Genomic DNA, 144,179 nt, shown 5'->3' with positions numbered 1-144,179 from the left:
GTTGTGAATCTGCAATACCAAGCACAGGCATCTGTGCATATGCTAGATTAGCATGATGCTAGGGCCAAATAAGAATTCAGCATACCAGTTTCACATGAATGCAGGCAGCCATGGTGGGAGTACCTATCCAATCACTTTGGAGGCGATAACCTCACCCGACTTCCATTTCCTAATATTAGTAAGCAGTCCTAACCACATACCAGAGGAAACATGTCCAACACAGAAAAGATGGACGAGTTGATGAAAAACTAGCCCATCCATCCCTATAAAGGGACAGCCTTACACACATACACACAAGCACTTAAACACATTGATGAAAATAGTAACTCAAGTGTCTGAAATTGCCCTCAGGACCCCGTTTTAAATGAGATTAGAGCAAAGGATTCCTTCACAAGAATTAAAATTTCTATTTGAAGAAATTAAGGGGAAAGAATTGTGCAAATTCTAATCTCACCCCCATACTGCTAATTCTCCATTCAACACATTATTCACAGACGTGGGTTGTGGAGAAACAGACGTGTCCATCGAGACCTATAAAGATATCAATTTGTCTGGTGTATGTTTTTGAATTTGTATGGATTGGAAGGAATTCATACATATCCGAAACTCACAGACATTAGTCTACTAATTGGGCCATATGATATATACATGAATAGAGCCTCAAATGTGCTTCCTGTTTGAAACAATACCACACATGAGCATGCTCATGCTGTTTGTTTGGTCATAGGATAACTTTGATAAATGTCTTGCATTGTTGGGTGAAAGAAAAGATTCAGATTGCCCCAATGTAGAGCCTTTGAAACTGTGGCACCCATATAGTTTAGGAGAGATTAGTATTAAGGGAGCACTACATTAATGACTTTTTATGAATGGGCTACTTCCCACCAGCATTTATTTGAATCACTCTTACATATCTGCGCCATCTCACACCTTTTCTTGTGAAGCACTTTTATGATCTTTGTAAACAGTTCTCTAGAGGGTCTGCTCAACAGAAACATCCTCAACAGAACAATCTTTTTAACCTCCTTCTAGGTGGTTTCCAGATTCCCTTCTGCTGAGAATGAATAACAGTACTCAAAAGGGCACTCAGTGTTTCCTAAACTAAGTGAGTTATTTGTTCATAGGCTGTAATCATATCACAATTTCAGAAAGACATAGAATTATTTCCTGTGTAGCTGTGGGCGTTATATGGATGAGAGTGAACTTATACTTCATATGGTCCAATTTTAGCCTTCTCATGATTGTGGCCACTGACTATTTCTGTTGACTTATTCACCCAACTGGGTTGAGTTTATCACACATCCTGAGTAGGTCCTGTTCATAATAGATCAAGGTCACTTTCCGGTTTATTAATGATGTGAAAGTACATACAGTGAATGAAAGGCACAATTGGGACAAAAATGTAGTCATCAGTACTGTTTGCATTAGGGGCATGAAAAGTTAGGCTGTTGCAATATCTTGGGGAAAGCGTCAATTTAAAGATACAACAGGCATATTTACAACAAAACTGGCAGATCGCAGGTTAACTCCAAAATAGCTAACGCCACACTCCGTCACTTTAGAAACGCAGGGATGCGCCGTATTTGCAATGATGCAGTGTACCCCTTCGTTTCTCCCTGCGCTGACGCAAAATTCAGCTGTCTACCGCCAAAGCAGTCACCCTTGCACCATGTTGCAAGGGTGCCTATGTTGAGGGAATTATTGTTTATGTGCACCTATAGAGGAGTCTGGCCCCTTGGCCGTCACCTACCCAGCTGGTCATATGACATTGTTTTCCTCTTCTCCCCGTTCGTGTCTCCTTCACTCCTCCTCCCACCATGTAAAGCGCTCTGATACCTCCGGGTCTAGCCAGCGCTATATAAAACTTTGCAAATAAAATAAATAAGAATGGCGATTTGAAACTTTAATGTCTGCTGCATTGCCTTGCACACATAGAAATTGCAAATCGTCATGCCGTTTTGCTGTCGCTATGTGTGCTGCAAAATGCAGCACACATAGAAACAGCAAAAACAAGGAGAAATTTAACATTTCTCCTTGTTTAGCCAAGTTAAGACCAGGTTTAACCCTGGCCTTAATTTTGGCGCTGCCCCATATTTATATTTTACCCTTGTATATATGGGGAAGAGTCGAAATCAATGGGTGTTTCGGAATAACGACCACCACAACACCCATTGCTCACCCCTTTCACACTAAGTATTCTGTGAGAGGATGTGGGGGTATATTATCAAGGGGTTTATCTCCGCTTTTTTGGCTTTAAAAGCCAAGAAAGCGGAGATAAAATTATCTCCCTATTACCAAGCTGTCGCTAACACCAGTTAGTGACAGCTAATAGGAGATAGCGACCATCTTGGGCCCCGCTTTGCATGTCAGTGATATTTATCACTAATGACATGCAAAGTGGGCGTGCCAAGATGTTAGCGACTGGAAACAGTCGCTAACATCGCTATCTCCTATTACCAACTTTTGGAGATATTCGCGCTAAGCGCGAATATCTCCAAAAACTAACACCTGCCCTGAGCAGCTCTTAGCCATGTTATCCAATGGGAGGTGGATAACATGGCTAAGAGCATTTGCTCGATAATGCATGAATATCGCTGACTTTTCAGCGATATTCATGCATTGCGGCCGTTTTTTATCGCATTTGCGATAAACCTTGCTAATAGGAAGGTTTATCTGCGATAAAAATCGCCGATGTGCGGCGATAATTTTTGTCTCTAAACAAGTTAGAGACAAAAATTATCGCTAGTTGTTGGTAATATACCCCGTGGTCTAATGGCTAGGGCGGTCGACCTCGAAGCTTGGGAACTGGGTTTGTGTCTCAGCAGGGATGCTCAACATCCTGTGATTCTGGGCAAACAACTTCATCTCCCCATGTCTAAAAAAAAATGAATGTGTCCATCTGTAATGTAACTGGTGCTCATGTAAAGCGCTCTGATACCTTTGGGTCTAGTTTGCAATATATAAAACTCCCGCCCCCCCCCCCCTCCTAAAAAAGCAATCAATAAAGGTGTTTTGCTCTATCTGCAGCACACTTAGAAAAAGCAAAAACGAGGAGAAATATCAGTATTTCTCCTCATTGTGCCATTCTAACGCCTGCTATTGCATGATTTTAGTTTTTTGCCCTGCCTCAAATTTACATATCCTTGTAAATCTGGGGTGGTGTAAAAAAGCAAAGGGTGTTGCATTGGAATGCCCACAGCAGCACCCATTGCACGCCCTTTTCAAGCAAAGTGATGCATGTAAAGGGGCCATATTTACAAGGTGGCGTTAAGCCACTCAAAGTGGCTTAGCGGCACTTTGTAAATATGGAGAAGGGCATAGACCCACCAGTTCTGGTGGTGCTATCTCCTTGTAAGTATACCCCACAGTTTTAATGCATCTGTGTGGGGCTTGGATGTGCACACACTTAAAAATATTGACGAGATACAGAAATGCCACAATATTAATGAATTGTTCAGGGGAACTATGTAGTTCCGTTCAACTATTTATAGGTCTTCTGTATACTTCTGGAAATGAGATTCTTTTACAAGGAAAACATTGCTGAGCGAAATCATACCAAATTTGGCACAAAGGTATAACGTGACATAGTGTGCTTTTCATGGTTTGGTGTAAAACCGTTCAGTAGCTTTTAAGAAATTTGTATTTAAAAAGGTTGACAGAGTTTGGCATTCTGTAGTCTTGGCAGTCTGTGATGGATTGGGTACAGGGACTGACTTCAGGCCAGGACCTGCAGCGATCCCTGCTACACAAGGGAAAAGTCCTGTGCTCTGGGCGTTGGCCATCTACAGAGAGTTGAGCGCAGGGACCAGCAAAGGTTAGGCCCTGCAGCCAACCCCACTGCACTTAGATCAAGGCCTAGAGGTCAGGCACAATAGTAGACTCCACTGCACATGGCAATATATATCAGGGTTGGCAATTTATTGAAAACTGGGCCTGGACAGAGATGAGTCAAACAGCCAATTCCTTGTGCTTAGGGCCAAAGTCCAGGCACTGCTGGTGGCAACCATCAAACGAGAGTTGGGCACAGTGGATGGCCGGAAGCCAAGCTCTGCGGCCAACTCTCAACTGCCATGTACAGAGGAAGATGGCACCTAAGGAAGGTTGGGTTCCGCGTTTGGCTGGAGGCCAGTTCATTTGGCCAGTGCAACTGCACATGGTTAAAGGCCATATGCAGTGCTGGTTGGCTTTCAGGGGAGGGTAGGGCACAAGCCCTGCAGGTAAGGTCCTATGGCCATTCCCACTGTGCATGGCCTTCAACCATCGGCAGCAATGTTTGGTTACCCATGCAGCAGTGTGAACATTGCATTTGGTTTTGGAAGTTATAGTTTGCATGGCCATTGTGAAAGTAATGGATTGTGTTTGTAACCATAACTTGTACATTTTTTGGTTTTAATACATAACTCTAACTGCACTTTAACTATGGTTTATTTAGGCGATTATAGCTGTAGCTCTCTGAACTTCTAATGGTGAACTTCAGTGTTTTTGTTTTGTTTTTTAAGCTTTAGTTTTTAACTCATTTCAACACCTAACTATAACATTACTTTAATCTTTGTTTTTTTTCAGTGAATATCTAGCATTTCTTTAACATAAGCTAAGATTTCAATTCCAAACATAACTGTAACATCACATTAGCCATTATTTTTTCAGTGAGTTTCTGTTTTTTTTTAAAGTTAGGAAAGATGTTATTACCATTCTTGTCTATAACGTATATTTAATAACACACCTTTGCCCAGCACACTTCAAAAACATTTGTTACAGATAGACAAATCAATAACAGTTTTTTCAAATTTACGAACAAGTCGATGTTTTTAGTTTACAGTAGTTCTTTATTGTTCAATCTTTTAAAAGCCTTTAGACAGCATCACTTTTGGAACCGCCAACGCGTTTCGTCCCATCCAGGGACTTCTTCAGGGCTACAAAAGTACATATAAAAAAGGAGCTATTTACAAATATGTACAAAAATGATTTAAAAACATCATACATCGACTTCAACACAGTTTATAAAACTAAGTTTTCTAGCAGTATCATACTGGTCTTTTTTTACGCAATGCGTTTTTTTACAAAAAGAAACAGAAGGGAGGAACAACAGAAACAAAGAAACAATGTTCTAATTATGGTGACAATAATATCCGTATATATGGTCTAGGGACATACCTTGAACAGTTCGTATGATCTATACTAGTTGGTATTGTCTTGTAAATCCTTAATGAGGACACTAAAAATATTAAGAAGATGGCTTTGTCAATACAATTGCACTGCAGGAACAATTTAAATTTTTATTTTGGTTGTTTTTATACTTACATCTACTGCGTAAGTTTCTAGTCAAAGACCCCTTATGTATTCGCAGTTGCAGTTTCTGTAAAGATATGGCAACAGGCTTTTTTTGTAAGAGGTGTTACAAATAGGATAAACAGAATCAGCCTGATTGGACTATCGGCTACTTACATTTAATTTCACACTTTTTTTTCCTCTTCTTTAATTCATGTGGTATGGGACTTCACATTTATTCGTAGGATGGTCAGTTTACGAAGGTAACGACCTAGGACAAACAATAAACGTTACCTGCTGTATAGCAAGAGGACATTCATATTTATTTCTGAATTCAAAGAATAGGAACCTCTTTGAGGGTCATCTCATCAGACCTAAGAGGGCTAAACTGATCTCTCAAACCTTTATTATAGTTAGAGAGTGGTAAGGACTTAATATGTGCAAAAGAATGTTCAAAATCAAGTCCAAACCATTGTATAAATATTTTTTGAAGCGAAATAGTGTTGATTGTTAATTCAACACAATGATTCCTAGAACAGTATTCTTGCTTGACTTATGTGCATAATATAAACATTAAATGCATTTTAGTCAAAAACAGGAGAGCGATAGTAACATTTTACAAGCCACTTTATTAGAAATACTTCCCCTATCTACACTCGAACAGCATACATGGCAGGTTAGAGGATGATACATTCTAATCTGCAAGAGGATATATAGTTGCACAAGGTCCTATCAGTCTATTTAAAATTAAATTTAAAGCAAGCCGATATGAGAAGCATTTGGGGGCTATGCTGCATTCCACGCAGAATGCCCAGTTTGCAAACGCATAACATGGGCAGTTTTTTAGTCACAACTCTCCCGGATATGATAAAGCGGGTCCGGAAGAAGGGGTCCGTCGATCGTCTCGGCTCCAACCATGGATCACCTCGAGTCAGAAAGGGCTAAACCCAGTGTCTTATATACTGGGCCATATTGGAGCCAATCATTGTTAATTGACTGCTAATTGCTCCAGAGTGGCGCGCTTTTTTTTATATATATAAAAACTCCGGGCATCAATCCAGAGCTTAGAGACGAAAGTGTGGGCGCCATCTTAGAGTGTAATAATTCTCATGAAACATATCTGTTTCTAGTTTGTAACATTGGCTCAGAGAGCAGAGTTACTGTTATAAGCAAAGAAAAACACAAAGGTTCATAATAGAACAGTGTGTTTTAAAAATAGAGACGACATACAGTCGGATGTTACGTCTCATCATAAACATCTCAGAATGGAACACATATTGATGGCGATTGCGTGATAATGTTTAGTCGAAAAACGGAAGAAAAAAATCACACAAAAAGAAGTGCGTATGGCTTATTAAGCCTCTTCAAAATACACATGTATGTATGAGGGGGCGTGAACATAGCTATCGCGGTCCCGCCATCTTAGTACAGGAAGATACTTCTAAGTCATGTATTTTACCGAGCTTAACGTCAGCTCTTCAGATCACAGGACATTGGTCCAACGCCTAATGTAAACAAACAGAGCCATTATAGAGCGTCGTAATTCTAATGGTGCGCATATTAGATCGATTCACTACATTAGCTGAACAATTAAAAAAGGATGATTGTTTTAGGATGCCAAAAGGTCGTTCCAAAACCACATTCATATTTACATTGTTTTGATGATATCAAACTGAGAAGACAGTAAGCATGTCAGGAGATATTATCGCTCTAAAATACAACATTTAGCATTGGAAATGGTCAAAAATATCTAACTTCATTATCTTAGGGTGTTACCAATGGTGGCCGCTATTTATTGCAGAGCAAGTTATTTAAATTAAGATAAAAGTGAATCGTTTTTTGTTTCCTGTCTTTTCTTTCACATATCGATAGTTGTCTCATATGTGAGACATACTTCTATTATCATCGATGTTGATTAAGGCTAGTCATATTGTTAAACTTACAAAATACATACACAAATGGTCACATTTTTTCAAGATACAGATAAAAACAAAGATGAGTCTCTTTCTTACATCCAAGCAATGTCCTTTGAAAAGATGTATAATACGACTGTAGTTCGATTTGGTTACATTTTGTCATATTTTCAGGACAGCTAGATACATAGGTGGATGAATATAGTCTTTAAACCAACCTAGACAAAAACAAACGGGCATGTGGTCTCTAGAGGAAATGATGAAATTCATTATTGATGTTAAGACCTGAAATGACACATCTAAGTTTACAAATCCATAAAGATTCAATCCTCCTCAGCTGTACAGTTCTATTGCCACCCCTAGCATTATTCTTGACATGATCAATTGCATGAAAAGTAATGTTCTTATTTTCGGGATGGGACTCCAATATATGTTGTACTATTGGATTAGACATATCACTGTGTCTGATATTTCTCAGATGTTCCTGTATTCGTACCTTGAGACATCTAGTACTGCTGCCAACATAGATTTTTTTACATGCACACTGGATAACATATACAGTGTGTGTCGTGTTGCAGTTGATGAACATTTTGATACGATGTTCCATTGGCCCATTATATTGGAAAGTCTTCTTTTTGTTCTGTCCAAATTGACAGACCGAACACGTTCCACAGACATAAAAACCATTAGGCTTTTCAGGGAACCAATTGGGTAGTTTAGGTTTGGGTTTGGTGACATAGCTGGGACATAATAGGTTTTTTATAGTGCATCCCTTTCGATACACCACCTTGGGTTTAGGAGATACTAGATCAGATGACAGAGTTTCAGATCTAAGTAAATGCCAATTTTTTCTTAAAATATTGTAGATGTGATTGCTGTAAATCCCATACTCAGTAATGAACATACACTGATCTTGAACTTTTTTGCCTTTTACAGATTTCTTATTTTGATGTTCTAGAGTATCTTGTCTTTTACGTTTTCTGATCTTGTTTTCAGCTTTGTTAAGACATATTTCATCGTAGCCTCTGTCTTTGAAATCTTTTTTGAGCTTATCAATATTTGCCTCAAAATTGTGTTCCTCACTGCAATTACGACGGGTTCTTACCATTTCGCCATATGGTATTGCCGTGAGTGTAGTTTTGGGATGACAGCTGGACGCATGCAGCACACTGTTGCATGCAGTTGGTTTTTTAAAGAGATCACTATGGATTTTTTGATTGTTAATATACAACCTTAGATCTAAATATGCAATCTCTTTGGTTGAGCTATTCATTGTCAATTTGACATTCCTTGTGTTGTGATTTAGATAAAGGAAATAGGCATTTAGTTCTTCCTTAGTCCCCTTCCATATTAAAAAGATGTCATCAATGTATCTTGTGTAGAACATAATGTTCTCAATCCAATCCATGGCTCCTGGGCCCCAGGCATGCTCCACCTCATACATCCCCATGAAGAGATTGGCATAGGATGGAGCAAATCTTGAGCCCATGGTCGTACCCTGCCTCTGCACATACCAATCCTCACCATGTAAGAAAGCATTCTGCGTTAAAATCATCTCTGCCATACTCAGTAACATATGCGTGTGTTCTAAATGGCACGCATTTCGTTTGAAGAGAAAAAGTTTTAGTGCTCTTAGGCCATCCTCCAAGCCAATGCACGTATAAAGACTTTCAACGTCCATCGTCACGAACGTGAATAAATCTTCTTCCCAAACAAAATCTTCCAATTTACAAAGTAACTCTCTACTATCTTTCAAGTAGGACGGAAGATTATAGACAATCGGTTGCAAAAAAGTATCTACATATTCTGCAAGATGTTCCGTTGGGCCACCATTTCCTGATATTATTGGTCGGCCCGGAGGGAAAACACCCCCTTTATGTATTTTCGGCAATAGGTAGATACAGGGGTGTCTAGAATTGTCGGCAAGGAGATATTTATATTCTGAATCCGATATGAGACAGGATTCATGCCATTCTGTTAGTTTCCCATTGATTCGTCTCTCAATTGTCTTAGTAGGATTGGATTTCAGCTTGGTATAGCACTCCTCATTCATCAATTGTCTGTCAATTTCCATCATATAATCTGTGAAGTTCATAATCACAATGTTGCCACCTTTATCAGCCTCACGGATGACAAGATCAGTGTCATCACGTAAGGACTGAAGGAAGGCCCTTTCTTTTTTTGTTATATTGTGTTGGTGGAAGCATTTGGAATTGATGTTATGTTTATCTTCTAATTTATAGAGTTCCTGTGTAACTAACAGGGAAAAGTTATCTATTGCTGACTTATTCTGAAAGGGTGGCATAAATTTAGAGGATCTTTTCAAACCACTAGTAATGCTAGTGTCTTCAACAATGTTGAGGTTTCTAGCATGTTCAAATAGATCACATGTTTCTTCCTCTAATGTCGCAATAATATGTGACGTTTCAATTTCTGATATTTTGAATTCAGATGCACATGACATGCTTGCATTAGGAACACAGACATTTGGATGATCTGCAAAAAATTGTTTTAATTTTAATTTTCGTACAAAGCGAAAAAGGTCAACATGCACATTTTCCAAAGACTGGGCACCAGTCAAACAGTAGTTTAAGCCTTTGCTCAAAATTTTCAATTGATCATTATCAAATGCTTTTGACGACAAATTAACAACATTCACTGTGTTAGGTTCAACAAATCCCACATTGCTGTCCACATTGTGGTGCACAATCTCCAAGTCAGGCCCTATTGTTTGTTTACTAGCTTGGCCTATGTCGTCTCTATTTTTAAAACACACTGTTCTATTATGAACCTTTGTGTTTTTCTTTGCTTATAACAGTAACTCTGCTCTCTGAGCCAATGTTACAAACTAGAAACAGATATGTTTCATGAGAATTATTACACTCTAAGATGGCGCCCACACTTTCGTCTCTAAGCTCTGGATTGATGCCCGGAGTTTTTATATATATAAAAAAAAGCGCGCCACTCTGGAGCAATTAGCAGTCAATTAACAATGATTGGCTCCAATATGGCCCAGTATATAAGACACTGGGTTTAGCCCTTTCTGACTCGAGGTGATCCCTGGTTGGAGCCGAGACGATCGACGGACCCCTTCTTCCGGACCCGCTTTATCATATCCGGGTGAGTTGTGACTAAAAAACTGCCCATGTTATGCGTTTGCAAACTGGGCATTCTGCGTGGAATGCAGCATAGCCCCCAAATGCTTCTCATATCGGCTTGCTTTAAATTTAATTTTAAATAGACTGATAGGACCTTGTGCAACTATATATCCTCTTGCAGATTAGAATGTATCATCCTCTAACCTGCCATGTATGCTGTTCGAGTGTAGATAGGGGAAGTATTTCTAATAAAGTGGCTTGTAAAATGTTACTATCGCTCTCCTGTTTTTGACTAAAATGCATTTAATGTTTATATTATGCACATAAGTCAAGCAAGAATACTGTTCTAGGAATCATTGTGTTGAATTAACAATCAACACTATTTCGCTTCAAAAAATATTTATACAATGGTTTGGACTTGATTTTGAACATTCTTTTGCACATATTAAGTCCTTACCACTCTCTAACTATAATAAAGGTTTGAGAGATCAGTTTAGCCCTCTTAGGTCTGATGAGATGACCCTCAAAGAGGTTCCTATTCTTTGAATTCAGAAATAAATATGAATGTCCTCTTGCTATACAGCAGGTAACGTTTATTGTTTGTCCTAGGTCGTTACCTTCGTAAACTGACCATCCTACGAATAAATGTGAAGTCCCATACCACATGAATTAAAGAAGAGGAAAAAAAAGTGTGAAATTAAATGTAAGTAGCCGATAGTCCAATCAGGCTGATTCTGTTTATCCTATTTGTAACACCTCTTACAAAAAAAGCCTGTTGCCATATCTTTACAGAAACTGCAACTGCGAATACATAAGGGGTCTTTGACTAGAAACTTACGTAGTAGATGTAAGTATAAAAACAACCAAAATAAAAATTTAAATTGTTCCTGCAGTGCAATTGTATTGACAAAGCCATCTTCTTAATATTTTTAGTGTCCTCATTAAGGATTTACAAGACAATACCAACTAGTATAGATCATACGAACTGTTCAAGGTATGTCCCTAGACCATATATACGGATATTATTGTCACCATAATTAGAACATTGTTTCTTTGTTTCTGTTGTTCCTCCCTTCTGTTTCTTTTTGTAAAAAAACGCATTGCGTAAAAAAAGACCAGTATGATACTGCTAGAAAACTTAGTTTTATAAACTGTGTTGAAGTCGATGTATGATGTTTTTAAATCATTTTTGTACATATTTGTAAATAGCTCCTTTTTTATATGTACTTTTGTAGCCCTGAAGAAGTCCCTGGATGGGACGAAACGCGTTGGCGGTTCCAAAAGTGATGCTGTCTAAAGGCTTTTAAAAGATTGAACAATAAAGAACTACTGTAAACTAAAAACATCGACTTGTTCGTAAATTTGAAAAAACTGTTATTGATTTGTCTATCTGTAACAAATGTTTTTGAAGTGTGCTGGGCAAAGGTGTGTTATTGGATTGTTGGGGGTTGGTTTTTCGAATCCACCCCTAAATTAAGGGAGTATAGGGAATTGTACTCTCAGCCCTTAGCACCTTCTCCATTATATCAATACTGTCAGGGTACTTTTTAGATTGGTGCTGACATCTAATGCTTTGATTCCCATTTTTGTTGTTGTATAACGTATATTTAACCTTTGTTCTTTTTTATACATTTCTAGGGTTTTTCAGCATATTCAGTTAACACCTCCACTGTGCACAACTTTTGGTCATTCGCAAGATGGGTTTGGCACAGGCCCACTCAGTGCTTAATTTTTTATTAAATAAGTGCCAGGGCTCTCGGCAGGAGGCCACTGCAGCTTGCACTACACATTGCCCCTGCCATGCACTCAAGGATAGTAACAACACAATCAATAACCATCACACTCCCACATGTGTGACAATTCGAACTATTCCAGGCCCACAAAGCTATACGGTTGACTTGGAAGGCAGGTAATAATCATTTTTAATGTATATTGAATTAAAACTTGACTGTTGTGGTCATCTCAGACAGCGCAACCTTGTGGCAGACTGTCACAAGCGCCAGAGTTGAGAATTAAGTGCCGGTGCCCAGCACCAGAAACCACAGGCTCAAATTAAGCACTGGGCCCGCCCCTTGCTGTTAGCCAACCCACCAAAGCCTCCTCTCCATGCTTAGCTTGCTGCCCCTGCTCCCCGGCTGCTTGCACTCTGTTCTCCATCTGCAAGCCCTTGACCCCACCTCCTGCTCTCTGTGGACAGCTTACTGCCCATGCCAGCTGTTCAGATTTCCCCCTTCTCTCTGTCCTTCGAACTTACTGTATGCGTGTCCCTAACTCCTCCTTTCTTTCCTCCATGTTCCTTTGTATTGCCCCTGCCCATACAGGACTTTCCTCTGTGGTCAGTTTACTGCCCATCGTCCCTCCACTCAGTTGTTTAAGTTTTTGAACAGCCCCCCTCCAACCCTGACTGGTCTTTTGTGCTGCCACTGTCCCTCCCACGTGCCCTCTGTGCTTAACGTGCTGCACCTACCCACCTCCACCCTGACCTCTGTTGTCCCCTGTCCCCTCCCTCCTGTATTGCATGGTACGATGTGCTGCCACTGCTCCTCCCGCTTACCCTCTATGGTTAGCTTGTTGTCCCAACCTCAGCTCCTCCCCATGTTCCCTGATCTCTGAGTCCATGCCTCTGTCTCCTTGGTACATCCCCATAAATTTCAACTGCCACAAAAAATGAAACCACTCACGGGGGTATGGCCTGGACGACCCTGATGGTGGATGCAGACTAGGTTAGCTCCGACCGTGCCCCAGGCATCTGACATTATCCTGCTGTGAAATAAGGCAGCGATAGCCCTGTCTCTCAGTGTTGGGCCAGAGACAATGCTATCGCAGCCCCCTGAGCTTTGGAGTGTGAATTTGATCCGGGATCTGCAGCGAGCACCGGCCGGGACGTGGACTGGGCCTACCTGCATCCTCGATCATGGGCAGCTGTCCTTCCTGATGCGGCCCCCCTCTCGAGCGAAGGCAACCTGTGGGCTTCCCGGAGAGCTGTGGCCGGTCCCTGGTGAGGCTGCAAGGTTTGGCCTGTCCAGGAAGTTGTAGCGCAGAGGAGCAGCGCTCGCCTGACGCTTTGTATGGTGGGCAGAGTGAGTCATTCTCGCTGGTGAAGAGCGTGTGGGTGGTGGAATAGGAGCCGGCAGTCAGACCTCCCTGAGACATAGGACTACACCGAGGAGCGCCCAAGTGAAGGAGGGGAAAAAAAAGAGAAAAACAGAGTGAAATTGAATTGGGGCATTGAACTGTTGTGAGCCGGTCGCTGCTACTGCACCTGGAGAGTGAGATTGGCTAGCTGACGGTCTGTGGTGGAGCTTACGGATCGGACAGACTCAAGGTAAACGGTGGGGTCGTGGGCATCGCCAATGCCACCTCGCTGAGCGTACCTGGATTGTGTGTTACTGGGTCGGCGAGTAGAGGGGACTCCTTAAGAAGTGCATGGTGGACTTCTGAGGCCACTGGAGCTCGGTCCTGCCCCCGTGCATTGAGCCACCATCTGCCTAGTACAAGGGTGGACAAGAGTGGTGCCTGGTCGGCTGATGCACTTGAGCCCATTGGGGAATATAACTGGCATGATTGACTGTAACTAGGAGATAGGAAGGGTCTGAAGGGCCCCCGTATGGACTGTTGCTGCAATATATGCACAATAACGCAGCCAAGTGGATAATACCACCAAACTACTCACCAGCCCCGGTGGTACAACGTCAATTGCCCAAACTGAAGACGCCTGCTTACTTTTGTGGTATTTTAGTAAGCAACAGTGACATCATGGTTAAAGACAAGAACACCAAGCCATCCCAGTCCAATAAAATCGACCATTGTACCCAAGTGATCATACCCACGGACCAAACCTTGGAACTGCAAAGGGACACAGATGATCAGTCACAACATGATGGCCCACCCAAAGAGCCCACACTAGCATATCTTCTAGTGGCAATACACACCACACGTTCCGGCCTCGTCCAAAAAATAGACTCAGTCGCCATATATGTAATGCGCCTGCGGGCAGAGTTACATGGGCTAGCAGACCGAGTGACTACTACTGAGATGGAAGTGGGGGACTTAAGTACCAAAGTAGTGTCCCTCCGTGAAACAATAACCTCATTACAGAAGCTGACAGTTTGGAAGATAGAGTGGAGGACGCGGAGGGACGTTCCAGGAGGAAAAACCTCCGCTTCATTGGGTTTCCTCAAAAATCGGAGGGACAGTCAACAGAATTATTTCTTGAGAAGTACTTTACAGTAGAACAGGTGCATAGAGCCTTAGCACCGCCCCCCGTCCTGGGGCACCCCAAAACCTATCATCACCAGGATGTTCAACCATAGAGACAGAGACGCAATCCTACAGCATGCAAGAGGCACACCTAACTTCGAGGGGAACCCCATCTCAATATTTCCAGACTATACTTTGAGGGTCCAGGAGCAGCAGCAAACCTTTCTGGCAGTGAAGGCAAGGCTACACGAGCGCAATCTGCGCTATAGCCTGATGTTCCCCATTAAACTCATGGTGCAATATCAGGGAAAACACATATATTTGCCTCAGCTGCAGAGACTTCTGACTGGATTGACGCTCTACTGAGCCCTCCCACCCAATCAACATAACAATCAGAAGTTGACTCAGTGCATTGACAACAATTATCGAGGCAAAAACGCTGAGCCCTGAGGCCCGCCCGTCTGAAGTCCCAATCAGTGCGAGGGCGCATAGAGGTTTGTTCAGATGAGACACTCCGTGAGGCAGCTGAACAGTTGACAACGCTGGCCTCCCACCTTGACAGATGTAGTGGCCCTGAATACTCCTCAGACAGCACGGACGATGACAAAATATAATCATTAACTGTATCTTATGATGGCCTTATACAATTTCTGAGGCCTGACTGAGGATTGCTACATGTTAATGCCATTATTGTACACAAACTCCGAGATGCGCAAAATTTTAAATCCAGCGGGCGGGGAAACTGGGAGGGGGATACCTCTGAATAACGTGATGACTGATGCTAGAGCCCTTTAATGACATTGACATTGGCCCAAGAGACAGTTGTAAGACTGGTATAGCGGGGGATCGAATGTCAATAACTTCATTGCTTTCTTTCACAAATGAATGTTGCAAAACTCACAGCATTTCAAATTCTTCTATAGGGGTAGTTTGACCATATTTGGACAGCGGAGGTGGGAGTGCGCAGTATTGCTTGCTCTCAATTGCCTCCAGTACCGTTGGTGGTAAGCTAACCCCTAGCACGGCAGAAGAACTAACACATGCTTTTTGTTATAGTGTTGTTGTAGGGATTACAAGAGCAGGGTATGGGGCAGGATCTGCGACTCTTTTTGTCGCAAGAAGGAAAATGGGTGGAGTTAGTGGTACTGCCTAGAGGGTGGGGGGAGTTTGGTGTTACCATGGTTACCAGTTTGTTACACATTTTGGGTTGGGGACACAGAGGTGAACTGGTACAGACTTTGACAGTGAGGTGGAGGCATGTCATATATAATGCAGAAATGGTACAGTCCTGCTACAGTTTAGAAAGCTTATGGAAAATACACTTAAGATAATAACTTGGGCCGTTAGAGGCCTATTGCGTCCGGAAAAATGCCAGAGAGTATACACATACCTTAAAAGATATCAATAGCCTTCCTTCAGGAGACACGTATTTGGGGAGACTGTCTCCCGGCACTACGAAAACGTTGGAGGGGACAATTCTATGCAACTTCCTGCTCGGGGTTTGCCAGAGGTACCCTGATCTGGATAGCCCAGGACTCATGGTTCGACACACTAGTCATGTTGTGAATCCTAATTACCGATATGTGATCTTTTTGGGCTCACTAGATGGTTGCCATCTTAGTTTGATCTTTCTATGCCTCTAACTTAGACCATTCACAGTTTTTCATTGACATATTTAAGGCTGCAGCCCCAATTTTAAATACTGACATTATACTGGTGGGTTACTATAATTGCATTTTGGATCCTGTCCTGGACCATGAACCCCCTAAGGCAAACATGAAGCCACATATGACTGATTGTTTGCGAGCACTGCAGCACAAATTTGCTCTCAAAGATGTCTTGTGTGAAAGGCCCCCTCTCTTGCCTTCTCTTGCTGTACACCGGCAGCTGGTACGCATAGTAGGCTTGTTTACATTTTCACAACCCCCAGCATTACCACCCTAGACATAGAATCATCATATCTGGCTAGATACCTCTCTGACCACCCCCTCCTAATGGCCATCGAGCGGGTTCAACCACGCCTGCTATACCACAGTGGCATCTATATGCGGTGGCATTGATGGACCCCATTTCTAGCCCTGGTACATATGACACTCGCCAATTAAGTTAGTGAAAACGGGGTTTACTCAACATCAAGGGCTTATGAATGGGAGGCGATGAAGGTGGTCCTCCGGGGGTGTGCATCAATACTACATATGGTGTCAAGAAGCAGTTAGAATGTCATTTAGACCTTGACGAAACTAAATTACTAGAAATAGAGCGTATCCTCCTTACGCAACTAGACTAGAGGAATTGCGACAACTGAAAACCTCGACATTAGAAGACTGGATTCAGTTAGAAAAATACACTCATAAGGTATACAGACAGCGCTTGCATGCAGAGGGGGAAAAAACCGGGGCTTTGTTAGCTAGACTCGCAAGACAGAGACAATTAAGAGACCCGATCATGGCATTGCGAGACACAGTGGCAACTCTGCGCACTTCCCAGGCATCCGTAAATACACTAATAAAGGAACATCTTAAACAGGTATATGGACTACACCTACTGATCCTTGACTCTGCACCACATGACTATTTAGCTGACTTTGAATTACCAATGTTGTCAAAGTAACACATGAATGCATTCGAGATGGATCTGATTGGGGAGGAGATCCTCGCTTCACTGAAAAGCCAGAAGGCTGCAAAAACTCCGGGGGGGGGGATGGACTACCCACTGAGTTTTACCATAAGTCCACTGCTGGCATCACAGATAGACTGCTAGAGGTATATAATGAGGCCTTTACGTTGGGGCGTGTCCCTGACACAATGCGCAAGGTGCTTGCAGTTAGGGTGCCCAAGCCCGGAAAACCATTGGATGAAGTGAGGTCTTATAGACCACTTTCAATGCTTAATTTCGATAATAAAATACACAGCGGACTGTTGGCAACCCGATTTCTCCCTCACTTGCCTACACTGGTCCACGAGGACCAATGTGGATTTATAGCTAAAAGAAGTACTGCATCGAACATCCGAAGACTTTTTCATGTCCTGCAGGCCCCTGACACCCAGACGGGTCCATGTGCGCTCACATTTCTTGACATAGAGCAAGCATTTGACTTGGTGAGGTGGGACTACAGCTGGTAGGTCATGAAAAAGATGGGTCTTGGACCAAAATGTATGAGATGGATGCAGATACTCTACGGTGCTCCGACAGCCATGTGCGAACAGGTGACTCCATCTCAGAGCACTTTCTTCTGTGCAGGGGCGCTAGGCAAGGATGCCCTCTGTCCCCATTGCTATTCGCGATGGCGAAGGAACTGCTGGCAGTGCTGCTTCGTAGCAGACTGGGAAACTGGGGCATCCCAACTGGAGGGTCCACCCATGTGGTGTCTTTCTATGCAGATGACATCCTACTTTACCTGCGGTACCCAGATGAGGCAGTGCCGGTGCTACAGACAGCTTTATCCGAATTCCCAACGGTCTCGGGTCTCTCTGTAAATATACAGCTATCACAAATTATGCCATTGGGGACACTTGTGACTCTCGAGCCTGATTTGCTCCCATACTTCTCTATTCCCTGGAGTTGAGAGGGGCCACGTTATCTGGGCATTAGGCTTGCCCTAGATAAACAGAGATTCCTAGATTTAAATATGGGCAAAGTCTTGGGGTGGAAATCGAATATAATTGGCTTTAGCATGAGCTGAAGGAATTGTTTGTGGCATCCATTTTGTCAGCTATGTAATTCTTCCTTCTTCACTGTTGCTTGCCTTTCTATTCTGCTTGTGTCAACAGCTTTAGTTAACTTCTTCTGTACTGAGTCAAACCAATGTATGAGAATAGGCCTGTAGCTGCTAGAATGCACCTGGCTAAAGATGTAACTGTCGATCACTCTTTACTACTGTAAGCAGTTCTGTTCCCCCTCCCACTTTGCTGACTAAGTCATCTCCATCTGCCCATGTTTGTCAGTAACTATTCCTGTGTATGCTGGTACCTTCTATTTGTAACTATATGCTTACCAGTGCAGAAAACTCTGTATATAAGCACCATGGTCTGTGTATTCAAGCCACTATCTCCTGAAACACTTGAGGGTATTGTATGGATGTGGTCTCACTCATGAGTGAATAAACTTGAAATTTTGAATTCCAGCTTCAGTGCCAATCTCTATTTTGTTAGTCTAAGGACCCCTGGACAAGAGAAGAGTGAACCCTGCACCGGTGTGTACCTTAACAAAGCACATTTGCGCGCATCAGTCCTGCTGTGAAGGGATCTTCCGTTGACGCGAAAAATCTCAGAGTGAAAATGGACAATGGTCTCTCCTCTAAACCTCAGATCACGAGCCTGGTCGGACAGTGCTTTGGCCTGCTCAAAATGCTGAAGAAATTTCTTCCACTCCTATCTATTTCTCATAGAAGGACGATTGTCCAGGCTCTGATAGGATCCAGGCTGGACTATGCGAATGTGCTCTATCTTGGACTCCCTGACTATCTCCTGTCCCGCTTGCAGGTGGTACAGAATTCTGCAGCGCGGGCAATTTTTGGTCTTGGCCGGAGATCCCATGCATCAGGGATTCTGCAATCGCTCCACTGGTTGCCCATTCGACAGCGTATTGTTTTTAAGACCCTCACAATCGCATTCAAGGCCCTGCATGGCAAGGGCGAGCAATACCTGAGGTACAGGATTGGTTTTCACCATCCAGCCAGGACCCTTCGCTCAGCTTCACGGGCCTTGGCCAGAACACCGGCCATAAAAAGGGCCCGAACAGGAGGGCGCTCTTTTAAATATCTGGCGCCTAAGGCCTGGAATGCGTTGCCAGTGACACTAAGGAGGATCAACAATCTCTTATCATTCAGAAAAGAGCTTAAGACATGGCTGTTCAGCCAATAATTTCACCTTTGTCTTTCGTTTTGTGCCTGGACAGGTCTGTCAGCGCTGGGACACTCTATCTGAGTAGCTGAGCGCTATACAAATCCCCCAATAACATAACATAACATAACATAATTGGTTGTGTTGCCCTGATAAAAATGGTGATCCTCCACCATTGCCTGTATGTTATGTAGAACTCGCTTTATGAAATCCCCGTCACTATTTCCGTGAACTTGATAAACTAATAGTAGATCTATTATGGTCTACAAAGTGACAGCCCATCAGCATACCAATGTTACAACAAACATGGTATAGAGGAGGAGTAGAAATTCCTAACCTAGAGTTTTATTATATGGCTGCGGTTCTGTAAAACGTGGTCCATTGGTTTGACGAGGAGAATAACTGTGAGAAAAGGCTACTAGGAGAGTAGGACGATCAGATCAGCCTGGCTGAGCTCTTTATGATGGAAGCATGCATCCCAGATAAATACCCATATTTGGACAGGTTGGCCGGCAGAGTGTGGCCAAGACTGGTCACATTGGTACTCCATAGAGCCCCATATGCGAAAAACATGCCAATTTGGATACTCAAGTCTTTCAGAGACATTGAAAACACCAAGTTCATGAGAAAATGGAGGGCTGGTGGCGGTGAAATCCTGGGAGACCTCTGCCTGGGTGGACAATACATAAGTATAGAGGATGCCTATGACTCGTTTGTGCTAAATGCGGGGCAGTATCTGCAATAGCAAAAAATGTTAGCCAAGGCACGGGAGATCTGGCCAGGCTTCCCCAACGAGCCTGTCTCTTCTTAGACATTGAACAGATTACTTGACATGACAGGGGGTCAAAAGCTCATTACACATTTATACAGGGCCATAAGGGAGGACGCCCCTAGAATGACCACAAAGGCTGCCCCTAGAATGACCACAAAGGCTCACGTTAGATGGGAAGAGAAGCTTAAAGAAGACATAACCCAACGAGACCGGCAAAAAAGCATGAGGGGGCACACACGAAATGCTAGGCTTAAACTGATCCAATTTAATTTTGTATATCAGTTATATCTTACCCCTAAGATCCTGCACAATATTTACCCCTTCAGATCCGACGAGTGTACATGCTGCCAAGAACCTGAAGCAGACTTTCTACATGTGGTCTGGGGATGCAGAGACATGAGGCCATATTGGGAGGAGATACTTACTACCCTACAATGAGTAACAGGATGGGAACTCGAAGGTACTCCACGTGAAATATTATTGGGTCTTATACCATCCCCAGCAAACAAAAAACGTACCCGTAGATTTCTGAACATGAGGTTGGTTCTGGCTAAACACCGTATGGCTATTAGATGGCTGAACCCACATCCACCGGATCACAGGGAATGGCTGTGAGACTTGGTGCAGTGGGCCACGGCCGAAGAGGTCAGAAGGAGCCAGGTTAGACAGGATGACAAACTTGAAGAGGATCTAAAAGCATGGAGGCAGATGATAGTAGAACTGAGCACCCGAGAAGACATGGTAGCGGCAGAGAGTGTGTCTGAATGAAATAAGAGGGTAGTGTGGCCTCCCCCAATGCGTACATGAGAAGTGCTATGGGTAGACCTGCATCGAAAATAAGCAAACAACAACAAGTGACTGTTCTGCTAAAATCACATAGAGACGAATGCACTACAACCTAGTTACCCACTTTGGGACACTCCACAACAAAGTTTCCACCAATGCTCGACTACTGGATCTTGTTTCACCTGGAAGAGAGGGGGGTGGTGGGAGGAATGGGACATGTTTCTGTTGGGTCAAAAAAAAAGAAAGATAAATAAATATCAATATGATGTTGCATTAAAAATGTTTATATTTGTGACTTCTGATACCACACTGATAATAAAAATATTCATAGAAAAAGAGACCACTCACATTTAGGCAGAAAGAAGAAGATTGAAAGTATAACCTGGAATAAGGTCTGAGAAAGGGTGGAAGACGTGAAAGAATAGTGGGGAGAGTAATTAACATATGTAATAACATTGCATGCAGTCACATCACAGGAAATAATTCAACAGAAAGTGACTTCACACCGTTATAGTATCCCTCAAGCCTATTTTACAGCCAACACTACACAGTCTTTGATATATAAAAGGCATATTTGTGTTACACTTTGGAGTGAAGTCCTAACTGCACGTGAATGTTACAAAAAAAATGCAGTTACACAGAAATGTGAAAAGAACGTTTTCTTCAGTTTTACTTTAGTGACTCATGTATGAGCTACAATTATTAATGAGTAATTGAGTTAAAAAACAACAGAAAGCGATATTTTTAAACTGACTGTGGACGTTGGTAAATACTTATGAAACTGGTTTTACTGAGTATGTAAAATGTTCTGGGTGTTAATCACTTGCTGTTATTGGATTTCTTTCTTGCAATCCGACCCCATTAAACCACGGAAGGGTTACTTGTATGCCTAGTAGTGCCAGAAAATACCTCCTGCTGCCTAATTCTCACAAATAAAGAGGATGCTTCCATGGGATGAAGAGATAAAATACCCTGAGGTAATATTTCACGTGTCTATGATGCCATACTGTGGTATTCCTCCGTACAGATGACAAGTATCGGAGCCAAGGTAAGAAGTGTCTTTATTCCAGGCACACCCACCTACCACCAGCTGGCAGTCTCATTAAACTGTCTTCCCACTGCATTCCAATTAATTACCTCACAGTGTTCTAATTCCCATTCTAGGTTCTGGTGTACGTCCTAAAATTACATAACATATGCAACACGTCTCCCTCCCATAATGTCAGCACAGCACATAATGTATGCCACACTTCTCCCTCCCACAACAATAACCCAAAAATAACAGTAACCAAAAGGAGAAGCAAAGAAAAAAAACAATAAAAATTGCTACTAAAATAAACAGAGAACTCATTATATTGAAAAGATGTACCAAACTTCTATCACCACAAAGCTGCCACTGAAAGCTAAATACAGTAGACTAGAAAATTGAATAGGACCAGAGAAACATCATGGGTTTTGTGGAACAAAATCCTGTAAATAGGATGGTTTCCTGGTTACTCTCCCACTCTTTCTTCTATCAGGCACCACCACAGGAGGCCTATTGATACCTATAATCTCTGGTTCATCCATCACATCATTTTGATTTTCTGGAATAAACTTCGGATTCCTGACAAATATTTGGTGAAAAAGTCCCTTTGTTTTTGTTCCAGATCCTACCATCATGTGTTTTCACAGCATTTTTAAAGGTTTTGGCTACTTCCAACGTCCTTGTAAACTTAGACCAATCAGTGTTCTCACTCTTAAATAATCTCCCACCTAGACTCCAACATTTGTCACATTTTTTTGTTTGTCCTAGATATCTTACCGCCATTTTTGCAGGTACATTTCCTTTTCTCTCCAATCTTTTGGGACCATTATGCGCACAACCTTTATTCCAAAACATGCCCCCTAGACACACTTTTGTATTTGAATCTACCTTTGAATAGTTTGAAAGGAGATATACCTGTAGTGGAGTGTGGAGACATGTGAAATCCAAAAATCCTCTTGGACAGCCCCATCTTCCAATGAATACCATTCACTCTGGACAATTGTATCCCCTCCTTCAATGCACCATTTGTCTCACAGTGATAGAAAGCTGATGTTTTGTGTTCTATTCCACACTTTTTTAAATAGTTCTCTCTCTCTCTGGAACACAACTGTATATCCATTATGTAGGAGTAGATATCGCTGGTGACATTCCTGCTTGGAAATATTCTCTAGAAACATTATCACAACTGAAATGAAAATATCTTGTCAACAAGACAACTCCACGCACATTGAGTATAAATCCAAGAGCACTATTACTTATGGATTAGCATATTCTACCTGCACCAGCCCCAAAATGTTAATGGTGACCTCTTCCCAGGGATAATACGGTAGCTTCCTGCATATCACAGGAGTATTATTGGTTCTCAAATCTTTGTCACATGCCACACAATCAACACATTCCCTAACCACACACTCAACATCACGATCAAGTGCTAGCCACCAGAAATCTCTGTGAAGTCTCCTTTTTGCTTTTACTATTCCTAAATGACCTTCATGCATCAATTGTAGTAGTTTCGACTGTAGACTCTGTGGTGGTATTAGTCTTGTCCCTATCAAAAGAAGCCCTTTGTGAATGGCCAGTTCTTGCCTTACCACCCACCAACTTCCAACACACTTCTTCAACATTCTCTCATTAAGTTTCTCAGCAGACAACAAGTCAATCACTTTCTCTAATTCCCTATATGTCTCTAGGTCTTGTAATATTCATCTTTTTTAATGCTCCCTTGGGTGATCTCCTCCTGCACAGTGTCTCCCATGTCCACATCAGTGGAATCACACACATCAACCAGTCTTGATAAACAATCAGCAGAAGGTTCCTGCTCCAGGAATATATTGAACAGTGACGTAATCTTCATGTGAAACTAAAACCCACCTTTGAATACTAGAGGAAATGCAATGAAGAACCTTACACTTGAAAATCTCCACAAATGGTCTGTGGCCTGTTTGTACTACAAATTTAATTCCCAACAAAAAATGTGTTAATCTGTTTACAGCCCAAAACACTGCTAGGGACTCCCTTTTGATAACCCAATAGTTACATTCAGTAACTCTTAAGGCTCGGGAAATACATTCAATGAGTTTCTCCTGACCACTTCTTATTTGAATGAGAAGGTCCCCTAAGCCCTTTGCACTCACATTGCAGACCACCTTTGTGATACATCTTTGATCATATGCTTGTAAAGATGGAGCATGGCTCAGTTCTTCTTTAACCCACTTAAATTCCTTGGAACATTCACTTCCCCACAGATATGCAATTTTTTTCTTTAACAGTTTTCTCATGTATGTTTTACTAGCAAAATCTCCCACAAACTTGCTATAATATTCAACCATTCTAAGGAACATTAATAACTATTCCTTATACTTTCGTTCCTTCATAAACAGCATTGTGTCCACCAATTCTTTACAAGGATGAATGCCATCCCAGAAAATCTTATAACCAAAGTAAATAATCTCACTCACACCAAACATGCTCTTTCCAGCCTTTAAAGACACTCCCACATCCTGCAATCTGCTCAGTACTTCTCAAACTCTCTCATGATGTTCTGAAGTGGTTGATCTGATTATCAAAATTCCACCCTGGTCAAATTTTACCCCAGAAATACCTTTTAAAACCATCATCATCACCCTTTGAAAAACAGCTGTTGCTGGGATTAAAGCAAAAGGCATTCTTTTAAACAGATACACTGCCATAGGTGTCACAAAAACTGTGAGATCTTGTGATACCTTATCCAGCTACATCTGATGGTATGCTGATACTAGATCAAGTATCATAAAAACTTTTGCAAGTGAAAACGTTGAAATCATTTCCTCAATATTAGGCAACGGAAATTTGTCTCCAATCACTTCTTTGTTGAGTGCATGCAGGTCGACACAGAGGCAAATGTCCCCATTTCCCTTGCTTGCAACGACAATTGGAACCAACCCCTGGGTCACTTCCAATCGTTCAATCATCTCTGCCTCACACAATTTCTGTAATTCATCTGTCACAGTATCCTTTATACTCAGCGGGATGCACATTACTTTTCCACCACAGGAACTGCCCTCTCCCATAGCTTTATCTTGTGTTTGTACCCAAACAGTCTCCTAAGTTTGTTCCGAAATTGACTTTTACATTTCCTACTAAACTTGTAATTCCCAGATGTAGCTTCCTCAACTTGAACCTGTGGTACTTTGTTGGGGGTTTAAGCTCACTCCTAAGCTACCTTGATGAACCCATCCCAACAAGTCATCTCCCTCATATGATACATAAATCTTCCCATGTGTGTTCTTGTTTTGTACTTCAATGTTTGCTTCAAAATATTCCAGCATTTTGTTCTCTGAGCCACCACACCCACCAGGTTTTACATCCATTTTCATCAACTTTTTTCCTTTTGGGAAAACATTTCTCCAATGTGTCCTTGGAGATTAAGGTGATATGTGAGCACAAGTCAAACTCCATGGGTACCTGTGTTCCATCGATCACCACTTCCTATGAAATCAAATTAAATTAAATATGAAATAAGGAATTTATTTAAGCGCACAGCTACTCAAACTAGAGTGTCCTGGCGCCTTTGACAACAGTGGGAAAAAGTGAGAGAGACCCCAATTAAAGACTGTAGAGCCAAGTTTTCAGGTTCTTCCTGTAGGACAGAAGATTTGTATTTGATCTCAAGACTTCAGGGAGGCTGTTCAACAGCTTAGCACCCAGCTAGCCGAAGGATCTGCCTCCTGTGCGAGCCAGATGTATCTTGGGATGCAGGCCAGGTTGGCATTTGAAGAATGTAGAGGCCTGGAGGGAAAGTAATGAGAGCCCCGTTAAGTTAAATAGCCTGCACCAACTTTATGGAATTCCTTGAAGAAGATGGTAAGGGCTTTGAAATCAACCAGTGCTTTTATGTGGAGCCAGTAAAGGGATGCCAAAATCGGAGTCATCCTGGCTCTTGGTTTAGGCTTGGAAATAGCTCTGGCTGCGTTCTGAATCACCTGCAATCGCTGGATCAGCGATTTAGGGAGGCCCAGATACAGGCAGTTGACATAATCAAGTTTTTAGTTATCAGTGCCTGCACCACGATCTTCCTGCTCTCCATTGGGAGAAGTGGCAGGGATTTTTTGACACGCTTCTGAAATTTACTCTTAGCAATTTTTTCCCTGTGCTCCTCTGGCACTTACTGAAATGGCCCTTACCACCACAACCATTTCACGTCTGAAATCAGGCTGGGCATGACTTATTATTAGCTCTGTGGCCTTCCAATCCACACCTAAAACAAGTCCCTTTGAACTCTATAATATTTTACCTTTGTGGAACCTTTGTTTTTATCACACTCACTTCAGCTGTGTTGTCTTTTACTACATTAGATTTCCTTCCCTTTCAAGCACTGAGTTCCTATATGCATTTCAACATGTGTTCCACACGTTTCACTACCAAAATCACTTCCTCTTATGATGGTTATGATGGTTCACCTTTCATTCAGAGTTTCTCCCGAATGCTGGCACTGTTGCTACACAGTACAAATTGGTCTCTGATCCTCTCTTCCAAAGTTCCTCCAAATTTACAGCTGAGATCTAATTTCCTAAAACTAGTGACAAACCCCTCCATGGATTCATCTTTTCCGTGATTTGGCAAGTAATGTAAGTCAAGTTAGTAATAGCAATTTCGTACTCATTTAGGTCTCATCTCATTTGAAGTTAGGTCAGGTAAATTTTCCAAGAATTATTGTCCCTCTGCTCCCAAAACAGGCTAACAATAGAGCATGTTTCCTTTCAGCAGTCAGATTTGTTCCAAAAACAAGTGAATAATTCCCAATTACTTCCTTCCATTCACTCCATTTAATCCATTTACTCCATTTGAGAATTAGTTTACTGGGAGAGGGGAAATAATGGAGGTGCAGTGACATTCTGCATTTCACGCAACTGATATTTTTAATACTTATGCATAAAGCAAAACCTCAATGCTGGATGTGGAGCTATTGCTTGGAGGTGGAGTTATATAAAATGCTTTTATTTTTTTTAGAAAAAAAATGTTGAAAAATGAGAACAGACTAGTCCATCCTACCACTCTTCCCAATCTAAAATGTCTGCGTTAGTCGTTTTTGATATTTCTCAAATTGTAACAATCTGACAGACACCCGCATATCTTCGTCTGTATGCACTTGTGAAATAAACACACAGTCCTTGTCCTACCACTGGTTACCAACAGTTTGTTTGTGATATTTGCGCACACACCCTTCAGGTGTATGTTGACAGCCTTGCACTGAGTGCTAGTAGCGTTGCACCAAGTCTGTGCATGTGTGCCCCTCAACAGAGATGATCATGCTGTATCTTCATGCATCCATGCTAATCCTCATGTACACAGCATAACTTTTTATTGTTTGAACCTCCAAAGTCCTAAAAGTCTCTTCCACTGTTGTGCTGCTGTCCGCACAGATACTTTCCCACTCCGCCTCATAGATGATCCCCTTCGATGTGATGCTTCTCCGCATTCACCCTCTCCTGTGGGCGAGGGCTCACAGTCAAAGAGCTTCCCACTCATGTTTAGGTTTCATCTTCTCATTGCCAAAATGTGGTGTCCCTCTGTACAGATGACAAGACCGAAGCCAAGGTAAGATGTGTCTTTATTCCAGGAACTCCGGCCACCAACAACTGACAGTCTTGTTAAACAGTCCCTCTTCTACATTCCACTTTATCACCTCACAGGGTTCTGATTCCCGTTCTAGGATCTGGTGTACATCATAACTTTACATAATATATGCCACACATACCATGTTAAAAATGTGAGCGGATGAGATAGGGGGCAATGGTGATATCGCAAACACCTCTCAGCCGCTCCTGGCAAAAGTAAAGGTAGGGCATAGACATGTAAAGGTAGAACATTACACACCCTTCTAAAAGAGACAGTCTCCCCTCCGAAAATAGTGAGGCAGTCTGTACACCTCCATCCACCCTGTGTTGAGAATTACAAATTATATCCTACATAAAATACAGACACTTCATAAAAAAGAAATACAAAAACATATGACAGAGCTTTCAGTACCACTTTTTGTATAAGTAGTACCCAAAAGATCCTTGCAGGAACATGATTACATCGCAAACAAAAACGATGGTGATTAGGGGAAGGGAAACATACACTCTCTAAGCAAGAGTTAAAGACTCATTATAAAGCAGTACATGGGGGTCTGTGAGTAACAGGACATCTGTAAAAAAATTGACAGATGACTTCTGACCAAAGCTCAGTTGTTCAACTTCCTTCAGAGGTGGAGGAACTACTGTTCTTCTACTTTGATGGCGTTTTCCATCACCTTCCTCTGAAGCATCTTCTTGACATGCCAGCTGCTGGAAATGACACAATACGGTGGTATCAGGAAGTTCACACTATTTTGGGTGGGTTTTTCAACAAACATTATTCCTGCCCCATTATGCCATGAAATGCATGGCTTTCCAGGGCAGGAAAAAATTATCAGTGTTCTCCAGATGTTAGCAAAAAACTCCCACCATATTAGGGGCATTTATGTTTTCCCTTTTAAAAACAATCCACTACATTTGGGGTTTACCTTTGAAGGAGATAACAATGCTACTAAGTCCATTATGCTACCATAGCATAGTGAGCCTTTGCACCTCTATTCGAGATGGCATACCACAGTGCCATATCATCTGCCTCATTCCAGCTGAGTTTACAGTGCCTGTTGTCTGACTACCTGTGCCCCTCATACATAGGTCTTCAAGTTCTAGTTTTTGTTGTTGTTTCACTATACACACCTTGGATTCATTTGTGCAAACCATCTTTCCATGTCTGGGAAGTTGGTAAGAAGAGTTTCTCAGTTTATTGAGATGACAACTAGACTTTTTGGGGCGGGCGCTAGTGGTCTCTGGTTGGAGACAGAGAACTTGGTGTACGCATAGTTTGAGTAATGATGTGCACAGCTTGCTTAGAACTGTTAGCAAAGAAAGAAAGAATGAAAAGAGACAAGTGATCGATGCACTAACTTACATTTATGCCCAGAGCAAAGACACGCTTTACCCCTTGATGTATGAATAGAGAGACAGTGAACGATTAGTTAACATCAAACTAGAGAGAGAAATTGAAGGCATTGCAAATATAAATGAACAATGTTATGTGCTTCTCAATACGTGGAAGCTAAATATACCTTGTGTGTTTTAGAAGGTTAGCTATTATAGCTTCATTGGAACAGAGTAGTAAAGTGGCTGATAGGTAACCAAAGCACAGGATTCTCCATATGAACCCAGAATCTTTAAAAATAGGGAGGGCTTTTCGATCTTTGTCAATAGTTAAATAATTGCCTCTAGACAAATGACAAGAGGACCTTCATCTTATCCTAGCTTCCACTACACTACAGAAAGGGGGCACACAAATCAGTCTGAGGTGCAGCTACAGTCCCACAGAATACAAGCTTCCCCTAAATGATGAGGCACAATTGAGGTTAAAACAAGTCTAGGGTTAATTGACTTCCCATACAGAATGGATATGAGCTTGCAGGTTGGGCTGGAGGTTTCCGTATGAGATATATAAGATAGGGTCAAGAATGATTTTTCATTTATTTCTCATGTGGCAAAATATAGAATGAAATACAAACTTCAGAGAACTGTTCAGCAGAGTATTAGTGATAGAATTAGTGTTAGTGTAAGGTTTAGGACTGGGCATAGAATTAGGGTTGCAGTTAAATGTAAAGTGGGTGTTAGGCTTAGATTAATGGAGCTAGGATAGGGTCAGATTCGGAGTAAGTTAAGTATTTAGAGCTATTAGTAGGAATAATGTTATTGATATGGCTAGGATTATGGTTAGGGTTATCACAGTTAGGTGTAGGGTTAGATTTATGTGTAGGAGCAACAAAATGTGAAGATTAGGGCCTAGTTTTGAGGTGCTGGATATTTGGGAAGGTACACAAAAGAAAACAATAAAGAAAATAGGAGACCTATCTCAGAAAAAGCTTCAGACGTTTGCTGAAGACTTAAAAAAGACAGGGGCCTAAGATTCTGACCCAAATGGATCTACCATAATAAATCCCAGAGTGAATTGTGGTTAAAAAAAAAGGAGTCGCTGCCACAATTACGTTAAGGAACTGCAAATCAGAGAGAATGAAAGATCTTGAGAGTGCCACTGAAGCCTAAACAAAGACACCACTATGGGGTAGGTAGACGGTCAATTTCAAACACCCTAAGGTGCAATTGTTGAAAGGATGGACAGGGGGCACTATGACACTGATGTGATATGCATCATCTGCAGGAAACAATCAATGCAGTATTTAAAAGCAAACACTAAGATAAACCCACTAACAAATGCAATGGTTTACAGACTCAGAGAGGAGCCAACAGAGAGAGCTGAAGACTGGGAGTCCGATGAAAAACGGTGTTTTTGTACAAAAAATAAACTGTAAATAGACGCAGGCATGACAATGAAATCATCAATGCCTCCACTATGCTGCGACTGCATTGATGAAAATACTGTACGAATATAGTCATTTCGCAGGATCTGAACTGCTCAGAGAGTGAGGATTTATTGAAGAACTACTTGAAACAAAATTTGCATGATGGTGATGTTTGAAATGTTTTTGATTTGTACCAGCCATCCCCAAGTCAGGTGGTTCAGGGCCCTAGGTGGTGCAGCTTACTTGCTTTCGACATATGAACATGGGTGATGAGTAGATGTCTAAGTGAACCGCCTTATTTGCTGAATCAGAAACCCAAATCAAAACATTTTAATTACTAAATTAACTTTAAAAAAAAGAATGTCTTCTGAAGTGAAATATGTGAGTAGAATGCAGAGAGAGTAATTGAGAAAGAAATAGTGGGAGAGAGAGAACCATAATGTTAAATACTACATCTGGCTTTTGAAGCCCATAAAATATAGTGTGTCCATTAGTAATAAGGAGACTAATTGTGTGTGAGTCTGAGCTGCACTTCCCGCAGTAATCTAGGGCAGCTGGCACAAACACGCAGCCTGACATAGAATACCCTCAGGGGTTTTTGCTTTTTAATTACTACAAAACAAAGCTCTTTTTTTCTAAACCCAGACATCTGATCTAGCTGGAGTTGTGTCTGAGTGTGGCCTCCTCCATAGCTCAATAGTCTCAAAGGTTGTTTTGTTGGGAGAGCGCCAGTGAATGTTCTTGAAGACTGAATAGTTTAAACACCCTTATGCTTTGAATTGTAATTTGAGTTTATATGACTATTCTATTCCAGGTAAACCTCTGTCAAGCCTGGCCTTGCCCTAAGCGTCAAATTCTTCGCGATTATTGTAGTGCTAAACATAGCGCCTCGCGGCTACTTGACAATTATATTGGTAACAATGTGTTCACCTGCTTGCAACTTAAGGGAGCCGAGGATGGTCCAAGTGAGTGAGTAAACAAGTGAAGAATGGTTAAAAGTGAACTGCTTTCAGGAATTAGATTTAGAAGATTAACAGTATTGCTGATTTATAAATAACTGAACACAGAGTCTATCTCGAGGATGCTTAGGCTGTTATCTGCTATTGGTGCTGTTAATCCTTCCACCACCTTGTGGCAAGACACAGAACTGAATCTTTCACATTCAAAAGCCATAAACTGAGCCATTCCCCTGGCGTTAAGTCGTTCCTCTATTTCCCCTCCCATTGTCCAAAATCTCCTATGCACCTTACCAGTCACTCCAGAATCTTATTGAATTTATTAAATAGTCTTAAAAACACTACTTTTCAGAAGTTGGTAACAGAATGGAGCAATATATGATGGGAGTGGCTATGTTTCTACAAGTGACAAACCTACTTTTACTCATATGCCCTATCCTTGGTGGTTCCAACATTTAATAAGAAATGATCACACAGATAACTTTAGAGACTGTAAGAGTCAAGCCAGGTTCAGGACACACATGCACCACATTAGTGGTTGCTTAGTAAAGCATATTCGTTCGTCTGGGGAGTGATATTTTTAAAATGGCTGCGACAAGGTCCACCAGGATGAATTACCTGGGTCGGAAAAGGTGCCATGATTTGTGAGGGAAATGGAAGTGCATTTGAACTGATGCAGCTAGACTGCAATGCAGGAGGAACACCCTCTGTTTGAGAAAACAATAAATAGTACATGACACAGCCCAATAAGAAACGGAGGGCCAAGACGTTGGCTTTACTTAGGCAAATTGCCTCTTCCAACAACAGCTTGCAATATAGTTCACTTATTTGAGAAGATATTGTTGATATTTGTTAGGGGCCTGAAGGACCTAAGGGCCTGATTACGTGTCTGGCGGTCCTGTGACTGCCAGACTTGCCCAGGCAGTCCACCGTCCACCGCATTATGACTGTTAAATCTGTAGGGGCAGTGGACTGCCAACTGCACCAGGGAGCAGCCACTCCCTGGTGGTGTCTCAGGAGCACCACAACGCAATATGCCATTACAAGTTCCTGGACCGCCAGCCATTTTATGGCGGAGCACCGCCCTGAAAGGGCTGGTGGTGCAGGATCAAAAGGGGCCCTTCAGGGTCCCCATGTCCCCCCCCACCATGGGGATACATTCAGGGGGGCACAACATGTGCTTCCCTGTCTGTAGTCCCACAAAGTTCCAGCACGGCATGAACATCACAGCCCATGCCGTACCGGAACTTTTTTGCCATTCCCAATGTGGTGCCTGCTTTCCAGGGAATAGCAAAGGAAAGTCGACTGTATCCTGAATTAAACTCGTGTAACACGAGTTCAATTCGTGGTACGGTCAACGGTCTTTGCGAGCATTAGGCGCAGCTGTGCTGGCAGATAGCCGACACAAATGCACCTAACTCGTAAGCAGGTCAGAAAGTTCGCAGCGCATCAGAGCTAATCCAGCTTTGGCCACTCTCACATCCATATATTGAGTACAATAATATTTTAACCATTGTATTCACTACCACAACGTGATATCATATGGGTATGTATAAGTAATGATTTACTATTCTTAACTTCACATCTGTGTACCTTGATGGGAAATGTATTGTCATATATGTAGAGTTAGTAAAATGAATTTTATACCTGTCTATGTATACTTACCTTCACAATATCATGGTAGGCTAAAATTTGGCCATTATACTTTTATGCATGTTGTACTCGATCATCTGGTACTATATCTTGTCACGGTTGAACAATGACAATTCACTTTATCTTGGCAGCCTTGGTTATGTTACCAGGAGGCTGCAGATTATTCAGAATACTGCAGCCTGAGTTCTACTGCACATTCCTAGATCACAGTCTGCATGTTCGGCCTTGGTCAGCCTCCATTGGCTACCAGTAATGAAAATAATAGATTTAAAAACACTAAGTATTGTGAACAAAGTAAAACATGCTCAGAGACAACATATCCTTAGTCACCTCATCATCCTGCACAGCAAAGCACGGGATCTAAGGTCGAACAATCTCTTTATTCTGGCTACCCTCAGGGCCAGATGTGGTGGGCGATCCTATGTCAATCTTGCAGCAAAGCTCTGGAACTCCCTCTCTATTCAACTAAGAGCTAACAATAACTTGCTCAGTTTCAGAAGACAGCTAAGGACCTATATGTTCGCATAAGCAGCACATTTTCTCCCATGTCTCCTGTTAGTGCTGGGAAGCCCATTTTGGGTAGCTATGTGCTCTTGAAAAACTACCAATATAACATCACAATACTCTGCACATTAAATTCTAATAAAACGGACAGTACCTGATCTGGTCTGACAAATCAGTGTGAGGGCTGGGTTCTTAGCAGTTTTGGGCTGGGTTTTATGGCAAGGTGAGCAGGTTTTTAATGATTTCTTTCGCAAATATTACCACTTTTTAAACTATATGCTTCACTAATGTGGGCCACTTTTATTTTTGCGCCCCAGCCTATTTCCTGTCCCAGTCCGACCCTGAAAATGGGTGATACTAACTCCTGTTATTTGGCAGTGCATGGAAACGGCAATGCTGTGGTCTTGAGGGGAACACAAAACACACATTGGCAATACACATTGGCTTGTAAAACTGGAGCAATGGCTAAGTGTTTTTTTTACATTTTAATTGCAGATATAAGCTACAACAATAAAAGAAGGGGAAAAAACATGCAGCCACCAAAATGTATTCGATAAAACTTTAAGTGATACAAGAAATAACTATTGCATTTAATTTAATAGAAGAGTATGGAAGCTTCTTATGTAGATGTACTTTGAACAGATATAGAAGCCCTTTTTAGTTTCAGTTCACCTCACAGGAAAATATGATTCCTATTGGCACAAAGAAAAGGGAGTACTTGCCTTTGAATTACTGTGACCTGAAGCCATAGCTTAAACACAGAGGTATGACATAAAAAGACAAAGAATGGAAAGAAAAAAACATTGGCAAAGGAAAACTTTGGCAAACAAGCCCTGGCTCTGAAGTACACTTCTTTCTGCCAGGTATGCACATCTGATCCGGCAACGTGCCAACCCCCACGGTTCAAGAGAGGCAATGACTAAGCCAGGATGATCCGTTGTCCAATGCTGTAATGCTGTGGTAGCTGGCAGCAAAATATGAATGACAGCAGAACAGACCCCTGGATGAACAGGGCTGACCAAAGCCCCTCTAGGTATGTAGACATATATGTCCTTTTAGTCCTGAATTTCTGTTTAAATGCATACGTCTGGTAAGAGAGCCAAAGCTGGCCCGTGACCAAGCCTAAAAAATGAGATAAAGTCACAAGCAGCCAATGAGAATATGTTAAATCTTTTTGACAGGAATGTGAAACTTAAGACCAATTTAGACCCAGTTGTTATCCAACCTCACCTTGTTATCAGAGACAGAAGGGCTGTTTCATTTAAAAAGGGTACTGTAAGTGCTAATTTAAAAGGTGTTGGGACAAAATATCTAGTTGTAAATATCAGGAGACAGAAGTAGCAGAAATAAAATAGTGTGATGCAAAAATATTGCAATGCAAAAATGTCATTGTCAAGAATATAGTTTTTTCATTAAGTAATACATAGGGCCCAAATTAGATCTTGGCGGATGTGTTACATCATCACAACAGTGACAGATATCCTGTTCGCTAAAATATAGATCCCACAGGATATAATGGGATTTATATCCTGTGGGATCCGCCAAGACCTAAATCAGGCTCATACTTTTATGAATATTGTTGTTTTTAATATCATTCTCAGGGACATAGTTGCTACAAATGTAGTTTTTCAATTATTTTAATGAGTTTTAGTACATGTATTAATTGTATCTGTTTTTATTTGTGTAGATGCTATTAATTGTTTTAAATGAAGTTAGCAACTTTTATTATGTAAATGTGCAATACTTATATATTTTAGTTATATTTTAGGTGCAGATTACTAGGTTTGTAGGGATTTCGGATGGGGAATGAATTTAGTCAATGGAATAAATCAATCAATCAACCAGGGATTTGTGAAGCACACTACTCACTGTGAGGGTCTCAAGGTGCTGGCAGGGCGGGGGTTTGGGAAGCTCTGTCTCATCAGAAGATCCAGGTCTTGAGTCTCTTCCTGAATGCTTGCAGTGTAGGGGTTTGTCTGATGCTGAGGAGGAGTTTGTTCCAGGTCTTGGCTGCGGTGTAGTAGAAGGATCCCCCCCCGCTCTGGCGTTGGGGATAGGTGGGATTTCGGCCTGGGCAAGATCGGTGGAGCGTAGTTTTCTTGTGGGTGCATAGAAAGAGATTCTTTTGTTGAGATATTGGGGTCAAATGTTGTGGAGGGATTTGTAGGCCTGAGTGAGGAGCTTGAAGGTTACTCTCTTTTCAACGGGAAGCCAGTGGAGTTCTCGCAGGAGCTAGGTGATGTGATGTTGTCGAGGGATGCAGAGGAAAAGTCTAGCTGCGACGTTCTGGATAGTCTGGAATAATAATTAACAATTAATTCTTAATTGTTATTTGATTGATTAATGCTTATGTACATTTTGCTATACTTATTCATTTTATTTTTATTTCAGGTGTGGACTGCTAGGTTTGTAGTAGTATAGTTAATTAAGTAATAGTTAAATCATTATTTTAATTTAAAAAATGTAAATAGTAAATTATTAAAATTACTATTAAAATAGTAACTGATGATTATTAAAATAGTAAATAATTATTTTATCATTGATAATTAAGTATTTAATTGATTATTAATTATGTAAATTGTTTAATTGTTTATTTTTTTGACAAATGTAGATATACATTTAGTGCCTGATTACAATGTAGGTCAGAAAGCCTCCAACTGACATGGTAGGTTTAAAGTCTAATCGCCGTAGTATAATGGTGTCAGTCAAAGTTTAAACCGGCTGCCGAATTCGACGTGGTTCCAAGGGGTTCAAGGAGCCGTCGGCCAGTCAGAAAGACATCATAATCCCTTAAGGAGGTCATTTTCGCTGTCGAACCACATGGATTGGCTGTCAGAAACTGACTCTGGGGCCCCTAGCAGGGCCCTCTTCCACCATGGTCCTCTGCATTTGGCCCTGCACCGTGTGGTAGGAAATTGTTTGGAAACATCCATTTTACTAAGGGAGCTTATACTGCTGGAGTTTTCCATCCACCACACAAGCTCCCATAGGAAATTGGATGTTTCCGACTGCACTGTGTATGGTCGCGTCCGAATGATCTGCAATATTGGACCTTTTTTATAAAATAATTGAAAGACTTCAGGTGTGCCAACAAAGAAACCACTTTACCACGTTTTTCTCACATACATATATATATTCATATTAATAAATTCAAAACATAAAAAATTACAATAGTGTAAAATAAATGTTTGTATTACTTATATATTTTTTCATAGACACACATTGAAAATATAAAACATTAATAAAATGTCAAATATTTGTATTAATTAAGCTGCAATATATATAGGAGCAGTTAAGTGGGCAGAGGCTTAGCACCTCATTCCCCTGCCCTGTAACACAACTGGTGCTATGTAAAGCACTCTGATACCAGGTCAAGTTTGCGCTATGTAAAACTTGGTAAAAAAAAAAGAAAGAAAAACACCTGATGAAGGATAGTCCAGGTGCTCGGTGGCTAATCAGGCAGACAATCAGCATAGGTCCTATCACTGCTAGCCACCCTTGGATTGCACTTAAAATAACCCATTACTTTGCTTTCTTCAAATAAACCTGCAGCAATGTTTCTCCAACAATAATGGTTTGGTCTTGTGGTTCTCTCTTCCTGAGGGCTGTGTGTTCATTCAACCATATCAGCATGTGTGCGGTGGGCTACGATATATTGTTGTTATGCTTGAGTTCGATGAATCTCCCGAATGACATGACAGCCTTTCAAGAAGTCACGTCTCAAAAGAAACATTCACACAGAGGCAAATGAGAACAACACAGATGTAGAATTCCAATGAAGCAATTTTCTCAACATCGGGACTAGGAGGGACTGATGAGAAGTGTTTTTGTAATGCTAAGAGAAGCAATTTAGCTTTCCAAGGGATATCCTTGGTTCAGACCCTGTGCAATGTAGGCACACTGCACATTTTGAAATAAGGTTGACCAAATTAAATAATGAATATTATATGATGTTAAATATGAGGACCGTGGCTTTGAAATTGCAATGCTTGTTGGAGAAAGCTCATGCACCTGCTTTGCGTCTGACACAACTTTACGTGCAGTCACTACAAGTGTGCAATTTTCTTGTTTAAGGGTTGTGGTGCACTTGCTCTGATTGTGGTACATGCTTGTTGAGAGGTATTGTACTTGTTAGAATGTCAATATTTGGAGAGGAACAGCACTCACTCATATCCACAGTGAAACACACAAAGAGATGTGAGCAACCAAAACAGGAACTCGGGCACAGACAGACAAAGGCACAAATAAAGACTCAAAACATAGACACACATCTATGCACACAAAGGTACATAGAAAGACATAGAGGCATACGCACCAAAAAGACCGACAGTGCCCACACGTAGTAAACTGATAGAGCATGGTTCACAAAGATAATGCTATGAGAATCTGTAACTTATTCTTGGCTTACTCATGACTTACACCTAGAATGTGGGAGTATGCCAGTAATACTACAAGAGTAAGTCACAACAAACTCTTTGAACAAATTGGCCCATTATATTTTCCGAAGTTATTTTCAGTTCACTGTGGGCCTAATTCACAAAGCAATTTGCTATGGGTAACACTTGTATTACTCTTAGCTTACTCCTGTACTCCGGAGATTTGCACACTATTCCTTGATTACTCCGGGAATTCAGGGTAAGCTCGAAGTACAAGAGTAAATCACGCTTAATGATACCAAACTCTTTATGAATTTTTGATTTTGGACATGCAATTCATAATAAATCCATACTTTGTATGGTGAAGTATGACTCACTATATGAATTAAACAGCAAGCGCCTGATTCACAAATATGTTGCTGTCAATTTCTCATAAGTGTCTCCTACGATGACTCACTCCTAAATTTCGGGAGTAACTCAGGAGTATGCTATGGTTACTCATGGTCCACTACTGAATTTCACAAGTAAGCCTGCAGCAATTCAGGACTGCTCATAACTTAGTCCTTGAATTTAGAACTAAACCAGCAGTATTACAAGGGAAATCCACACTTACATATATCAAAATCGTTGTGAAGTTGGCTCTAAAAACGTTGGAGTGCACTAGACCTCAGATTGTAACATTCGTGTGGTGGCTAAAGCAATGCACCAATAAGTGTACTGAACTTAATGGCATTGAGAGGAAAACTATTACGAGGGACTGCAATGCCTATGGCTATTATTGAAAGATATCAAGTGATTTGGGTTTTGTTGAAATTTTAGCAGTATCAAGAACACATGTACAACTGTCATTGGATTCTAGTAGATTTGTTTTATGTGCTGTGTAGCATAGAAGTAGGATCTTAAAACAAGACTGGTTAAGGGAAAGCTTTTCGTTGGGATGAACAGTGCTTGGCTTTTTCCTTACTAAACATGTAGTTTTGTACAATCAGATTTCCTTTTATTGCCATCACCAATTTTATAGTTTGTGAGTTGGAAAGGTTTAAGTCTTGGAGTAACACAGAGACTAACCGCTATATGTATCAAGCTATTTAGCATTCGCAAAGGCCGAAATTCTGCGAATTTCGGCCTTTGCGAATGCTAAATAGACAAATGGAATGTATCAAACTAGTTTGATGCAAAATAAGGAATAGCAAAATTTGCTAATCCTTATTTTGCGATTGCACTTAAGGAATTGCAAATTTTGCGATTCCTTAAATGCAATGTATCAAACAAATAAAATGCAAAAAATGCCATTAAGGATTAGCAAATTACCACCAACTTCTAGTTGGTGGTAATTTGCGAATTCTTATCAAAAATCTTTTTTGATAATAACCAAAGGTGCCATATGACGCCCATACATGCCCTTAGGGCATGTATGTGCGCCATATGCCCCCAAATGTCTTTTTCAGGGGTGCAGCAGGGTGTTCTTGAGACACCCCTGCACCCTTGGAAACATCCCTAATTTGCGATCAGCAAATTGCTAATTGCAAATTGCACTTTCATTCCTATGGGCCTCCTGGCCCATGGAAATGAAGGGGTAATTTGCGATTGACAATTTGCTAATCTCAAATTAAGGAATGCTAAGGAATCGCTATTGGAAAGCGATTTTGTACATACATACCGTTTTGCATTTCCTAAATAGCGATTCCTTAAAATTCGCTATTTAGGAAATGCTAAATGGTTTGTTGATACATATAGCGGTAATTCCTAAATTCCACCTTGCAATTTATTTCACAGTAGAGGGCTCAATTGACAAAGATGTTGCTGTGACTTAGGGCTCAATTATGAGGTCTAGCATAACATTTGTGTCTCTACAATGTACATCCTAAGAGACGGATGCTTGTTTACTGTGGTAATTAGAAATTCATAAGCAGGTTTTCTATACAAGTGTGATATTCAGGGTAGAGGAATGAAAGTTTGAAATTTAGCAGTAGTGGTGTTTTGATTGGGTGATTGATAAGGAGATTAATGGACAGGCTAAGCATTTTAAAAGCTGGTGTCTAGAGTGTTGTTCAAGGACTACATTTCTTATTTAGAGAGTGCAGTTTTAAGATAAAAGTAAGGTAGGTTTGAACATCAAACTTTACAAGGAGGAAGGTTGGTGTAAACAGCCTGCCACAATTTTATGGTCATATTTGAGAATTTAGTATACAGAAATATAATCTATCATAAATATTGTGCGCTAAATATAATTTCAAAAATATCATTCACCAGGGTCAGATTTTTATCAAATATCATTCCACTTGTATGCAGATTTTTATTAATGCCTCCAATTGGGCAATAGTTTTGTAAATTATATTTAAACCAAAATATTTATGATAGACAACATTCTGGCAATGATACTCTGGTACCACGCCTAGTTGAATGAAATCCCTGACCACTGGATCTCATGTACTCAAAAAATGATATGCTATATATCAACATGGATGTTTATAGTCATTGCTCGTCCATTATGTTTGTGTGAGCTCTGTAACCCAATTCAACCAGACATCACTGTAATTAAGCTTATGGCCTGAACTTAACACAGGCCGTCAGTTTAATTTGTTAAACACACTCTTTCCATATGTGTAAGGGTGATTTTACAAACTCCCTAAACTCACCTGCATAGTAAATTTGGAGAGAGACTGGAATCAAAGCTGGGAGCATGGTCATTGCTTGTAGACTTGAGAATGGGTGATTATCTAGCACAGCCCGCATCCTTCTATCTCGCCACATAAACTGAGTCAGATTCTCTAGCAGCCAATATGGCAGGAGAGAGAGTTATGGAAGGAATACAAAGCAGAAGCAGCAATATTTAGCAGACTAAACCTACAACCTATTACTCACCTTTCCTTGGGATTCATAGCTCCTGCAGGACGTAGATGATCCATCATCCTCTCTTGCCTTAAATCCTGTCCAGCCTGAACCCAGTAGGGAGAAGAGATATCTGACAATGTGCCATGTCCAGACACCCACATTGTATTTTCATACCTGCTTTCCATCAGTAGGAGAGTACCACCAGGTACAACTTTGAACAGGTCAGTAAGAAAATAACTAGACAGATTATTATTTGTGTGCTTATGCACCCGTGCTCACACATGCTTTTTGTGTGAATGTTTGTTAATTTATGTGTGTTCACATTTATATTTGTGCACATCCACATGTGTCTGTCTGTTTGTGCGGTCTGTGCATGGTTGAGTGGGAGTGGGTATTTGTGTGGTTGTATACACAGTCCCATAGCGCACTGTTCACGAAGAGTTCAAGAATTCTCATTTCCAGTTTTAAATGGAGGGAACTTGACCCGAAGGTACTGGAGTACTTTACATGAGCAACAGTTCCAGTGCCCAAGGTCACATTTATTTTATTTGGGCACGGGGAAATTAAGTGATTTGGCCAAAATTACAGGATGTTGAACCAATGACAAGACTAGAACTTGGTTCTCCAGCTCCAAAGTCAACAGCTCAGGCAGTTACGCCACAGCTCCTTGCAAAGGCATGTGTTCTTGTGAAGACATAGTGCGCCAATAGGGCACATAGGGATCACCCACTACCCCTCTCAGATTGTGCAAGCGTGTAGTTGCAGCAGAAGGTCACAAGGCTCTCTTTTTGAGCACACTCCACTAGTACTGCCCACAACATGAAAATTGATCAAGCACTCCTAACAGATCCCAGAAAGAAGATATGAGGATGATGAATGCTAAGAAGTCTACTCTATCAGCTAAAGCACAATGTGAACATGACAATACCAGGTTTGAAAATCCAGCGCCAAGAGGTAAGTTAATTGGTAAAATCTACACCTTACAAGAAAATGCATAACCTAGCATAACATCCCTGAGAATATGGTGTCTAGCCATGTGAACACTGTCAGAAATTGGACTATTTGTTGAGGGGGTGGGAGCCCACTTTAAAGAAGAATCACACTGTGAACCACAGAGTAATCCTCTAAAAAAGCAAAAAACAAACATGGGCTTCACCCACTAGTAGCTTGGCACAAAGCAGTCAGACTTAACTTAGAGGCAATTTGTAAGGTATGTATGTAGTACTCAAACAGTGATAAAGAGAAAACACAACACAAGAAAAATACTAAGCCAGTTCATAAATATAGAGCATATTCTATTAAATTAAATGACACCAAATCTAAAAAGATACAGTCAGTACAACCGGAGTTATGAATTCTTAAAGTGTAAGGTTTAAAATATCTCCAACAATGGGTATCCAGTCGCAATGGACCGGGACAAATTCACAAGTTTGGGCTGACTGCAATGTAACGTGGGCCAAATGCAGGGCCCGGTTCATCCCAATGGAAGTATTACCTCCTGACTTCAATGTGAGGACCTTCTGTGGGGCTCTATGGATCCAGTGAAGCTTTTGGTGAGGAACTCTATGGTGTGCCTTTGTGGGGCTCTACAACACTCTGTGTCGTAAGCTGCGTGTCTCTGCACCGCTCACCATTGGATCCACTAATTCATTTAGTGACGAGCTGTGTGGCTCTACGGGGCTGTACATCGGATCAGGTGAAACCCTCAGTTAGGCTTGGAGAAGTGCACTGTGACCCTGGACCTTGAGGATAACTCTTAAAGCCTGATTCACAAAGGTAAACTTTGACCAAAAGTCTAAGTTTTCTACTTTCGGTATTCACAAAAATAAGTTGCAAGTAGTATCTTTACATCTGCAGTGGGGGAAAACTCCGTACACTCTGGGTGTGGAGTGGAATCCCTGCATTGGGGGCCAACTGTCAGTATTCACAAAGGTAAACTTAGATCAAAAGTCTAAGGGCCTGATTATGAGTTTGACAGTCCTGTAGTGGGCCGCCACTGCCCCTTTCCAGGACTCCCAAACAGGGGTGCTGTCCGCCCACCAGATTATGAGTTTTTTGTGGTCTGGTGGGTGGGCAGCATGGCGGTCCTGCAGCGGTACCTTTCAAAGGAACCGATGCATGCTTTAGAAAGGCACCGCAGTAGGACAACCACAGCGCGTTCCAGCATGGCATGGACTGTGCAGTCCATGCCGTGCCTGAACTGGGTGTGCATGCACACAGGGGGGCACAACATGTTCCCCCATGCACAGGGCATGAGGGGACCCTGTGGGGTCCCCTTTGTTTCAGGACCGCCAGTAGTTTCATGAAGGAAGAACCTGCATGACAGCTCTGGCGGTCCTGAAACTTGTAATATGCATGGGACCTTGACCACCGCAGGAACGCCATGGAATGCGGTTCCCTGTCTTCTGAGGCGGTACAATGGGGGTCCAACCACTAAAGTTGTAATACGTTAGTTGGACCACCGGTGCAGTGGTGGCTGGACCTCCACAACAATGCCCCACAAGTCTGGCGATCCTCGGACTGATAGACTGGTAATCAGGCCCTACATTTACAACTTGCAGTATTCACAAAGGTAAGTTACAAGTAGTATCTTTACGTCTGCAGTCGGAGGTGCGGAGTGGAATCTACGCACTCGGGGCAGACTGCGACGTAAAGCTACTACTTGTAACGTACCTTTGTGAACACCGAAAGTCGTAAACTTATACTTCTCTTAGTTTACTTTTGCGAATACCGAAAGCCGCAAAGTTAGTCTTTTGGTCTAAGTTTACTTTTGTGAATACCAAAAGTTGTAAACTTAATCTGTTGGTCCAAGTTTACCTTTGCCTTTCTCAAAAGGAGGCTATCAGAGCAGATCAGGTTAGGTCCAGTTGGGTTTGGTCTTCTGGGAAGCAGGAAATACCCTTGGAATTGGTTGTGTCTCCGTAGTTCATGTAGGGTTTCAGCCAACTGACCCCTGGGTTACTTCTGGGGTTGTGGGTTCAAGGCAAGCAGATCCATTCTTCCTTTAGGTCTCAGACAGCAGCGTAGTCCTTCCTCAAGTCTTCAAAGGTTCAGGAGTGTTCTGATCTAAGGTTCTGAGGATGCCACTTTAATGGTCAGTGCCAGCCCGTGGGTGGTGGACACTTCTTTGACTATGCCTAAAACTGGGTCTGGACAGTTCCCCCCTTTTCCTTCTGGGTTTGGCTCCAGCATGGCTATTGAAACATAGGCAGAGACAGGCCTGGTGACAGGTTCTTCTGTGTGGGCTAGGGCAGGCCCCGTTGAGGGTAAATAGGCAGGAACACAGCTCCTTCCTGGCCATCTTGTCAAAAAGACCCACACCACACCATCCCACACCCAAGTCCTTTGTCTGGGAGCAATACACACCTTCCACAAAAAGAGCCATTAATAGCCAGGTGACCCTGGGCACTGACAGAAAGGCACAATCGGGATAGGCAGGAACATGACAATTTTCTAAAAGTGGGATTCTCAAAATAATAATTTAAAATTCTACTTTACCATTAGGCTTGATTTTAAATTGCTATTACAACGAGTCATTGAATCATTTTTCTACTGAATTTCCAAACTGATGTTTTGCATTATAATGAGTTAAAATGTCACCCAGTTCTGCTTTATAAGAGAGTAGCAGTAAAGATAAATCACTTTGGAGGTTGTTCATTCAAAGGACATGTAAAACTTAACTACACATATACCGCTTTATAAATACCACGCAGCCTGCCCTATGGGCATTTAGGCCCTCCCCCGGGGTGACTTATTAATATTAAAAAGGAAGGTTTATGCCTGGAAAAGGTTGATTTGCCAACTAAAAGTGATAGTTTACAACTGCACACACAGGATGTAAGGGAGGCCTGTAGACATTTCTTCACAGTATTACAGTAGGTGGTACATTGGGTGTTGCAGCCCACTTTTAGCATTTAATTTTACAGGCACTGGGCACCTACAGTACCATATACTAGAGACACAAAAGTAAATTGAATGTATTCCAATTTTACCATGTTTAAAAGAGGTTGCACAAGTACATTACCTCTGGTTAAGAGGAGTAAAGTGCACAAGGTCTTGTTGCCCAAAAACAAGTAGTTCAACTAATGAAAGCAACATTATGGGGAATACCACGCAAATAATGGTAATTTCCAACAAATATTAAAGCTCTGTGGATATGTAAAGGCCATTGCTGCCCATGTAAAGGCAATGCCTGGCCATATTGTGGACTATATAGGCGAAGGATTGTCATTTCTGGTCATACAATGAAAATCATTTGACATAACATAATGATCTAGGCATGTTATGGTGAAAATTATAGGATGTAATATAATCATCTAGACTCACACAGTAGTAGTTTCTGAGCATATGAATTCAATCCTTTTGACTGTAATGGTAATCTGTAGGTTTATGATAGCCATGCATAGGTATGTGATGATCACATCTGGGCTATATAGTGGGCCTCCACATGTTTCTTATGAATTTCCATGCCGTATGATAGCTATCTCTAACATCTGGTGGTACTCTGGAGTGACACTCCTGGTATCAGATAGGACACCTGATTTCTGCTGCAGTCAATCTGAGCCCTGACTCAACAATAAATTCAGTTTTAAGGCTGATTTTCATGGCTTCAGTGCAAGGCCAATATCCGTGCAATTTCTCTTGCTACCCCATCCCCATTGGAGGCTGTTCCCTCCTTCCATTCCAAGGTCCAGGAGGTGTTGCTTATGCAATTATGTGCAAGGTACCAAATTCAATGCACAGAGGCAACATGATGTGTCATAGAGAGAGAATCTATTTAGGACTACTACGCAAAGATTAAAAAACGTCTCAGATATTGTAAGAACACTGAATAACTCAACATTATTGCAGGTTCTTTAAAGACACTAAAAGACTGCCATGGCAGTTGAGTATACCCACCGCATGCAGCGCCTGGATACCCCCGGGTGATTACCATGCCCTACAAATACTGATTGGTTGATTGACGTCAAAGTAGCTGTAGCCCTACTATATTTTGGGCGGGACACCTACATCTAACATTTCCTTCACATGAATGCTATGAGAGGAATGGTGGTCCTAAAAATGAAAACACAAAATATCAATGATGTCGAAGAAAACTCCCTGCACATCAGGAGAGTTTGTCTTTTGATTTTTTAATAACAAATCTCCCACTTTATAGGAAATGTATTGCTGAAAAACAAAAGAGAATGATGAGCCGGGCTAAAAACTATGGCAGCCCCCTCAGTAATCAGCAGAGATGAAATTGCATCTGCAGCACTTTCATCACCCATAATCTTGGCAGGAACATGGAGAATTTTTAATATAGTGGGTGGTCCTCGACTCAGGATAGGATGGTGGCTAGAGCCTTCGCAAATCCTGAAGGTTTGTGTCCCCCATCAAGCAGTAAATGAGATCCTATGGCTCATTTAAGTTTGTTCAAATGAGTGGTCTAAAGCAGCGTTCTCGAAAGTCGTTCCTGGAGGTCCATGCCAGACATTTAGCATATGTCAGTTTAGATAAATGTAGTTATCTTAAAAATCTGCTAATCCGCCGTCCAGGGCCAACTTTCGAGAACCTTGGTCTATAGAATGGTCTGCAAATCCGATTTATCTTTTTTCATTTTCTAATTATGCACTCCCATTGCCAATCTTAAGATCCCCTGTTTTGTAGTTTTCAAGACACACTTCTTATTAGACACCAAACTATTAACACAATAGTTCACTCTCTATGTTTTCAGAGAAGAATAAGAAAAGATGTCTATCCTGGCATACATAGATTGTGTCAGTACAATATTGTGGTGACATTCCAGGAATGCACTGAATACACTGCTAACAAAGGAATTTTGTCCCAACATGTGTACTGCCTGCAAAGGTAAATGCAAAATTTACATTAATTGGACAGCGAAAAAGGCCTTTATGCACTGCTCTGTCGATTGGCCCACATATCGTTGGCAAATGTTCATGTGGAATAGCAGAATTGCAACAGTGCAATACGAAATCCGGCTCTAGGCTTCTTTTTCTGAAAAAACTATCCAACACTGTGTCGCTAGGAGGTGATTAATAGATTCCATAGAGCTGTGGAGGTGAAAGGACCATCGTGTCCAGCCCCCTTCTGTGGTGCAGAAACAATCAATAGACTAATGGAATCCTTAATTTACGAAGGTTTTTCTTGATAGTTTGGTCAGCCTAGCTTCCTTCGAACCACCTCCTGAAATGAGCGACTATTCTAGTAGTTTTTTTTAATAACTTTGGGGCATATTATCAAGGGGGTTTATCTCCGCTTTTTTGGCTTTAAAAGCCAAGAAAGCGGAGATAAAATTATCTCCCTATTACCTAGCTGTCGCTAACACCAGTTAGCGACAGCTAGTAGGAGATAGCGACCATCTTGGGCCCCACTTTGCATGTCAGTGATATTTATCACTAATGACATGCAAAGTGGGCGTGCCAAGATGTTAGCGACTGGAAACTGTCGCTAACATCGCTATCTCCTATTACCAACTTTTGGAGATATTCACGCTAAGCGCAAATATCTCCAAAAGCTAACACCTGCCCTGAGCAGTTCTTAGCCATGTTATCCAATGGGATATGGATAACATGGCTAAGAGCATTAGCTCGGTAATGCATGAATATCGCTGACTTTTCAGCGATATTCATGCATTGCGGCTGTTTTTTATCGCATTTGCGATAAACCTTGGTAATACCAAGGTTTATCTGCGATAAAAATCGCCGCAGCTTAGCGGTAAAATTTTGTCTCTAACCAAGCAATAGCGATAATTATCGCTATTGCTTGGTAATATGCCCCTTTATTTTTACTTTTTCAAACAATAAGGTACCAAACATATACATCTGTAGGCTGGTACATGTTGATCCAGCAAACCATCCATTTTCTATACAATGGTACTGTCCCAAATTATAACAGGCAACGTTATCAAGTACAATATTGATGATATTCCAATAACCAGAGACATAGTTTATTACATATCTGTATTCAAATTGTGCCCCCTGCAGTCTGTTCTCAATGTCACCCCTGATGACCCTGTTATGTATCAATGGGGTTATCTAGTTTAAGGAGATAAGTATGTAATGGCTGCCATATATCCCGCGGCCGTGAGTTAGGTGGCTGTGTCTGTGCATCTATATCGCTGTTTGTGTTGCAATATATCAAGCTTTTAAGCCATGCCTTCTGGTCAGGTGTGTGCCTCCCCCCAATGTAGTGCCACCTCCCTTTTGGCTAGCATATTTCCAGGCAACACTATTGCCATTGAAAATCAGTAAGCGTGTGCCCAAAGTCCTTTTCCCAAACAGCCCGGATCCTGGCATCCCTAGAGAGGAGAAATGCCAGGATGGCCTTGTACATCTTAGAGATTAAATGTTCACCCCCATTTTACTTATTTATTTTATTTGAAAAGTTTTATAAAGCGCAAACATGACTCGGACAGGTATTAGAGCCTGTACAAAGGAAGGTACGTGGCATGAGGTAAAAACATGAGTACAGAACAAAAAAGAATGCAAGAAGTACCTAAGAAAAGTTCCAGCAAGCAGTAAATCAAATAGGATCTGTGAAGAGAAACATAGCATACTTTGAGCAAAAGGTATAAAAGATTGTCAAGCAGGCGATGAAAGTAGTCTGAAGATGGCATCCAGTCTATTGCTGTTGATGGTCATTTAGGAGTAGCCACTTGACATGTTTTTTTAATTAGGCAGTCGATGGGTTGGATCTGAACTCAGGAGGAAGAGCATTCAAAATTCTTGGAGCAAGACCAGAGAAAGCATGGTTATATTTTCTTTTCTTATTGAATTTAAGGGGTTTCAAAAGTAGAGTATTAGAGCTTCTTAAGTTCCGACTCAACATTGTCTGTGATTATTATCAATAATGGTGGGAAGTCCTCTGCTTCAAGAGGATAATTTGGAATCGGAGCCCTTAATGCTCCCTGTGACCATCTCAGCACAAAATAATCCTTCAGAGGAGAACCTCAAAACGAGCATCCTCTGTTCGTAAGAAGGCATATCCGTCAGACAACATATCACCAAAGGTATTCAGGGAATATTTTGTTAAAGTACGTTTAACAAGGGCTTCCTGCAAAATGGGCAGCCACGTGTTGGCCGCTATGGGAAGAGCAGATGAGTACAATAAGTGTTCCCCCCATGGCCCGTCTAAACCCCTTCCATGCCCAGCTAGTTGGATATTGTGTGGGTCATGCGGCACTCCAGCTGGCAGTATCGTAGCCAGAGGGATTGGATCCACTAGGTCGGCCTCAGGCTTGATATATGGTATCCTAGCATCTGGATGATACCAATGTCGGGCATAGCTACACCGAGCCACCAAATAGTAAATAAGAAAATGTAGAACCCCCCCACGTTTGTATGGAAAGGTTAAGGTGTCCCATCTAACCCTTGGTTGTTTCCCACCCCACACCAGAAGGATTAAGGATGTGCGAAGTGTGGCAAAAATGCCTTAATTAGAGGGATTGAAATGTTGTTAAATAGATACAGGAACTGGGGCAGTATTACCATTTTGATAAGTGCTATGCGTCCACCTATGCCAAGCAGCAGTTTTAACCATCGCTCTATACGAGTCAACAGGTTTTCTAATGCTGGTCCATAGTTAAGCCGTAGTATTTGATCTGATTCTTTATGAACATGGATTCCTAGGTATTGGACCGAATTGACAAGTCCCACCAGTGGAAATTCGTCATCCATATTAAAGGGGACAGGCACTAGGGGAAACATCACTGATTTACCCCAGTTTATATGCAGACCAGACAAATCCCCATTGCGCTGAATTTCTCGAAGCACCAGACCCATGTTGTCCTCCGGGTGCCGTACATAAAAGATTATATTATCAGCCTATAGACTAATTAATAGTGGGCCCATTTTAAACTGCAGTCCCCTGTCATGGTGACGTTCCTGCAAGTGGCACACCAATGGGTCCAGTGCAAGCACAAATAATTAGGGGAATAGCGGACACCCCTGCCACGTTCCACAAGTGGAAAATATAGAAGCTATTAATATTCCATTCAAGCATGTGCGGACTGATGGCTCTGTGTATAACAACTTAATAAGCGCAATGAATCAGAGTGGGAATCCCATTCTGCCCAAAGTCACCCGTAGGAATGGCCACTCCAATGAATTGAATGCTTTTTCCGCATCCAACATCGCTGCATCTGCTGGCACAGATGGAGAGGCTGTGGAGTACTGTGAAGAGCGTACGAAGATTCATGGCCATGGCTTTAGGGGAAGAAATCCAGACTGGGCTGGTGATATCAGTAGTTCTAGCAATAGTGAAATTCTAGTGGCTATCACATTGGCGAGATTTAACAACGATGGCGTACGATATGAACTGCATTGGTCTTTTTCCGGCTTGGGGAGCAATATTATGACAGCTTCGCGGAGCATATGCGGTAATACCCCTTTTTTAACCACCTCCTGATGAGTCTCTAAAAGGTACCTGGCCAGCAGGTGTTTAAATGTCTTATAGAAACACTGAGAAGCCGTCCAGCTCAGGCGCCTTAGAACCGTCCATGGCCTCAATGGCCTGGACTATCTCCTCTTCTGTAAACGGTTCACCCAAGAATTGTTGGTATGCCTTATCAAGCAACACCAAGGCCACCTTGTCCATGCACCTGTTACTGGGTGCCTCGTCTGGGGTCTCCTGTGTCATGTACAAATCTGTGTAATATGTTAATATCTCATGCTGAATGCCCACGGTGTCAGCAATATAGGTGCCTCCTGAGTTCCTGAGGGCAGCAATGAAAGACTGGCCTCTGGGTTGTAACATCCTTGCAAGTGTGCGACCGGGCCTCTCTCCTTCCCCATATCTGCGGGCTACTGCGTATTTCCCTAGGTAGTGTTTTTCACATTCCGCCGCCTCATGAAACTCTGCCATTAAGGCAATGTGGTTTTGTAGCTGATTTGCTGAGTTCAGGGCCACTGAAGCCTGGTCTATCTCTGCAAGTCTCTTTTCCAGCTGATATAGAATACACCGCAAGACTTTGAAGATATCTGCATGTTTAGAAATGAAGACTCCTTATGTATGTATGCCTTAAAAGACTCCCACAATGTGGCCCATGATTTTACCGTCCCCTTGTTAGTGACAAAATATTCCAGTATTGCCACCTGTAGCTCAGAACAAAAAAACATCATCCAGAAGGGCTGCTTTGGGAAACCTCCAATGTCTCTCAATCCCCCCGGCCCTGGGAATATGGAGCCGCAGAATGACTAGTGAGTGGTCGGACAGTGCACATGGTAGATGTAATACATCATCAATCCCTGTGTCAGGGTGGGTGTTAGAAGACAATAGCTCAGTTGGGTCCATGTGTCATGTGTCACCGAATAGTGTGTATACACTGTCCGTGTAGGGTGCCAGTGTCACCAAGCATCCATGAGCCGACATGTATCTCTCAGTTCTGCTAGTGCACGCCTGGACTTTGGTTTAGTGTCTTAAGTATTTGTTGTGCTATCTTGTTGTAGGTTCAACAAAGGGTTGAGGTCTCCCCCAATGCATATCTGGTCAGCCACCATGAGGTCTATTTGGGCCATGAGATTAATGTAAAATTCTGGGCTGTCGATATTTGTGGCATAGAAATTCACCTGAAGCACAGTGTAACCCAAAAGGCAGCATTTGGCCAACAGGTATCGGCCCTCTGTATCTGCTTTTATTTCTGTCATGTGGAAGGGAACAAGTTTGTGGACCAATATGGAGACCCCTCTGCATTATGAACTATAGCCCGCAAAATACCTATGTGGACTCCATGTTACCGCAAAGGTGTGGACGCCCTTGGGGATAGATGTGTCTCCTGTAAGTAGGCTATGCCTATTTTGTGTCTCTGTAGATAGCGCAGCACTAGCTTGCCCTTGAATGTATTATTGAGCCGTCAGATGTTCCAGGTTGTAAGCTTAAGGTCCGCATAGGGATATGTTTTATGTTCAGACATCAATGTTATACTAAGTGGTATACATTAGATGGAGACTCTGGCAGTAGTGTGATACCAATGATATTCTGATCAACAAGTAAATAAAGGTTCTGAAGAAGCAACATACCCCCTCTCTCCCTCCCCCCACCCATCCCCGAATCTGACACATCAGGGAAATCCCAATCCCAATATTTGCGCTATTCATAGAGATTATAAACCAAAAAACAAACATACAACTATGGCATGCATACACACTGGGGGAGTGGCAACGCCTTGTTGAGTCCCCGCTTCCTGATTGAGGAATAACAAGATTTTAATAATGTAGAGTGTCTTTTGCCATGCATAGATCTGTTATTTTCAGCTTAAGTTTGGGACGTTCTGACACTATGAGGTCCATTAGGATGTAGGGATGATCGCCACCTCCCGCATAGCGGTGGCGATCCGCCCTACATCCTTCTTCGCCCGCCACCCATTCCCCTCCGCCATATTAGTATGGCGGGGGTACCCCGACGGATGGTAATCCCGTCCGCCACTTTTCCGCCCGGTCTACAAGTCGACCGGGCCGAAAAGTGTTTTATATGGTGGCAGTGTCTGCTAGACACCGCCACAAATATTAGCATTGGTGCGGAGAAATGCCTTTCCATGGTGGCAAAGGCATGCAGAATTCGTTTATGGGGGCACGTTGTGGGCCCCCAGGGTATTGGGGGTGAGGGGTGCACAAGGGGGGTACCTATGGTACCCCCCTGCATTGTCATAGACATGGTGGCAGGCACCGGCCAGTGCCTGTCACCTTGTGCATGGCAATGCACACAGTGCATTCCCAGCATTGTGGCGGGCGGTGCTGTGAGAACCACCCGCCACATTGCTGGGAATGGAGGATGCCACGGTGGCGGTGGCATCCTATTCGGATGTGCAGACCGCACAACCACTGGCGGCCGGTCCCAGCACCGCTAGGGTGGCTGGGGGGCAGACAAAAATCCACCCCCCATCCTAATGGACCATTATTTGTCCGGTGCATTGTTTTTCCCATATCTCAGTTCCTGCAATCAGTACCCAGATGGGTTAGCTTGCTAAAAAAAGGTCTACACTGGCACCTGAATTGGAGTTAGGGGACAAGCTCGCCTAGGGGTCCGGCTAGCTTGTTCTCTGCACTGCAGAGAATGCTTGACAAAACTCCTGAACTGCCGAAGTGGTGTCAAAAAAACATGGCCTACCATGGACCTCCACCCTCAGGCTCGCTGGGTACATCATCCCGTACTTAAGACCCAAATTGCGGAGTGTAGCTTTGACTCCAGCGTATTTACGACATGCTTCCTGGGCCATGATTGTAAAGTCTGGGTAAATTGAGATCCATGATTCTTGCCAACTGATGGGACCTTATTCTCTAGCTAGGTGCAGTGCTGTGTCCCTATCCTGAAAATTCAGAAGCCTGGCAATGAAAGGGCGGGGCGGGCAGTCTGGGTTTGGGCGTGGCCACAGAGTTCAATGAGCTCTTTCAACCACAAATGTTGCTGTAAAGGACTCTTATCCAAACAGGTCCGACAGGAGTTGTTCCACAAAACCATCAAGATGGTTCGTGTTCGTGGAATCAGGAACACCCAGAATGCAGATGATATTCTACCTACTTCTGGCCTTCGAATCCTTGTTTTTACTTGCAACTGATTTCAACAGCTTCTCCGTATTTTCTAGTCTTTTGGTCGTCTGAGCAGATTTATCCTCTAAGTCTGATATCGGCCCTCCACTGTGTCCAGCCATCCCTCTTGTCAGTCCAGGCGTGCCCCCATTGAGTCCAGACATTTATCCAGCATGTCAAATCTAGTGTTCACTGCCCTAAAGCCTGCCGCAGTTCTTTCAGTAGGGCCTCATTTCCAACCGGCACCACAACCTGCACATCTGTGCTGGTCTCTCCCTCCGCCATCTCGAGTCTGGGAGCTTTCCCGGAGGGTTTGGACTTTTTGAAAGTCAACTTGCGCTGCTTCGGGTTGCCGTGGAACATTATTTGCGGTGGTCAGAGTACCGTTGCAGCGCTTCACTGGATAGTGCTAGGCCGGGCCAGCTCACAAGTTCATCATTGGCCCTATCAGGGTGGAAAGGAGGGGGGAGGAAGAGTTGATGATGAGTTGGGAGCACTGCAAGCGGTTGCAACTAGGAAGGGTTGACCGCCATTTTGTGATTCTGTTGAAGCGAGTAAGGGGAAAAAAGGGCGAAAAAAGTAGAAAAGAGGAAGGTAGGAGCACTGTAACCTCTGTGGGGTGTTTAGGGTGTGCTATAGAGGGTGTGCGAAGCAAACTACTCATACCTATTGGTCTGAAAGTGCTGGGCTACAGAAATTAAGTGAGGTATTGCCTAGAGTCTGATGCTGCTAAGGTGAGCTGCTGCGGGAGTCGGGAATTAAAGCGTGAGCCCAAACTGTGTGTCTTGTGGTGTGAAGTCATGTGCCCTGGCGCTGCAGCACACCTGTGGAAGTAGTGTCAGCATTTGTTTTTAACTACTAGGACGAACTATTGACCCCTACTGGTCTGAAAGTCCTGGGGTACAGAAAATATGTGAGGTATTGTCTAGAGTCTCATGGTGCTAAGCTGAGGTGTTGCCGGACATGGACCGGGATGAAAGCGTGAGTCCAAACTGTGGGCCTCATTTATGAAAAGTGACGCATCGCTGCGTGAAAACAGCGATGCGTCACTTTTCACTGCGCTCTCATTGCGACACTAACGATGCGTCATATTTACAGTATGACGCATCATGTCGCAAGGAGTTACAGATACGTCAGTATTTCTGACGTATCTGTAGGCACAAAAGTGACGCATTTATGGAGTGTATCACAAAAGTGACGCAACTCCAGCAATGTGTACTTTCACATGGGCAAATCCCATGTTGTTAGTGCCTGCGTCAGTCTTACACCTGCCATGAGGCAGGCGTAAGATTTTGACGCATTTCACAGCGTCACTTATATGACTCTTTCTTGCGTCAAAACGCCCCCCTTGCATACATTATACCTGGCGTAGGTGTAATGTGGCGCAGGGGTTTACAAAGTGACACATCTACCTAGATGCGTCACTTTGTAAATATGGCGCAAGAAGGCACATTTGTTATGCCACTGGTGCGTCGCAAAAAGTGACGCACAGGTGGCGTACAAGTGATGCACAGCCTCATAAATGAGGCCCTGTGTGTCATCTGCTGTGAAGTCATGTGCTCTGGCCGCTGTGCCACTTTTGTCCAAGTAGTGTCAGCTTATAGTTACACCTAGTCGAAGGAACTTTTGTTTCTAACATTGTAACTTGTGTATGGTGCTTAAGAGGTGTTATACAGGGAGTTCGAAGGTAAATTTGCACGTATCAAATCAATACGGTATTTGTAAAGCACAAACTACTCACCCCTATGGGTCTGAAGGCCTTCGAGGCCGTCGTGGAAAGTATGTGAGCTATTAAGTGAGCTATTGCCCAGAGTCACATGGTGCTGAGCTGAGGTGCTGCCGGAGTAGGGAATTAAATTGTGAGCCCTGTGCTCTGAACTCATGTTTTCTGGCCACTGCGGCACACCTGTCCAAGTAGTATCAGCATGTGTGCATACGTACTAAGAGTAACTTTTGTTTTAAACAGTGTGACGTCTGTAGGGTGATTGGGGGGGTGCTACAGAGGGAGTGTGAAGTTTAATTCGGCCGTTTCAAATCAATCCGGTATTTGTAAAGTGCTAACTACTAACTCGTACGGGTCTGCAGGTACTGGGGGCCGGTGTGGAAATTAAGTGAGCTATTGCGCAGTCACATGGTGGTATCCTGAGCTGCGCTAGAGCCGGTGATCAAAGCGAGAGGTCTGTGCTGCAAAGTAAGTCTGTCTGGTCGCTGCGCCGCAGCTGTGTGGAGAATACATTTTGGTGAGGGTCCGGGAGTTGACGTTACCTGGCCCTAAAATAGCGGGCCTAAGTTGGCAGTTAGAGGGTGGCTCTAAAAAGAGCCCTTGTGTTTATTAGTTGGAGCTACATGTAGGTGCGGATGCACAACTTCAGGTTATTCAGAAAAACTCTGTTTCCTTGATCTGTGAAGTGTACTCCATCACTTCTGTAGATATCAGGCATATCAAAACATATGGTATTGTTGTAGATCAACCCCATTATATGGTCTCTGAGGTATGCAGACACAGCTTTGTTGACATTTTTCCTAGATTGAGGACAAAATTATTTTGACCATTTCCACTTCTGTCTTTGGCATATTGGAATATACAAAGACAGTTTGAGGGAAAAGTAACATCAGTTGTCCAAAGGTGTCATTCATTAGCATTTCCAAACTTACCCCAGTCAATGTGCATAGGTCATTTCCACCACAATGCACAATCATGAGGTCAGGGTGTGGAAGATGCAAAGAGGTTTTAACCAAAGGTAGCAATTGGTGCCACTTCAATCCTCTCTGTGCAATACATTTAATGTCCACATTTTGTAAACCTAGGACTAAGTCAATACATCTGTGTTCTGCATACCTCTGGCACCAGAAAATATAGCTATGTCCTATGATCCACACTAGCATTTTGAATGTATGGCTGGAAGGTATGGAAAGATGTCTGTAGCTCATGCAGTTCATTCGTAGAATAAGAGATATGTTTAAAGATGGGGAAATACTTTTTTTTGCCATACAAAACGATACGCGATTGAGAGATGAAAAGCATTCTTTTTTAAAAGTAGGGTGCACATTCATTGTCTTTGTGATTGGTTATGAAAAAGCAGTTTCAACGTGGAGTACATATCATACGATAACATTTGCTCAACCCAACCACACCTGCCAATTGCATTTGGAAGGCACTGTTCGAACTTAAAACAATCGTGAACTTTTAACCTGCACGTGCTGTTAAATGTTTGAGAAAATGTTGCAAAAAATATTGTTAAATTAAAAGAAATTGATGAACTTTTAACCTGCACGTGTTGTAGAATGTTCTAGAAAGTGTGTTGATAGAATATGTTGCACTTCTGACTTCTATGTGTTATTTAACATTATAAAAACTGTTTATATGGAAAATTAAAAAGAAACCAATAGAGAGAAGTTTTGAAACCTAAAAGAATCAAGGAACTATTCTGATTTGTTCATTGCACGTATTTATGTGTGGAGCAACAAAATTACAGACACAACAGTACCAGGAAGAGGAAGAAGCAGGGAGTGGGGGGACGGGGGGAGATGGGCACAATGGCACATCTGCACAATTAAGTACAGCAGAAGTATAGACAAACAATGGCAAAAATGAAACACACCAACAAGGAGCACAAGTCACACAACCCGCCAACATCACACCAGTGAACGAGCATAGAAGTGAAAACCATGCTGCATGTATACAGGATGTGTACAAAGGCCAGTTGTGGGTGTTGTGGGATGTCTGCGACCATGGTCATCATGAATGAGATGCCCAGCACGTGGCACATGGGCGAGTTCACTGTGTGTTATGTTGCCAAACAGCTGCTCCTCCCTCCCACGAGCCCCCACACTTTTGTACGGAGTGCTGTTGTATCTCGTGCACACGTACAGCACACCATTGTGATGCCTATTCGCACATGTCCTGCTATATTCCAACTATACAATGACAGTGCCATTTGGAGGTGGTGCATGCCACTTCACAACATCGACTGCTATGGCCCTTGTGGCAGGCCACACCAGGACGCAGAGACACACTTACCGCACTTCCTGTACACGGACATGTCCGAGACACCCCGTTCCTCTTGCCGGATAGGTACACCCCTGCGCTGACCTGTGTACGCCGGACAAGCACACGCCGGTTGTGCATTCAGGAGGATGCGTGAGTAGCTACATGTCCAGGCTCACTGCTAACGCTGAGGTGACAGCAAACTGTGATATTGCAGGGCCTGTGCCTATCATGCTAACACAATGACCACAGGGACACACTTGCTCAGATGCGGGTTTGGGGGGCATTGGCGGTCCTGGAGTTGTTGCGATGAGTCTTGTGGCCCTCCTTGGTATCCCTGTATCATGCTCATTGACTCTATGGCACCTGTGGGTGTTCTGGTGTGGCTCTTGGCTGTGTTCCCTTTCATGGTGCAAGTAATCGTCCTGCTTAACACCAGCAGACAGCAGGTGTAAAATCCCTGATGCTAACGTGGCTTATCACCGGAATTTGTTTTGCATTGCAGTTGGTGTTAAAGTTGTGATGTGATTTTTTTCGTGTGCTGAACAATATACGAACTGGGCAGTGTATCCCGTAAAGATCCAGCACCTAACGCACTATTCCCAATCAATATAAATACAATGAGATTTCTTAATTGATTTTGTGTGTACACTGTAAGTGCAGCCACTACCTCAGTGCAATTCAATACAGGATTTTAGTATTTAGATTAAAGCCCAAAGGTGCACCTTGTATCTTTTTGCACGGGAACGACTAGTCTGCATTTCGTTAAGAGAACTTTAATGGAAGTAAAGTTGAGATAAATCTAACACACTATTCAGAAGTTGGTGCAATCTGCAGACATCACCAGTATTCCCGCGATAAGTGTCCCAAAATTTAACACCATGGTGGACACCAGCAAATAACAGTAACAAGAACAAAAAAGAGTCACAAAGCAGTTAAGAAAACAACCAATAATGTTATTATTTTTTTTTTTCAAACTTTATTTTTTTATTAACATATATATATATGAACAATGAACTAATAAGCAAAATTTAACAAAAATAATAGAAAACAACAAGGCGGAAAACTCCTGTTGGGACCATAGATGTGTACGACTGAGCCTGGAAAATAAAGCACAAAATAATGAAGTGTGTGTTGCACATATCAAAGGAGAGAGACACAGAGAAACAGAAGGGAAAAAAGCCAGAGAGAAAAAGAGAGGGAAGGAAAGAAAGGGAGTGAGAAAGGGAGAAGGAAGAGAGAGAGTGTGAGAGTTAGAGAAAGAGAAGGAAAAGAAGGAAGAGAGAGTGTGAAGTGAAGAGAGGGACAGAAGAGAGAAAGACAGAGAGAGAGACACTGCCGCTCCTGCGCATCCATGAGCACATAATTACCTGGTGCCACCTGAGTGTGCAGCAGTGGGCACTCCACAAGCCTGTCAAAACTCCACGCATATGTCGCTGAGTCCTGAGTCATGAATGGCAGAGACCACATCAGCTTCTTTGCGAATCACACAGATGTCGCTGAGTCCTGATTCATGAATGGCGGAGACCACATCATCTTCTCCACTGCTCGGCAGATCTCACACATGCCGGTGAGACCTGAGTCATCAATGGCGGAGACCACATCAGCTTCTCTGCGGCCTGGCAGATCTCACACATGTCGCTGAGTCTTGAGTCATCAATGGTGGAGACCACATCAGCTTTCGGTGCCGCTAAGCCTGTGGAACTCAAGTACGTGCCACGTGGTGGTAGGCCCCTGATGGCCATATGAGCTTCGGGTGGCAGTAACCCTGTGCATCTAAAGTCCATGCCAAGGAGATGGTAGGCCCCTGACCGCTATACAGGTTACGGTGGGACTAATTTTCTGCACAACTTTTCAAAGACTCTTTATGGTTGAGACCCGTGGAGCGTTCGCCATCTAGTCAGCACCGGCAATAAAGGATGTGATGTTGTCGATCTATTATATTTTTGTGCTCACATGGCCTGTGACGCATGTGCCGGATGGGTGTGGTGTGTGTGCAAACCTGCGCTCAGGGAGTGGTCGTGAGATGTTGAGAACTAGACCACTGACCTGCACACCAACAGCTAGTAAGCCTACGACAGGTTGCTATGTGGGGCCAAAGTCGGAACGTAATTGGAGTGGTGTGGCATACGACGGAGCAGGGCAGGGATAGCTACAATGACGCGGCCGGCTCGTAGTACTGCGTCTGTGAGTCTAATGCACGGGGCACAGCTGCCCCTCTGCGAACATGGGTGTGAACTGTTCATAACTCACACTACATAAGTATTGAAAAATCATTTTGTGATTCAGTCCATCAGCTGGCATCTGTCTGAGGCATTTGTGAAAACATGTTGGAGTTCTTTATGTGATATATACCCATTTGATGCTGCCTCTCCCCAAATCAGCAGGTAACGCACCCTCTTCCCACATTACCATCATACCCCGAACAGCCTTCTTGGGCCCGGAAGTGTCCCTGTGCGGTTGGACAAAGAAGAATCTTAGTCATGTATAGATTTACATATAAAAATAAATTATTCAAAGAAAAGAACAACAAATAAGACTGAAAGAAGTCTGATGCTGTGGTCGCTGGCACGAAGTTGTGCTGACTGTCATTCAGGACTCAGGACACAGTTACATATGTGGGATCGGCTTGTGTTAAAGAGGGTTAGTGGGACTATGTGTCGCCAGCCTTGCATATCTAAATATGCCTCAATGATCGAAGGGAGTGTGGTGCTGTAGTCGGTGCCACGGACTTGGGGTCACTGCCATTCAGGACTCAGGACACAGTTACACATGTGGGATCGGTTTGTGTTTAAGATGGTTAGTGGCACCAGAAGCATTGAGACTGTATGAGGCTGTGATGATGCTTGTTGTAGACGGGCCGCACTGGGAGCAGTGTGTCTTCGCTACTGGACTGCGTCATGTAGAATCAGGGCTCTATCTGAATAGTGAGGCGTGCTGACCGTAGTGTAGGCCAGAGGTAGCGATGAGCAAGGTCCCTCAGCCAAGTCCATATGTTGGTCACCCTACCGCCCTGCGTAGTGCAGGTTCAGTGGCACCACGTGTCGCCGGCCTTCCATATGCACATACCCCTCACTAACGAAGGGAGTGTGGTGCTGTGGTCGCTGTCATGAAGTTTGGGTCACTGACGTTCAGGACTCAGGACACACTTACACATGTGGGATCGGCTTGTGTTAAAGAGGGTTAGTGTGACTACGTATCGCCGGCCTTGCATATCGAAATATGCGTCACTGATGGAAGGGAGTGTGGTGCTGTGGTCGCTGCCACGGACTTGGGGTGACTGCTATTCAGGACTCAGGGCACAGTTACACATGTGGGATCGGCTTGTGTTAAAGAGTGTTAGTGGGACTATGTGTCGACGGCCTTGCATATCGAAATATGCCTCACTGATCGAAAGGAGTCTGGTGCTGTGGTCACTGCCATGGACTTGAGGTCCCTGCCATTCAGGACTCAGGGCACAGTTACACATGTGGGATCGGCTTGTGTTGGACAGTGTTAGTTGGCAACATGTGTCCAAAATTTTAATTGCGAGCTCTGCTGCCCGCATTGTAGACTGCTAATGAGTGTTCATTTGTACTTGAAAATGAATTTGGTTATTGTACTAAAGCTATAACTGATATAAAAAATGTTCAAGAAGAAAGGATACTAAAAGGATATTATGTAGATTTGAGGGCTATAATAGTTACTTGCCTAGTGGACTCTGTAGTTAATGAATGAATAAATAATTTTCATTGTGAGCCCTACTGAGTGCAGTGTAGGTGTATGATGAAAAGATTAAATAAGTATAGAATACACTGACGAGGTGTTGTATTTTCTGAGTGCAATCTTGTTGTTAGAAATTATCATTTAAAATTGGAATTGTGAGCTGTACTGCCTGCAGTGTTGACTGCTATTCCATGTTAGTTTGCATTTGAAGATTAATTTGGTCAATGTAGTAAAGCTATAACTGATATAAAAAAAAAGTTCTTGAAGCAAGGATACTAAAAGGATAATATGTAGGGTGTAGGACTGTGATAGTTACTTGCCTACTGGAGTCCGCAGTTGCATATTGAAATACCCCTCACTGATCGTAGGGAGTGTGGCGCTGTGGTCGGTGCCACGGGCTTGGGGTCACTGCCATTCAGGACTCAGGACACAGTTACACATGTGAGATCGGGTTGTGTTAAAGAGGGTTAGTGGGACTACGTGTCACCGACCTTGCATATCAAAATATGCCTCACAGATCAAAGGGAGTGTGGTGCTGTGGTCAGTGCCTCGTACTTGGGGTCAGTGCGATTCAGGACTCAAGACACAGTTACACATGTGGGATCGGCTTGTGTTAAAGAGAGTTAGTGGCACCACGTGTCGCCGCCGTTGCATATGGAAATATGCCTGACTGATCAGAAGGAGTGTGGTAATGTGGTCGCTGCCACGGACTTGTTGTTACTGCCATTCAGGATTCGGGACACAGTTACACATGTGGGATCGGATTGTGTTGAACAAAGTTAGTGGCATTACGTGTCGCCGGCCTTGCATATGGAAATATGCCTCACTGATTAAAAGGAAGCCTGGTGCTGTGGTTGTCTCATGGAGTTGGGGTCGCTGCCATTCAGGACTCAGGACACAGTTACACATGTGGGATCGGCTTGTGTTGAACAGGGTTAGTTGGCACCACGTGTCTCCGGTCTTCCACAGTGTAGGCCGGAGGCAGCGGTCAGCAATAGCCCACAGGCAGGTGACGTTGACTTAAGCTGCACAAATTGGGAGCATTTGGTCTTCTCAACCCATTATTGTCTCTTACACAATTTGTGTTGCTACTAATCTTGAATTGTGAACCGTGTAACCCCAGTGTAGGGCGGAGGCAACGGTCAGGATGGGCGCACAGCCACGTGGCGTTGAGTTGCGCTGCAGTTAGTGGCACCTGGAGTACTCAGCGTGTGTGCACCCTGCGATGATACGTGGTGCCGGCGGGCCGCACTTTTGTCTAATAAATTCTGCCTTGATAAGGCCATGTGGCGATGACTTATGGTGCAGTGAGTTATTAGCACGTGAAGCACACAGCGTGTGCGCACCCTGCAATGATGCGTGGTCCGGGTGGGCGACACTGGGAGCAAAGTGTCTTGCGAACTGGACTGCGTCATCTGCAATCGCCACTGCATCTGAATTGTGAGCCTTGCTGTCCGTACTGTAGATCGAAGGCAGTAGTCGGTACAGACATAAGTCTGCGGTGCTGTGCCGCTGGGTTCGCATGTGGCCTGTGTCAAGAAGGCCCGCTGGTCATGACCGCAGCCACGTGCCAGGGTGAGGGCTGCCGCTCTGACAGACTCATTGGTCTTCCTACAAGTGACCCACGCATAGGGCCTGGCCGATTTATTCATACTGCTACACTGGAGTGGCGTACATTGAAGCAGCCCAACACAGCTACATGACTGATATTTTCCCCACTGCCTGAGGTAACATGGTTGCGTCCACTGTGCACTACACTACAGGTATCAATAGTATATCTCCACATGGAGAGGTTTGTGTTTTGCATAGTGAGGTCTGTGCAGCACATCAGCGTTACACTTGGCATTGTGTGCTTTATTATTGATGGGTGACTTGCCTCCTTCATATATAGTTGGTTGCCACATCTCTCAACATTCAGCTATTGTGTGGCTGAGGGGCATGGCATTTTGGGAAGGTCTGTTGTCCTGTTTTGCGCTGCCTCTGTGGTAGTAGGTAGTACAAACAAAATGGTCCCAGAACACGGTACAGAATAATATGCAACAATAATTCAAATAATTTTCATGAAACTTTAGAGAGTGCTGCTACATTGTTGTTTATTCACAATTTGCACATATATTCAATAGTATAAAGTCTAACAGACAATGCTAAAATTCAAACACAGTCAGTGCACCAGATAGGTAAAGGAGGGGAAAGTGAAGGTGTGAAGGGAGGTGTCAGGAGAGAAATCGTGACTTTAGCAATAATCAATCAATGATATTCATTGGCCATTACAATCAATTGGTTCAAAAAAGATGTTAAACTAATAAACTCAAAATATTAGACATAAAGTGTGTCATGCTTCCAACAATGTCAGCAATCAATGATAAATGTGGGAGGGAGCTGACGGAAAGAAAGCTGTCGACGTTTCGACCCGGTGCTGAATGCAGGCAGATGCTGACGCCTTGCTATCGGGTCTTCATGAGGACGGGTGGGGGGCTATTATTACCTAGTGGGGATAACATATTAAGGAAGAGTAAAAAATGTTTTGGTCTACATGAGATCCAAGTAATTTATAACCACAAGTACGGAGAGAGGGTATTTACCATGTGGTGTACCAGTCAGTACATGGTACTGTAGTCACATAAGCACAATTCACATCTAGTGCCAAGAAGGAAAATAGGAGAGTAGAGGAGTGAGCTATGTACACTGATAAATTTAATTAACCAAGTAGTAAAGCAGAGCGAACTCCACTTACGTTGGACAAGTAGATCAGAAGAGTTCGCAGTAAACTCGGGGAAAATGGGGACCTCTCCCAGTGGTTCAAGTTTGGTGCCTGCGGGTACAAAGGGCCACTTAGTCTACCGCATGTAAAATGGTGGATATAATACATGTAAAGTACGAGTAATAATGACTCATGTGGGGAAGGCACTTAGATGCAAAAAAAGCAGATTCCGCCGTCAAATCGGAAATCTGAAACATATAGAGAACCAGAGGGGATCATAGACCTGCGTGTAAAGGCAGTAAACAATTACAGCATGAGTAAAATATAAATAATAAAATAGGACAGGGAGAGGAGGGGTACCTGTAGTGATGGTAACATCCACTGAATCGAAGAATTCCGCCGGACATCCGATCAGAAAACTGCGGGGAGAGGAGGGGAGCCGAGTGTCAGTGAGGGCTGATCATATGGGCGGTAAATACTTAAGAAAGAGCTATAGAGTGTCCTTGGGGTACCTGGTATGAGGAAACAATCCTCGAAGGCAGGGTCCGGTTTGTGCGTCTGTCTGGAAACCGGTAAGCGGTTCCTGTGAAGTCGCGATCACGTGATATCGGGCATTGGATGGACATGGAAGACAGACTAACAAGGGTATTGCAGAGCGAGGGCATGGGACATCGTGAAAAGAGACTCAAATCGACTCCAAATTGGTCAGTGTAATATTGCAAAATATGAGGATAACAATTCGTGAAATATAGTAAAATACAAAATAGTCATCACTCTATTGGTAAAGGTGCATAATAAAAACACTACAAATGCGTATAATATTACAGAATAGATAAGGTGACTGAGGTCAGTCTGAATATGGGTAGTCCATTTATTATTGACAAACAAAATATAATTGTATCTAAAACCTAACGATGTAAATGAGTTCTCATATTATGTGAAACTTCAGGATGAGATTTGCACTGTATCAATTATCCAAAAACCGCAAAGAGCAAAATCACATTCCAAATGTACATGTTTACGACAAAGCATCACTGTCACATCGTTTATGTCAGAAGCAACTAGCCATAAGTATGGTTGGCACTGGCGTATCTGTCGGGCACGATAGTAAAAGCCGAATGCCAACACCCACTGTTATATAGCATAGATGGGAGAAAATGACAAAATAGGCAAGAAAATATTGCAGAACACGGAAAGAGAGAGTCCCTCAAGTTAGGGTCGCTAGTTGGGCAAAGGTATTCTCATTCTCATTCAGGCCCTGTGTTACAGAGTTAAGAAGAAACATCCACTTGGATTCTCTGATATTCAATACATTTCCGATATTGCCTCCCCTGGGGCCAAGGGTGACTTTCTCTAGGATAAGCCACTTGAAACTTTCTGGTTGATGGTTCACTGTTTTAAAATGTTCTACCAATGGTGCTCCAAGGACTTGGCATCTTATACGACTGGCATGCTGGAGGATTCTTGATTTAGCCTTCTGTTGGTTTTGTCCCACATAGATCATGTCGCACTGGCACACGATAGCATAAATAACATTATTGGTGTTGCAATTGGTGTGCGTTTTCAGCGGAATGCGATGATGTTTGTACTGAAACTCTTTGGTTTGAATTGTTAAGGGACAGGCCTTACAGTTGTCACACCTATGGTGGCCAACTATAGGAGGGAGATTCTACAATGTTAGCATGGTGTTAGTCTCTGGTGTCTGCAAGAATGAACGTACGACATGGTCACGGATACTTTTGGCCCTCTTAAAAGCATGAAGAGGTGGTGCTTCTTGGTCCATATCGTCCGATATCAGCCTCCAATGTTTATTGATGATTTTTTTCACTCTATTGCTTTCCGTAGAGAAGGTGGTGACACATACGATTCTCTCTTTGGAATTGTCAAGTTGAGTCTTTGGTTGTAGAAGACATTCCCGTGGATTATACCAGGCACGCTTCTTCGCCCTCTTCACCAATCTGTGAGGATAACCACGGTTCACTAGGCGATTTGCAAGGTCATCAGATTGTTCCATATAATCTTGTTTTTTGGTAAAATTCCTTCGAATACGCAGGAATTGTCCAAATGGTAGGTTGTCTCTGAGTGATATAGGGTGGTGGCTATCATATTGAAGGAGCGAATTCCGCTCAGATGCCTTCCAGTACAATGTGGTTTGTAATTTGCCAATTTTGTCATAAATGGTTAGATCTAGGAAATCAACTTGTTTGGTGTCAGAGTAGAACGTGAATTTAATATCCGTCGATTGATTGTTCAGCCAGGTTTGAAAAGATAATAGCTGTGTATGGTCACCATTCCATATAAGAAGGATGTCGTCGATGTATCGGACCCATAAGCCCAAATTCTCATGGTACGGGTTACGTGGATGGAGGATTATATCTTCTTCAAAAGCTGACATAAACAAGATAGCCAAATCTGGGGCAAAGGTGGCCCCCATGGCCACACCCTTGGTTTGTAAGAAGAATTGGTTTTGAAACATAAAAAAGTTCTTCATCATGGCCACCTGTGGTAGTAGGGGCGGTGGTTCGGTGGGGAGGTTCTGGTGGTGGTGGCGCTGGGTGTTCTGGCCTTGTTGGGTGTCGGAGCTGCATGATCAGTAGCTCTTTCACGTGTTGGTCTTTAGATGTGGCTGTGAGTTGGGTATAAGTCACGGTGTAGATCGTCGACCTCCTTACACCAGTTAAAGGTTGATGTTAATTTGTTACTGCTAACTCTGCTTATCGCCTGCTTTTTGGATCGCATTGCAGATTTGGCTGGTCATTGAAAATATGGGGAAGTGGTGTTTTCGTGTTTTTTTTGCACGGGAACACCTACTTTGCGTATCATTATTGTTAGTTGTGGCGATTTTGTTGGCGTCAGGTATTGATAGAAGAGTGGTGAGATTTGCAGTTTTCCCCAAGTTGAGAATGGGATGATAATTAAAAAACACAGAAAAAAAGATAGGTTTAATAAACATTATAATTAAAAATTAGCATTTAAAAACCTTTGAAATTCACTGAAAAAACATGGGTTTCAGGCACGTTATAGTTAGAAATGAGCATTTAAAAAACCTTTGAAATTCACTGAAAAAAACCATAGGTTTCAGGGATGTTATAGTTAGTTGGACATTTCACTCATAGAAAACCATAAACATTCCCCTGTTATAGTTAGTTGAGCTAGCTAGAACTCGCGCCCCCGCAATGCACTGCTGATGACGTCACATATTACATCATTCATGACATGGTCAGTGACATTACTGATGACATCACTGATGACATGTTAAATGACATCACTGATGACATCATCCATGTGAACATCTGATGCACCTCATCAGACCCTGATATAACACTTGATACACCCACTCTAAAATACAGACTATAATTTTCAAAACCATGAACACACCAAGTCCAGTTAGTACATATCCACTCATTAATTCCTAGGTCTACACACACACACACACACAACCATTCATTCACCCATACAGTCACTCATGCATACAGTCAGCCATCAATACAGCACTATCATATCCAGTCACATATCTATACAGACACTCACACACCGCCTCTCATTCATAGAGTTATTCACACACCTAATCAGTAATGGAAAGAATCAATCACACTTTAATTTACTCACCTGTACAGTTATATATATACCACGTCACTTATTTAAACAAATACTAACACATACTTACACTCTAATACAATAAGTAATACAAGCACACACTGATCCATACAGGCACTCTCACAATCACTCACTCTCACATATAGTCATTTATACAGTCCAACACTCATATATACTGCCTTTCACATATGCAGTTACTCACACATGTACCACTGAGGCATCCATTCACTCACCAAGACACTCATACACATACTCACCGAGCCATACAGCCCTTCACAGATACTGACTTGAACACATATACCCAGTGAATCATCCACTCACACATCTATGCACAGAGTCACACCCCCCACCCACCACACAGACACTCAGGCACCCATACAGGTACTCAGACAAGCAATCAATAGCTCAAATAGATCCTCATTTAGCTGCTAACCAAACCATGGAACTGCTTACACACCACCTGACAACCTAAACTGTGTGAATGTCTTTATCAGTCGCTAATACATGCATTAAGCAAGACACAATTAATCACTCACTTATACAGTCAGTCACACACCTACTTAATCATCCATCCTGACTCTTATACACCCATTCATTTTGCAATACACCTTGGCATATATATAAAAAATAAACATATTTAAACTTTACAGAAACACATAGTCACTGGATGATGTCATCAGTGATGTCATCAGTGATATCACTGACCATATCATGAATTATGTAATATGTGACATCATCAGCAGTGCATTGCGGGGCGCGAGTTATAGTTAGCTCAACTAACTATAACAGGGGAATTTCTATGGTTTTCTTTGAGTGAAATGTCCAACTAACTATAACATCGCTGAAACTTATGGTTTTTCAGTGAATTTCAAAGGTTTTTTAAATGCTAATTTCTAACTATAACGTGCCTGAAACCTATGTTTTTTTCAGTGAATATATATATATATATAATATGTTTATATTATTATTTAATATGTTTAATTATTATATTACACTATGTATATATATATATATATATATATATACATACATAGCTATATATTAGATATGTTTGGGTGTTTATATAAATATATATTTATATAGAATGCAATATTAGTTGAATTTATTTAATTGACATTATTATATTTATATATTAAAATATTTAACATTTACTACTTTAACTTCTATTTATATTAAGAAATCGATATTATTGTATATTTTCAGTTGATTTTAGTGCCAAAGATATTTTCTTTTGTTAAAACTGTTTTTAATATTTTCCAAGTAGGCATTCAGTAAAATCTTGCAATGAAAAAATTCCGTCAGAAAAAACATAGATATTATGAGGTACCTTGTGCTCAAATTGAATTGTCATATTACTACATCACATTTATCGCCTACTGTGTAGACAACCAAATAAAACCCCCCTTAGGCCCTTGTTCCTACCCCGACCCTCCAACTCAACCCCTCAAGTTACACTTGTGTACTCGTGAGCATCTAGCTATGTATGTCTATATCTCAGTTTACCAGCTTGCCCTCGAAGGTGTGCGGCGGTGAATACCCCTTGAAGTGGTTGCAAATGGTGAAGTCCGGTCAAAACTGAAAAAGATGTAGGGCTCTTGTCCGAGTGGGGCAGGCACACAGGGTTAAGGCCCTTGATTGGTAGTGCACCAGGGGTCCCCAGACATATTCCAAAATGTTATGAGTCTAATAAAATCCAAGATAGTTTTTCCAAGATTTAGGTACATGCCATTATAAGTTTAGGAGCACGATATTGTGTTCTACCATATTTTTGACACAATATTTTTGTCAACAATATTTTTACCCCGATACCATGTCAGTAGTCCATCAGTAATCCATTTTGCATTGTCAAAGAGACAGAAATAGACAAGATTGCTGGACATAATCCATACATTAATCTGTATTCTCTCAGTTACTGCTAGGTATGAATTCCACCATAGTAGGATCCTATGCCACATCATCCTCCTGATACATACCTAGCCACACTTGTAGTAGAACCTGTGTGGGATTCGGAAGGAAGGGAATTATAGGACTCTGAGTATGACAACATGGAATCGGAGTAATAAAGAACTGTGCCCAGTCAGAAAACCGAGACAACTGAAGTAGCTGAAAACATTGAAATAGACACTGCATGGCATATACTTTGTGCTACCTAAGAAGACGTTATATATGGGCAAACTGCTAGAAAGATCATTGAACAAAGGTGAAACTGTTTTTTTATGTTTTACTTTTATTTAACTGCAGAAATTACAGAAATACATTCATGTGACCTCTCCTGGCATCAATAGCTTATGCATATTGTCTACCACAGAATGAATGAATGAATGAATGAAAAGAATTTTATAACGCGCAAACTTAGCCCCAGAGGGCATCAAGGCGCGAGACACAGACAGACAACAATATCTCAAACTACCTGAAGCAAGACCACTAGTACGCCTGGGAGAAAAGCCAAGTCTTCAGAAGTTTCCGAAAGACCGGCATGGAGGACTGACTGGCAAGTGCTAAAGGGAGGGAGTTCCAGAGTTTGGGGGCCAAGGTGGAAAAGGCTCTCCCACCCCACCTTGCCTTCATGAATCTTCATCTCCAGACGCTCTGGAAGCCATCCCCCCTGGCTATAGTTTACTTAGACTAGACAGACCAAAACAGCGAGGAGGGGGGGTTAGCCCTCATTTATTAATCAGATTTAGAATGCACTTTACTAAAGGCTACACTACCTAATAGTGAGAGTGGCTTCTTCACTATAAAAATTGGACCCAAGAACGTTGTTAACGGATTACTGATATACCGCCCACCAGGGGGTGCAGCACAGTTTGGGGACCAACTTCTGGAACTAATAACTCAATCGGCGATTAGATATAAAAGGTATCTCATATTGGGGGATCTTAACCTTCACTTTGATGACATAGAGTGTAGAGAGGCACAAGCTGTGATTGCAGTACTGAAATCCTTGGGGGTCAATCTGTTATCTACAGCCCCCACGCACCAACTGGGCCACCTCTTGGACCCTGTTTTTGCCAACTGGGAGGGTATCAAGGTTTTATCTCCGATACCAACGATTTGGTCAGATCATAGTATCGTCCCGTTTGAAGTAGAAAACGTCTCTTCGGGAACTAGATTGAGGAAACTCCCACTGCAGAAGCGTAGGGAATGGAAGAAATTTACTCCAGAATCATTTGAAAGCGCCCTATTAGAACACCCCCTGCCCCTAGGCAATACTTTACAGGAGGCATGGAATGGCTATGAGAATTGGATGTCCAACGCTCTAGACGAGGTAGCGCCTTGGACACTCAAACCTCCTACAAGGCGATCTAGAACTGCTCCCTGGTTCTCAGAAGAACTTAAATTAGCCAAAGCCAAATGTAAAACCATGGAACGGAGCTGGAGGAAGAATTACGCCCCAGAAGACAAAGCACGTTACAGAACGGAATTAAAAAAATACCAGAAACTAGTGAGATCAGAGAAAAGCATCTATCTCAAAAGCAGAATCGAGCTAGTGGATAATCCCACCAGAGAACTCTTCAGTATTTATAAGGAGCTTACGGTACCATCCAGACTCGAAGCTCAAGATACTTATTCTGAAGAGATATGTGATTCTGTAGCTGACTTTTTTGTAGACAAGGTCGACAAAATTCATGCCACCTTTAAGAATAGCGTCGATCTCTCATGTAACCATGTGGACGTAAGAGATAGTTCTATAAGGAAACCCCATCTCACATGCTTTAAAACACCTGAAAGACATGAGCTATTACATATTGTCAATAGTATACAATCTGGCTCTCCCTGCGACGCGTGCCCGCCTGCACGTTGCAAAGGAGTCATGGAGAGCACGTTAATTGACCATATTAGCCACATGGTGACACTGTCCTTCCAGGAATGCCACGTACTCGATGCGTGGAAAACAGCCCAGGTGATTCCTCTAAAAAAGAAACCCAATATCCATATCTCTCAACTCCAAAATCTCCGCCCCATCTCCCTTCTTCCCTTTTGTTCAAAAATCATTGAAAAGGTAGTTAACAGGCAGCTCATGGAATATCTTGAGGAGGAAGCCCTCCTCCATCCCTCACAATCGGGATTTAGAACTGGCTACTCCACCGAATCATCCGTTCTCTATTCCACTGAGTGCCTTAGACAGATAGTGGATGAAGGTGAGACAGCAGCGTTGGTTTTATTAGATCTGAGTGCAGCTTTTGACACCGTGCTGCACACAACGCTGCTGTCTCGTCTTTCTGAGATGGGGGTGGTAGGATCAGCTCATGCATGGCTACGATCCTTCTTGGCCAACAGAAGTTTTCAGATGCACTGCCCACCCTTCAAATCTTCCCTCCGGAAAGTGAGCCACGGGGTTCCCCAGGGCTCAAGCCTGAGCCCTACCTTGTTCAATATCTATATGGAACCCCTGGCTCACGTAGTGGAGGCATTTGGGGTGGGCATTGTTAGCTATGCTGACGACACCCAACTGATGTTTAAGCTTATGCCCGACCACAGAGAAGATGCCACTAACTTCTCCAACTGTTTATCATCAGTGGCATCTTAGATGAACAACAACTGCCTACGCCTTAATGGCGAAAAAACTGAACTGCTGGTGGTTGGGAAAGCAGCATCAGCATGGTCTCGTATGTGGTGGCCCACTGAATTGGGCAGTCCTCCCATTCCCGTGGATTCGGTAAGAAACCTTGGTGTAGTGCTGGACTCAGACCTCTCTTACAAGGCCCATGTCAGCAAGGTGACTGGCAGGTGCTTCGGCATATTGAGGGTTCTTCGGAAGGTACTAGATCTCCTCCCTACAGGAGCCAGAAAAACTATCGTTCATGCCCTAGTGACTCCGCACCTTGATTATGGGAACGCTCTGCTAATAGGGCTGAGTAAGAAATCCCTTCACCAACTTCAGTGTATTCAGAATGCCGCCACGCTCCTTGTGCTCGGACTTTCGCGCAGAGCTTCTGGGAAGACCGCTCTGGCCAAGCTCCACTGGCTCCCAGTCAGGGAGCGGATCAAATTTAAAGCCCTTTGTTTTGCGCACCGCATCGCCCAGGGCAAGGGCCCAGATTATTTAAAGAAGCTCCTCATTGTACATCGCACCACTCGAAATTTAAGATCGTCCGGTGCGATGCTGTTTAAACTTCCCCGTATCACCAGGGCCAGAATGGGTGGCCGTTCTTTTAGGTACCTAGCCTCTAAACAGTGGAACGAACTCCCGCTCCATCTTCGAATGGAACCCTCCGAATCTAGATTCCGGGGGAAACTCAAAACACTTCTGTTCCCTATCACGTAATCCTTCCTTCCCCTCGGCTTGTTTAACATCTGCCTCCTGAAATCTAGCAGCAGTTAGCGCGGGGACACACTGTTCTTTTGTGTAGCCAGGCGCTTTACAAATGGCTTATTATTATTTATTATTATGAATCTAGGGACCGAGAGCAGATTCTTAGAGGCTGAGCGGAGGGCTCTTTTAGGAGTGTAGACACACAAAGGGGACCTAATACCGTCTGAGCCTGAGCCATACACAGCTCTGTGGGCCATACAGAGGAGTTTGAACGAGATCCTGGAAAGAATCGGGAGCCAGTGGAGCTCCCTTCTGGCATGCGTTACCGAGGCAAGCCGAGGAATGTTTAAGACCATCCTGGCCGCGGCGTTCTGCACCACCTGAAGGCGATTGATGGAGCTCTTATTAATGCTGCTATAGAGGGCATTACAGTAATCGAGCCTCAATAAGACCAAAGCAACTGTTGCTTGTCTTCGGGCTGCCTGAGATAGATACGGGGCGATCTTCCTGAGTGTTCTTATGATGGCACAACAGGTGGACACTGTTCTGTTTACCTGGGAGTCAAATGAAAGAGCTGAGTCGATTAGCACTCCGAGGTTCCTGGCAGATGGGGTAGGATGAGGGCATTCCCCCAAAGAGGGTGGCCACCACTCCTTTGACCACAGGTCCTGGTTTCCTCCGAAAATCATGACCTCAGTCTTTTCCCTGTTCAATTTAAGGAAGTTTCGCACCATCCATATGGAGACTGCTTCCATACATGCCCTAAAATTAAGGGCTGAAACACCTACAGACTGAGTGATGGATACCAGGATCTGGGTGTCATCGGCATATGACAGCACATCAAAGCCGAAGGACCTCACCACCTTGGCCAGTGGGGTAACCTAGATGTTAAATAATAGAGGGCTCAGAGAAGAGCCCTGCGGTACCCCACATTGCACTGCCTGAGGAGAAGAAAGGAAATTGCCCATCTTGACTCTCTGCTCTCTGTGATGTAAAAAGGAGGAGAGTAAGCTGAGAGCCGTACCCTCTACCCCGATCTCCTCAAGCCTGGAAATCAGGATTGAAGGAGATAGGGTATCGAAGGCCTCTGTGAGGTCTAACAGCACCAGTAGAGTAGGATGTCCCTTATCCACCTCAGACCGGATGTTGTTAATCACAACCGTGAGGGCTGACTCCGTGCTGTGTGCGACCCGAAACCCGTGTTGGGAGATATCCAGCAACTTAGAGCTCTCCATGAAGGTGGAGAGACTTCTGTTGAGGTGGGCCTCAAGTATCTTGGCTGGGGCAGGGAGCAGGGAAATAGGACGGTAGTTTTTTAGGACTCCCGGATTCAGAGATGGCTTTTTGAGCAGGGGTTTAATAACAGCGGTTTTCCAAGATACCGGGAAGGTCCCCTCCCTAATAGCCATGTTCATAACCTCTAGCAAAGGAGGAAGGACTACCTCTCAGTAAGTTTTCAAGGTTTTTAGGGGACAAGGGTCCAGGGGCGAACAGGACTTGGTGGCATCAAGAAAAGGGTTGCTGGTAAAGTGCAACTTGGGATCAGTTGAAGCGGCCTCAATATGGGCGGGGTAGAGCAAAGGAGAGGAGGGTGCCAAATTGGTATCAAGCTCCATGTTGCTAACTTCAAGAGAGTTGTGAATCTCTGCTATTTTAGAGTGGAAAAAAGTCGCGATACTATTGCACAGCTCCTGCGTTTCAGTAGTCGGGTCGGCTACTTTAGGAGCCGATAGTGAATCAATTATCTTTAATAAGTCTCTCGCTAATTTTAGAGAGGTAGTTCTTTTTTCCTCTACAATAGCCTTCTTATAATCTCTCAGCATAGGTTTGTGTAAGGCTTTCCCCCGGGGGTCCGGGTGAGCATGCCAGGACCTCTCCTGTTGTCTGCACTTCTGACGCAGCAGCCTAAGACGGTCGGAGAACCAAGGATGAGAGGGACTCTTTCGGGCTGAATAGTGATGTTTTGCCGGAGCTAGGGTGTTAGTGGCATTAGCTAGAGTATTGGCAAGGCATAGTGCCGCCACGTTAGAATCAGAAAACGTAAGTGAACTAAAAACATTCATAAAAGATGCCAGAGTGGCATTACTAATGTCTCTGTAGTTTCTTCTAATTTCCCATGGGTTGCTCTTAGAAGAATTGGGGGATGTATGACGTTACAACGCATACTTTTACAACGCCTACCTTTACAACGCGGTTTTTACATCGCATACCATTACAACGCATAGTGCTTTTAGGCGCTGGATAGTGATTTATTTAATTTACTATTCCAACTCCAGTCCCCGTGGATAGTAGGGAAGGTGTTGGATAGTATATTAAATACATTCCCTATCCTAGAGCGCCCCCCAGCGCTATGCGTTGTAATGGTTTGCGTTGTAAAAGTTGCGTCGTAATGGTAGTGCGTTGTAAAAGTTTTGTTGTAAAGGATGTTTCCCGAATTGGGTGGCATAGAATTAACGCTAACGAGAAATGGCACTGCCCAAGGGTCAGACCAGGACAAAGGGATAGGAGTGCTAGTCGTTAGTCTGGCGTCATTAGTGAAAATGCCATCCAGCGTGTGGCCGGCAGAGTGCGTGGGGTCATTGACCAGTTGGTCCATACCACATGCGGCTAGACCTTCCACTAGTGCCTTTGTGTCTCTTGCATCCAAATCCTCTAGATGGAAGTTAAAATCGCCGAGGATGCTGAAGTTGGACTTGTCAAGAAAAGGCTCTAGGAGTTTAAGAATATTTTGAGGAAAAGTAGTTCTAGGGCCAGGGGGTCTATAGCAGAGGATACCTGAAAAGGATGCTGAGGGAGAAAAGTTAATAGAGAAATACAGTGCCTCAAAGTTATCAGAGGGGCTCAGTGCGGCAGGTAAAAGTGTCTCTGAATAGATGTCCCAACCCCCCACCCCTGCGACCAGTCCTGTCCATCCTGGTCAGGGTGTATCCATCTGGAACTGCGTCCACAAGGTCCGGGCCCGAGGAATCAGAGCCCCAGGTTTCAGTTACAAAGACCCAGGAAGGTTTTCTTTTTGAAACAAAGTCATTAAAGGCCACATTGTTTCGGACCAACGACCTAGCATTTATAAGCAGGCCTGCTTCCTTCATCGTATTTACTACAGGGTTTACTCGCCCAGGTTTTGATCTATTTCTAGGGTGTGGCTGGGACCTTGCTGGTCTCCATAACCCCTTACAGCATTGCATATTTGCAAGATTATCTGGCGCAAAAGAAAAACGGCATGACCTGAGGGGAGGTCGGACAGAGAGGAGAGCGGAACAAGTATACAACTCACAATCTGGCTGACGGGCAAATTGCGGCCCAGCCCGCCTGGACCCTAGCGCATCCTCAGCGCAGACGGGCGCAGACGGGCTTAACTTAGGGGCAACTTCGGCGCACGACCACTGTGCGCGTCCGCTGTGCGCGGAGAAAGTCATCCCCTGAAAATATGTCCGATCCCAAAGTATGGCGTCCCACCGGACCAGGATCAGCCAATGGGAGCGGGACCAGCTGTTTGCCGACGCGCCCTCCACGAAACGGGAACACCCACGGTGGAACGGGGCACAGGGCAGGAAAGGCAACAAGCTAAAGGAGGAAAGCAAGCTACGTGCTAAAATGCAGGTATTTTAAAAACACGGCAAAATTAAAAGAATGATTTACAAGATTGTCTTTGGCAAAAGAAACAGTACAATTTCAGTAGAAACGCTAGCAGCCAGAGCATATTAGTCATGCGCTGGTAGTTCGGACCAACAGAGCATTCTCGTCCTCCCCTTAAAATATGTCCGATCCCAAAGAATGGCGTCCCACCTGACCAGGATCAGCCAATGGGAGCGGGACCAGCTGTTTGCCGACGCGCCCTCCACGAAACGGGAACACCCGCGGTGGAATGGGGCACAGGGTGGGAAAGGCAACAAGCTAAAGGAGGAGAGCAAGCTACTTGCTAAAATGCAGGTATTTTAAAAACACGGCAAAATTAAAAGAATGATTTACAAGATTGCTTTTGGCAAAAGAAACAGTACAATTTCAGTAGAAACGCTAGCAGCCAGAGCATATTAGTCATGCGCTGGTAGTTCGGACCAACAGAGCATTCTAGTCCTCCCCTTAAAATATGTCCTATCCCAAAGTATGGCGTCCCACCTGACCAGGATCAGCCAATGGGAGCGGGACCAGCTGTTTGCCGACGTACCCTCCTCGAAACGGGAACACCCGCGGTGGAACGGGGCACAGGGCAGGAAAGGCAACAAGCTAAAGGAAGGAGGAGAGCAAGCTAGGGGCTAAAACGCAGGTATTTTAAAAACAATGCGAAATTAAAAGAATGATTTACAAGATTGCCTTTGGCAAAAGAAACAGTACAATATCAGTAGAAACGCTAGCAGCCAGAGCATATTAGTCATGCGCTGGTAGTTGAGTTACAAATTTTGTTAACGCAACACACAATCTCCACAAAAGATGACTTTTTAAACCTCTTAATCTATTCTCCTGATGTTATAGTCCCAGCTTATGAATTGCTTTGGGTCTTGTTCATTATTCCTTCCCCACAAGATATATGCGTAATGGGCCTCAGATGTCTTTAGCCTTAGGTGCACTAAGCAGTAGTGTTGCATGTAACTCTGAATATGTGTTACACCATATTAAATCTTGTAGCCAGTCGTCAAACCTCCTAAGGTGACCCCTATCACAGGCCAAAGCCACCCAACGTTTCCCAGTATGAGCGCCTTTTTAGTGTGGTTCCTTCTCAACTTTGGGATTTCTTTTACATATTCTAAAATTGCAATCAAGGGATATGGCACCAAATTATGTTCAATTATATGCTTTAAAAACACTTGCCCCATAATCCCTGAATTTGGGACAGCTTCAAACTAAATGTATAAAACTTGTGTCAAAATGGATAAAACTGTTTCTGAGAATAAACTGAAAATATCAAGGGCATAAGGATTCATTAAAAAAACACATTTTTGGTTCTGTGAATGATAAAACTGTTAATGTTTATTAAATAAATTAAATATGTATGAGGTCATTATAAAGTTCAGGATTTAGGAACATTATGCAACTCCAGTCTCAGTTACTGCTAATAATATGCTCAATGTGTTCTCCTTCCAGGAGCGCTGCTCAAGTATGCTACTGTTTGACTCAAAATTCCACTGGTACAAGTGGTCACTTATCGGGAAACATCACTTACAACGAAACTTTTACAACGCACTACCATTACAACGCGGTCATTACAACGCAAACTATTACAACGCATTGCGCTGGGGGGCGCTCTAGGATAGGGAATAGGTTAATTTACTATCCAATAACCTTCCCTAGTGTCCACGGGGACTGGAGTTGGAATAGTAAATTAAACTATTCACTATCCAACACCCAAAAGCGCTATGCGTTGTAATGGTATGCGATATAAAAACCGCGTTGTAAAGGCATGCGATGTAAAAGCATGCGTTGTAACGTCATACATCCCACTTATCATGTGCAATGCATATTGAGGGTTAGTTTTTACATTCAGGTATTGATTTTACAGGCTTATTCTGTAGATAGTGTTTGGCATCCATAATGTTACAGATACTGTGATGATGCCAGAGACCACAAAATTGCACCAGTTGTTAAAAAATACTTTCATATTCCAGTATTCTTATTGCTTCTAGCTTGAAAAATACCTTTGCATTGCAGTATCCCCATTGACCCCAGCATTTAAAGCAAAATACCACACATTGTACACATTGTGAAACTGTGATCCTTCTTACCCACACCCTCAGAAGCTCCAATCCTTTTTATACTGCCCCACAAAAGCTATGAACCTTCTTAACCAGACCTTCAGGAGCTGTCACTCCTCTTACCCGGAACCTCAGAAGCTGTGAAATGTCTTATCCACCACCTTAGAAGCTGGGAACCTTTCTCCCCAAATCCCTGGAACCTGTGATCTTTTTTGTCCAGACCCATAGAAGCTGTGAAACTTCTTCCCCAGATTTTCAGATGCTGTGACACATCCTACCCAGGCTCTCAGAGACCATAAGCCTTGTTACTTAGACCCTAAGAAGCTTTGTACCTTCTGACATAGAGCCACAAAAACAGTGAACCCTCCTACCCAGACCATCAAATGATGTCAGGCTTATTACTCAGAACCTTACATGGTGTGAGGAGTCTTAGTTATCCACTCAGAAGATGGGAGCCTTTTAACCCATTCCCTCAAGAAATGTGAGCCTTATTACCCAGACCGTCAGAATATGTGAGCCTTCTTCTTCTCACTCCATCATTTGACTACTCTACATTTACACAGTAGTAAAGGCACTAAGGAATGGGGACCTTATGTGGCGGACTCGTGTAAGAGACACATGAAAAAAGAACTCCTTGAATATGTAGGAAAGCCTTGTATTAGGACCATGTCCATTGGAACTACCCATTTTAAATGTGCCTTTTGGTGGTGTTTTTTCATAAATAAAAATAATTGTTTGTAGGAATAAACATCACTAAAATGTGAAGAAAATGTGTGTGTTTTTAGGCAACATTTGAGATTTGCAGGGAATTGTCTGTAGGAAAATGTCCTGGGATCTATACAAAGCACACCACCCTGAACTTCCTCAGGTGTCTAGCTTTCAATAATGTCTGGGTTTGGTCAGTTTCCTTGGGGGCTGTGCCCATATTACATCAGCTACCCCTATTGCTGGTCGCCATGTTGTGTCTTGGTGCCCTTTGTGTCGCTGGTGCTCGGACAAGCCACACAATTGTGAAAACATTTTTATTGCTAGAAGTGTGAGGATGCCAGGTGGTAGGAATGTAGATCCCCACAGATTCTGGAGAACTGGGTCACAGAAATGAAAGGAAAATGTGTGATTTAAGGCAATCTTTGAGGTTTGTGAAGCATGTGAGGGAGAACCCCTTATGAGATCCATGCAAGGCACACCTCCCTGGACACCCTAGGTGTCTAGTTGTCAGGTATTTCTGGATTTATTTGGTTTCCCTAGGTGGCGGCTTAGCACTGGCTTGAATAATGCAGCCATCTTGCATGGCATGTAGGAGGAAATTGGATTTACCCCCACTGCGCTGCTCCATATGTAAAAACTATGCCTAAAAGAATCCAAAATGTCTCTTGTTTGCCATGTGAATGTCCTATATCCCAAGGAGGCAGAACGAATGTTGGGGCGTTAGGGGTGAAGCCTAGGTCCAACATCAGGTAGGCCCACCCACATCCCATATTCTTTTTCATAAAAGAAAGAAAATACCTGGTTTCTAGACTGTATTGCCCCTTTTAGGGTGGGGTATGGCAGAGTGCTAGAGTGGGACATCCACATCCTTTTTTAACATTTCCTGATGTCTAAAACTCTTTCTATCCCAGGGGGTTGGTGAATTTTGGGCAAATGCCACAACCTGCCTCCTACAAAAGCAGAAAGAACAATTGATTGACAGGATTTTGAACAATGTCAAACATTCACCCCAGTACAGAGATCTGAGCCTAAACCCATTGTTTTTTGCTCCCCATGCCATTCCAGTTTAAACCCAGCCATATGAGCTGCCAGACCAGGTTCTCCCTGGACCGGAGACAAGCATCCTGGGACCGGTTTGGATGGGTCCAAACTGAGGTGGCATAGTGAGCAAAAGAATGAAGGATTTAACCCAAATCTCTTGAGTAGGGGAGAATGTTTGATTTATTCAACATTCCATCTATCATTTGTTGCCGCAGCACTTTTTGTTCTAAGTGCGATGGGTATGTCCAGACATGGGTCCCTTGCTCGCTGTGCCACTGAATTCAAGCTAGCCTGGCTGATGAGGGGTGATACTGCGAACCCAGACGTGGGTCCCTTGCTCGCTGTGCCTCTGAATTCAAGCTAGCCTGGCTGACGAGGGGTGATATACTGTGAACCTGGTCCCAGGATGCTTGTTTCTGGTCCAGGGAGGACCCTGCTGGCAATTTGGGCTGGACTGTTCCTATGAGGAACAGGGTTAAGACTGATTTGCATATGGCTGTGTCCAAACTGGGGTGGTGTAGTGAGCAAAAGAATGATGTATTTAACCAAGATTTCTCGAATGGGGGAGAATGTTTAATTTATCCAGCATTTTATGCATCATTTGTTGCCCCAACGTGCCTCCTAGGCATGGCAGCATGACTGTATTGTTCACTTTGGGTGCAGGCATGACCCAATTCCAAGGTAGGCTGACACCACCCCTTTCACAAAATTAGGCCTAAAAGTCCTGGTTGTTTAGTGAGCTTGGTGGGGGAGGAATGGGGCAATGCCCAATCTACCTCTCGGTGGATAGAAAGTTTGGATTGCCCCTTCTTAGGGTGAGGGCATGTCCCTATGGCAGGGTGGGACACCCCTCCCCTTCAAAATATTTTGTCTGGTGTCTAGTGTCTGTCTGACTCTCTGAGAAGCGGAATGGTGGTAAGAATCCCCATCCACAACCCATGAGTGGCAGAAAGCCTGACAGTGTCAGGGAAGGGTGGGAGCAAAGATCCATGCACCAGGGGCAGCTCCCCACCCCAAAAAACCCTGGTATATATCACAGTGGACAATGCATGGGGATTTCCAAACAGGAATCTACTTGGAAGAGACAGTGTTCGGACATTGTGTCTTCTCCAACACTGCCTCTCCCAACCTAATCAGTTGTAGTATAAAGGCACACAAGACTCAAACATGTGTGCCTCTACCATGTTGCCCGAACTACTAATGTGACTTAACCACGCAATCCTTTACCACACATGCCTTTAGCACTCAATTTTGTTTGCAAGGGCATGAATGGTAAGGGTGTATATGTGGCTAAGTTTGCCACTACTCCTGCCCTAAGCTCCAAATTACAACCCCCCTACATGCTCCCCTACATGCCCCCCACCTTAAGCCATAAATTACAAATTCCGTACCTGTCTTCCCCCGCCCTGAGCCCTAAATTACACACCCCCACCTGCCCCGCCCTAACCCATAAATTACAAACCCTCTACCGGCCCTCCCACACTAAGCCCTAAATTACAAGCCTCCTACTGCCCCCCCCACCCTCAGCCCTAAAAACAGCTCATTCCTTAAATACTCCCCCAAAACCAGCCCTTAAACCTACCCCAACCCCCTCCTCCTGCCCTGAGCCCTAAGAACATGCCCCCTCCTTAAAAGTACCCTGACCCCCTCCCTGAGCCCTAAAAACTTGCCACCAACCCCCCAAAGAGACCCCCAGACTCGCCCCCTGCCCCACTTACTTCTCCATGTCCGCTTCCCTTTCAGACGTTCCTATTCCTGTTTTGAGTCCCAGCCCATCCCGAACACTAGAGCGCATTTGCCTTAACCATGCTTATGTATGGTTGAGGCAAATGTGTTGTTTGGGCAGGCATGGTTACGCTTGCGGGCTTCCGGTACGAGTGGTTATGTCCACGTAGTTCCGGATGTTTCCCATCCTGATCGGGGTAGGTGAGACAGAGATATGGCCCGACACTGATCAGGATTTGAAGCAAGTTTGCACTAATGGCACCTACAAATTTCTATTTCTATCTCTCACATCAGCACACCATATGGAAAATGGTCATCACACACTGGGTGGAAGGGGATGTGAGCTGAAGTGGAAACAATTCTGCTTTGACATGACCTGAAAAACAAGAGAAGGAAGCCTCCAGTGCTTGCATTGGAGATTCCAAGCATCCCCAGCTGCACTGAGGAGGCAGCACAGATATCGGTCACTATTTACACCCACACAGAAAGGATTAACATATAACGGGAACAACACAACAAAGCACTCAATACAGCATGCAACATCACATTGCAATAAAGCAGCACGAAAAATAACAGACCACATCATTCCTGCACAAAATGGCTCACAACAAATACGCACAGCTATTCTCATCACACATTGCAACCTCCTGAAACATATATTCATAGCACAACGGTAAAAGGTAGCCTGAATCAACTTGCGTTGGTTGTGCCACTTTTGTGGTGCAGCTCTGATGCAAAATCCATTTTGACAGTTACTGATCCACGCAGGTCGATTTACATGGCTTTGCATGGTTTAGTAAATACAAAGTAATGCACCGCTTTGCCTTGCATTGCTTTGCATCAGGTAGGCATTGCATGGGTGCAGCATGGGCATTCCTGTGCCTCCTCCCATTTTTTGAAGCAAACCCAGATTTACAAAGACTTGCAAACCTGGACCTACGCCAAAATGGTGACCCTACCCGACAGAAGTGTAACTAGAAAAAATATCTTCTTTTCTCCTCATTTCATCCTCTTCCATATTACTTCCATTTTGCAGCACAAATAGAAAAGCGGAATACACCTCTAAGGATTGTTTCTGTGCAGAAATGTATCCCATCCTGCACAAAAACAATCCTGCCCATAATACAGGCACCCTTGCACGATGGTGTAAGGGTGCCTGACCAACTACTAGTCAGCAAAAAGTGCGCTAGCGTATAGAGGGAACTGAACAGTGCAATATCTTGGCAAACATGGAGCAGTTTAGCTCTCTTCTGTCCACTCAAAGCACAGCAACGGGGAACATCCTTTTCAACGCAACTTTTACAACGAAGTACCTTTACGACGCAACCATTACAACGCAACTTTTACAACGACTTGCGCTGGGGGGCGCTCTAGGATAGGGAATAGTTTTCATTTACTATCCAACACCTTCCCTACTATCCTCGGGGACTGGAGTTGGAATAGTAAATTAAACTATTCACTATCCAGCGCCCCCCAACGCAAGTCGTTGTAACGACTTGCGTTGTAAAACTTGCGTCGTAAAGGCATGCGTTGTAATAGCATGCGTTGAAACGTCATACATCCCACAGCAACTTGCCTTGCACTTTGTTGTGTGAACTATTAGTAAGTATGCACTGGTCTTTGCAAAAAGCACTGCCTAATCCTACCATCGTGTAGGTACACCAGTTAAAAAGGCTTAGTGATCCAGCACATGTTTGTATGTATATGTTGCATAAAATGAGAACTGGTTTGTGCCCCCAAGAAAGAGAGTTGTGCCTCTTTGATCTAAAAATTCTGTTTAGGAATGCAGTTTTACTAAACAAAAAGGGCCTTGTTTAGTACACCCTGCGGTCCTTACTTTGAAGTACTTACATTTCCTACAACATCCCTTAATCAATTGTTAATTTGACAATTGGAGAAAACAGAGAATTTTATTCGTCATTGGATTCATATTTTTTTTAACTGTGACTGTTATAGACAATAGGTCACACTAAGAAAAATGTATATAAAATCATCAATTCCTGCCCTTCAATAAACTCCTAGACTCCCACACTCGCAGGACGTTTGTATTGCAGCATTTTTATGGAACAACCATCTGATAGAGTTTATTACAACGAGAGGAGGAATCTGAAAAGCGCCCCATGCCAATTACCTTCAATCTTGGCGCAATAAATGTAATACATGTTTTTTCCATTGGCACTAAATATATGTAGCTGGAACAGGGGCACACACAGATTGAATTTTCATAACTGAACTTCCCGGTTTTTGCAGATATTAAACAAATGAAACATGGTTTCTAACAACTTTTACTCCTTGCAGCTTTCAGTGAAAAGATTTCTTAAACTGTTTCTTTCTCTTCAGAAACCAGATCACGCAAGCAGAACCAGGGAAACAAAAACAGTCACATGCAAAAACAATTATGTTTTTGTGGGTGCAGGTCACTTTTCTCGTGGTGCTGCAGTTTATAGAAAGCACTTTGTCAGCATACTGGGAACGTAAATAGCTTTTTAGTTGTTAATTTTAGATTAACCACTTAAATGTTTTGATTTCCATAGCAAATGGCAGCGTGTCGTTGCCAGGCCTGGCTGATAGCTTCGAACATTCTTTCTGACACTGTAGGGTTTTTTAAGCATCAAAATCTAACTTTAACCTAAGTATTCATGAACATATTAACAGCCAATTACAAAGGCATGATCCTATTTCCAAAACCAGGAATAGGCAACATAACCAATTTGGGTTTAGGAGAGGGAATTTCTAAGAATGTCCACTACCCTATACGTTAGGAAGTGCTTGCAACACCCCCACTCCCCTCCAGTCCCTGTACCTGCTTTAATGTATTCAGAAATATATGCGTTGGTGCCTTGGCACCATTAAACCTCGGATTCCAAAAGATACGAGGAATTACTGCCCTTAAGCTAGAATTAGCAAGGCAGGTTAGGCACTATCATAACATACATGCTCACAAGATTCCAAATATTATCCCCCTGATGGAGCAGATTTCATCTACAGTCAGGCATTGTTTTATTTTTGTGCTTCAGACAGACTGCATTTAAATTGCCATGCACGTTTTGGTGCAAGTTAAAAACATGGCACATGAAAAATATGAAAGTGAGACCTAAGTCAGTCTGAAATGCTTGTGCTGTATTAACATGTGTTTTTGCAGTGTAGAGAAAAGTGGCCTTTTTAGCTTTGAAGATTAATAGAATGTGTGTCTCTTTTCCCGGCTCATCCCTTGTAATCTAAATTCACTATTTATGTCTTAAGAGTCTATGGCTTGTTGCATATTTTGATAAACATTTTCAGTAAAAAACAGCTCTTTTTATAATGTGTGTGAATTAACAAATGCACCAAACACTACACATGGGGCTAAATGCTTTTTTGCATGAAAAGCTATCTAACACACTCGCATGTTGCTGTGTGCGCTGTATTAACTGTGTGCACGGTATTAACTGTGCATGCTTTTACATTTTACACTAAATGCATAATATTGCTATGTTGCACATTGCACATTTATTTTGCATGTTGTCATAAATAATAGAAAAGCTGCTTTAAAATAATAGCTTGGCTAGGTAAACATTTATAAGGGGTATTAGTATGAGGGAGGGAAACATAATGGGCTGATTTACATGAAATTAATATTCTCTTTGTGTTGGTTTTATTTTTGGGGCCTACACAAAACATGGCTGCCTGTGAATCCAGCAAGGCTATGACTTGCATTTTCAGAGAAGAGTGCATGCGCAGATCTGTTTGACCCAAACCACGAAGAAGTCAAGGCCTCTTTGTACTTTGAAACATTCTTGTGATTGTGCCAATGTACCAGTTAGATAAAGTATCCTAATAGACTGCGCTGTGGAAGGAAGGAAGAGAATTAGAATGAAACATTTTTCCTAGTAAATGTTGCAAAAACAATATAAATGTATTTACTCATGTATGCTTCTTTTGTTACAACTGGTATAGTCAGGATTTTAGAATGAGTCAGGATCCTGAGACCTCTTGCCATCATGGCTGACCAATCACGTACAAGTTTTCCTGAAGGTGCAACATTTTTGTGTAGTCTGCCAAGAATTGGAGTATAAATAATGACCTCTTTGGAGGCGTGGTTGGCTACTAGGCTCATTAGGCTTCAGGGGGGCGTGTGAGCTCTTGAGAGAAGGAACAGATTAGACCAGATATTCTATGGGTTAGGTACGAGATCGTCATGGGTGCAGCCTTGGGCGTCCAAGGAGAGTCAGGTGTGGGGTTTCCTGGTGATTTTTTTTTCCAAAGTCCTGGCACGTCATATTTTGGCACTGCAGGCAACATTCCTTTGAGGTCTTGTGAAGGGCGGGCTGTTTTGCTCTTTAGACACAGACAGGAGCAGAGAGTGCAGCTGATTAGGATAGAATTAGATGCTAAACTTTAAGTTTATGCTTTGATTAATTAATTAGGTCTGAAAAGATTTATTTGACTTATGCATTTATTTCTCTTAATGGGAGATTTTTGCAAACTATTTAATTATTGATTAGCCTTGCAAGACTATTTTTCTTAGAAACTCTTTAAGAGTTTTGACTGACATCTTGTGCAACATTTCCTTTTCTAAGTGTGATGCTTATATGCAGACTGTAATATGTTTTGTATTAATGCTATTTTTCCTGTTTTCAAAATTCTGTAACCTGATTGATATTTTACTAATGAATAAAGGGTCAGAGAAAAACTTAACTTTTGACTAGAAAATAAAACCCTTTAAAATACTCAATAACTCTCTTTATTGGCTTAAATAATAATTGCATTTTTGACTGTTCAGGTTTATTTAAATCTCCTGTAGGTAATAGATGGTGTGAAGGACCAAACACCTTTTCAGCTGTAAATTAGAGGTAGCATGAGAGTTTTGCATTCAGAAATTACCAGAAGTAATTACCGCTCCATCACCCCTAATGTGCGGTCAGCATTAGATAAGGTGGTGGACACTGTTGTTCCACGGACACCGATGATAGCCCAAACATTGTCACAAAATTGACAGGGGCAACATTTTGTCAGTGGTAGACACTACTGTGAAATGCATGCCTACAATAGGGTAAGAATTACCACAATACTAGCAGTGCTGGAATTATGCGGTGGGTGGGCAGGAAGGACTAGGAAGAGGTCACCACTGCTGCTTAGCAGATAATTTTTTTTTTTTTTACTTTGTGGAAGGACCTCTCAAAATGGATGGCCATAATAGATGGCTGCTTCATCCCTCTGAAGGTCTGGTATATTGAAGTAAAAATGGCCTGCCACATAGAGTCAACTAGAGAACTGACATACAGATATAAGACTTATCTGTCACATTGAGCAATTACTTATGAACGAACGGCAGACCTGTCACATTGAGCACTGTAGAAAGTTTGTTAATTCAAGAGGGCGGTCTCTCCTGCACCCATCTTCACAATAGACTTCCCACAAAGAAGCTTCTGTCCCCATGCCACTCCCATAACTTGTCCCGCTTCTCCTGACATATGGTGCACTGTCACTGATTACGCAAACACGTGTATCTTTGTGGCATATTTGAGAATATGGGTTGATCACAGTGGCGAAGAGCTAGCGTCTGCAGGTCCTGGAAGCACAACATTCGACTTCACAGGAGTTGGAATGTTAGGAATATCAACATAGGAGGGCAGGGGGAGCTTTCCAGCAAAACAAGCGGGACTCCAGCAACAAGTGGGTTTTTTGAGAGGGGCATTCTGTTTTTCTCACTACAGCTGCTAGGTAGGGGCTGAAGAGAAATTTGGGTAGGTTGTGTGCGAAGCTCTACTCCCTGGCAGGGTAGCAGTTTTTGGGTTAGTAATTCTCAGTAGGAGGAAGGCAAGAGTCTCAGGTAGGGCTCATGTTGGCAGCCCATATGCTTGGGCAGTTTAGGGTGCCCTGCATATCCCACACTTGTCTGTTGGTGCATAAAGTTCTCCTGGGGACAAAAGTTGGGGATGGCCCGCTCTGACATTGGTCCATTCTGAAGCAGTTGCTTTTATCTGTACCCCTGAGATGCCAGGCTATTGCGTGTTGCTGCTCTGTGGTAGTGTTCAGGCACTCTCAAGTACTGGGTGCCTCTCTCTTCCTGACATCTTCTGGCCACTAAATACAGCATCCCCTCTCGAGCTTCTGGTCCAAGAGGCTGTGGGTATGGCATCAGTGCGAATTAGTTAGTTTAATGTCTTCCTTTGATGCATCAATGGCTGGGAATATTTTTTCACCCTGCAAAGTAGATGGAAGAATCTTTTCACTTCCCTCTGCATGCCAATGGTACTTCGTTTTCCATGGCAATGATTTGTTTTGATATGCGATTAGTCCTTTTCATGGAAAACAGCAAATGTTTACCCTTGATGTTGTTATGGTTAAACCTAAAACAATGCTCACACATCTTTCCGAATTTGGGTATGCTGGCAAACACGAGCTAATACGCCTTTATTTAGAAACGGAAACATAAGCATGACCTACAGGATGCTCAAGCACATTATCAACAACAGTTCATTTAACATTGCACAAAATAAAACTGAGTTACCTTGTGTTAAACTACAAACAATGTATGCAGAGTGGTTATAACTGGGCAACAACACTCAGCATTAGAGACTGACTGTAGTTAACTAACCTGTAGGAACCTAGCTCTTTATATACTATACCAAAGTAAAGTATAGTGTGCACAGAGTCCAGGGGATCCCCAGAGGTATACCAGAGGCTAAAGTAGATAATCACTAACAGCTCTATTAATGGTAGTGTGGTCAAGCAGTTAGGCTTATCAGGAGGATGTGTTAAGCATTTATTGTATTCACTCAATCAAGAACTGATGGCACACACTCAGAGACTAAATCCAGACCAATTAGGTAAGTATAAAAAGGTATACTTATGTATTATTTCTATCACCAAGGAGAACTTTGGGGCACAGGTAGGTAAAATACACTCTCAAAGGCAAGGTTGTACACAGAAATGCAATTGTGGTTGAATTTGGAATTATTACAGATTTGTAATTGCTTTCAAAATGTTCAAAATAGATTGAAATTACTTGATATTACTTTTTAATTACATTGATAGTGGTTTACAGGTAAGTAAACAACTTACAATGCTTGGTGTCTGGTGTTAGAACCAAAGTCCCTCAAGGTTCAAGTTGGCACTCAAAGTGCACCACAAGCGGCACCACAGCGGCCAGATGCAGAATTCAGGGTGCCAATGTTATCCAATGGGGCCACAGGACACCTCCCTTGGGGACTGTTCATGGGCAGGCCACTCGGTCTTGGGAGCCAAGCTCCTAGGGTTAAGGTTGGGGCAAAGGGGGTCCCAGTTCTGCACCAATTTCACACCAACAGCGGTGCTGGGGCGGCCGGTGTTAAGGTGGTGTCAGGAGCCCAATGCAATCCTATTGAGGTTGCCAGTTTTGGATTTTGGCTGCAGGCTCGATCCAGGAAGGCTTCTGGGCGGTATCAACTGCTAGGCAGGTAAGTTTGAGGGCTCAGGGATGTAGTTGTACCTCAGGTTCTCCTCTCGGGGGAACAGGGCGGCCGGATTTCACCTTACCAGACGACTTGTGGTTGTGGGGGTCTCTGTGAATAGGCTGCAGGTGACGTCGGGGAGTCCTGGAGTGGTCAACCCCCCGTGGAGTCGGACTCTAGAGCACTGGGGGACCTCACTAGGACTGGTGGGCCATTTGGACTCGGGCTGTAGGCGATAGGTGCAGTGGTGGTTCCAGGCGTCGAGTTTCTTCATCCTCAGCAAACTTACAGTCTGTCTTTAGAGTTTCTTTTGAACAGAGCGTCTGTTTGAAGGACATCTGGTCTTGGTTGAAGGCAGTCAGTACTCCCAGGGGTTTTGGAATTGCAGGTTGCAGGACAAGTCGACTTCTGGTGCACGATCTCTGGAAACCCAGACGGGCCGGTAGGGCTGTGGCCAAGTCAGTTCTTCTCTACAGTCTCCTCTGCTGTCCAACTTCTTACGTCCTTCTTCTTCATAGGTTGCAGGAATCTGAGGAGGCAAGGGTGAGGGTCACCCCTAAATACTAAATTTAGGGGCGTTACAGGGGTGTGCAGGTGGGGACGAATAGGACCCTTCTTTTGAGTAGGTACACCACTTATTATGACGTCCTCTGGAAGGAGGGGGGCTAAAGCCTCTCACTGATTGGCTGTGTCACCTCATCTTCAAGATGGAATGGACTGAGATGTGTGCTATACCCCGCCTCCCCCACCTCTTATTTATTTCTGGTATTTGTAGAGCGCGACACTCATCCCAAGGGATATCACGGCGCTAAAAAGAAAAAGGGGACTGCTGAAATTATGCGGGGGGAGTTAGTTTATAGGGAAAAGGTGGGTTTTGAGTTTTTGCCGGAATTGAAGGAGGTTTGTAGTGTGTCTAAGATCCATAGGTAATTCATTCCATCGTTTGGCCGCTAGATGTGAAAAGGCTCGTCCACCCGTTCTTGTTTTGTAGATGCGCTTGGGTTTTGCTAGGGCTGAGTTGTTGGATCTTAGGTTCCGATTTGGAGTATAGAACTCGATTTTTCCTTGCAGGATTGTAGGGCCTGTTTTGTGGAGGGCTTTGTGCGCGTGACAAAGTAGTTTGAAGGTGGCTCGCTGGCGCATTGGCAGCCAGTGAAGTTGTTTCAGGCATGCTGATGCCGAATCTCGTTTGCCTTTGTTGCATACCAATTTGGCTGCCTGGTTTTGAAGGACCTGTAAGCGGGAGAACAGTTGTTCGTTCATCCCTTCGAATAGGGCATTGCCGTAATCCAGGCGGCTGACCAAAAGGGCATGGGTAATTGTACGCCGACAGTCCAGTGGGATCCAGGAGAAGATTTTAGCTAGAAGTTTCAAAATTGCAAATCCTTTACCCCAGAGTATGCGTACGTGGTCTTTCATGGACAGTGCGTCGTCCATCATGATGCCAAGGTTTCTAGCATACTGTTTCGGGGTGGGGGCTGTTCCCAGTGTCGGTGGCCACCACGTATCATTCCATGATAATTTTGCTCCTCCGAACAGTAGTATTTCGGATTTTCCGGCATTGAGTTTAAGGCAGTGGTTGCGCATCCAGTCTGCCATTTCGGAGAGGCAGCTGTGTAGTTTTTTTTTGGTTGTTTCTGATCTTTCCGATCTTTCGTCCATGGTCACCATCAGCTGTGTATCGTCGGCATATGAACATATGCCGATGCCCCACTTTCTTCCAATGTCAGCCAGAGATGAAACGTAAACATTAAAGAGAGTGGGGCTTAGGGAGGCCCCTTGTGGGACTCCACAGCCAATGGGACGGGGTTTAGAATGGAATTGGCCCATGTGCACTGCTTGGGAGCGGTTGCTCAGGAAAGATTCAATCCATTTTAACGCTGTGGCTTGTACTCCTTTGCTCTGGAGGATGTTTAACAGGCATTCGTGCGACACTGTGTCGAACGCTGCCGACAGGTCTAGCAGTATCAGAGCCACCGATCCCCCTTGATCAGTGATGCATCTGACACTGTCCGACACTGCCAGCAGCGTAGCCTCAGTGCTGTTGTTAGATCTGAAGCCGGTTTGGGTGGGGTCCAGAAGCGAGTTGTCCTCCAAGTATTTGGACAGTTGTAAGTTGACCATTTTCTCCAGTGCCTTGGAGAGGTAAGGGAGCTGTGAGATCGGCCTGTAGTTCTCTGGGCTGAGGATATCGGAGCCGGCTTTCTTCAAGAGGGGGGTTACAGATGCGTGTTTCCAGGAGTCTGGAAAGGACGCGGAGGCGAGGGACTGATTGAAAAGTTTGGTTATGAGGGGGCAGAGTGTCGGTGCAATTTCTGAGAACACAAAGTGCGGGCAGGGGTCAGCAGGAGAGCCGGATTTAATTGCTTTAAGGACTGCCAACACCTCCTCTTCGGAGAGTGGTTGGAAGTTGGTTAGACGTGGGGAGTTGCCTGTGTCTAGATGGACATTGTCATTGTCGGATGTAGGTGGATGTACATCAAAGTTGTCGTAAGGGGTGGTGGGATGGGAGGGGGTGAAGGTGGAGTAAATTTTATTAATTTTTTCGGAAAAGAAAGTGCTAATCCGTTTGCATGCTTCTGTTGAGGGGGTGAGGGTTTGCGAAGTACAGGATGGATTGCTGAGCTCTTTCACGATTTTGAACAACTCTTTTGCGGAGTTGTGGTTTTCGTGAATTCGTTGCGTAAGGAATGCTTTTTTTGCCTCTCGAATGGCAAAGATGTATTGTCTCCTTTTGGTGGTATAGTTGGCTCTGGTTTCAGAGTCTTTGGTTTGTCTCCATTGGTGTTCTGTCTTTTGACATTCCCTTTTAAGGCTCTTAAGGGTGGGAGTGTACCATTTTTCGTTGGTGGATGTTTTTTTCCTTACTTCTCGCAAAGGTGCTATTTTGTCCAATGTTTGGCGGATTCCGGTTTCTAGCCCCTCTGGGGTGGGGTTGGCAAATGTGGGCACACCTCTCTTCCCTACTTGGTTTTCCAGCTGATTCTCCCACCCAAAGGGGGGTCAGAACCGGTGGGAGACAGTTGCTGGGGGCAGCAAAAGGCAGGGTCAGCTAACAAAGGCGGCAGACTTTGAAGCTTCCCCTTCATGGACACAGCCCATCCAGGGGGAGAAGGCATGACACCTCTGCCCAGGATTGACTTTTGTTTCTGGACCCAGACACTGGAGGCCATCTACCCAGGGGTCCAGAAGCATGTCTGGTAGTGGCAATTGGCAGGTAGCCATTCAGTAGCCACCCTAGGGCTGGTCATTTTTCAGGGGGCATCTCTAAGACACCCTCTGAGTGCATTTTACATTAAATCCCACACTGGCATCTGTGTGGGTTTAATGTGCTGAGAAGTTTGCTAGCAAACTTCCAAAGTTTCATTAAAGCAATTTTGGAGCTGTGGAGATCGTAATGACCAACTACCAGACCATATACTCTTTATGGTTTTACAGCACATATAGGGCCAGATGTAGGTGGCCCAATACCGGTCGGTAACGGCCGAAATTCGGTAATTTCGGCCATTTCCGACCGGTTTTGGGCATTCGGGATGTAGGGGACCAAAAAGTAGCTGAATCGGTAAATATACCGAATCGGTAAAGTTTCCGAATCAGTAACGTTACCGAATCGGTAAATTTACCGAATCGGTAAATTTACAGAATCTGTAAAGTTACCGAATCGGAAACTTTACCGATTCGGTATATTTACTGAATCGGTAAAGTTTCCGAATCGGTAAAGTTACCGAATCGGTAAATAAGAAATGATTAAAATGAATTTCGAGATGTAGGTCCCGTTTTAAATACCGAATTTGCATGAAATTCGGTATTTAAGAGTCGGTATTTACCATGGATTGAAATCAGGTGGTAACCAGGTGCAGGCTATAAAAAAGGCCCCAAAATGCACCACTTACACCAGAATGGCGGCATTCTATGTCATTGCGAGGCGGCTCCGGCTCCAGGCAGAAGGAGAGAGGGTCTGGAGGAGGGAGGAGCAGGTATATAGGCAGAGGATCACACTATTCCAGCTCACTGAGCCTGAGATCCTACAGAGGTACAGGCTGGCCCCACAAACAATCCTGGACCTCATCAGGGACCTACACCAACTTTTGGACCATCCTACCCCAAGGGCGCACGCCATCCCACCCCATGTGCAGGTGCTGTGCAGCCTACACCAGCTTGCATCTGGAAGCTACCAGAGTGTGGTTGCTGCGGTAGGTGGGGTGTCCCAGAGCTGTCTGTCCCGTTTCTTTCAAAAATTCCTTGATGCCATGTTGCAGAGAATGCAGCACTACATTAGCTTCCCTGCAATGCATTCAGAACTGCTAAGGACAAAGACAGACTTCTCTCAGATGGCGCAGTTCCCTAACATCATTGGCTGCATTGATGGTACCCACTTACCAATATGCCCACCTGCTGCCACAGAGTACATTTATCGGAACCGTAAATCCACTCACACCATAAATGTACAGGTGATCTGTGGTGCAAAATATGTGATCACTGACATAGTAGCCAAATTCCCAGGGAGTACCCACGACTCCTACATCTTCTAAAACAGTGGAATCTACGCACGCCTGACTGCGGGGGAATTCGGTGAAGGATACTTGCTAGGTGAGACACTGTGTGAAAATCACTTGAATCGTATTACAGGTGGATGTGTGTGAGCATGTGATTAATGTTAATTTCTTTTTACTAATAGGGGACAGTGCATATGCCCTCCGGTCCTTCATCCTCACACCCTACCTCAACCCAACAACACCAAGTCAGAGGAGATACAACAGGGCACACAAAACAACTAGAAACATTGTGGAGCACACCTTTGGCATGTGGAAGAGCAGGTTTCGCTGCCTCCATAAAAGTGGAGGGGCCCGCCAGTACACACCAATCACCTGCTGCAAAATGATTGCAACCTGTGCAATACTGCACAACCTGGCGGTCAAGAAGGGCACAGAAGTGGAAATCTCAGATTATGAGGACCATGACGACGAGGAAGCAGTGCCTGAACCACACACATCTGGAGGAGCAACATCAACTGATGGCAGACACAGACGGGAAGAGGTCACACGCAACTATTTTTAAGTAAGAAAGGAGACAAAGACAGGCATAGTATGCTACAACACTAGTTTAATTTTGTAATGACGTTGGTTTTTTAAAGCACAAAAGTGCAACAAAAAGCATTTAACTGCAATGCTCTCAGTTCTGGTTAACTTCACCATGAACTGTGAAAGTTATTTCCTTGCTCGCTTCCCAGTAACACTAGTAGGTTGTTCAACCTGCTCACTGTCTTGCTGGCCTGTGGCCTCAGCATGGCGCCTGCTCCTCCTAGGTTCAAGTACAAGGGTGCTTCCAATGCTGCTCCTGCTCGTGCTCTCCTCACTTACAGGCACATCCAGAGCAGCTGTGTGTACAGTTTGTGCATTCAACGGCGCCTCAAGAGCACTGGTCATCCTGCCTATGCCCCTAGTGACCTCATTTGTGTTTTGTGTCATGGCCTCCTGCATGTTGGTGCTTCTCCTGCATAACAGGGATGTGGCAGTGGCCAGGCGGTTGATGGCTTTACTTTGGACATGTGCACAATGCCTATCCTTGTGCCTTGCAGCAAAATCATTGTCTAGTTTGGTGCATAGTAGCTGCACCGAGTTGTTGATTCCCCGCATCCCTGCTGCCATCTCCTTGTTGACCTGTACCAGCTCACTGATGCCCTTTCCTATCTCTCCAATGTTACTATTCAGGGACCTCAGCTGTCGTTGGCATGCCTGGATGGCTCTTCCCTGCATCCTTTGTATCCGCACTATGCTCCCCTCCAGACCAAGGATCACACTGGGACCCTCAACTGGTGCATCTGCTGGCCTTTCTTGCACTCTGCGGTGTCTTGCAGTACTATGGCCCATCCCTGCACTGGAGTGTGTTGTGCCAGAGCTCACTGCTACAGGCAAGTTCTGTGGCCGTCACCCTCCATGTCAGCTGCTACGGACTCCAAATCGGGGAGTGGAGCCACGACATGCCTCCTGCCTGGTTGTGATGGGGGTATCACATCATGCTGTGATGCTGGCATTTCTGGTGATGACAGCAGGAGAGGGGACTGAGATCTGCTAGGGGACGCCAGCAACTCTTGGGCCATTTCTGTGTCTTGGGCAGGTGGATGGCTACTTGATGCAGCTTTGTCCTGTGATACGTTGGGGGTACTTTGTCCTGCATCCTGACTCTCCTCCCTCTCAGGTGGTATCCCTTCAGCCTCCTGCGAACGCCTGCGAGACGTTTCACCTGTGGACATATGAGCGTACATTAGCTAAGCGCTACTGTCTCACAGTCACTACAATTAAATAATTATCACATTGGCCATGTTCTGTATGCAGTCATTACATGAACTAGTTGGTTGGCGTGCTGTATGACATGTCCTTACATTTCCTGTCTACATATCGCATCATGCATTGGCCCTGTATATTGCTAGCAGTACTGGACTTGGGTTCACTTGCCCACTAAGGGTACAGGTAAGGGTGTTGGTATTGGGGGGAATGCAGTGCATTTGTCTTACTTTTTGCTTTTAGCTCTGGCCGAACTGTCTACTTCTCCCAGTCCGCAGACGCTGTCGGGTTCTATGGTTGAGGCCACCATCTACTCCAGGTCAGTCAGGGGGGTGCTGGGTTCTTGCCTCCACCTGTCTTTGATGCCTGCTTGTGATGTTCTGCCATTTTCTTTTTGGTTTGGCTCCTCAGGTCATAAAAACGTTTTTTAAGGTCCTCTGTGTCCCTGGTGGTCACCCCAACGGCATTTACTTTCTCCATAATGTCCAGCCAGATTTTTCTTTTGGCTGATTCAGCCACAGTGAGGGACTGCCTGCCAAACAATTTGTGGTGCACCTTCACCACCTCCTCCATAAGGACCTGCAGCTCCATGCTGCTGAATTTCAGTTTCCTCCTCCTCTCAGGCTGCTCTTTTTCTTGGCTGCTTGTCATTTTTCACTTTTAAAAGTGCTCAAAACCCTTTCTGCAGCTCCTGCACTCTGCTCAGCTCCAACTGCCTTTCCAGAAGCTTCTAATTAGTTGCCGCTGCCTGTGTAGCCACTTCCTGGTGGGGAGGGGGAGGGTGGTAGCACATGATTGGCTGCCTACTTGAGTTTCACTTTTGTTTGCTTTCCGATTCGGTATTTACCGAATCAGTATTTATCGATTCGGTATTTACCGAATCGGTAATCCCTATTCATTCCTATGGGCCTTTTGGCCCATAGGAATGAATAGGGATTACCGATTCGGTAAATACCGATTCTGTAAATACCGATTCTGTAAAACCGATTCGGTAAATACCGATTCGGTAAGTTCCGATTGTCCGATACCGAATTTTACCGAATAGGTATTTTTTACCGATTTTTTTCCTACATACCATTTTCCGAATCTAAAATACCGATTCGATAAAATTCGGTATTTTAGAATCGGTAAAATCGATTTACCTACATCTGGCCCATAATGTCTAAGAATGGACTCAGACACTATAGGGGTACAGTGCTCATGCAACTGCTCCCTCGCCTGTGGTCTAATGCACCCTGCTAGAGGGGTGACTTACCTGTGCCATAGGCAGTCGGTTGCAGGCATTGCACACAGGGATGTGTGCCATGTTGACTCTTCACTTTTCTCTCCACCAAAACACGCAGCATGCAATGGCAGTGTGTGGGTGTTAAGGTGCAGGGTCTCTAAGGGTGGCACAATAGGTGCTGCGGTCCTTAGAGGCCTTCCCTAGTCACAGTGCTGCTGGTACCTATGGTACCTTTTACAAGGGGCTTACCTGTGGCCAGAAGTGCGCCAATTGTGGATTCAAAGGTACAGTTTTGGGAAAGAGCACAGCCCTGGGAACCTGATTGGCTGTGACCCAGGGCACATCAAGTCAAAGCTCATCAGAACTCTGGCAAAAAGTAGGTGTGCTACTGCAACAGAAACCCACTTTACTACACAAGCTCATTGTAAGTGTTGCTGTTTTACACTCATGCACCAATTGTAAAAATTTCAATAATATGTCTTATACAAATGACACATAGAAGCCCCTGCTCCAGTGAGCTAAAATTCTGGCCATTATATCACCACACATATGTAGATAACTGCCGTTGGCAACAAAGGAAGCCAGCCAAGAGAACACAGTGTAGAGAAAAGTATCTCAAAGTGAGTTACATTGGATTAATATAGAACATGATAAAGTAAAAGTACAGAACAAGGTGCATAATTATAGGAGACCTACTTGAACATATTACACTGTCCTCGAGCAAACAGCTGGTAGGTCACATACCATACCAATAGATATAAAGGTACTTACTACCCTAGGCAGCAGTATCTGTTGTTTCACAAGCAGCATTCTCTGCCTTTCTGACACATGGTTTGAAAATCATCTTTTCCGTCACAGCGCAGCACCTAAGGCTAGCTTCTCTGCTGCAGTAAATTTCCTCCTTCTCAAAGGTGCCATAAATTGCACACATTACATTTGTACACCTGCTGAGGAACAGGAACACACACCATTAATGTGAAGGCAGTATGTGAGAAATGTACTACTTGACAAATGTGGTAGCCAAGTGGCAAGAAAGTAGACAGGATTTTACATTTTTAGCCATAATATCATCATCATAATAAAAATATCACCATCTTAACATTTGTATTTATGGGCAAAGCCTCTTGATAGGTGTGTATAACCACCTAATGGGCACATGCAGCCACCAAAGCTGGTGTCAAATGACAAACAATATGCACAATACATTATTTATTTGATGACAAAGATTACTAGGAGGGGATTGAGACAACAGCTGATGACACTATAGAGCAATCCTATCACTGACTCCCAAGAAGTATACAATATTGCACTCAGAAAGACACACAGTATTATAGAGAAGCCTTTTGGCAATATCAAATCAGAATTCAAATGCCTAGACCTCTCTGAAGTAGCATGTGGTAGAGGCAAAAAGTGTGTGCAATACAATTTTGAACTGTTACACTTTACACAGTCTAGCACTACGAGGTAGAATATTCATCAATGGCTACCCAGGAAGTGATGTATGAAATTTGGATAATGACATGCATTAAAACTCACAAGACTCGCATCTAACAAAGTCTTTGCCTGTAATTTGCGCCTTCAAGGTACACTTTTCTATTCTTGCAGGCCTGCTGGACTGGTTACTAGCCACCCACTTTCCTCTCTGCCAAGATGGCCTTTAGAATAGCACTTCCTAATATATTTAAGAAAGCACTTGCTAATGTTTTGTCCAGCACTTATCCATTATAGCTGAGACTTGGACAAGACAATGGAATTATCACCTTCTAATCGAATAATTCAATCAGCCACTCTACTTTGATCTCTACAGAATCTGAGATCAAATGCACGCTTATGTTATGTTAAAATATTTGTAAAGTGCATGGCTGCCCCAGCAACAGGATGTCCCAGCGCTAGCCTCAGGAAAAGACAGCTGTAAAAGACAAGCAGAGAGGACCACAGGAGCATTTAAACAAAGAACAGCCAGATCTTCAGGGCTTTCCTGAAAGCCCAGTGGTTCTGAATGATCCAGATGTGTGTTCCAGGGAGCAGGTTTTTTGGCGCATAAAGTGCGGCCTCCTGCTTTTACACTTTTAACACTTGGGACACAGGCCAAATTGAGGTTAGCTGAGTGCAGGACCCGCGAGGGCAGGAATGGAAGGAGCAAATTGGACAGAATGAGAGGCCCTTGAGAGGCTAGGATTTTATGGGCCATGCACAGGTCCTTAAATTGGACACACTTGTCAACAGGGAGCTGCGGATGAAGCTAGAGACAGGGCAAAACTTTGGAAGGGAAAATAGCAACCTTGCTGCAGCATTTTGAGCCAACTGGAGTCTTTTGATCTCCGCCTTATTCGACCTTAGGTACAGAAGCCTAACCTAGAAAGAATGGTAGACTGAATAGTAACCTGCCAGGTGTGGGAGTCAAATAATCCAAGAATAGGTTTGAGCCCATGTAGAAGTCCAAAGACCGTGCCTACCACCGATTTTGCCTGGGCTTCAAAAGTCAAAGCATTTCAGACTCAGACACCTAGATTTTTTACCATCGCCTTGGGCTGCGGAGGGAGCGTAAAGAAAAGGGCCACAAATGGTCATCTCAATGGTGGATATCTATTCCTAAAAGAAGGGTTTCAGCTTTACTTGAATTCAGTCACAGGTAATTGTACGCCATTCTTTCTGCAACAGCAACCATGCCGCTCTGGAACTTAGCCCGATCCAGAGTAGTATTGTTGGAGAGAGAGATCACAAGCTGGGTATCACCAGCATAGGACACCAACATGAACCCCAGGGCTTTCAAAACCTGAGCAAATGGTTGAATATAAATGTTAAATAGACTGCAGCAAAATATCATGAGACACGGTATCGAAAGCGGCGCTTAAGTCAAGCAAGATCAGAACAGAAGTTCTGCCTTCATCTGAAAATCCGCAAAGATGCTCAGTGACAGCACGCAGAGCCGACTGGGTGCTGTGTTGTGGTCTAAAACAATTCTGCAAAATGTCTAGAATTTGGTTTGTTTCCCATAAATTTGTTAAGATGGTATTAATATATGTCTCAGTGACTTTGGCGAGAAATGGCAGTAAGGAAATGGGATGAAAGTTTTCTGGTTTGGAAGCATCCAAAGCAGGGTTTTTCAGGAGAATAACTTTGGCATGTTTCCAAGAAGCCGGTAGAGATACTAATGTCAAGGATATATTATTCAGCTTGGGACGGAGTGTAAAAAGACAACCCTGAAATTTAAAAAAACAAATCTGGCTTAAGAGGGTCAGCTGATAAGCCCGATTTGACTTTGTTACAGAGAATATGTAGCTCTTCAAAGGACTGCAAAGAAAGAAGGTGGAGGTGTTGCAGGTAGTTACTAGTATGAAGTGTTAAACCCAAATTTCTCTCTGGCCACCATATTGATGCTGGTGATGTAATCTAAGGCCACAGTCTAGCTTATGTAAGACAGAACATTGTCATTGGGGGCTATGAGGTAGGGTCAGATTCCTTGTGTCTCCACGCACTCATGGGGCTATTTGCGATAACTTCAATAGCGTCAGACAGTGAGATGATATTATTTGCCCATTGTTTGCATATTAGACCACCCACACCAATAGCTAACAACTATAGCATATAGGGTTGAGGGGACATCTTTGCCACCGTTGACCTCGCGCTTAATGTACGTGATTTGTCCCTAACCTCTTATGCATCATCATTTTAATTCCACATCAGTGTGTGACTACAGGGTGCCGCCCTCACTCCGATGCCCTTTTGAGCACATACTACAGTGAAACTCGGCAAGATTGACTGGTTTCACTTGTTTTTCCTCAGTATGAAATAAAGGTGCCCTAAGAAGGAGAGGGACGTGGTGGTAAATTCCGAGGGGCTTATTTACAAGCGACTTGCGCCACCCAAACGTCACTTTTTCCATGTTAAAAATTACGCAAAAGTGGGGCAAGGGGCTTGTAAATAAGCTCCTGAGTTTTTAAATGATGAATTCCAATTGTCAAGATAATTTGTGGAGATTTAATCCTAAAACGCGGTTATTAAATATACATGCAATTAACCGTACGTGCTGATTAAGTTTAGAGTGACAGTGCAACATGCTTTTTTATGCAAACACGAACACATATCTTTCGCTTTATTACTATTTTTTCACTTACAGATCAGAATCCAAAGTGTAGATACAACACCCATACGTAAGTGTAGGGTTAGTCTTAGACCCTCTAATATAACAAGCATTTACAATGCAACGGTCTCGCCTTTGCAAAAGTTAGAGTTATTGGCATTGTGATGCAAGGAGGGGGGGGGGTGAGGGGCACGGGGAAGAGTCTGTGGTCGAATCTGTTTTCGGAAGTTTTGAAGACTCCGCCTTTCATTTCTCGATGTAAGAGCCCCTGGGGGGCGGGGGCCTGCTGTTTTATTTATAACCGAGCAGACACCGTGACCGGGTCTGTCGCATCTAAAGGCCCTTCGGGGTCAGTGATGCCCGGGTACAGAAGGCCTTGGTGTGGTGCCCCCCGGTGCCACCAAGGGGCAGTGCTGCTCCGTGCCCCATAGCTGCATACAGACCCCTGCTGGGTTTAACTGCACGTCTTATGATTTAACTCTGCTCTGAGTTCATAACTCGGGTAATTGAGCGGGACATGCCAGAGAATTCATGGGACGAGCCAAGCCACGGGCCCGGCTTGGCTCTGCGTACCCACGGCCGAGCCAAACCCGCAGAGCAAACATCAGCGAAGAAATACGGATTCGGATGTTGTAGATAGCGCCTAGTACTAATAGCGCATTTGTACTCAACTTTCTTCAGCAGTTTCCCTCTCTGGCTTCTATCCAATCCAGGTGAACGTTTCAAACGTGAAAGTTTTACTCCTGTGCCTGCTCTGCGGCCCCACACTTCCAGTCCCGGGCCGGTTATCGATAATAATACACATTACAGTCACAGCTCACCTTTCTGATCACCTCACCTGATGCAGGGTGTGATCTGAGCCAGAAATAGTTTTCCCTTTGCAGTCTTGGTTGCAAATGTATGTATAAAATTTAATTAAATAAGAATGTGCCTTTTTTGGGGCGATAGCTGACTAGAGTCGAGTCCAGCACATTTGTCATCCTTAAAATATTTCGAATAATGGTGGTTCTAAGGGATATATATATATATATATATATATATATATATATATATATATATATATATATATATGTTTGAGCAAAGCCCTGGAGCTATAGAGGAGCACTCGATGCTGTCCCTGGCTTGAAGCAGCCTGTGTTTGCCTCGCTGTCGTTTGTTTCCTGCGCATCTTCCCTCATGAATTAAACCCTTTCCGACGCGTTTCGAGGCTGGAACGCCCCGTAATCATGGAGTGGGTCACAAAGTCGTCAGACTGCAGCGCTGTATTTAAACCTTTTATTGGTTGAATGTATCCACCCTCAGTGGGCGTGGCACATTCTGGAAGCATTGGATGCTGTCCCTTGGGAGCTAAATGTTTGCATGCCTGGACATTCCCGCCTACTTAAGGTACAAACGAAAATGTGCAATATTGTCACGAACAGTCAGAACCTACTTAAGGCAAACACTGAGCAGCGCTGCATAGGACTTCAACTTCCAGCATCCAATGCTTCCAGAATGTGCCACGCCCACTGAGGGAGGATACATTCAACCAATAAAAGGTTTAAATACAGCGCTGCAGTCTGACGACTTTGTGACCCACTCCATGATTACGGGGCGTTCCAGCCTCGAAACGCGTCGGAAAGGGTTTAATTCATGAGGGAAGATGCGCAGGAAACAAACGACAGCGAGGCAAACACAGGCTGCTTCAAGCCAGGGACAGCATCGAGTGCTCCTCTATAGCTCCAGGGCTTTGCTCAAACATTTTTCACACGGCTCCTGGCCGTGAGAGGTCGGCACCAGCTTCATCGAGATCACCCAAGATCAAAATGAAAACGGCGATGGATAGGAACTTTTCCTGTCAGCATCAGCATGCTGTCCCTTGGGAGCTAAATGTTTGCATGCCTGCATAGGACTTCAACTTCCAGCATCCAATGCTTCCAGAATGTGCCACGCCCACTGAGGGAGGATACATTCAACCAATAAAAGGTTTAAATACAGCGCTGCAGTCTGACGACTTTGTGACCCACTCCATGATTACGGGGCGTTCCAGCCTCGAAACGCGTCGGAAAGGGTTTAATTCATGAGGGAAGATGCGCAGGAAACAAACGACAGCGAGGCAAACACAGGCTGCTTCAAGCCAGGGACAGCATCGAGTGCTCCTCTATAGCTCCAGGGCTTTGCTCAAACATTTTTCACACGGCTCCTGGCCGTGAGAGGTCGGCACCAGCTTCATCGAGATCACCCAAGATCAAAATGAAAACGGCGATGGATAGGAACTTTTCCTGTCAGCATCAGCATGCTGTCCCTTGGGAGCTAAATGTTTGCATGCCTGGACATTCCCGCCTACTTAAGGTACAAACGAAAATGTGCAATATTGTCACGAACAGTCAGAACCTACTTAAGGCAAACACTGAGCAGCGCTGCATAGGACTTCAACTTCCAGCATCCAATGCTTCCAGAATGTGCCACGCCCACTGAGGGAGGATACATTCAACCAATAAAAGGTTTAAATACAGCGCTGCAGTCTGACGACTTTGTGACCCACTCCATGATTACGGGGCGTTCCAGCCTCGAAACGCGTCGGAAAGGGTTTAATTCATGAGGGAAGATGCGCAGGAAACAAACGACAGCGAGGCAAACACAGGCTGCTTCAAGCCAGGGACAGCATCGAGTGCTCCTCTATAGCTCCAGGGCTTTGCTCAAACATTTTTCACACGGCTCCTGGCCGTGAGAGGTCGGCACCAGCTTCATCGAGATCACCCAAGATCAAAATGAAAACGGCGATGGATAGGAACTTTTCCTGTCAGCATCAGCATGCTGTCCCTTGGGAGCTAAATGTTTGCATGCCTGGACATTCCCGCCTACTTAAGGTACAAACGAAAATGTGCAATATTGTCACGAACAGTCAGAACCTACTTAAGGCAAACACTGAGCAGCGCTGCATAGGACTTCAACTTCCAGCATCCAATGCTTCCAGAATGTGCCACGCCCACTGAGGGAGGATACATTCAACCAATAAAAGGTTTAAATACAGCGCTGCAGTCTGACGACTTTGTGACCCACTCCATGATTACGGGGCGTTCCAGCCTCGAAACGCGTCGGAAAGGGTTTAATTCATGAGGGAAGATGCGCAGGAAACAAACGACAGCGAGGCAAACACAGGCTGCTTCAAGCCAGGGACAGCATCGAGTGCTCCTCTATAGCTCCAGGGCTTTGCTCAAACATTTTTCACACGGCTCCTGGCCGTGAGAGGTCGGCACCAGCTTCATCGAGATCACCCAAGATCAAAATGAAAACGGCGATGGATAGGAACTTTTCCTGTCAGCATCAGCATGCTGTCCCTTGGGAGCTAAATGTTTGCATGCCTGGACATTCCCGCCTACTTAAGGTACAAACGAAAATGTGCAATATTGTCACGAACAGTCAGAACCTACTTAAGGCAAACACTGAGCAGCGCTGCATAGGACTTCAACTTCCAGCATCCAATGCTTCCAGAATGTGCCACGCCCACTGAGGGAGGATACATTCAACCAATAAAAGGTTTAAATACAGCGCTGCAGTCTGACGACTTTGTGACCCACTCCATGATTACGGGGCGTTCCAGCCTCGAAACGCGTCGGAAAGGGTTTAATTCATGAGGGAAGATGCGCAGGAAACAAACGACAGCGAGGCAAACACAGGCTGCTTCAAGCCAGGGACAGCATCGAGTGCTCCTCTATAGCTCCAGGGCTTTGCTCAAACATTTTTCACACGGCTCCTGGCCGTGAGAGGCCGGCACCAGCTTCATCGAGATCACCCAAGATCAAAATGAAAACGGCGATGGATAGGAACTTTTCCTGTCAGCATCAGCATGCTGTCCCTTGGGAGCTAAATGTTTGCATGCCTGGACATTCCCGCCTACTTAAGGTACAAACGAAAATGTGCAATATTGTCACGAACAGTCAGAACCTACTTAAGGCAAACACTGAGCAGCGCTGCATAGGACTTCAACTTCCAGCATCCAATGCTTCCAGAATGTGCCACGCCCACTGAGGGAGGATACATTCAACCAATAAAAGGTTTAAATACAGCGCTGCAGTCTGACGACTTTGTGACCCACTCCATGATTACGGGGCGTTCCAGCCTCGAAACGCGTCGGAAAGGGTTTAATTCATGAGGGAAGATGCGCAGGAAACAAACGACAGCGAGGCAAACACAGGCTGCTTCAAGCCAGGGACAGCATCGAGTGCTCCTCTATAGCTCCAGGGCTTTGCTCAAACATTTTTCACACGGCTCCTGGCCGTGAGAGGTCGGCACCAGCTTCATCGAGATCACCCAAGATCAAAATGAAAACGGCGATGGATAGGAACTTTTCCTGTCAGCATCAGCATGCTGTCCCTTGGGAGCTAAATGTTTGCATGCCTGGACATTCCCGCCTACTTAAGGTACAAACGAAAATGTGCAATATTGTCACGAACAGTCAGAACCTACTTAAGGCAAACACTGAGCAGCGCTGCATAGGACTTCAACTTCCAGCATCCAATGCTTCCAGAATGTGCCACGCCCACTGAGGGAGGATACATTCAACCAATAAAAGGTTTAAATACAGCGCTGCAGTCTGACGACTTTGTGACCCACTCCATGATTACGGGGCGTTCCAGCCTCGAAACGCGTCGGAAAGGGTTTAATTCATGAGGGAAGATGCGCAGGAAACAAACGACAGCGAGGCAAACACAGGCTGCTTCAAGCCAGGGACAGCATCGAGTGCTCCTCTATAGCTCCAGGGCTTTGCTCAAACATTTTTCACACGGCTCCTGGCCGTGAGAGGTCGGCACCAGCTTCATCGAGATCACCCAAGATCAAAATGAAAACGGCGATGGATAGGAACTTTTCCTGTCAGCATCAGCATGCTGTCCCTTGGGAGCTAAATGTTTGCATGCCTGGACATTCCCGCCTACTTAAGGTACAAACGAAAATGTGCAATATTGTCACGAACAGTCAGAACCTACTTAAGGCAAACACTGAGCAGCGCTGCATAGGACTTCAACTTCCAGCATCCAATGCTTCCAGAATGTGCCACGCCCACTGAGGGAGGATACATTCAACCAATAAAAGGTTTAAATACAGCGCTGCAGTCTGACGACTTTGTGACCCACTCCATGATTACGGGGCGTTCCAGCCTCGAAACGCGTCGGAAAGGGTTTAATTCATGAGGGAAGATGCGCAGGAAACAAACGACAGCGAGGCAAACACAGGCTGCTTCAAGCCAGGGACAGCATCGAGTGCTCCTCTATAGCTCCAGGGCTTTGCTCAAACATATATATATATATATATATATTACCTACTGGCGGTGCTGGCGGTCGCCAGTAGGTATATATAGTTAGGATTTTTTCCTATGGGATTTTTCAAAATTCTATGTTGAATAACTTTGGCGTTGATGGACGGAATTGGCTGAAATTTTCCTGAAAATGGCACATTTACTTTCCGGTCCTTCCCTGAAAGTTTGGGGGGGATTCGTCAAGCGGGGGCCGAGAAAAAAGGGGGGTCCCAAAACGTGTTTTCCCCATGTTAATTTTCATAGGGCGGTTGGCCTCACTTTTAGCCCGAACGGCTGAATGGATTTTCACCAAACTTGGCAAAATTGTAGGGACTGGTAGCCCGATGTGCCTTTGCTATGTCTCAAGATATGTGCTACAGTGGTTTTTACGAAAATTAACTTTGAAAAAATATATATTGGGCTACATTGGGCTATATATATGTTAGAGCCCAAATGTAGCCCAAAGATGGCCACCAGAGACAAAAAAAAACAAATGTAGCCCAAATATCAGCCAGATGTAGCCCAACTATAGCCCAATGACGGAATGTCCCAGAGTGTTCTAAAGAACAACTAGAGCGCTAACAGTCTTACTTATGACAAAAGTATGGCACACCTGAAGTCATCTTGATTCGAATAAAGTGTTAACACTTAAAACATTTAATTTGCAAAGGAACAAAATGAGGGGGTTTATTTTGCCATAGAAATTATGATTAGTGCTGAAGAAAGAAAAATTAGGGCACATTTTGAGTGACTTCTCAAATCCTCTTATATTTCATTAAAAAAATTCTGATATGCAGTCTCCCAAGATGGCCACCAGAGACAAAAGAGCCCAAATGTAGCCCAAATGTAGCCCAATGTAGCCCAATGTAGCCCAAAGATGGCCACCAGAGACAAAAAAAAACAAATGTAGCCCAAATATCAGCCAGATGTAGCCCAATTATAGCCCAATGACAGAATGTCCCAGAGTGTTCTAAAGAACAACTAGAGCGCTAACAGTCTTACTTATGACAAAAGTATGGCACACCTGAAGTCATCTTGATTGGAATAAAGTGTTAACACTTAAAACATTTAATTTGCAAATGAACACAATGAGGGGGTTTATTTTGCCATAGAAATTATGATTAGTGCTGAAGAAAGAAAAATTAGGGCACATTTTGAGTGACTTCTCAAATCCTCTTATATTTCATTAAAAAAATTCTGATATGCAGTCTCCCAAGATGGCCACCAGAGACAAAAGAGCCCAAATGTAGCCCAAATGTAGCCCAATGTAGCCCAATGTAGCCCAAAGATGGCCACCAGAGACAAAAAAAAACAAATGTAGCCCAAATATCAGCCAGATGTAGCCCAACTATAGCCCAATGACAGAATGTCCCAGAGTGTTCTAAAGAAGAACTAGAGTGCTAACAGTCTTACTTATGACAAAAGTATGGCACACCTGAAGTCATCTTGATTGGAATAAAGTGTTAACACTTAATACATTGATTTTGAAAAGGAACAAAATGAGGGGTTTCATTTTGCCATAGAAATTTTATATATATATATATATATATATATATATATATATATATATATATATATATATATATATATATATTCACAGAAAAACCATAGGTTTGAGACCATATATAGTTAGGTATTTGCATTTACAAAACCTTGAAAATTCAATGAAAAAACCATAGGTTTGAGACCATATATAGTTAGGTGAATATTTTAATCATACAAAACCAATGAAATTCCCATATATAGTTAGTTGCACTAACTATATATTTCGCGCACCCGCAATCCACTGCTGATGATGTCACATATTACATCATTCATGACATGGTCAGTGACATCACTGATGACATCACTGATGACATCTCAAATGACATCACTGATGACATCACTGATGACATCTCAAATGACATCACTGATGACATCATCCAGTGACTGTGTGTTTCTGTAAAGTTTAAATATGTTTTACATATTGAAGAATGAGTGGATGTATAAGTGTCTGGATGAAAGATTTAGTAGGTGCGTGACTGACTGTATGAGTGAGTGAATAAATGTGTCGTACTAAATGCATGGGTTAGTGACTAAACTGTCTGAATGTGTGCATCAGTATGTCTGTCGTGGTGTAAACTGCTGCATGTGTTGATCATTAGCTATACGAGAGGCTATATGTGTTATTGATTGGTTGCCCAAGTATTTGTATGGGAGATTGAGTGTGTGTGGGGGTGGCTGGGAGGTGTGTGACTCTGTGTATAGATGTGTGAGCAGTTGATTCACTAGGTGTATGAGTTCAAGAGTGCATGTGGAAACAGCTACATGGGCGGTTGACTGTGTGCATGAGTGTATTGATGAGTGAATGGATATCTCAATGCTACATGTCATAGTAAGTACATATGTAAAACACAGTACATGTGAGAGTTGGCATATATAAATAACTGTGCATGAGAGCCAGTGAATGTGTGAGTGGCTGTATGGATCATTGTGAACTTGTATCAGGGATTGTATAAGAGAGTAAATATGTGTTAGTATATGTTTGAATAAGTAAGGTGTGTATAACTGTATCGTTGAGGAAATGGAGGTGAGATTGATTCTTTGCATGACTGACTAGGTGTGTGAGTAACTCCATGGATGAGTGACAGTGTGTGAGTGTCTGTAGACACTGAGTGTATCTAAGGTTATATTAGAGTCTGAAGAGGTTCATCGTATTAGCACATGAATGATGTCATCAGTGATGTGATCAATGATGTCAAATGAGATGTGATCAGTGATGTCATCAGTGATGTCATTTGAGATGTCATCGATGTCATCAGTGATGTCATTTGAGATGTCATAAGTGAGGTCATCAGTGATGTCATTTGAGATGTCATCAGTGATGTCATCAGTGATGTCATTTGAGATGTCATCAGTGATGTCATCAGTGATGTCACTGACCATGTCATGAATGATGTAATATGTGACATCATCAGCAGTGGATTGCGGGAGCGCGAAATATATAGTTAGTGCAACTAACTATATATGGGAATTTCATTGGTTTTGTATGATTAAAATATTCACCTAACTATATATGGTCTCAAACCTATGGTTTTTTCATTGAATATATATATATATATATATATATATATATATATATATATATATATATATATATATATATAGGCATTAGAGGTCTTTACACGAGCACCACAGTGTGTTACACGTGTTTTTGGGTGGTTTGTCCAGAATCACAGGTGGGCAGAGGCACGGCCACTCTTCCCACGTCACTTCCTTCATGCGATCACCTGACTTGGCATTAGCCCTGCACTCCCACAACGTTCACTTCAAAACTATAGCGTCTAATCTACAACCCGCTGCCCTTCGCAGCACTGGGAAGCCCAGCCGTGGATGGACAGAACGAAGGGGGCCGCTTTCTGCTTAATGCTCGGTCAGGGAGGGGCCCTGCCCGGCTCGTTTTGGGCTGGAGGGCAGTGACACAGGCCTCTCACCGAGTGTCTGGAGTGGAGTTTTGAGATTTTCAGTGTGGATACAAAATGGGGAAATTCCTGAACCGCACACAACGCCCCGGGGGAAGGGTGCAATGTACGCCAGGATTACTCCCCCCCTCGCACACTCCCTCCCCCGATAGTGCGGGCTGATGTCTGTAGTCACTCTGCTTCTATCAAGGGAGTGCCCCTTAACTGGAAATCGCACCATCTTCATATTCCTGCGGAATGCAACAACGTCCATCAAAAGATTGCTCTTGGTTCCCAAAACATTGTTTTTTTCTGAAGAATAGTTCATCTTTCCAAATGTATAGGGATATTAGCATCTGTGTGACAGTCCCATTCTTTAGGAAAGGTGGCATATTTAAAAAATATATTTTGTCTATCAAAAACCATGCTGTCCTGTTACCCTGAAGGATGAGCGTGCCCAAAAACATTGATATACAAGGAAGTCACTGTTACTCACGAGCCCAGCATTATTTTATAGCAGCCTTACCGGAAGTCAGGCAAAGTCGCCTGTGACGGGGGCGGGGCTGCGTCCGGACCGGAAGAGAAGGCGGAGTGAAAGCGTCTCGCGATGCCAGAAGGAGAGCGGAGTCCCTCAGAATTGACCTGGTAAGTTGAAAAGAGCTGGGGGGGGGCTCGGTTCCCTCGTTGTGTGTGTGTGTGTGTGTGTGTGTGTGTGTGCTTGTGTGTGTATGCATGTGTGCGACGGCGGGGGAGAGGGGGGTGCACTCGTGTGTGTGCGTGTGTGTGTGTATGTGTGCGGGGGGGTGGGTGTCTCTGTATGTATGTGCGTGGGCGCTTGTGTGTGTGTATGCGCATGTGTGTGTGTTTCCCAGGAGACAGCGCCTGGCCACAGCGCTCGTTCGCGTGCGCGTGTCAGTTTGAAATCGCCTCCAAGGCGATGCGCGCGGCCAGGATTGTCTCCTGGGAAGCACACACGCTGACAAAAGGTTCTCGGCGGAGACGCGCTTCGCGCGGCTAGCCGAGACCTAAAAAAGAGGGCAGGACGGCAGGGATCTTTTCAGTCCTGAAGAAAGCCGGGGAAGGCACAAATAGCTGGCTGAAACAAGTTGACCATTATGCAGTAAGGAGGGGCGAACGGTGCATAATAGACCGTGCTCACCACCATTCTCTAGGTCGTTTGACCTTCTTAACCCTGGTCAAGGAGTCCAGGAATAAAATAGGCTTTGGGACATCCCTGAGCTAGTTTTAACAATAATATCTCAACGTATTACACACTTGATCCCTATTATTCATTGTGTTTGTTTTGTCTCCTCCCCACCCTATTGCTCCACCTCAGGCGTTGGTCTGCGCAGGGGTTTGTTATAAACAGTTTGTGATAATGTTATAAACAGTTTTGTAGCGCGCTCAATTACTCTGGAGTATCCTGGCACGAGCTCGTGTAGAGAGGCAGAAGGGGTGGAGATGGAAATTAGATTGCTATGGTGAAGAGATGTGTTTTTAATGCTTTTTTAAAGGAAAGAATATCTTGAATAGCGCGGAGTTGCAGTGGAAGCGCGTTCCAAGCTCTAGCTGCTTTTACAGAGATAGATTGTCCGCCTAGCCAAGCGCGCTGGAATCGGGGAAGGACCATACGGCACTGATTGGCCGACCTGAGGCAGCGATTGGGAACATACATAGAAAAACGTTTTCTCAGGTGATGAGGACCTTGACCGTGCATGGCTCTGAAGGAGAGAACCAACGATTTAAACAGAATCCGTTGTGCCACAGGCAGCCAGTGTAGACTACGCAAATGTTTCCGAACGCTAGATCTCCTAGAGATGTTAAAAAGAAGTCTAGCCACAGCATTCTGGATGATCTGAAGACGCTTGATCAGGTAAGCTGGAATACCAATGAACAAAGCGTTCGCGTAGTCTAACCGAGAAAGGATAAGGGCACGTGACACTGTCTCTTTGGCTTCCCTCGGGAGCACGGGAAAGAATCTGCGTAAGGCTTTAAGAGTGCCAAAGCAGACGCCTGTTAATTTTTTTATGTGGTCATCAAATTTAAGATTTTCACTAAACCATACTCCCAAGTTTTTTGCCGGGCTACCCATTAAATTGGGGCAGGGAGCGTCCGGTGGCCACAGTAGTTCTCTAAAGTTAATAGGAAAATCACCATAGAGGAGGACTTCAAATTTTTCCTCATTGCACTTCAGTTGGGCAAGTGCAAGCCAACGGAAGAACGATGAGAGACAGAGCTGGATAGCAGAAGTGTCCAGATTATTACCTTGCCATGTAAACAAAAGCTGGGTGTCATCGGCGTAGGCAATTATTTTTGCACCTAATTGCTCGGCCAGAAAAATCAAAGGGGTCAAGTAAATATTAAACAACAGAGGGCTAAGGGTAGACCCCTGAGGCACCCCAGTAGAAAGTGTCCTGGCAGAGGACGCATGTGGCGGCATCCACACCTGTTGGGTCCGATTGTTCAGGAATGACGACAGCCACTCTAAGGCGGAGCCAGTGATGCCGACAGCCTGGCGAGAAGAAGCTGATGGGGCACCGTATCGAAGGCGGCAGATATGTCTACTAAAACCAGTGCCGCTCTGCCGCCTCCGTCCAGGCACTCCCGAATAGCCTCTGACATATCTACCAGTGCTGCTTCAGTGCTATAAGCAGCACGGAACCCTGACTGAGCCGGGTGCAGAGCATTGGAGGCCTCCACAAAAGCGTCCAACTGGCAAAACGCCATTTTTTCACAGACCTTGGCTAGCACCGATAGCAGGGAAATCGGTCGATAGTTAGACAGAGCTAATGGATCCAGACCTGATTTCATTAAGAGCGGCAATAATTTGGCTTGCTTCCAACAAATCGGAACTGTAGCAGTTGTAAAGGAGAGGTTGACAATCTGGGTAACCTCTGCACATACGTTACTGCCACCCCTCCTAACACACGAGCCGGACATGGATCGGTAGGAGACCTAGATTTCATGAACCTCAAGATGGCCAGTATGCCCGCTTCAGCAGAGGGAGAAAATTCCCCAAACTGACAGTTGGGGAGTTTAGGGGAAGGCAAAGAAGGCAGGGAATGCAAGGTCCTCCAATTATAGCATGCTATGCGCAGGCTGTCCTGAATCTTCACAATTTTATCTGTAAAGAAAGAGGACAGATCCTCGCACCACTGTTCAGAGGAAGGCAGCAAAGGTTGCCCAGCACAGGGAGAGAGAAAACTCTTAACAATGGCAAAAATGTATTTGCTGTTATTGTTAGCCTTGGCGATCCTTCCTGCATAATAGATGCCTTTTGCTGTCCTAATGGCAGCATAATGTTCTCTCTGGGTGGCACGGAGAGTTGTCTTAGCAGCCCTATGATGAAGCGTGCCACATTCATGTGGGTGGAGGCAGTTTTTCAAACATGTTGACTTTGTCTACTATAACTCTTTAAGGGTTTATTATTTTCTCATTCCTACTTCCTTTTGTGAGTTGAGAACATTGTCTAACAGACTTACCTAGGCGTAATATCAGAAATTATATAAGCTCCATAATAGGTCAGAACTCATTTAAGACCTCAAAGACAGCCCTACCTAAAGCACTCCACCAGTTGAAGCGAGTCCTTCAATTTCTGCTCTCATGCTTACCTAGCAAACCACTTATAATTTATACCCCCACCCCCTGGATCTTATCGAGTCATGATAGATTATTCTGCTGGTGCATCTTGATACTACTACCCTAGAGACAAAGAAGTGCAAAACATTAAACAACAAGGCAGCAGGCCATCATCATATATGCACCCAGAATCTGCTACTGCCGCGGCTACTTTATTATTTTACCAATCTGCCTATACTGATCCCCTCGGGAATTTTTAAAGAAGTGAACTCTCTGATGATAGACCTAATATAGGGCACGGGGCGCAGACATATAAGCCTAGCGAAGTTACAATTGAATACGGAGCAAGGGGGAATGGGGGGACCGGATTTGAGTGCGTATTTCTATGCTAGCCAGTTGCAGTGGTTAGCGTATTGGCTTGCAGGCCATAATTTGTAGGAGCTGGATATGACATTACGGGATAGGGACAAAGGGGTCCTCCACAGACTCTTACTACCTCAAGCCCCCCTGCCGATATCAACACCCCACTTGCTAAAGATAGCCCTTATTTACTTGAAAAATGCAGTGAGATACACTGGACGGATGACACCGTATGCTCCTACTATTCCGTTATTGGGTATCCCTATCGGGACTGCTCACTGACCGTGCATTACAAGTGTGGGCTGACGCAGGCGCCAACACGATAGGAGATTTTTTTTCGGAGGGTGCATTAATGTCACATGCAACATTTGTACGCGTACGTGGTGCCTCTGATGCACTGTTCCTGTTACATTCACACGTATCTAGATACATACGCACCACCTGGTCACCTGAAAGCACTGAACCACACACGAATACGCTACTTACTATGCAATACCTTATGGGTAACGGGGCACGCCTGACAAAATGGTTGACTCATGGAATTCGAATTGAGAAGGCGATCTCATTACGACAGTTGCGGGACAGGTGGGAAGAGGACATAGGCCGTGAACTTACAACTAGGGAATTGGACACCATACTGGGATACCTCAAGAAAGTATCACGTAATCCAAAATATAAGTTTATTCAATTGATGCTATTGCACAGAGCTTCTTTAACCCCACGCAGATTGTGTGCTATGTTTCAAGTGGCGAACGATTTCTGCCCACGCTGCCACGCACCAAATGCAGGGCTGATACACATAATATGGGACTGCCCTCGTTTGGGACACTACTGGGTGACGATATGCAAAATACTGTCGGATATAGCCCTAGTGCGTTCTAATGACACTTTGGAATACTGCATATTGGGATTAGGGCCGCGTGAAAAGAAGGGAAATTCCACCTGTCGATTTGCTAATCTCGCGCTCCTTTTAGCTAAAAGAGCCATAACCACATGATGGAAAGCTACCAGGGCTCTGTCCCTACAGGACTGGCATACGGAAATGATGAGATGGGGCAAGGCAGAAGGGGCTGAACTTAAAAGAGAGGAATATAGGGGCCTTCGAAAAAAACCGATCCCCTTGAGCTGGAATGCAATGTTGGAGGAATATGCTGCGATAGATATATTACCCTATTAGTGAGTTATGTCATTACTATGGGGGGCTTGGACCACTACCACAAAATGGGTGGGTTTCTCATAACACCAGTGGGCTCTGTTATTACTTGCTTAACAAGACTGCTCTGTACACTTCGGACAGACTGTGGGACCGAGATATATATGATTTTTATATAGTCATGTGCCATTACTACTATAGCTGTTTAAGGCCGAGCGTGAGGAGGGAGGGATGGGTGGCTGAGTTGTGTTAGGTTGTTGTAAAGATATTGGATGATGATAGAGCTAATTGATAATCATGGGTCATGCTGTTTTACTAGTGCAGCCGACAATGCTGTGAACTACCTGTACTAGATTGCTGTTCATGATTCGTATAACAGCTTTAGACTTCTAGGCATAGGTATGCAAGGACTCTCATAGGCCTTCGGCATTACAGAGGTGTATTTCTCTAAACTGTTTGTAACCATGAATAACTAAGTGATGTACCAATGTGATTGCGCTGTGCTATACACTGTGAAGAGAATTATTGTATAAAAATCAATAAACAAAAATAAAAAAAATGCACCCAGAAACCGGGACAACATCTGTGTATTTTTCAGGAACAACCCAAACTTGTCCATTCTAGGAAAGAACTAAAGACACACCTCCTTAAAGAACACTACATCATGGCACTGTAACATTCCACTATCACTCTTCAAACCCACAAACCCCTACAATCACTTGTTGATTGTGTATTTGTTTTTGACCCATTACAGTGTTCTTCTGCCTTTAGCCTAGATTCATGCTTTCCATACACCACATACAAAAACACATATATGCATATGTACATTAATAGGTAATTATCTTGTCATGCTCTGATATCAGAAGATTTGATGAGAAGATGATTCATTTTCTTCATCTTGACTTCCAAGTCAATAATATCAATATTTTAGACTTTACTTAGCGTATGACGTTGCTTATTTTTTTGGCACATGGTGCATCGCATCTTTATCTATTGTGAAAGAGTGTAAAGCTATAGAAATCACCTGAAGAAATGGGCCGACCATCATGTTAGGATTTTAGATAAACTCCACAAATAACTTTCAAAACTCAGGAATCTTTTCAGACTTTGAACAAAGCTCCCCCCCTTCAATTTTCATTTTACAGATATCAAGCACCCAGTTTACCCAATAAAATTTTATATAAAATTTAAAGTTGAAGTTGAGCTACCCAAGTTAGAGATGTAGTAACTTCATCACAACTATCAACTTTGTCTGCCAGTGAACAGTATATAGTAGTTCCAGTGGCAGCTCCTCTGCTTAGCAGTGAAAGAAAGGAAAAAAAATGATATTAACTTGATGTGATTAGCATTTATTTTTGTTTCTGCTGCGGCGTCTTGGCTGGGTGGGACAGGTCTGCTCTGCTCACAAAACAGGGCAAGGGAAGAGTGGTTGACACACGCTGTAAGTGAGCATGACGCTTTGGCCGTCCGTCTCGGGCCGGCCAAAGCGTCATTCACATGTAGCATGTTCTCCACCCATGCTGAATTACAGCCTGCGTGGAGAACATGCCTAGGCCGCTATTCCCTGGCTGAGCGCCGAATCACAGTGCTCAGACCAATCACAACGTTTCCCGCTTGCTGTTCATCTCTGACGTGGAAGAGAGATGATGTGGGAGAGACGCAGCTATAAGATAAGTATTTTTTTTTCTTACACCTCCCTTACTCCCTGCCCCGCCACCCCAGATCCATACCGGCCACCACTGAATAGTTCAACCTTGAACAGCTCAGAATTAAACACATGGATAGAGTTCTGGAATAATACTAGCAGGAACTGAAGCTCTCCAAATCTAAGTTATACTACCAAGCACAAATCAAGCATTGCAAACCCATCATCAATGCTAATTTTGTAAGTAAAATTGCAACAGCACTCGAATTGCATGAAGGAAGTTTGCATTAACCAGATCCTGAATAATTGTGCTCCTCTTTTAATTTGCCTCCTCATCCTTGATGACGGGTAGCATGTGTTCAGATTTACATTTATGCCTGTACATGGTTTGCTAATCTGCGATTGCTCTTGAGCACACGTTTCATATTCTGGCGTTTAATTAAGCATAACTTTGTTTTCGAAGATCTTTAAAGTGGGAATTCTACAATTGTTTTTGATGGTCAGCTTCTCTAAGCACCCCTGTGCCCTGAAACTTACTAATGACAAGTGGAGAAGCGTGGCTCAGTGGTTAGAGGTGCAGACCCGGAAGCTGAGATCAGCCGTGGACCAGGGTTCGATTCCCTGCCTCGGCCTCAAAAAATTCCACGGACTCGACAATTCTCGCTCCGGTGCCTACTCGACTCACGGGGTCACACTCTGCGACTCTGGGCAATAGCTTGCTTAATCTCCACTACGGCCCCTCGCAGCGGGATGCCTGGCTTTCACCTTGTGAATACCCTGCCGGGGTATCTCACAGGGGAATACCAGGACAGGTTCCCTAAGCAAGCGCCTTGAGACCCCTGGGTGATTCGTGCGCTATATAAATCGAAATACATTTACATTTACTAGGGGCCAGATGTAGGTAAATCTATTTTACCGACTCATAAATACCGAATTTTACCGATTCGGTATTTATGAATCGGTAAAATAGAAGCAGGGAGATGTAGGTACATCCAGATTTTTTTTACGGAATCGGTAAAAATCGGTATTTACTGATTCGGTAAATGCCGACCGGTAATGCCCATTCATTCCTATGGGCTTTGAAGCCCATAGGAATGAATGGGCATTACACCGAATGTCACAAGGGTGCAAGGGGTGTCACTTTGACACCCTCTGGCACCCCCAAAAGAGGCTCGGGTGCCATGTGGCAGGCATACCTGCCCTAAGGGCAGGTCTGCCTGTCATATGGCACAGGTGTGCATGCACACATGTGCATGCACACCGGAATCGGTATTTTACCATCAAATTGAATTTGATGGTAAAATACCGATTCTATAAGGCTTGTGGGACTCAGTAGAGTCCCACCTACATCTCAATATTACCGAATCGGTAAAAATACCGATTCGGTAATTAACAGAATCGGTAAATTTACCGATCGGTAAATTTACCGATTATGTAATAATTTGCCCCCTACATCTTAAATTCCTTTTACCGGTCGGTAACGGACGAATTCGGCCGTTACCGACCGGTAAATCCCTACCTACATCTGGCCCTTTGCCCCTTAAGTCCATACGAGCCTCACCTCCTTGTTATTTTCAGGTGTCGCTCCCTAAACATTGAATGCACTACATTCCCCTCTCATTCAGAAGTGCTCCTTACCTCCATGCTATATTGAGAAATATGACTCTGTCTGTAGTATGCTTAATGATCATTTAATTGTACACACCAACCGTAGAGCATAAATACTATGGGCCTCATTTACAATGAGGCTGTAGCACCGGAGCGCCGCTTTTGTGATGTTCCGGTGGCGAATGGGCCTGCTCCATATTTACTAGGCATCACTAAGCCACTTTGCATGGCTTAATGCAGCCTTGTAAATATTGTTTCCTTTAACACAGTTGTTAAAGGGGTGTGCAATGGGTGTTGCTATGGGTGCTCCAAGGAACACTCATGTCTTTTTGAGACTGCCCCATATTTACGTAACTCTGAGGCAGCGCCAAAAACATACGCCACCCCAATTGTAAAGAAGGTGAAACGAGGAGAAATAACTTTATTTTTCCTATTTTCTTTCCTTTTCTATGTGTGCTGCATTGTGCGGCACACATAGAAAGAGGAAGAAGCCTCTTGTGATTGTTTTTGCAAAGGAAGGTCTCTTCCTGCACAAAAACAATCATCCCTGCAACACAGGTACGCTTACACGATCGCACAAAGGTGCCTGCCTTGGTGCATGGCAGCACATTATGCGCCAGCGCAGCGGAAAAGGACAGGAATGCGCCATATCTGATAGATACAGCATATTCCTGCCCTTTTCTTCTGCCATAGGGCAGCGCAGCACGAAAGCCTGCAGCACTGTCATCTGCAAAATCGTGTAAATAAGGCCATGAAAGTTTAAACATAGCAATTTGTGGAGCACATAGCACAATAATGGTAGCACCATAGGAAAATATATTCTTTAGTCTTCTTTGGTTTTCTCTGTTGACTTTTATTTGTTTGTCTCTTCTTTTATAACTTCATTGTACAGGGTGATCATTTATAAAGTAGTTTAGTCACTGCAAGGGGTTCACATAAAGTTGACAAGTTCATCCAACATGTGTTTTGACTCATGTGATTCATTGTCATGGCTCTATATCAAGGCTGAAAATTACACAGTGTTTGCAAACAATTATGATACACTTGTTAAGGTATCATCAAGATTCGCAGTCTCCAAGTGCGCTGACCAAGATTGTTTCAGTTACACCGGATTAACCTGTCCACAAACCTACCCTGCAGTTATCCCCAGATGACTCCCCAGTAACACCACCCCACCTAGGTGCAATTACAATATTATGTCTCACATCACACACAGGATATCCAGGTGAGCACATGGGCTCTCTCCACCTCCACTTGCCATATTGAACCACCCCTAAAGTCAGCCCATCATCTTTTCGCTACGCAGGTGGTCAAACGAACCATGCAAGTGTGATGGATTGACTTAATATGGCAGCTCTCTGGGAAGAACACTTCTCACTTTGTAAGTGGCTGTTGTTATAGAGCATATTGTGGGTGGATTTAAACAGTTGTTACTTTTAAATTTATTTCTTGACCTTTTCCTATCAGTGATTGTAGTATTTATTTTATTTATTTATTTAAACGTATAAGGCGCACGGCTACCCGCAATGGGTTTCCCGGCGCCAAGGGATAGACTGAAGAAGAATGAACTACTAGTACGATTGTTATGAGTGGACTCACTGTGGTGTCTGATTTACTTCAAGGTTTAGTTGCTCTACCTTTGAGCCTTGTTAGACATTGGTAATACTTAAGTAGCATTGGTTGTAAATTCAGCGAATTGGGCCTGACTTTCATTTTTGTGAATATATTTGTAGATTTTTATGGAGGAGTCGTCGTTTGTGTATTTAAATGACTTTATTAATTGGGCTCATGATTGATGTTTTGTTGCTGGCAATGAATGGCAGTGATGATGGTATTCTACTTTTTCTGCCACTGATTTCAAAAGAGTAAACAACCGTATGTGGATTTTTCATTTTCTAATATGGTACCATGTTTTGTATGTTTAACACCCATGCAATCCCAGTAGTTTTATAAGCGGATGACGCAGTTCTTTTACCATTACCAGCAAATGGCCTTCAGAAGTTTTTAAACGGTATTAATAATTATATGATCAAGTTAAATCTTGAGTTGAATCACCAAAAATCATTTATAATGACCTGTGGGCCCAAACATAAAAATTCAAAACTTTTTTAACATTTGGGTTACTCCCATAGAAAATGTATCCTTTTTTAATTATGCAGTCATTTTGCTTGATGCTAATGGGTCTTGGGAGAGGTTAATTAACCAGAAAATGCAAAAGATGAGGGTAACATGTGAAATGAGGTTTAGATTTGGCAAAAGGATCCTCTGTAAACCAATTAGGGAGATGACCCTGCTTTAAAGGACAAAGTGTTTTACCCTTGGTGTTTATGGTGCATGGGGGTGGGGATGTGCCGCTCCAGGGAAGTTGCAGGTAGCAGAGAATACATTTTTCTGTAGGCTTCTAGCAGTTCCCCAAACCACACAAAGTTTTATTTTACATCTAGAACTAGGATTAGGTTTTGTGGAGGGTTTTGTTGGGGTAGCTCCTCTACTATTGGGGTTGAAGATATGGAGCACTCCCAAAGGTGGCTTTTCGAGGGAAGTTCTGGAGGATTGCTTAAATCTTGATAATATGACTGCTATACTGTGGCTGGCTTCAGTTAAAAATAGCTTGCATTATTTAGGTCTGAATACCCTTTTCGACTCTCCTGAAGCAGTAGGTCCTCAAACAAAAGACAGGGTCAAAATAATTTTGGCTTCATATAGGAAGGAAAACCGAATCGAAAGGTCCCTTAATATGGGTATTATCATCAGATATACACAATGTTTTACGCTTCAGGTTAGAAATCCTATTTAACTCTCAGCACAGATTTTATTTGACAAGACTAAGACTAAATAAGGTCCATCACCTAACTGCCATTCCTTCGGCCGACTCTTGGGTTACCTTTTTTCCTCCTTGACCATGTGATGCTGTCTCTTCGCAATCAACTGTGCATTTTAGGCTATTCCGTAATTTCTATTACTCGCTAAGAGGTCAGTATTTGTGCCTCATTCTACTGCATAAGCACTTTATCTCATATAAAGATGGTTTGGGGTATTTGCAATCCCTAGCTACACCAGAAATGTGTTTCTCTGTACTTTCTTGCTGCTATAAAGCTAAGGAAAAATTATGTGTCTTAATCATAAAATTGTGGTTTTTTAATATGTGGTATTTTTAGGAGCTGTTACACATTTTTTATTTATATTACTGATGTTTGTTATCCCTGCTATGAATGTGAAGATTTTATTTAGTATTGTGATTATGATTGCGAGATGTTATGTTTAACTTTTAATGGGAAACAGGATTTTCCACGATGTCTAAACCACATACTGCCTTTGCAACATGGTCTTTACAGCGAGGCATCTTTACCACTCCATTCCTTTACCACATGAGTCTTTACAATGACTTGCCATTGGACTTCGAAGTATAATGCTTTCTCTACTGTTGCACAGACTGCAGTTGGAATATTAATTGACACCTCTCCAAAGTCCAGCACTTTCCCCTAAGGCAAGTCATTGCTCATTATAAAAAAATGCATGATAAACGAATGCAGTGGTAGAAATGGGTCATTGTAAAGATCTTGTTATAAAGCCATGCATTGTAACGACTTGTATGGTTCTGACATACAACCACTTTTAATTGGTTGTATTGTTTCCAAACAGAGTCCAAGCAATAAAAATCATTCCTTTCTCTTTCAGGATAGCTATCAAGAACTAGCCCACGAGATGAACCGGGTATGATCACATTAACTCAGAGAGTGAGAGAGGCTCTACTGCAGGACAGACATGGCCATTAAATATACTATGACATGGAGATTAGAAGTTTCAGTACCAGTGGTTGTAATAATGTGCTGTCACTGCGATTTTATACAAGGAAGGCTGCAGCACCACTGATCATTACTAGGTATATATATTGTTGCTAGGTCTGCATGTATGTGATGCTGCTATACCTCAGACCTAGCTGATAGGAAGTGGAGTCCTGTACAGTGTCAAAGGGCAGCAATACATTCAATAAAAGATTGGAAGAGTAAATCGGCTTTGAGAGAACTATTACTTTGTCATGAAGTAGCATTCTTCAAAAAAATGTGCTGTGAGCTCTTTTCAAAATTGGAGCAGTGTTAAGGCTGATTTGATGGCTATTGCTTCATTGATACAGATCTTGGGTGCACAGTGGAAAGGGAATGTGTCCCTATTTTCTCTTTCTTACACTTCTTCATCTCATACCTGATAGTATCATAGATGCTGCTGGGCCAAACGCCACCAGAGATGGTGAGCTTGCCATTCAGACAGCAGGGGGTCATGATGGTTTTGTAGAGCTGAGCCTGCTTTTAAAGATGGTGTAGGCTAGCAAGGGGAAAAAAGTGAAGTTCCATAAGAATACGGTCACATTTCTTCTGGTCCCTGATCAGGTGTGTTGCAACATGTTGGATACCCTTTGGGTGGCAGTGTGGAGTCTGGGAGGCCCTGGAGCAGGGGATTGCCATGGGCCAGATGTGATATCACAAGGGCTTGAACAGCAGTTCGGAAGTCACTTTCTTGGAGGAATAGTTTTACTTTCTTTAATAAGGAGACTTTGAGCATAATCAGCATTTATTGTATGTGCTGTTATTTCAGATATGGATGCTGATGTCTGGGGTGAAAGAGACTTTAAAGTGAGCTATGTGTCATCGACACCCGGTTCATTTTGTCAGTTTGTGGCATATTTGGAGTGTACCTTTCAAATACTGAATTGGAATGCTATGTTTTAATGTTTTTCTAACGAATTCAGATTGCAAAACATTAATATTTTACCACCTCCTCAAAGGAGATGGTAAGTCATCCATAAATTGAAAGGTGTCCCAAAGGGACAGCTTCCTCTTTGTGGATGTTAAAAAGAAGTTTTTAAGGGTAGGCAGTGGGCCTACGGACCACTGCCTATTCTTAAAATATGAAAATTAAACTTTTATTTCTTTTGTTTAAATGCATCTGATTTTGCTTTAAGGAAACCGAGTTGCATTTAAAGACAAAAGAATGCTTTATGTAAAAGCAATCACAGACATGGTGGTCTGCTGACCGCAGACATTGATGGCTGAGATACCTAGAGAGGTCACAATTTGCACCCTACCTCATTAATATACATAAGGGAGGTCGAATTGTGACTAACTTCGAAACAGTAATTTGCAAACTGACCTATTACTAATTAGTAGGTTTGCAAATTACCATACTGGTTGCAAAATACTGGTTACAATTTACGACCAGTAATTTTGTGAGCAGGTGTATACATATCTGGCCCTTGCTTATTTGTTCCTGTTCTCCTGCGGTAGAATCTTTTGCCCTGAATTACTGTTCATTACTCAAGCTGGCGTTAATGCATAATTAAATCACTCGGATTACTCGGGTGTATTAAAATTTCATCTTGGCCTATTTTTAATCAGTAAATAGGTATTTCTTTTATACATACTTTTGTAGATTGGGACCCCTGCATATCCTTGTATAGTGCCCTGAAGAGGCCTAAACAACATAGGTCAAGACGTGTCAACCTTCCAGTTGAAAAAGTCCCCACCCAGACAATGAAGAAGTAGGAGTATCTACTACATAAAGAGATACATCTCTAAAGTAATAACAGTCTTGCATATTGTCTGGATTGATCACTCAATGTGGGTACATTGGACTTGATCTAAAACTTGGACACACAATCTGCTAAAAATATTGTACAAGGAATGCTGAAGAATAGAATGCATTTCTTTCAATGAATACTGTATTTATGGAATATTGTAATTTGAGATCACCGAACAATTCCCATGGTCTGTCATTACAAGGGCAATAATGTAAGGTAACAAATTCATTTTACATAAAGAAAGGTTTACCAATAGTGACAGATCCTGGTATTGTATTCAAAACAATTTATTATAATAAATTCCTATAGTGAACCCCTTAAGGCAGATAGTTTCAAATATATTGTTTAAATTAGGCACATACTACGCACATAATATAATTGATATTATCTGCTTTCAAAATATTTGAAGATACTGTATCACCTTTAAAGAACACAAGAAAGCAACCAGATCCACAACCACATTTGTCATTGTGAATAACTGTGAGGACATCGGGTAACTCTGGGAACATCTAGTAAATGGTAATGTTACTTACATGTTGCGATGTGTTATTAACATTGTAAAGCTGTAAAAAACTTTACAAAGGTTGTGACAACATAACATTAATTAGCCACATTGAATCCAATTTGATCATATCTACCACATTTTGTGCCTCTCAATAGGAGAGGAGAGTGATAAACATAAAACTCTCACCTAGGAGAAGGAGCAGGGGTAGTATTAATGTAAAATTGTATACTTCACAGTTTTCTTAATTATAATAATAATTGAAAAGCTATATGAATGGCACCCATAAGTTGAATGGTTTATGCAAAGCAGTTTTACCCTACTTCTGATTAAAGAGTGACTGGTGTTCACTTACCCAAGTCAAAATGTAATTGTTTTCAATAAACATCAACAAATTACAAACTATATACAATCCTGAATATTTTGAAAATGTTCACATGTATATTTTGAAGAATATGTTGTGTGTCCAACAACTGAATACTTACAGTCCATGAACTTTTGTGATGATGTGTTAGCTCATCATGTGTTACCTTGCAGCATAAAGCAGAAAAAGTATGCATGCATCCACCACAATACAGCGGACATATTTTGACCTAAACAGATTAATATCAACCCTGTCACTCAGAGCATCAAAAAGGGAAATATATAGATGGAAACAGGGGATTGGCTTTTAGAAATGTCAATTTGGATATAGCCAAGCGCAGCTCTTGTAGTTCATCTAAAACATTTTTTGTCAAAAAAGATTTTGTGATATCATCGGTAAGAAGACAAATTAGAATAAAATACAGAAGGTTAACTATAGAAGAAATGGGCCGAGAAAACTGAGGGAAAGATGAAGAGCACAAGGAGGAAAGGAGTAGCAAAAGGGTGCGTGGGGAGACAAAAGAGGTGAAGATTGAAATGAGAGGAAGGACAATGGGAAGAAGAAGAGGTGAAAAAAGAAGTAAGGATAGTGTGGAAAGGGGAAGCAAGGAATAAGCTAAAGAAAGATGGAATAAAAAAAAACAAAGAAGAGGAGAAAAGAGAAACATGTCTGTTTTGGAGACTAAAACAATCTGCAATCAGTGATGTAAATCATTAGTCATTTACTGGTGAAGACAACACAGAATATCACACAAATTAAATTATCAATTACATCATAGGTAATATCACACATGATGTGATCAATAATGTTATTATCACTACAGTTATTACACAGACGTAACTCAACAAATGTCTTCAAGATATAATACAGAGACAAGCATATGCAATAAAACATAACTTTAGTGATCATTACTTGATATAGCTGTACATTTCTATATATAAATGGTGTTATTGACTCTTACTTCATTGCTGATCAGTTGTTTTACAGAAGCAAGGCCAGAGGGCCATTCACCAACTACAAATGGCAGTGTTAACTCCACCCTAGTAAATTGTACAAACTGAAATAAAGAGCAGTTCTGTAAATTATTGCCCTTTGGTAGATAAAATGCTAATTCTTTACCCCAACTGCGTGAACATATTTATCCACCGGGCTATTTCCACAGATTCAGAACACAACTCTAAAAGTAAGCTCTGGTGTCACTTTGGTGAACTGAGATAATGTCAATCTCATCATAACTAGGTCCGGGCAAAATGTTGTTTGTGACCATAATCTTCCCTAACTTCTGGTTGTTGGCCTAAGCATTTAGAAAATGAGTAATGGATAAATGTGGAACCTGGTGTATCAACAGCTGCATGCACAATGTTTGGATGCCATATCGGATAAAGAATATTGGGATACAAAAATATTGTTGCAGGAGTGTTGTGATGTCAAAAATATCATGGGCATAAATATTGAAGATAAGTATATATAGTTAATGTTTTTATTTGTTTGATGTTATGTATATATTTTGTAAAATGTTTTTGTAATGCTTATTGTGTTTAATGTAAAAATGTGTTTGTTTTTAAATTCCTAATTTAAAATATGTGTGCAATTATGTTTTTAGAAGCAGGATGTTGGGTATCAAGGGGAAAATGGTGGGGAGACTTTTAAAGTATGTTTCTGTATATAATAATATATGTTCCGTAATTTAAAATTGTTCATATTGTATTATTTTTGTGAACAAATTTATCTGTTAAATAAATATATCTATATGTAAAGGAGACACGTGTTTTCATAATTATTTTTAAATTATTGTTTCAAGTTGTAAATGTTTTCAGTTTGTTTGACTTTTTTATATTTTTTAAATAATAATTGTGTATTATTTTTATTTCAATATTTATAGTTTTTAATATTACAATTTTTTAATTCAATAAAAATGTATATTAATTTTTTTTTCACAAGTTGTTCAATTTCTTTTTTCATTGAAATTTACACTTTTGACGTTAACTGTTTTTAAATTTAACATAAAATGATGTGAAATATTTTTTAAGTTGTCTTTGATTAAATGGGAATGGAGTGGGTATTTTTTACAATTGTCAGTATGTTTATGTTTTCTAATTATTTTTTTATTTCGAATATTTTGTTTTAATCTTTATTTTTAAAATGATATATTTTGTGAATTAAGGTTTATATTTAACTGTTTATTCTACATTGTTTGAATTCATAGTGGCACATCAGGGTGCTGGACCACACAATATGAAAGTGGACTGGCCATTGGACTTTGGTTTAGTACATGTTAACGTGTTTGCTAAATTAAACAGTTGCTTTTTTTAGGACACTTTAGTCATGCCATTACTTTTCTTCCTATTTGATGGTATAGTATATTTTGGGATGTGTGACACCAGTTGTGTTTGTTTCCCCCTGATTGCTGATCCATTTGAAGTGGTTAGTATGATCTGACCTTGGAACCAGTACTGGAGTCATACAGGACAAGAAACATTTTCAATGGATGGATATGTGGGAATAATTCCAATTGGGGCTGAAATTGCATTGAGGGCATTTCATATGGTAAGTATTTTAGCTTTGCTTGGCCAATGTCAGCATCATTTCACTTGCACCTCTCCCTATCATATATGTTGGATTTGTGTTTGATGTTTGCAAGTTAGATATTTGATTATCCAAACATAGATGGTGTTAGAAATGGGATTTCTGGCTAGCTGAGACTTGAACCAAAGCGAGGCAGAAACGACCACTCTGGTCAGGATAAGGGAGTTACACGTCTAAAATAACACCGGCTACCCTCCTTGGTAGCTTGGCATGAGCAGCCAGGCTTATCTTAGAGGCAGTGTGTAAAGCATTTGCACATAACCAACAGTAAAACAGGGTACGCACTACAAAAGGACACTACACCAGTTTAGAAAAATATCCAATTTTTATATACTTAAGACAAGACGAAATATGATAAAAATCCACAATACTATACTTAAAAGTTCACAGTTCCAAAAATACGCTGATTAAAAAGAGTTCCTTGTGTGGGTAGCTCCGTCCGGGCAACCACGGCATCGTGAACAACAAATCCAACAGTTCTGGCTGGTCGCGTGGTCGCGGGCCAACTACGGTGTCGGGAAGACCCGCAAACAATACCTGTGAGAAATGCAGGGATCTGAGACCCTTGAAGTCACTCAAGTTGCAGGTCGAGCTGCTCTTTGGTGGAATCAGGAGCGCTGGCGCCGGCAGGCGTCGGGTGCTGCAGTGTGAAGTGCAACCGTGCGGCGTGCGGTGCCCCCAGGTCACGGTGCGAGCAGCGGCTCGGTGGCGGTGTCAGATGGCGTCATCCCTGAGACCAGGGTTGCAGTGCGAGATGAAGACGGTGCTCGCCACGGTGCTAGCAGGCCACGGTGCAAGCAGCGGCGACGTCGTTGCTGAAGCGCTGTCATTGGCTGATCAACTGGAGTCGATGGGGCCGGGGTCAGTAGGCCAAGGCGGCAGTGCGGGACTAGGGCGGTGCATCATGTAACTTACGAGGGGTGCCCTCGAGTCACTGTGCAAGCAGCGGCGTTGATTTCAGTGGGAAGTGGCGGCGTCAGGCCAGCCAAGGCGTCCTCGTGAAGCAAGGAGCGGAGTGCAGTGACCCCATGTTGCGGTGCGAGCAGCAGCTCGGTGGTGGCATCAACAGGTGTCGTCGGTGAGACCAGGAATGCGGTGTTGCAGCCTTGCCCTCTGCAGTGCCAACAGGACACAGCGTTGGAAGTGGCATCGAAGACGTCGTTGAGTTGGTGTTCTCCAGGTTGCAGCACAAAACACACAGTCCCCAGTGCTGTTGGTCGAAGAACTTGAAGCCTTTGCTGTTCCTGAGACTTCGTGAACAGGGGGCAAGCTCTACCTCAAGCCCTTGGAGAGATTCACAAATTAGGTTGCAGAATGTCCAGTACAGGCCTTTCACTGCCCAAGAAAGTAACAGCCACTGCAGGTCAGCCCAGCAAAGCACCCAGTAAAGCAGACGTTCCTTTTCGCAGTGTCTCCGGCTCTCCTTCTTGGCAGTATTCTTCATCCAGATGAGTTCTAAAGTTCAGGGGTCTGGGACCCAGCATTTGTACACAAAAATCCTTTGATCTTCCAGGCAGAGGGTGTCGGTGTCCGGCCAGAACCAGTTGGACCTTCTCTGGCGTGAATTCCTGGCAGGAGGTGGAGACAGCTTTGTCAGAGGCAGACCAGGCCCTTTGAGGTGCAAGGAAATCCCCTCCCTCTTCCCCCATCGTAACCCAGGTCTATTCAGCCCATCCTGACCTACCTAGAATATCAGGAGCTACCCTGCTCCCTAGCCATCCGTCGTCCAAAAACCAGACAGGCAATCCACATTCCAACAGAGACACACGGGATGACTGAGCAAACTAATACCCACTTTCTAAAAATGGCCTTTATGAACTCAGAATGAAAAGGGCTAAAGGCTGCATCTTTAGATGCTGAGTTTAGGCATACCAAACTTCATTCACTGATACCTTTTTCGGGCTTTGTACGTGGGTGGCACAATCCGTGCTGCGGGCCCACGAGTAGCTGTGGACTCACAAGCCCCGGCACCCGCAGTGCCCGTTACTGGGGACTGACAAGTAAGTGACACATCCAATCATAACGCAATTTACCACAGGAGCACCAACACTTTACCACTGATCAGCAGTGCGAAAAGCGCGCAGAAACGTTATACCAGCAAAACAGAGTCGAAACCGGGAGGGCAGAAAGCAAAAACTTGAGGGAAATACGCCAAAAGATGCCAGGTCTAACAGAGGGTGTTAACTTGTCTTACCTTTGTAGACATTTTTATGGACATGTATCCATTTTTATGTGTGTACCTTACACCTACTTTATCTAAATGAGTGCCAAATGCTGTTACTGTTACGTTTGATTTCCTTATTGCACTTATACATTTCCCACATATGCTTGGCACTTGGTTATGTTACTGGTTATACCTGATTTACTTCAACCCACAGGTTCTGTGCACATAGAGGCTTTTGAGGCATGTGGAACGTGGCCCAGGGCCCCAGCCTTTCTGAGATCCCCTTGGTAGAGGCAAACCGATTCTGCAGGGAGGCTTAACATTATGCCCATTGAAGGCTTCGCTGATTGTTTGGAATCCCATTTACCTGACATTACCTTTTATTCATTGTAGGTGATGTGTGAGAGCCAGTACAGAGATTTAGGAGTGTTTCGGTTTCATGACACTTCCATACAGATGTATCTTTGATATCACAGGAGCTAGCATGTGAGCAATGTGAGGGTGTCACAGAGATCAATAGGTGTGATCTTGATGAGGAGGTGCTGTTGTGTGACAAAATTAAATGCACACATCATTATCCCGGATTATGAGAAGTAAACACATAACCTTTAGTAGAGTATCCCTGTGAAGTGTCAGTGATCTGGCCAAAGAGGGCATGATTGAGCTTTCATTGGATCATACATTGTATGCATTGTAATAGGGTCAGGCCGCCTGGGGTGCAGCAGTGATTCCGACACAATGGCTGTCCCAAGATCGCCAAACTCGTAACCAGGTCCATAATTACCAGGTGAAGAAATGAAAAAAAGAACAAAAATGTTTTCCTTGTGAATGTGCGATCTGTTAAACAAAGTCCTGCAAACTACCTGTCTGAAGACAAATCAAACGAGATAAGTGGAAGAGGAGTATGCATAGAAATGTATTCCAGGTTCCCGAGTATTGATTATTCCAAATAAAATAATTTGAAATCTTGGGAAATTGGAGGAACACTGCTTTGGTAGGTGAATCAGGCCCAGAAAGCTTATGGTGGAGGCTCTTTAATCAGCTTTAACAGTAAAACACAATGGCACTTATTTTGTAGTGAAAAACAAAGGAGTTATATTACACGTGTGTCGTCCCCCCCCCCCCATTCTGAGCTGCACTACTCTGAATGTTAGTGTTCTCTCCATACAATTTCACAAGGTTTTCCCTGGAACATGTGTGCATGGGAAAAAGGGCAAACTGCTTTGAATCCTGATCCCATCACCCCGCTACAGAATTGGAACTAGTGACAAGCATGTAATGAAGGGTATAAATGCGCAACAACTGCTAGGATTATTACTAGTTTTTGGCATCCTGCACAGTTGCTTCAGAATACTGCAGTATTATTGCAGTGGAATACTGTGGTATAACTGCATTGCTCTAAATAATCAGAGTGCTTTAAATGTATGATCATCTGTTTTACAATAAAAATGAATAATGTTTCTTACACTCTAAACTAGGGTCTTCTCTGCCAACGAAACGACTGTCACAGTGCAGCAACATGTTTGAGTCTTCATATATTTTGTAAAGAAACTGTATTCAGAAGTTGAATTCAGAGCTGAGGTTCAGTTTGGGCAGATAGTGTTACAGAACCCTTCTGTGCAGACTTTTAATGAGTATAGCCAGTTAGGTAGCACCTTTGCTGCGGTTCCTGTTGCTAATATACAGTCACAATTGGGGTGCAGTGGTCCCCTAAAGCTTCTGTGTTCACGGCCCATGCATCTACTGCACTGTTGATAGCAATGTAAATAAATATTTGAGAAGAAAGTCATATCTGTATAGCACAACGACATCGAAAACTATCATTGCATTTAATCATGGTGGGTCTGATGCACCAAGTTCTGTTTGCGAAAGGTACCTCTCATATGTGTACATTGACTGATTTGCGAACAGGGCTTCATTTTGTGATGAGACTGACAAATGTTGCAAAACTTTCTGCCTCATGAATATTAATGAGGCAGGAGGCATTGTGCGACCCCTTGCCAATTTCTGCAAATACTAGGTTGTATGCCTGCAAGTCAAAGCAGACCTCCATTCCAGGGTTGGCCTTTCTTCAAAGTGAACACAGACTTTGTTTAATAAAAACGAACTTGAAAGGAATATGAAATCAGGGACAGAGGTCTCCCTCCAGCCCTGCGAAGGAATGCCATGGCAGAGCACTCATGCATCCTTAGAACCAGTGCCCCACTCCCCCACCCCTGGAGGCTGTTTACCATTATTCACAAAGTGTACAGCCTTTTGTTTGTAAATTAGGTGCCACCCTAGGTGTGGCATTGATAACTGATCAATGTTTTGCACAAGCAATTGCAGTCTCAAACCCTTGAATCATAGTATTGCGTTTCGCAAATGGGAGGTGGACTCCCCTTTTAGTTCTGATTTGGATTACTTTTTAGACACACAAAGAAACTTTTGTACATTGCACCCTAGCTATAGCCTTTGACTTTGCAAATCGGAGGCTTAGTGACTGCAAAAACCTTGTGTTGTGGGTCCTTTTTTGCGTTTTATTCTCCACAAATGGAAACTCAAGCACCAAAAGTAGAAGAAATGGATGTGGCTTAACGGCTAGAGCTGCTCCAATGAAGATGGGGAACCAGTTTCGAGTCTGGCGAGAGACTCAAAATCCTGTGATTCTAGCCAATCACTTAATCTTCCCGTGCCTCAAAAAAAATGTAGGTGTCAGTCTATAATGCAACTGGTGCTCATGTAAAGCGTTCTGATACCTTGGGGTCAAGATTGCGCTATAAAAAACTGCAATTAAAAAAGTTGTTCATCAGAATGAATGCTGACTTTATTATTTGGCTGGCAGGCGTGTTACATTTCATTGTACATATTATTTTCTATTTGCCTTCCCTTTCCCTTTAAAACTTTCTATACTTTTGATTATGGATCCTGCCATTCCTTTAGTATCTGTTCCTTTTAGAATTAGAATCTAGCATGTGTGTAGCACTCTGCCTGTGGACTTGGAAGAGAGCAGTACTGTGCCTTCCACATTAAAGCAAAAACAACAGGTGATGGACAGAATGCAGAACAATGTCATACATTCACCCCAGTACAGAGATCTGGGTCTAAATCCAGATTTTTTTGCTCACCATGCCTTTCCAGTTTGAACCCAGCCATATGCAAATCAGTCTTGACCCTGTGCCCCATGGGAACAGTCCAGCCTGAACTGCCAAGCCAGGTCCTCCCTGGACTGGAAAAAGCATCCAAGGACCGGTTTTGGGCTTTCAGCCCTCATCAGCCTGGATAGCTTGATTCCAGTGGCATGGAGAGCACGGGACTCACGTCTGAGCATACCTGTCCCACTCGGGGTGACAAAAGCAAAAACAACAGGTGATGGACAGAATGCAGAACAATGTCATACATTCACCCCAGTACAGAGATCTGGGTCTAAATCCATCATTTTTTGCTCACCATCCCTTTCCAGTCCTTTCATTTATCTTGAACTCTGAGAATTATTTGTACTTGAATTTAAAATTTTTGGCGACGAGGATCATTGTACTTCCTACTATATTGGCACAGGAGCGGTACATTTTACTTTTGGACCTTCATTTATTTTTATTCTACTTTCCTTGGAGTTCGTCTATACGCACTACTCTATATTACTGTTCCGGCGTTTCCTTCGTCGAGCGCATCGTTCAGCTTTTCATTTCATTCGTCAATGCTCAGCCCTTCATTTCCTTCATTGATGCGCTCGACTGCGCATCGTTCCAACATTTCATTTATTACAGTACAGCATGATGTACTAAACAACAAATTCGTACTGGACTTCCTTGAAAGGTACTTTTATCTTTTGTTTATTTATTTGGGTCTGCACATCACGGTGATGTGCACAGCATAATTTTAATCTCATTAATCATCACCAGCATAATTTTAACCTCATTATCATCACAAGGTTGTTTCCTTTTGCTAAGTCATTTTAACTCTACCTATTATTTGTAAATTGTCACTCTTCTACACCGATTTTACAGTATATCTATATTGTAATACTACTGAATCATCCTTATGCAGTTTGAATCTCCATCTTAATTTCTTCAATGTAAAGGTGATCCTCCAATCCCTTGAGCCAGGTGGAAGGAGGAATTTTAACTTACTTTAAAAGCTATTGAGGGGGAAAGGATGGGAAATTAAAGAAAAAATATATTTTTCTTCATTGCCTTGGGTCAGAGGGGCAAGCTGTGTGTGAGACTCTACCTTCTGTTCAAGGTGATCTAGGGAGTTTTGATGAAGCGCTCCAACGTATTGAAACCAGGTTTAAACCAACAACCAGTATAGCACTTAGTAGATACATATTTTATACAAGAGCTCAAAGAGATTCAGAATCCTTTGATGACTTTTTAACTGCTCTTAGAACGCTTGTTATTTCCTGTAATTTTGGTGCTATGTCAGATGAGATGAGATGATTAGGGATCAAATTATTGTGAATGTTAGAAGTAAGAAAACACAAGAGCAATTGTGGATATTAGGGAACCCCAATTTACATGATACTATTGCTACAGCAAAAGCATTTGAACAATCAGATATTTGGATGAATACTTTTGAGGATGTTAGTGTGAAGGGAGAGAAGTGCAACAAAATTTGTGATGAAGTTTGTGCCATGAACAATTTCAGCAGAAATTCTCAAACAGGGAAGTTTATTACTAAAAGTGTGATTTGTTATAGGTGCGGTAGTAACAACCATGTTGCTTCCTTTAAATTTTGCCCAGCTATTGGGAAGGAATGTAACAAGTGTGGTAGGATTGGACATTTTGGAAAAGCTTGTAGAGATGATAGGAAGAAATCCTTTGATAAGAGTAGGAATTTTAATAACAAAAACAGTGAAGTTTCCTTTGTGGGTAATGATCAATCTTCTCAAGTTACGTGTGTTAGATGTGATCATTTGTCTAAGAATGATTCCGAAGTGGAGAAAGGCATTGCAGTGTCCTTAATGAATGTGTGTACTCTTGATGGAGAAACTCTGAATTCTCCAAAGTGTATTGTTAAATTTTTAGATGAAGAACTTGAACTTACGGCAGACTCTGGTTCACCTTGGTCCATTGTGATAAAATGTTACTTCAATGAAAAATATGGAAATAAGAAATCTGTTGGAGAGTTATATCCTCCTGATATAATTGCTCAAGGTTTTGATGGTTCTACTATAGATTTCATAGGATATGTTAGTTCTCGGGTTCAGTTTAAAGGTAGATCAGCTTTCATTAAGTTGTATGTTGCTAAAAAGGGAGTCAATGTATTGGGTTGGAGGGATCAATGGAAATTAGGGATAATCCTCAATCCACGAAACAAAGAACCTGTAATGGTTCTGGAGGAGCATGTGGAAAGTAACGATATTCAAAAAGGAGAGTATGTAGGAAATGAAGACTTCCAAAATGAATTTCCAAATGTTTGTACTGAAAAATTAGGTAAACTTAAAGGTTTCACGCATGTCATTAAGCTCAAACAAGGTGCATCACCTGTTAAAAAAAGGTGAGAAATGTTCCCATCAATGTTAGAGAAGAATTAGGGAATGTTCTGAAAGAAATGTTGATTGAAGGAGTAATTGAAGAAATAGAATCCTCAGAATGGGTTTCACCAATTGTTTTAGCACGAAAGCCGGATAAGTCTTTGAGGCTATGTATTGACTTGAGGTCCCCTAACGCAAATATACTTATTGATTGTCATCCTTTGCCCAATATTAATGAGGTAGTGAGTATGCTAGGAGGAGCTACTGTTTTTTCAACACTTGATCTTAGGTCTGCATACCATCAAAAAGACCTGGCAGAAGAATCCGGAATATGACAGCTTTCATCACACCCCAAGAAGCCTCAAATTGATGCCATCTTTAAAGCGCCTTCCACAGATTGTAAAGATAAACTGCTTACCTTTTCCGGGTTATGTGAGTACTACAGTAAATTTATTGCAAAGTTTGCCACAAAAATGGAACCTTTGAAGGAACTTTTGAGGAAGAATGTTGAATTTACATGGGGCGTAAGACAACAAGAAGCTTGCGACAACATAAAAGCTGAAATGGTAGCTGCTCCCATGCTTAAACCATTTTGTATGAATAAGTTATGTGTTCTTACAGTTGATGCCAGCTTGTATGGTCTGGGATGTGTTCTATCTCAACGTGCAGGGAAAGAAGAATGGAATGTTGCATTTGCTTCACGAACCCTTAATGTCACTGAAAGGCGTTATGCTGTCATTGAGAGAGAATTATTGGTGTGTGTCTGGGGAGTGGACCACTTTCGTAATTATATTTGAGGTGTACGTTTTGTTTTAAGGACAGATCACTAACCCTTAGTTTCCATTTTATCTCCTGGGGGCGGTCTTAATGCTACTGCCCGCATAGCAAGGCTTATGTCTCGCTTATAAGAGTATACTTTTACAGTTGAATATGTTCCAGGAAAAATTAATGTGACTGCAGATTGTTTATCAAGACTTCCGTAGGGTACTGTTGACAAATGTGAAGATGTTGAAGTACTTGCAGATATCACAGAAATTGTAACAGAGAAATTTAGTTCTATCTCTGAAGAAATAAGGAAAAAAGCAATGCGTGAAGATCAACTTTTAAAAAAAGTGATCGAATTCACTAGAGTAGGATGGCCATCCAAAAATGACATTCTGGCTGAAATATTTCCTTACTGGAAAGTTTCTGATGAATAAATTTTTGAAGGAGATTTAATCTTCAGACAAGGAAAATGTATTCCTCCTTCATCTCTTTGCATCCATATTCTATCCATGAGTCATGAGAGTCATTTGGGCATGTCCTCCATGAAAAGGTTGATCAGGTCAGTTTTTTGGTGGCTCGGTTTAGATAGATTTGTTGACAAAGTTGTGAGAGAGTGTCCTGAATGTATTGGCAGTGAAACGATGTGTTAATGTGACCCTGCTCCTCTCATTTCTATTCAACGGCCAGATTATCCTTAGCAGAAATTAGGATTAGAAATTGCTGGACCTTTCAATTTTTTACCACAAGATTGTAGGTTTGCTTTGGTGCTTCTCGATTATCATTCGAATTGGCCCGGGGTAAAACTTGTACCTCGTCCCACTACGGAAAGTGTTATACTGTTTCTAAAAGAGGTTTTCTCTCGTGAAGGGTATCCTGAAGTTCTGATTTCTGACAATGGGGTACAATTCAAATCTCACGAGATGCTTGAATTTCTTATGTTCCCAAATGTTAAACATATGACTACGGCATTATATGAACCTCAGGGCAATGGACAGGTAGAGAGGTACAACAGAGTTCTCAAACAAGATATATTGTGGGCATGTAATTTTGGAGTTCAGTGGAAAGATAAATTGAGAGAAAAACGATGGCTGTATTGTATAACTCCTCACACCACCACTGACGTTTCACCTTTTCGTTTATTAAGGGGTAGGGACCCCATTTCCAAATTATGTCCCTGGTGGTTCAAAAAAGCTACAAAGAATGGTAATTCTGAAGTTGATATTGATAATGTTGCCAAAAGAGTTGAGGTTAAACAATACAAAAGCAAATGCCATTATGATGGCAACATGAAAGTCAAAGATCCTTCATTTTCTGTATGAGAATGGGTCAGAGTACGTAAACCTGGTACTGCACGTAAAGGTGAAATTAAATTTTAGTTATTTCTATTTCCCTGTGGTCAACCTGTGACCAGCCACACTGAGCAAAAGCGGGTGAGGACACATGCCAAACAGCAGCAGGCTGTGGCCCAATCAACTGTTGAGAGCAACAAAAAAATAAGGATGCCAATATACATTTTCCGCCAATAATTATTTGCGGCAATATGAGTAGGTGAGGTATTCCCATATGAAAAAGTCACTTGTAGTTATTGTTTAATTTAAGCCAGTGGTTTCGGGTACTCAGCACCGGTATTTAATTGGTCTCCGGTGGATGGCACCAGCCCTTAATTTTCAACACCACACTTATAACAGTCTGTCACATGGTGGCGCTGCTCATCTAATTTAGAGAGGAGCAGAATAACGGTTGTTTATGAATACAATATACATTAAAAAAATACTAATACCTGCCACCCAGCCTGTCCTTTATCTTTGGGGACCATAAATAACCTTAACTGTTGCACTTGCAGGCGAGAGAGATGGTTAGTAGTTGTTTTGGCAGCGATGTGAGGGACAATGGATGGTGCAAACCAGGGTTGGACTGGGAACACCATCCAGCCCTGGCAATTACATCACACAGGCGGGGGAAGGGGGTTTAGGGCTTGAGGGGGCGCTGGTGGGAAGCACTGCTGCAAAACTGCCCCACCCCCCCAGTAACAAAAACAACCTCCACTTGTCCAAATCCAACCCCCACCTTTCCGGCAAACCGGGAAAATGTCCAGTGCTTGCTACAGCCGTCCGGCCCTGGTGCAAGCTACAGTAGCTTCCTGGTCAGGGCTCTGGCCCTTATTATTTTACAAATTAAGCACAGCTTGTAGTCCATCCTCCATGAATTCATTCACGGAGAATGAGGTGTGTGCTAAGAAGAGGCAGGTTTCATATTTCTCAAATTACATCAAATATATTGCGTGTATAGCAGGCTAGTTGGTTTGGGTTATGGAAAACGAAATTGTGTTTGCATTACTAATTTCTGTGTATAGGACGCCAGCTGGCTAGGCCCTGTCCTTGAATATCCTCTGGAGAACTGGAGCCTTAGGGCCCGGCGGCGCAGGGTACGCCTAAATCCCCGGGGTTCACCTGCCTTATCAAATACAGAGACACGGACTCTTCGTCTGGCGTAGAAGATGGTATTTATTAGCTGCAGCTAGTACAGTGGTCTTGGAAGTTGTCAATGCAACGAAGTTCAAAAGAGACTGCCACTTAACTCCGTGGCGCACAGGTTTATATACAGCACAACACAATGCAAAAAGGCAATTTCACAAGAGCATGAGCTATAGGCAAACGTTAAAAACAATGTTTTAAGACCAAGGCAACTCAAATTCCCGGTCTCGTTTGTCACTCGACCTCTTAAGTAAATTACAAATGAATCCACATTATTCAGTTTACGAGCAAAGAAAACACACAGGTGTGTGTCGCAGAGGACAGTCGTGAAACAGGAGAATGCAGGAGACATGTAGCGAAGGACAGCAGATAAGATAAACTAAAGGAAACAATGGTGTGAACCAACATGTAGTCCGGACGGGGATTAATCAGTTCAGACAAGAATTAGTGTACTCGGCCAGACCCTGACACTCACTAGTAAACATTAGCAGAGAAGCCACCTGACACGCAAAGGCAGAAACGACAGAAAAACATCGCAATCGCCAAGCTGCCTGAGTGAGGCAACATAAAATGGCGGCGGTCACAAAATGGAGTCTGAGTACGAACGAATTCGTAATTTTCTGAACCTCAGACCCTCCTTTTGCCATTACTCAGGCAAAGACAAACCAACTCACGCTAATCTGAGTCAGAGTCAACACTGATGTTCATAAGGTCCTCAAGTTGTTGCTGCACCATCATTCGAATATTCTCTGTCTTCTGAATTGCAGATTGTGGAACACACAAAGTAGCCAACAGGCCACAGACTGCAGGACCACATTGCACACACACACAACAGGAGAATATGATTGCTAAGATTGCTCCAAGGAACGTTAAGATCTTCCATCCCCAAGTTGACAATATTCCCCAAATTCATCCCATAAAAGACCAATCTCCTTCGTCTTGATGAATCGACTCGGAGATCGTGTGCAATTTGGAAATGGCTTGGTATACTGCTGGAGCGTCGTCTGGAATATAAATGCAGCAACTAGATCCGATCAATCTACAGACACCACCTCGATCCGCTAGGATGACATCTAGAACAATTCGATTCTGTAATGTCATAAGACGGTCAGCCTGAAGCTCTGCTGTGATGTTGCACCTGCAGTAACATTAATAGTGGTCTCAACCACCCGAACCAGTTGCCTAATATGCCTACTGTTAATCATCGGACCCCAAAAGGGAAGGAATCCTTTAAGGAAGTCTCCTCCCTCTTGCTCTGCCGTGTCTTTAGCATCAATTACACCTCTGCTATGTCTAGTTTTGTGATGGCCTTACGGAGCCGTATATGTAGGGGGAAGGAGTAAAGCTATGTAGCAAGTTCCAGAGAAATTGGAAGGAAGCCAAGTATGGGCACGGTCATTGCAGACAAAATACGTTCCTCGTGACGGGACCAACGGAGGAAAATCAAGGGATGAAAAGAAATATGTATATGCACATTTCTGCTGTATGTCAGTTTTCTTGCTATTTATTTGGAGACAAAAATTACCTTGATGGGGCACAGTCCATACTGGAAAGGACTCACCCTTCTTAGTCTTATCCCCAAGAATAGAGACATAGTGGGTAACATTCCATCCATCGTAAGCTTTCTTCTCATCTAATGGAATCTTACTCTTCTCTACGATTTTAGCCATTATTACTATGCCTTTTATCAGGGAACTATGACTAAAATCTAGTCCAATCCCAGAAGTTCTTACAGGGCTTCTAAGTCTGTTGTGGTATGCGGCTGAAAACATTGTCAAATAAGCCCAAGCTGAACCTTCAAATGAAAAAGGAAGAACCAGATATGCATTCCCTTTCGCGCATTATGTGGCATAAGACCGCACACCCAACAGTCAGTCATGTTAATAGCCAACTGATGTTGGTGCAACAGCTGAATGAACGTATTGTTCATATACTCGGCTCTCCTAATCTGCTCATGAGGGGGTAGAGTATGCATTTTATGAGACAGGACAGAAAGACGAGAAGGCAAAGAAGATGTAGAATTAGCAACATTTCTGGTTTGCAGAATATGAACGATCCATCCTGTGCAAGCTAATAGAATACATAAAACCATCAAAACACACAAAGTTACGCCAAAGCGACTACGCAATAATTTACAGTACTTGATTCGCATTTCCTTCTTCCTGTTTTCCCTATCTATGGTTGTTGCGCCATCCATCTTTGTCTAAAAGAAAATTGTCGCTCACAGCACTCCTTAATCACTCAGCTATTTATTTCTGTACACCTGAGGCACTAGCCACTTACTAAAAGGTCAAAAACCAGGTTACAGTCTGAGACTCCTACCGTGACCCTGCGACGGAGACAGATGGCACATCTAAAACTAAATAATAAAAAAAATTATATCAACAAGGAAGGAAAAATACGAAGAGTTCAAAACGAAGTGTCTTTAAATAGGAGAATGTTCACAAAACAAAAAAAAATTCAGTTCGTTTTATTAATTCTGGGTCTTAAATCGTAACGTGCTTTGCTCGGCACAGTCTGGTCCTGGAATAAAGCCTCTGGATTTGTAGTATCTATCCGACGATGCAAAGGCACAGCAGCTTGTAGAATGTCATCATCCGCTTTTTCTGACTGAGTACCATAGATTTGAGCGTCGCTGAAGGGAACGAAACGAGGAATAGCTGCAGTGTCCGATTCTCTCACACCACTACGAATCCACTGGTCAAAGGGCAACGGCAGTGGCACTTTTTTACAGTGCACGCCGTGGACCCAATTGCACTTTCCCACCACTTTGACAGCTGTGCGGGTGACGAGCAGGACTTGCGTAGGCGTTGACCAGCGAGGCTCCAGATTCTTCGTCCGTTGAAAATTCTTCACACAGACCCAGTCTCCAGGTCGAATCGTATGACCTGGGTCTGTGGAGGCCTCCGGCAAAACACTTTGCACCTGTTGACGAATAACACTCAATTTAGTAGTCAAATCGTGCAGATAGTCAATTAACAAAGGATATGGTATGTCAGAATATCTTTTGGGACGAGGGACACCCCCAAACATTTGCCGGGCGTCCGAATACCACTTCATAGGGGCTAAGTCCAATACGAGAGTGTACAGTAGTTTTGGTCGATAAAAGAGCTAGGGGCACAGCATCTCGCCAAGCAAGACCAGTGCTAGCTTGAATCTTAGCCAACTTCAGTTTGAGTGTGCCATTGTAACACTCAACCAAACCTGCTGATTGTGGATGGTTTGCCGCATGGAATTTTTGCCGTATACCGAGACCAAAACAGACTTTCTGCAGAATCTGGCCCACAAATTCACTTCCATTGTCACTCCAGACAATGCGCGGCAAACCAAATCTAGGGAAGAATTCCTTTATTAGCACCTTAGCAGTTGACAAAGCAGTATTATCTTTCAAGGGATAGGCCTCTATCCACCGGGAAAAGGCACATACCACCACCAGAACATACTTGAGGTTGTTGCAGCGATTCATATGAATGTAATCAATCTGCAACACCTCAAAAGGATATGATGGAGGAGCAAAATGACCTGCTGGAGTTGGGGTACCCTTTCCTGGATTATGCATTAGGCAAACAATGCAATGTTTAACCACATTCTCTGCACATTTTGGAATTCCTTCATTCTGCCATACCGGGGCCAAAAGCTTACATATGCCCTTCGCACTAATATGAGCTGGACCATGAGCCATAGTCACAACCGGTAACAAATAAGCGTCCGGTAATAACCATCGCTGATGTTCTGACAATTCTGTCCAGCAGCCTATCTGGTCTAACATTCCCGTACTTTCTTTCCACGTACTCCATTACTTCTCAGTAGCCTCTCCCTGAATCGTTTTCACACTCTCAATCGTATCTTCACACATTCCAACTTCCCTAACCCAATTTGCAGGGCCTGCCACATACATTCGGCTAGCAATGTTTCTAGCTGTTGTTTTTGCTACCTCATCTGCAAATGCATTTCCACGACCCACATCATCTGTAACTTTCTTATGTGCACTACACTTTATGATCGCTATTTGTGTAGGTAAGGTAAGTGACTCGAGAAGATCCGTCACTACCTGGCCATGTTGAATTTTTGTTCCATGGGAAGTGAAAAATACTCTCTCCCTCCACAACTTGCCAAAACTATGTGCAACGCCAAAGGCGTACTAACTATCCGTGTACACATTCCCTCTCTTTCCCTTTGACAACACACACGCTCTAGTCAAAGCTATCAATTCAGCTGCTTGGGCTGAATTGTGTCCAATATGTGCTGTCTCAACAATAGTGCATAAGGTAGTGACAGCATAGGCAGAAGTGGTTTCTCCATTCGGGAGCTTAAAACAAGAACCATCCACCCAAAGGGTCCCATCCGGGTCCTTGAGCGGAGTGTCCTTTAAATCAATTCTACCCTTCGTTTCTTCTTCCGTTCGGAGAAAACAATCATGTTTCTCCCGATCATCTTTCTCATCTGAAAGAGGCAACAACGTAGCTGGATTTAACGTGTTACATCTTTTAATGTGCACATCACTCGCTAGAAGTGCCAGCTCGTAACCAGACAAACGAGCACTCGTAAGATGCTGCGTCTTAGTTCTGTTCAGCAAGGTGTCCACTGCATGTGGAACCATAACAATGAGTGTATTATCCAATACTAATCCAGCAGACTGTCTAATAGAGATTGCGGCAGCTGCTGTAGCTCTGAGACAACTGGGAAAAGCTTTAGCTACTGGAGAAATAGGCGCACGGTCTTTGTTTATCTCCGAATTGCTGTGTCAAGACTGACAATGCGCAACCCTCTCTCTCGTGAACGTATAATGTGAAGGACTTGTTGTAATCTGGGGTCCCTAACACCGGAGCAGAACACATGGCAGTACGTAAATCAACAAAACTTTGCTGACTTTCATCCGTCCAAGGGAGCGGATGGGGTGTATCCTTCAATGTTAGTGCCAGCAATGGTTTCACCAGGAGTGAGAAATTAGGAATCCATTGTCTACAATAAGAAGTGATACCCAAAAAGGCACGCACTTCTCTCTGTGTGGTAGGTACAGACATCTGTGAAATAGCATGAATACGTTCTGGGGTCAATCGCCTTCCCTCCTTCGACAAGAGATGACCTAAATAGGTCACTTCTTGGCGGGCATATTGCAGCTTAGAGGGTGACACCTTATGGTTCAAAGCAGACAAATGATGCAACAAGGCAACAGTCGCACTCTTACACACATCTTCCGTATCAGCAGCCACCAGTAAGTCATCCACATACTGAATAAGCGTAGCACCTGGAGGCAAAGAAAAAGCATCGAGCTGGGACTTAAGAGCTTTACTGTAAATAGAAGGACTTTCACAATAGCCTTGAGGAGCTCTCTTAAAGCGGAAGCTTCGGCCACCTAAAGAGAAACCAAAGATGTCCCTGCTTTCCTCAGCTATAAGAATGCTAAAGAAAGTATTCTTAAGATCGATCACTGAAAACCAAGCCGCCGAAGCAGGGATCATCGTTAACAAGGCTGTAATGTCCGGAACAACAGGAAACTGCGGTACCACTATTTTATTGACCTCCCTCAGGTCGATAACAAATCGATAGACAGGAGGCTGTGAGGGATCCGTTCTTTTAAGAATCAGAAGAACAGGACTGTTACAAACATTGCCTCTCATTTCTTCAACCACGCCTTTCCGAATAAAATCATCAACAATAGCCAATAGTGCTCTTTCTCCATCACTTGAGATACGATATTGGGGAATACGTGGCATCCTAACATTCTCTCTAACTCTAACAACATACGGCGGGATCGCGAGACGACCCACGTCATTTGGACCCGTGGCCCAAAGACTTTCCGGGAGAGAAAGCAACTCAGGTGGAAACTGATCTCGAGACATACACATGGGAGACATCAGTTTCTTTCCCAATGTAAGATGCACATCAGAAGGGGAACAATACAGTGTTGCATGCAGTCTTTTTAACAAATCCAAACCCAGCAAATTCTCCCCACAACCAGTTGTCAAGATAAGGGAAGTTTCAAAATCATAAGGGCCAATCGAGACAGGCAAAGGGCAGGAAACCGGATTACAGACTGGGGCACCAGAAAATCCTACGGATGTATTCACAAAGCCAGACAAAGGTGCCCCAGGGAGTTTAGAATGCACAATAGAACTACTCATCGCACCAGTATCCAAAAGAAACGGTTCTAAAACACCCATAGTATTGATAGTAACATATGGCCCATTTTGATCTACTGGAATCGATACAACTCCCTCGCTTTGTCCATGGCTGTCCTATTCAATCTGAGAGTCGTCGACTCCATTTTCAACATAATAATCATAATTGTAAAATTGTGCGGACGGAACTGCCTGTTGATCAAAATAATTCGAAGTAGATTAAGGAAAAGATCGCTGCTCCTTAGAGGACGCACCCCGTCCTCTACCTCTAGATCCTGTCTGAAAACTACCACGACCACGGGGAGTAGACATCCCATTATTACGCTGTAATAGAACCGGACAATTATTCTTAAAATGCCCTTCTTCCCTACAATATGCACATTGATTCGGGCCTAACGAAGGTCGTGGTGCATAATACTCAGGCTTTTGTAATAATCTCTGAAACTGTGGGGGCTGTTGGAACTGGGAAGACTGCTGATTTGAATTCGAGCGAGGCGGATACGCCTGCTGCAAGAGAACCTTTGTTTTCAGATCTCTATTTTTCTTCTCTTGTTTCTCCCTTTCCTCTTTATCTCTGTTCTCA

The sequence above is a fragment of the Lissotriton helveticus genome, chromosome 4_1 (genome assembly GCF_964261635.1).
Source record: "Lissotriton helveticus chromosome 4_1, aLisHel1.1, whole genome shotgun sequence".
NCBI lineage: Eukaryota > Metazoa > Chordata > Amphibia > Caudata > Salamandridae > Lissotriton > Lissotriton helveticus.
This window is presented reverse-complemented; position numbering follows the sequence as displayed.